The 144,179-nt window shown below is 39.8% G+C and overlaps 1 protein-coding gene, 1 long non-coding RNA gene and 1 pseudogene across 3 annotated transcripts; 1 reads left to right on the top strand and 2 right to left on the bottom strand.

Annotated features, from left to right (window-relative positions):
- Positions 1-6,248: 6,248 nt before the first annotated feature.
- On the bottom strand, positions 6,249-15,846 carry LOC101418160 (PWWP domain-containing protein 2A-like; annotated as a pseudogene).
- A 2,120-nt stretch (positions 15,847-17,966) lies between these two features.
- Positions 17,967-37,094, bottom strand: LOC131280427 (uncharacterized). Its single transcript, XR_009188014.2, has 3 exons — positions 36,966-37,094; positions 20,336-20,425; positions 17,967-18,929 (listed from the first exon to the last, which is right to left on the bottom strand). It is a non-coding gene; the product is annotated as an uncharacterized lncRNA (long non-coding RNA).
- Positions 37,095-37,127: 33 nt separating this feature from the next.
- On the top strand, positions 37,128-113,569 carry RPF2 (ribosome production factor 2 homolog). Of its 2 annotated transcripts, none has more exons than XM_004461213.3 (10): positions 37,128-37,225; positions 39,748-39,880; positions 46,357-46,394; positions 59,775-59,814; positions 64,943-65,024; positions 65,655-65,731; positions 69,760-69,859; positions 84,442-84,544; positions 106,127-106,271; positions 107,119-113,569. In XM_004461213.3, the coding sequence occupies exons 1-10, from the start codon at positions 37,203-37,205 to the stop codon at positions 107,296-107,298; spliced, it is 921 nt and encodes a 306-aa protein (XP_004461270.1). In that variant the 5' UTR covers positions 37,128-37,202; the 3' UTR covers positions 107,299-113,569. The 2 variants fall into 2 exon arrangements, with proteins under 2 accessions (XP_004461270.1, XP_004461271.1); XM_004461214.4 differs by lacking the exon at positions 37,128-37,225 and adding an exon at positions 37,370-37,508.
- Positions 113,570-144,179: the final 30,610 nt, after the last annotated feature.

Raw genomic sequence — 144,179 nt, forward strand, 5'->3', positions numbered from 1 at the left:
ATTTGAACCTTGGATCTCCCATGTGGTAAGCAGACGCCCTATCTGTTAGGCCAAATCCGTTTCCCCATTACCACATATTTACATTTGACCTTATTAAACATTCTACATACACCCAGTATTATCTTCCCCTTATCATCCCACATGCCATCTCTCACCAACCAACACTTCATAGTCCAACTCCCTAAGTCTTCTCATTGTATTTAGCTCATATCAGTGAGACCATACAATATTTGTCCTTTGTGTCTGGTTTTTCACTCAGCATAATATTCTCAAGGTTCTTCCATGTTGTCATGTGCTTCCCCAATTGATTTCTTCTTACAGCTGAATAATATTACATTGTATGAATATACCACATTTTGTTTACCCATTCTTCAGTTGAGAAACACTTAGGTTGTTTCCATCTTTTAGCAATTGTGAATAATGCCACTATGAATGTTGGTGGGAAAATGTCTGTTCACATCCTTGCTTTCAGTTCTATTAAATATATTACTAGTAACAGGATTCCCCCATCCTATTGTAGTTCTATATTTAGTTTCCTGAGGAAGTGCCAAATCATCTTCCACAGAGTCTGTATCATTTTATGCTCCCATCATCAATGAAGGAGTGTTCCTATTTCTCTCCAGCACTGTAGTTTTCTTTTTAATAATGACCATTCTGTATGGTGTGAAATGATATCTCATTGTAGTTTTGATCTGCATTTTCCTAATAGCTAGTGATGTTGAACATCTTTTCGTGTGTCTTTTGGCCATTTGAATATCCACTTTGGAAAAACGTCTATTCAGTTCTTTTGACCATTTTAAAATTTGGTTGCTTATCATTTTGTTGTTGTGTGATCTCTTTAAATAGCATAGAGATGAGTTTCTTATCAGGTAGAGGGTTTCTGAAGGTTTTTTTCCCATTGAATTGGCTGTCTTTTCACCTTAACAAAATCATTTGAAATACAAGTGTTTAATTTTGAGGCAGTCCCGTTTATCTATTTCTTCTTTTGTTCCTTGTGCTTTGGGTGTAAGCTCCAAGAAACCATCACCAGTCACAAGATCTTTTTTTTTTTTTAAGGATCTATTTATTTCTACCTCCCCGCATTGTTTGCACTATCTGCTCTGTCTGTTCATTGTGTACTCATCTTCTTTTTTTAGGAGGCACCAGTAACCAAACCTGGGATCTCCCATTTTGGAGGGAGGCACCCATTTGCTTTAGCCACATCCACTCCCTGCTTATTGTGTCTCTCATTGTGTTTCCTTGTTGTTACTCTTTATTGTGCCAACTCATTGCATCATCTTGTCACGTCAGCTCACTGTGTCAGCTCTCTGTATTGCTCATTTTCTTTAGGAAGCACTGGATCCAAACCCAGGACCTCCCATGTGTTAGGCAGGCACCCAACTGCTTGAGCCACATCTGCTTCCCAACCACAAGATCTTGAAGCTGTTTCCCTACATTTTCTTCTAGGAGTTTTATGGTTCCAGTTTTTATATTTAGGTCCTTGACCCATTTTTTTTTTTTTTTTTTACTGGTGGCAAATAAATATATTTTAATATGTTCTAACAAGCAAATACATATTCAAGATAAAATACAGCCCTGCTTTATTAAGGACAGAGAAGATCCACATTTTTTTTTTGCAGGGTTAGGATAGTGGGGCACTGTGCTACCATTTCAGTAGGATGTTAGATAGTCTATTCTGTTTTTGCTGGCACCCTGCAAGGAACACTCACCTCAGTATATGTGACTATTGCTGTTTCATAGGAGAACAATTTCAAAATACCTTTGCTCATAACTGAACTGATTAACAAAAACCTTGAGGAAAATGCAAAATTTAAGTATGAAAAATAATTCATTTCTGCCATCATTCCATGCCTTTTAACTTGTCCAACTTGTCTGATAAGAATTTCACATTCAAAAGAAGTTACTGTCAGTGCTTGTTCATACATAACATTCAAGTGGGGTCTTATATGTGTATTTCACACTTTTCTCAATTTATGCATGAAATGCATAAATTGGTGTTAAGATAGCACAATTTGCAAGAGCTCCTTTATAGATTGTTCATTGTCACTACTGCCCTTAACATTAACTTCTTAGTGCAGCTTTAAAAATTTGAGTCTCCAATTTCATTTAGTCCTGATGCTCTTGTGTTCTCTGTGCCACAGTGGTAGAGGTCCATGAAACCAGCACCTACTAATGGCTTTGTGCTGCCCATTTCACTGTTACTTCAGTGCTCCCAATCTGAATCCACAGTGCTGTCAAGATACTGTAAAGGAGTAGCAGGACTCATCACTTACTGATGTAACAGCTGCCATCTGTTCAGACCTGCTGAACCTGCAGCAAGACTGGGGCTTAGGTACCATCCTGCCACTCCACATTTTCTCAAGTCCTGTGTTTGGAGAAAAGTGATTTTCTTCATTCCTGTACCTTTGTTTTTTTTTGTTTTAAGATTTATTTATTTATTTCTCTCCCCTTCCCCCCCACCCCCCACCCCAGTTATCTGTTCTCTGTATCTATTTGCTGCATCTTCTTTGTCCGCTTCTGTTGTTGTCAGCAGCATGGCAATCTGTGTTTCTTTTTGTTGCATCATCTTGTTGTGTCAGTTTTCCGTGTGTGCGGCACCATTCCTGGGCAGGTGTCAGCTCTCCATGTGTGTGGCACCATTCCTGGGCAGGCTGCACTTTTTTTTTTTTTTTAATTTTATTTATTCATTTTTAAAAAAATATTACATTCAAAAAATATGAGGTCCCCATTCACCCCCACTGCCCCCACCCCACCACTCTCCCCACAGTAACACTCTCCCCCATCATCATGACACATCCATTGCATCTGGTGAGTACATCTCTGGGCATCACTGCACCCCATGGCCTGTGGTCCACACCATAGCCCACACTCTCCCATGTTCCATGCAGTGGACCATGGGAGGACATATAATGTCCGGCCAGGCTGTACTTTCTTTCGCGCTGGGCGGCTCTCCTTATGGGGTGCACTCCTTGCGCATGGGGCTTCCCTACGCGGGCGACACCCCCGCATGGCAGGGTACTCCTTGCGTGCGTCAGCACTGTGCATGGGCCAGCTCCACACGGGTCAAGGAGGCCCGGGGTTTGAACCACAGACCTCCCATGTGGTAGACAGATGCCCTAACCACTGGGCCAAGTCTGCCGCCCTTTTGGGGTTTTAAATGAACTGGGTGGAAGGCAAATTTAGCTGGGATTCTGATTTTGACATGTGAAATAGATTATTTTTAAGCAGTTTTTTTAAACATCACTTTTATTATTACAAATTAATAAAACATACAATTCACCCCAAGTGTATATGTTGTGCATTCATCATTTCAATCATAATTAGAGCATTTTCATTATTTCAATAATAATAAACAAATGAACAAAATTTATCACGTCTCAATCTAATTTCATCTTTATAAATTGATTCATATTTACATTTTATATAAAGGCAATCATACAACATATACTACTTTGTGTCTGATTTCTTTCACTTAGCATGTTTTTTGTCTGATATTAACATCTCTAAGTATTAGCATACATTTTTTCAATTTCAAAGAAAAATGGTCTTATTTAGGCACTATTATGCATATTCATATTTCACATGAGGTTTTTCCAAGCTATACAGTCCCATGTTACACTTTTTAGCTTTCCTTTTAGTAAGATACATGACCTTTGATGTTCTGTTTAAACCAGTCACACCTATATAATAGTCCTGCTAGTTCACCTTTTCTATTCATTTCCAAAGATTAACACATCCTTCTCACCAATTGTGCACAAGTTAATCCTCAGCTTTCCATTGTCTAACCACATTCTATTTTCTGGTGACCTATATTCAAGTTATTAACTCCATGAGATTATACAATATATTTAGTTCTTAATAGCGCAATCATACCATATTTGTCCTTTTGTGTATGGCTTGCATCACTCAATGTAATGTGTTCCAGGTTCATCCATGCCATCATATGCTTTACAACGTCATTTCTTCTTATAGCTTATAATATTCCACTGTGTATATATACCACAGTTTGTTTATCCATTCATTGGTTGATGGATACCTGAGTTGTTTATTCATTCCTCAGTTGATGGTGACCTGGATTGTTTCCATTTTTTGGCAATTATGAGTAATGCCACTATGAATGTTGGTGTGCAGATGTCTGTTTGTGTCGCTAATCTCAGTTCTTCTGGGTATGTACCCAGAAGTGATGTTGCAGGGTCATGTGGCAAATCTATATTCAACTTCTTTAGGAACTGCCCACCAGTCCTCTACAGTGGCTGTACCATTCTACATTACCAACAACAGTGAATAAGTGTTCCTATCTTTCCACATCCTCTCCAACACTTATAGTTTTTTTTGTCTAACAGAACTGGCCATTCTAATAGGTCTGAAATGATATCTCATTGTAGCTTTACATTTGCATTTCCCTAATTACTAGTGATGAACATTTTTTCAGTGTGTTTTTTGCCTTTTATATTTCATCTTTGGAAAAATGTTGATTCAAGTCTTTTGCCCATTTTTTAATTGGGTCATGAGTTGTAGCATCTCTTTATATATCATGGATATTAAACTCTTATCAGATATGTGATTTCTAAATATTTTCTCTCATTGAGTCAGATGCCTTTTCACCCTTTGACAAAGTCCTTTGAAGTGCAAAAGTGTTTAATTTTGAGAAGGCCCACTTTATCTATTTTTCCTTTTGTTGCTTGTGCTTTGGGTATAAGGTCCAAGAAACTACCACTACCACAGCCAGATATTGAACCTGGGACCTTGTATTGGGGAAGCCAGTGCTCAACTACTGAGTCACATCAGCTCCCTTGAGCTGGTTTTTTCATTTGTTTTGTTTGTTTTTAGGAGATACCAGGAACCAAACCCAGGACCTCCCATGTGGGAAACAGGCACTCAATCATTTAACACACACCTACCCCCAACTACCAGAAGATCTTGAAGATATATCCCTACATTTTGTTCTAGGAATTTATGGTCCTGGCTTTTATATTTAGGTCTTTGATCCATTTTGAGTTGACTCTTGTATAGGGAGTGAGATACGGGTTTGGTTATAGATATCCAATGTCATTCATTCCAATGAGCTCTGTTACTTTTCTGTTCAGGTTTTAAAATTCTTCTTTGTGCTTGTTCAGTGTCTTTTTGATGACCTTTATCTCTTTAGTCATATGCCTTTCAATTCATTAACTTGATTTTGGAAATGTGTATGAATCTTGTTGATTAGTTGTCTCAAATCCTGTGTCTCTTCTGGGGCTTTGATATGTTCATTTGGGCCATTTCTTCCATTCTCTTAGTATGACTTGTAATTTTTTGCTGATCTCTAGGTATCTGATTATGATGGTGAGTTTACTAAGATGCACAATTAATCTCTTTCATAGGGATTTAGTGGCAGGAGAATGTGTGATACTACTGCTGTACTTTGATTCTTGGTTCAATCTGTTCTGGGTCTTTAGGATTATCCCTGTTAGTTGCTCAAATCTTGGTCATGGATGCAGTAATGGGTTGTTGACCAGCTTGCAAAGGCCTTGAGGAGGACGTCTTTAAAGGCCAGAAAAAGCCTCTCTTACTTACAAGTTCTTTGCTTGTACTTCTTCTGTCGGCCAGCAGATAGTGCTCTTTGACAGGCATCTCATTTCAAAGCCTGGTTTGAATGTGTTTGCTGCAACACACGACTAGATCAACCTGATAGAGGATCCTGCCTGGAGCCTAAGAGCCTCATAATTCAATTCTTTCTCAGAGGTTGTTTTCCAACCTTGGTGGGCAGCCCCTTTTTTTCCCTGGTAGGAAATAATTCCATTCCTATTTGTGTCTTCAACAACCAATCTTGGACAATGTGTTTGAGCGAGTGTGTTTGAGAGGGCTGGATCTCATTAGTCCTGGCCAGGTACCAAGGCAAACAATGGCCCTGCCCTTCCCGGACTGGAAGGGCCTATGGAACACAGCAGACCAAATCTGTGGGTGAAAAAATGAGTCAGTCTTAGGCTGTGAACTGATCATTCCCTTTTCCTGGGGAGTGATCCCTGCAGGGCCCCTTTGTCTGTAGCAGGCAGCCCTGAGGACTGAGAAATTGTCTATAGGGCACCAGGAATTCCAGCTGCAGCTTTAACTCACAGTTATTGCTGTTGAGATTCTTTTCCTTTGCCTCTCTCTCTTCTGGGCTGTGCCCATCCTTCCCCTGGTATTCTAAACTCCACAATATTTTTTTCTAGGTCATTTATGCTGTCCTCTAGAAACTTTTCTGGGAGAGGAGAGAGTACTGTGTCTTTCTAGTCCACCATTTTCCCAGAAGTCCTAAATAGATTTTTGTGAGCTAGACTGGCAAAATGGGCTTTTGAATGTGCATTTTTGGAAGTAGAGGTCTCATTTTGCTTCTTTTGTACCTTTTCTTTGGCAATTTTCAGTATTTTCTGAGTGTTTGCGTGATCCATGTTCTTACTCTGAAGCACTTTTTAAAATTTTATTTAACAGAACTTTTGATGTATTTGCTTGAGCAGAAACTTTTAACTGCTTTGCCTCTGCTCTAAGCAATATTTGAAAGCTTAACCACAGAAATTCTTTTCTGGCTTTCATTTTGTTTTTTCCCATCCACCTTATGGTCAGTTTTAAAATTTTTTGTTCACAATAATTACATTTTCATTTGTTTGTTTATCTTCATATTTAGAAGAATCATTTGCACTATTACCTTTTCTAATTTTCTTTTTTTTTTCTGATCCCACCACTTGTATTTATTATTCTACAGCTGTTCCTAGCCAGTGGAATAAGGGAAGAAAAATAAAGTGAATAAAGATCATAAACAAAAAATTAAAACTCTCCATTTACAGCTATTATTTATTTAAAACCTATTGAAATATATCACTCACACACAAACAACAAATGTATAATAGTTGTGAAACTACAAAACAAACATACACAACATCAAACAAACATATATAACATCTCACCCTACCACCAACAACCCACATCATTCCCAACCCCTCCCCCAGCTAACAATTAAAGAGCATTGTCAGGGAAGCGGACTTGGCCCAATGGATAGGGTGTCCACCTACCACATGGGAGGTCCACGGTTCAAACCCCAGGTCTCCTTGACCCGTGTGGAGCTGGCCCATGTGCAGTGCTGATGCGTGCAAGGAGTGCCCTGCCACACAGGGGTGTCCCCCATGTAGGGAAGCCCCATGCACAAGGAGTGCGCCCCGTAAGGAGAGCCACCCAGCACGAAAGAAAGTGCAGCCTGCCCAAGAATGGTACTGCATACACGGAGAGCTGACACAAGATGACGCAACAAAAAGAAACACAGATTCCTGGTGCCACTGATAAGGAGAGAAGCAGTCACAGAAGAACACACAGTGAATGGACACAGAAAGCAGACAACTTGGGGGGGGGGAGTGAGAGAAAAAAATAAATCTTTAAAAATAATAATAAAGCATTGTCAAAATACCACCACCAAAGTAATTTTCCCCCAACCAATCCGACCATTACTATCCTTATCTCATTTATATATGAACATATACAAACAATCAAGTACACAGCAAACATGCATAACATCATACAGGGGTCCCACACATCAACCCTCCACCAACACCCCGCACTATCCCGAGATGCTTGTTACAAACTATGAAGGAACACTGTCAAAATCTTACTACTAATCATAGTTCTTATCTTACATTTGGTATGTTTTTCCTCCAACTCACCCTATTATTTTTTTAAATATATATTTTTTATGACAGAAGTTGTAAACCTATGCAACAATCATGCACATGTGCAGAATTCCCAAACAACACCCCTCCATCAACACACCACAATGTGGTGTGTCATTTGCTACAGAAAATATCATCTGATTATTGCCATGTCCATAGTGTACTTTTGGCTCACACTGTCCATACTGCCTCAGTATCAACACAGTACATCTTTTGCATAGATGCAAGAATATTATATTACTACTATCCACAGTCCATAGGTCACTCCAGGTGTATTTTTCCCATGCCTCTCCACATTCCCAACACTCTGCAGTAGTGATAAACATTTGTTCTAGCTATCAAAGGACACTCTTGCATCTGTATCATCAACCACAATTCTTACCCACCTCTTGGTTTACTGTGCTATCCAGTTCCTAGATTATTCTCAAGCATTCTGTCAATTAACATTTACATAATTAGACTACCATTTTCAGTCACATCCCCATTTATAAACTAGCTGTTACTCAATGTGTTACCATCCACTCTATACATTTCCATGATTTTACAGTAAAGCTAATTAAAACTTCTATATACATTAAACATCAGTAGTCCATTCAGTCCTTCTCTTATCTCCTTTAAGAATCCACCACCTACCACCAGGTCTTGAAAATATTTTTCAATAATTTATTCTAGAAGTTTTATGGTTCTTGCTTTTATTTTTAGTTTTTTTATCCATTTTGAGTTAGTTTTTGGATAAGCTGTGAGATAGGGGTCCTCCTTCCTTCTCTTAGCTATGGATGTCCAATTCTTTAAGCACCATTTGTTGAATGGATTGTTCTGCCAGAGCTGTGTGAGTTTGACAGGCTAGTCAAAAATCACTTGACCATACCTGCAAGGGTCTGTTCTGAACCATAAATTTGGTTCCATTGGTCTATTGTGTCTGTTTTTAGGCCAGTACCATGTTGTTTTTACCACTATAGGTAGGTATTATGATTTAAAGTCTGGAGATGAGGGTTCACTTTTCCTTTTTATGTTTCTGCCTATTCAGGACTCCTTACCCTTCCAAATAAATTTAATCGTGTTTTCAATTTTTTCCTTAATACTGGTTGAATTTTTATCAGGATTGCATTAAATCTGTTTATCAATTTGAGTAGAATTGACATCTTAATGATACTTAGTCTTCCAATCCATGAGCATGGACTGTTCTTCCAGTTATTTAGGGCTTTTTTGATTTGTTTAACATTGAGTTGTAGTTTTCTGAATACAGGTGCTTTACATCATTGGTTAAGTTTATTCCTATTTGAGTTTTATCTGCCATATTTTATTTTCACCACTCTTTTGACACTTTTAGTTACTTTTATTGATATAATCTTCACTTCTAGACTCTCTTCCAGGCCCCTCTCTCCTGTCTTTTCTTTTCAGGCTCTAGCACACCCTTTAGTATTTCCTGAAAATCTGGTCTCTTGCTTAGAAATTCTCTCAGTTTCTGTTTATCTGTGAATATTCTAATTTCACCCTCATTTTTGAAAGACAATCTTGCCGGATATAAGATTCTTGGCTGGAAGTTTTTCTCTTGTAGTATCTTAAATATATCAGACCACTGTCTTCTTGCCTCCATGGTTTCTGGTGAGAAATCAGCTCTTAATCTTATTTGATATCCCTTATATGTTATGCATTGCTATTCTCTTGCTGTTCTCAGAATTCTGTCTCTGGCCTTTGACATTCTGATGAGTATGCGTCTTGGAGTTGGTCTATTTGGTTTTTTCAGATGGGAGTACCTTGTGCTTCTTGGACAGGGATATCTATGTCCTTGAATAGGGTTGGGAAATTTTCTACCATTATTTCTTTAAATATTCCTTCTGCCCCTTTTCCCTTTTCTTCTCCTTCTGGGACACCCATGACACGTATGTTTGCAAGCCTTTTGCTGTCATTTAGTTCCCTGAGATCTTGTTCAATTTTTTCCATTCTTCATCTCTTCTTTTGTATGTTCACTTTCAGAGGCCATTTCTTCAAGCTTACCAATCCTTTCTTCGGCCTCCTCAAATCTGCTATTATATGATTCCAATGTTTTAAAATTTTCATTGATTGCACCTTTCATTTCCATTCTATTTTTCTATGTATACTTTCAAATTCTTCTTTGTGTCCATCCAATGTCTTCTTAATATCCTTAATCTCTTTAGCCATGTCGTTGAATTTATTTATTTTTAATATTAACAATTTTTAAAAAAAATTTCTCTCCCTTCCCCACCCGATGGTTGTCTGTTCTCTGTGTCTATTTTGCTGCGTCTTCTTTGTCCACTTCTGTTGTTGTCAGCCGCATGGGAATCTGTGCTTCTTTTTGTTGCGTCATCTTGTTGTGTCAGCTCTCCGTGTGTGCAGCACCATTCCTGGGCAGGCTGAAATTTCTTTCGCACTGGCCGGCTCTCCTTACCGGGTGCACTCCTTGTGCGTGGGGCTCCCCTACGTGGGGGACACTCCTGCATGGCATGGCACTCCTTGCGCGCATCAGCACGGTGCATGGGCCAGCTCCACATGGGTCAAGGAGGCCTGGGGTTTGAACCACGGACCTCCCATGTGGTAGACGGATGCCCTAACCACTGGGCCAAGTCTGCCGCCTCATTGAATTTATTAAGGAGATTTGTTTGAATATCAATAATTAGTTGTCTCAACTCCTTTATGTCATCTGGAGGCTTGTTCCTTTAACTGGGCCATAGCTTCCTGTTTCTTGATGTGGATTGTAATTTTTGGTTGGTGTCTTTGCATCTGGATTCCTAGAGTATTTTTTCTGGGTGCAGTTTTTCTCTCTAGTTTAGGGCTTCCTATCATTTCTCCCTTGCTGGTTATGCAGTATAAGCCAAGCATGTAGTTGGTGCTGTAAGCTGTGGAGGCTCAACCTGCCCTCATTGCACCAGGGACCAATGAAACTTCTTCCAACTTTCTCCCTTGCCAGGAGTAGGGATAGAGTCCCAGCTGTGTGGAATAATCTGCATGCAGGCTTAGACTGTAGTTGCCCAGAGTCTGATAGGACTTCACATCCCTTTCTCCCCTACCTGGGGCAGGGATAGAGCTCCAGGTGTGGGCAGCAATCTATGCAGTGCAGGTCTTAAGATGATCGCAGTTGCCCTGGTACACTTCTGATTTTCAGTCTATGCTGAAGTTCCTTGCAGTTATTTGTATAGGCTGGTGCAGGGCTCCTCAGCCTCCTTCCTGCCAGAGGTGGGCTGCAGGCTGATCTGCGTGAAAGAAACTGTCAGCCTGACTTTCCCTCAGGCTAGGGGCAGAGTCAGAATGGTGGCTACTGGCCTCTTTCTGACTTCGGCTGTTTCTCACCCCAGCTGTTCCCAGGGTTATCTCTTAGCCTCTCAAGTCTCCCAATCAGTAGCTGAAATCAGCAGCCAACCATCCCCTCCTCCCGTTTCTGGGAAATGGAGCTTCCAATTCCCGTCACAGAGCAGCTCCTGGGGTGGCTTGTGCCACCAGAGTAGGATAATCACTGGCCTCCATGGCTTGGCCAGTAATTTCCCAGAGAGGCTGGCGCAGGTCCCCGCAGCTTCCTCCCTGCTGGAGGTGGCGCTGGGGCCTAGGCTAGACCTGCAAGATGATCTGGATGGGAAGAAGCCGGTCCCCACCAGCACTGGGATTTTCAGTCTGCCCTGCTTCCTCTCGTGCCAGGCTCCCAGCCTCTTTCTGACCTGGACAGGCTCAAACCGGAGCTGTTCTCAGGATCATACTGTATCCCACTGAATTTCCTCATCATAGCTGAAGTTGGTGCCCAACCGTCTCTTCCTCCCCCATTTTGGGGAAGTGGAGCTTTCAATTCCAGCCGCAGAAGAGCTCCCAAGGTGGCTTGTGCCTCCAGTGGAGGATGGGCACCGGCCTCCGTAGCGTGGCGCCTCTTCTTATGAGTCTCCTCTGCAGATGGGCAGCCTCCTCCTTCCACTCCCCCAAGGATGTTGCAGAATCCTCTTCTGGCGTCCTGGAGCCCCCAAACAGGTGCTTCAGCTAGCTCCAGAGAGCTCTGGGTATTTGCTAACTGCCCTGTAGCAGGAGGTGGCTCTAGGAGCTCCTTATTCCACTGCCATCTTGCTGGTTTCCTCCTAATTTTCTTTCTTTCAACAACAATGCTGTTTTTACATTTATCACATAGGACTTGTCTGGGTTGTAGTTAATAGCATTCACCATAGAAGTGGATTTTTTCCCTGTGTATTTTTCATGTGGGTTGCTTAATTTTCCGAGGTGGTGGCTGAGGTATTGATTGGTTATATGTGTGCCTGTTAAACAAAGGGTGCTCCTTCAAGAAGAGATGCTGTGGTTTGCCTAAGAAAGAAATCTTCTTGAAGAAAATAAGGCTCACCTGATTGTGGAGAAGAAAAGAATTTATTCTCAATCTTGGAAGAAGGGGCCCACAACCAGAAAACATGGCTGGCACCCTGAACAAAGAAAAATGACACAATTTATACCCCTAAGTCTAGCACGCAAGCCCTTCCTCTGTTTCTCCATAGATTGGATACTTTAGAGGTTACAGCCTACTGGAGAAGTCTAACTTTCCCACACAAGTTTCCCAGTTTTTTATTAACCGCTTCCCCCATCACATTCCAACCTTTTTAGCTTTTACCTGCTCCTTTTGCCAAATAAATTATGGAATTTAGTGCTGAATTGGTATTGCCTTAGCTCTGTCTTGTGCATCCTTTTTACTGGCTATAGGACTGGCTTAAGCTGGTTTCCTTTGTTCTTGCTTAACCTGGGAGTGGGAGACTGAGACAGTAGGTTTCCAGGTTACATTAATTAATATATTTTACATTAATTATGTGAAAACTACTCTAACCTCCATTTCTTACATTTGGAAGTCCACAAGCTTTCAGATAGGCTCAGCTTGGGAGGTGATACAGGGAAAGGGTCATCAGGAACAGCATCATTCACTTCACGTTTCCCTTCCTGGAATAAAACTTTGGAGTTGCATGGCTCTAGGTTTATTTTTATATTCCCTTTTGGGTAATACTGTCACAGAGATCACATGAGGCCCAAATCTTTTTGCACTTTCCTTTTGCAGACCTGAAATCCAGATTTTCAAATCTCTTGGCCTTCTCTTCCCATTTGATTAAACAGCATACACACTACTGAATGTCTCTCACTTTTAAATACATTAGTAGTATGCACATTATTATTATGTTGCTTCTAACTATGTAAACAAAGTGCAAAAGTCCTAATACAAAATTCATTTTTAAAAAAACAAGAAAACTTTGAACTCAATGTACAGGGCAAACGTAAAGTATCCCAACTTTTCACCCAAAACATAGTATTTCCATATTAAATGTTTGTTTTTTTTTCCCCAAATGGGACAAATAGATTCTTGTGTCTTCACAGAAAGTCAGGAGTTAAAAAATAAAACATACTAATAAACCATTTCCCAGCAGGTGAGATACCATCAGAGTATGTGCTGTTGTAGGAAACAGAATGGAGAGGGATGAATGGGTGTCTCTGCACTTTTTATCTCCCTATGGGTGACCTGGCATCAGGTTGTGGAAGGCATCAGGAGGTGTGGGGTGATATTCCCCCAGCCCATCACCATCATGCACCTGCAGCTCCTCCCCACCATGCCACAACTGCACCTGCAGGTGCCTCTCTCCAGGTCTTGCACACTGGCCCCACTTGGAAATTGGGCCATGAGCCCCCTTGATTCACTTTGAATTTTTGTATAAGGGTACTCTTTCTTTTAGATATGTATATCCAGTTTTCCAAGCATGATTTGTTGAATAGGCTGTTTTGACCCAGCTGAGGGGGTTGGACATCCTTGTCAAAAATCACTTGACCATAGATATGAGGGTCTATATCTGAACTCTCAATTCGATTCCATTGGTCAAGCTATCTTTATGCCAGTACCATGCTGTTTGTTGTTGTTGTTTAACCACTGTATAGATAATATGCTTTAAATAGTCTGGAAGTGAGAGTCCTCCAACTTTGTTGCTCTTTTTGAAGATATTTTTGGTTATTTGGGGACCCTTACTCTATCAGATAAATTTGATAATTGGCTTTTCCAAATTCTACAAAGAAGAATATTGGAATTCTCACCAGGGTTGCATTAAAATCTGTAGATCAGTTTGGGAAGAAATAGCATCTTAATGATATTTGATCTTCCAACCTATGAACACAGTATATCCTTCCATTTGTTTAGATCATCTTTGGTTTCTTTTAGCAAAATTTTAAAGTTTTCTAAATACAGTTCCCTTATGTCCTTGTTTAAATTCATTCCTAAATATTTTATTCTTTTAGTTGCTATCATAAATGGAATTTTTTTCTGACTTCCTCCTCAAATTGTCATTCAGTAGTATATAGAAACACTATTGATTTTTGTGTATTAATTTTGAATCCTGCTACTTGGACGAGACTGTCTAGGGTCTAAGAGTTTTGTTGTGGATTTTTCAGGATTTTCTAAGTACAGGATCGTATCATCAGCAAATAGCAAAAATTTTACTTCTTCCTTTCCTCTTAGGATGCCTTTTATTTCTTTTTCTTGCCTAATTGCTCGTTAGAACTTCTAGCCCCATATTAAATAACTCTGGAGAGAGAGGTCATCCTTGTCTTGTTCTCAATCCCAGTAGGAATGCTTTCAGTCTTTCCATTGATTACAATGTTAGCTGTGGGTTTTCCATATATGCTTTTTATCGTATTGAGAAAGTTTCCTTCTATTCCTATCTTTTGATGTATTTTTGTCAAGAAAGGATACAGTATTTTGTCAAATGCTTTTTCTGCATCTATTGAAATGAGCATATGATTTTTCTTCTTCAATTTATTAATGTGGTGTATTACTCTCATTGATTTTCTTGTGTTGAACCACACTGGTATAAAGCTAACTTGACCACGGTGTTTAATTTTTTTAAAAAGATTTTTATTTTATTTACTTATCTCTCCCCAACCCCTTGTTTGCACTTGCTGTGTCTGTTCATCTTCCTTGTTTCTTTAGGAGGCACTGGGAACCAAACCCAGAACCTCTGATATGGGAGGAAGACACCTAATTACTTAAGCCACCTCCATTCCCTGCTTTGCTGTGTCTCTCATTGGGTTTTTCTTGTGCTTCATCCTGTCATCTTGTTGCATCAGTTTGCCATGCCTGCCTATCTCGCCATCTTGCTGTCTTGCTTGTCCTCTTTAGGAGGCACTGGGAACCTCTGCTCCTTGCTTTGTTGTGTCTCTCATTATGTTTTTCTTGTCTCCTGTTGCATCAGCTTGCTGTGCCTACTCATTATGCCAGCTTGCTGTCTTCTTTAGGAGGCAACCAGGGACCTCCCATGTGGTAGGTGGGAGCACAATTGCTTAAGCCACATCTGCTTTCCAATGGGTAATTTTTTTATGTGTTTTTAACATATCAAAATAATTGATTCATATTAAAAAGCACACAATCCATCCAAAGAGTACAGTCAGCAGTATTTTGTATAATACATATTTGTGCATTCATCACTTCAATCATTATTAAAACATTTTCACTACTAACATAATAAATTTTTTAAAAACCCACAAAAATTAATCACCTCTCAATCTTTCTATGCTTCCCCTGTCATACATAGCTGCTATTTCTGGCTATTCATGCACATTTATTTATTTAAAAGCAGTTTTATTGAGATATATTCAGATACTATACAATCTATCCAAAGTGTACAATCAATAGCTTTTCTGTTTTTGAAGCACTGAGGGCCAGGGATTGAACCTGGATCTTGAGTGTGGAAAGGCAGTGCTCAACCACTGTGCCACACTGGCTTCACAGAGTTGTTTTTTTGTTGTTGTTGTTTTATTAGTTTTTTTCAGGAGGCACTGGGAACTGAATCTAGGCCTTCCCATGGGGGGGAGGGAAGTGGTCAACTGCTTGAGTCACATCTGCTCCCCATCAGTGGCCTTTAGTATAATTACAATGTTGTGCATTTGTCACCACAAAAATTTTTAGAACAATTTCATTACCCAAAAATGAAAAATTCCACACCCCTTAGTAGTGACCTCTCAATCCCTCTATCCTTCCCCAGCCCTACATAACCACTAAATTATTTACATTTTATATAAAGGGAATTATACAATATGTAGTACTGTTTTTTATTTCTCACTTACCATGTTTTTCTTTTGTCTGATATTAACACCTTGTAATATTAACATACATTTGTTCAGTTTCAAAGAAAAATGGTATTGTATATGCACTATTACCCATATTCATACTTCACAAGGTTTACTATGCTACACTCCCATGCTACACTTATTTTTATTTTTTATTCTCCCATCCCCTGAGATGGCTCCCTCATCTGTCTGTTCACTATCCCTGCTCATTATGTCAGCTCATTGCATCTTCTCATCTTCTTTATGAGGCACTAGACACTGAACCCAGGACCTCCATTGTGGAAGGTGGGTGCCCAATCATTTGAGCCACACCTGCTCCCTGCTCATTGTGTCTGCTAATGTGTCAGCTCTTTCTGTCTGCTTGTCTTCTTTAGGAGGCACCAGGGACTGAATGCGGGACCTCCCATATGGGAGGCAGGCACCCAACTGCTTGAATCACATCTGCTTGAATCACATCACTGTGCTACATTTTTCAGCTTTTCTTTTAGTAATATACAAGACCTGTGACTTGCTTTCAACCACTGTCATACTCATATAATAGCACTACTAGTTACAAACATGTGCTTTCACTTTTTCTACTGATTTCCAAAGATTAACACAAATCCTTTTTACCAACTCTGCACAAGTTAGCCCTCAGCTTTCCATTCTCTAACCTCATTCTATCTGATGTGTTTTTTGTATTCAGTTAGCATGAATTTTGTTGAGGATTTTTTATCTATATTCATTAAAGTCTATTATTTTCTTTTTTTGTAACATCTTTATTTAGCTTTGGTATTAGGGTGATGTTAGCTTCATAAAATGAATTTGGTAGTGTTCCTTCCTGTTTAATTGTTTGGAAGAGTTTGAGTAAGACTGGTAATAGATCTTCTTTAAATGATTGGTAGAATTCACCCATGAAGCCATCAGGTCTTGGGCTTTTCATTTTGGGGAATTTTTATTTGTGACTGTTTCAGTTTCAAAGAGATTATTAGTTTGTTGAGGTCTTCTACTTCTTCTAGGGTCACTGTGGTTTGTTCCATGTGTTTCCAGAAATTTGTTCATTTAATCAACATTGTCTACTTGTTGGCATACAGTTCTTCATAGTATTCATTTATGATTTCTTTTTAAGATTTATTTTATTTTTCTCCCCCCTGCCCCCCCCGCCAGTTGTCTGTTCTCTGTGTCCATTTGCTGTGTGTTCTTCCGTGTCCACTTGTATTCTTGTCAGCAGCACCAGGAATGTGTGTCTTTTTGTTGCGTCATCTTGCTGCATGTGTGTGGCGCTCTTCCTGGGCAGGCTGCACTTTTTTCGTGTGGGGCAGCTCTCCTTATGGGGTGCACTCCTTGCGCATGGGGCTCCCCTACACGGGGGACACCCCTGCGTGGCACGGCACTCCTTGCGCACATCAGCACTGCATGTGGGCTAGCTCACCACATGGGTCGGGATGCCCTGGGTTTGAACCCTGGACCTATGTGGTAGGTGGACACTCTTATCAGTTGAGCCAAATCTGCTTTCCTGATTTATTTCTGCTAGGTCTATGGTAATTTCACCCTTCTCATTTCTGATTTTATTTATTTGCATCTTATCTTTCTCTTTTTTTGTTAATCTAAGAGTTTATTGATTTTATCTTCTTGAAGAACCAACACTTGGTTCTGCTGATTTTCTCTATCATTTTTTTATTCTCCATTTATTTCTTTTCCCTTTTTCTTTTTCTTCTTACATTTCTCAATTAAATGCACTGGATAAATGAAAAAATTTTTTGAACATTCAATATGTTACATAATATGTTTGATTTATAGTAACACAATCATACAGTATTTGTCCTTTTGTGTCTGGCTTGCTTCACTCAACATAATGTCCTCCAGTTTTACCCGTGTTGTCATATGCTTTACAATTTTATTTCTTCCTACAGCTGCACAGTATTCCATCACATGAACACACTACAGTATATTTATCCATCATCAGCTGATGGAAACGTGGGTTGTTTCCAATTTTTGGCAATCATGAATAATGCCACTATGAACATTGGTGTGCAATGTCTATTCATGTCACTGCTCTCAGTTCTTCTGGTTATACACCCAGTAGTGGTATTGCAGGGTCATGTGGCAATCTACATTCAACTTCTTTAGGAACTGTCAAACAGTCCTCCACAGAAGCTGTACCATTCTGCATTCCCACCAACAGCGAATACGTGTTCCTATCTCTCCACATTCTCTCCAACATTTGTAGTCGTCTGTCTTTTTAATAGTGTGTTGCTGTCCTCTCTGAACGCTGCGGCCGGCGTGCGTGGGGAGGGGGCAACGGGGACGACCAACGAGGCTTAAGCCCGGATGAGTGACAAACAGAGCAAAGATTCACACACAGTGACCACTCTGGAGATGCAGGCTCATGGCGCAGGTCTGGTTTATTGAAAAAGTGCAGTGGTATATATGGGTGAGGGGAGGTTGGATGGTGTGTAAGAATTGGATTGGTTATGTTAATTTGATAAGGCTGACTGGCTCCAGAGGTCTTGTTACTGAGGACAGGGGCAGTTTAGGCGGGCTCAGTGGTTGTTTATTTGAGCACTTCAGCACCATCTTTGAGGAGTGGGTCTTTTGTCTCACCCACAATTCCCCCATTTTTGTTTTTTAAAAGGCATAAGGTAGCGGCATTGCAATTTGTGATTGGGTAGACGTCAGAGTGACTGTGCCTGTCTTAGGTTGTCACCATCTAAAGAGAATCTTAGGTTGATTTCTCCTGCAGGTGATCTTACCCGTCACTGACTACCAACCAAGCGCACTGATGTGACTATCAAGGGTGACCATGCTGGACTTAGGTTGTCACCATCTAAGGAGAACCTTACCCGTCATTGGCTAACGGACAAGTTAAATGGCCGTGCCTGTCTTAGGTTGCTTCTTCCCGCAGGTGATCAACCTGTTATGGACTGCTAGTCGTTGCATTAATGCTGCTCTCCAATCATGTTGATAGGCTCGCTATATATGCATTATATTGTCTTTGGTGAAGTTGTGGAGCACTTTTTACAGCTTGTTATAAAGGTTGGGAAGTACACAACTTGTGAGGGGAAAGGGGGAGCGGGTGTATGAAGGGAAAGAGTGCGGGGTAGAATGAATGCTGGTGGTGGAAGGGGACGCTCTTCACATAGTGGTCTCGCATTCAGGGTCTGCTTGTGGGAGTCGCTGGTAGGGAGCGAGCTGTAACTGAAAAAATGTTATTTTGGTGATGTTTTGCAGCTTTTTTGGGAGGAATTTAATGATAAAGGGCACTATAATGAGAAGAAACATGATTAGAATGAGGGGACTGAGTATGGGGGCAATCCATGCTATGAGAGGGGAGGAAACCCAGTCGAGGAAGGAATTTTGACTTCGTTGTCGTTTGATCAATTCATCGCATAGATTATTTATCAATATTTCTGTGATTCCAGATTTATTAACATAATAGCAGCACTCCTCTCGGAGGAAAAGACAGGTTTCTCCTTTTTTAGCTGTGAGTAAATCTAAAGCTCTTCGATTTTGTAGGGTAACTTGGGCGAGAGAGGTCAACTGGCGTTGCAAGGAATAGAGAGAATCTGTTGTGGTTTCTATTAACAATTGCAACTGAATCCCAAAGTTTTGGGAGGTGATAATGTTATGATCTAGGGCGCCTCCAGCAGTTGCAGTGGTGGCAACTGAGGCAGTGAGGCTTAATCCTACTAATATAGGGAGGAAGGCAGCTCTGTGACACAGATGGGGATAGTAAAAAAAAGGGGATAGTTTGCCTTCTCCATAGTATGTTAGTTGCGGGTAATGGCTACTAGGATGCAAGGCCCCACTTTTATAAAATAGAGCATTCTTGGTTATAGTTAATTTTCTAACCATAAACACATAAGGATCTTTTACACACGATTGAAAATGATGAATTTGATCTAAATGCAGATATTGATCATTCTTACTATTATTCCCAATCCATTTTATAGTAGGAGCTATTCCTAGAAAAACTTTCCATAGATTCTTCTGCTTGTGTATAGATGTAATATTACACCATGGAGAAGGGATCCATTTCTTTTTCTGTTTCCAAACACTATTATTTTTAGTAAAAATTTTTTGTTGTCCTTTACTATTTAGACCATGCCAAATAATTTGTCATTATATTTAATGGGACTCCCCATAGGGGCACTTTCCCACACTATTCCATAGGAATCACTAAAAACGACAGATCCTCTTCTTATATGGCACTCTTGCCATCCTTCTTTACCCCTACTGTCTTTTTGCGGACAATCATACGTAGGATTTTTGGTCATGATTAAATTGTAAGAGAGAAATAAAGTCACAATAAACTGAGTATTATTTTTGAAGATAATTATGGCCCGATTTTTAACATGCATACAGGAAGGATGTTTACCAATGCATAAGGGTCGATGATCAAATGGTAATGCAAGATTATAGATTCTTTGTCCTCCTTCATGGGGTTTAATTGGCAACTGATTATCAATTGGTCCAGGGAATATATGGGTCTTATTTAGATATATATGCAAGAATGGATCTTTTCAGGTTAACACTCTAAGTAATGGGGGGTTAGGTATATAGGCCCAAAAAGTGTAATTACTGGCAGCTTCCTCATTACTTACGATCACCATCATCAGAAGTTGCAGGAGATCCCATCTCTTCATTCTGAGGTTTAATCCTCTTCGCAGGTAACCAAATTTGTTCTCCATTTTCTGAAATGATAAGAGCATAGCCTTGCCCCCGTACTTTAATCCTGCCTTTTGTCCATTCATTGCTTAAAATATCTTCCCAGAATATTGGTTGATCTTCAATTCCTGTGTCACTGTAGATGTTGTGACATTTTCCAAAGTGATATTCCGCAGGTGTCAATGAATTATAAACATTAAGTAAATTTAAAGTAAATAAAGCTTTTGCCAATTGATCTTTTGGTGTTATAATACCATCATCTCCCCCTTTTTGTTTTAAAAGCATAGTTTTTAGGGTATGATGGCTGCGTTTAACTATGGCTTGATCTGTAGGATTATATGGAATATGAGTAACATGCTGCATAGCATACATAGAACAAAAAGAAGCAAAGGACTTACTGGTACAAGAAGGACCATTGTTAGTTTTAATTTTTGAGGGGCATCCCATTACAGCAAAAGCAGACTACAAATGGGAATGAACATGATGAAAACGTTCACTACTTTGTGCAGTAGCCCACAAAAAATGAGAGTAAGTATCAATGCAAACATGGACATATCGTAATTTACTAAATGATGGTATGTGAGTAACATCCATCTGCCACAGTTGATTAGGAGCCAGGCTTCTGGGATTAGTCCCAGCCTGAAAAGGCACTGTAGTTAAGGGTCTACAGGTGGGACAGGTGCGAATAATTTCTTAAGCTTGATGTTTTGTTAGTTGAGGAAATTTATGTCTAAGTCCCTTAGTATTAATATGAGTTAATGCATGATATTTATTGGAATTTTGCAAACATCCTACTAATAAATCAGCTCTTGCATTTTGGATAGCTAGAGGACCAGGAAGGGAAGAATGAGATCGGATATGAGTAATATATATGGGCTGACTTCTTTGCTGAATGAGGGCTTGAAGGTCAGCAAAAAGTTGAGACAATTCATCAGTAATAAAAATATGAGCTGTTTCAATATGGCTTACAGTTAAACAAACATATTCAGAGTCAGAGACAATATTCAAGGGCTTTTGAAACGTTTGTAAAACCTTAATGATGGCTGAAAGCTCTGTGCGTTGAGCAGACGAATAAGGAGTTTGCCAAACTTGTTCTTTTTGAGAAGTAACATATGCTGCTTTTTTATTACTATTACTATCAGTAAATACTGTACAAGATGGTTGGGCTATGCACATAGCCCTGAAAAGCACTGCAAAAGTTTATTGTTGGGTTTTTTACAGATAGAGGAATGCAGCTAGCTTGATTTGTCTAAGAAGACACTAAAGAAAGTCTTAGCAAGTTTTAAAACAAAGTGATAGCAATACAGTTAGACATTAACTTTTTGCAACAAACTAGCAGTGTTTGGGATTGCTGCATACTACAGTGTTGTTACTTTAATCTATGGTAAGAGGTTGTTTCTGTGACACATACTCTTTTATAATAATTAAAACCATAAATAATCACATTGTACTTCTCTTTAATATTATGTTGAAATATTGGTAATTTTATAGACTTTTAAGCATTTACAGAAACTTTTTACTCATACAACTTTAATTAACAGAGGGTTAAAGAAGAAGGAAAAAAAACCTGTTAATTTTATAACACTTTTAAACACCTTCTATTCGACTTATAACATATTAAATGAACTCAATTATTACTTTAATTTTTCTTTCAAGGTGAAAGAACAAATCTTTTATAATTAGTTTGGAATAAAAGGCTACTTTTCAGGATTTGATTTTGAGAAAGCAGTTTTGAACATTATGTTCCTTTAAAAGAGATAAAACTTTCCTTTTTTGGAACACCGAGGAAATGATGAGGTTAAAGCACAAGAAGCTATTTTGATGAAACAGACTTTTGTATACTGATTATTGAGGATAAAAACTTTTACCAAAACAGATTAATGATTTGAGAGGCTTTGAGAAAGAACAAAATTTTAACTTTGCATTAGTATACTACTTGATATTGAAACTTTTAAAACTTTATAGACAGACCCATCAAATCTTAATTTTAATCACAAAAATTCCTTTTCCATGAACCTTTTGCACTTTTAGTATTCACTCAGGTTTTGTTCCATATTTTACTCTTTCTTAATAACCAATCATTTTATCTTAGGACAAAATCATCTCCTATTTCTTTAATAATAAAAACACATTCCATATAGCCCACATACGAAGTTATCAGGCAAACTTCTTACAACATATAATACCATCAACACTAAACAAGCTTGTTAAAATAATAAACTTTTCTTCACTTTAAATACTTAGTAGCATGCAATATTAGAAACAGTCCCCTAGTTGGCAGGGGAGGCTGGCTGCTGACGAGTTTTCCTGTTATAAAATTACCTTTTCCTGTTATAAAATTATTATTATTATTATTAATTCAGGTTTGTTTAATAATGACCTTTTGGAATTAGCCACTAAAACACTTTAAACAATGCTTCATAAAACTCCTTATAATTATTTATAACCATATAGACTATAATTATATTAAGACAAATTTTACCTTCATAGAACACATTTCCTTACTTAAAGTTACCACAATACTTCCTATAACTTGTCACATGCATTTAAGTTCCAAGAGTTTATGAAAATTAGCCATCCTACTTTAGGACAAAACACATTTTTTAGAAAAAACTTATTAAATTTCAGTCAGCATTTCCACAAACTTTTAACCATCTTTAATATTCATTTAAGTTTTACATCCTTCATTTTATCCTGTGAAGAAAAATAAACTATTCATTTCAATCTAGGCAAGAACAACTTTTTATAAAAAGACTTATAGTAATTTTGTTAATCAAGACTTATAATTTTTATCATTGTAGAGATCTTATTAACATATAGACTTATCTATTAATATAAGTGCTTACTTAATTTTTGGCCATTTGAATAGAGCTCTTTTTAAAAATTTTTATTAATTTATATTACCATCCAGAGGTATCAAAATATACACTGACATTGAATGAACAGACACAAAACAATTACAACACATTAACAGAAACATACAGTTTACAATTAACTCATAATTCTTACTTTCTTGGTATAGCTGTTTTTAAGTTCTCCATTATATCACATCTTAGATTTTACTTTTTAAGAGTTCTTCTGGAATCCATGTTGCCTGTAACATGCAAGCTTGTGCTTGGAAACATTTTTATTAGTTTAGCTATGGTCAAACATTGTTCAAAGTATGGGGTGGGACAACTAGCCTGAACCCCTGGAAGGGTCCACTGTTCCTCACCTTTCAAAGTATCTGGGGGGATGGCTGTTATTCCGTTAGTAATGTTGCGGGTACCTACACGTTCGGCTTCATCATAATAGAGAGCTTTCCAGGTAATATAATCTCCGGGGGTTAAAATAGCACGGGCTAGGTTTTTCCAATTAGTAGTTGTATTATGTGCATGAGAAATGCTGTCTAATAACATCTGAGCATAGGGGCTATTAAGACTGTCTTCTTGAACGGCTTTAGGAAGGTGAGTAATGGTTTTATGATCCCAAGGAGCCCAAAAGGGAGGGGAACCGTCATTGTGGTAATTTACCCGAAAGAAGTGAGGAGGAGTAAATGGATGGTGGTTAGGGACAGTTGCAGTAATCGGAGCTGAAAGAGGAGGTGTAGAAGGCGTGGCAGTGAAAGAGTTAGGCTCCGGCAGTTTCAGAAGTGAACCGGGACTATGAGGGGGTGGAGTTTCCTGGTGCAGGGATATAAGGTCTTTGTTAGGCTCGGTAGGAGGGGGAGGCTCCTCAGTAGAGGACTGCTAGCTAGGGGAAGCAGTGTAAGCTGTAGAGGAGGGGGAGCTGGTTTCTGAAGTCAAATTGATTAGAGGAGGATACAGAGGATTATATTTGGGGGGAGGGGTGGTGAGGAGATGGTTTTGTACGCCCTAAGGTGGCAAGAGGGATATCAGGGCCAGTGTCTAGCGGGGAACCTGTAAGGCAGCCGTGAATAGCTAAAAGAGCGGGTATGAGACCAAAAGAGAAGGTTTTGCCTTCGTGGGCCTCAGCGGATCGGACTCGCCTGAGCAATTTAGCCCAAGTGGCAGGATCCCATATTGCAGTGGTGGAAAGCCATGGGTTAAACGGACAACTATGTCCCAGTACTGACTTAATTCTTTTTCAGTGATCTTAATGCGTCTGCTGGCTAAAAGGGCATGTAGGGCGCGGGCTTGGGGTGCCTTCTCCAATGAGGAAAGGTTTCCCACCTGGAGGGTCACTTACCAACTGCGGGAAGAGTTGATTTCGGACCTGCTGAAGTTTGGGCAGAGCCCCACGTTGGGCGCCACTTGTTGCTGTCCTCCCGGAATGCTGCAGCTGGCGTGTGTGGGGAGGGGGCAACAGGGACGACCGAGGAGGCTTAAGCCCGGATGAGTGATGAACAGAGCAAAGATTCACACACAGTGACCTCTGGAGACGCAGGCTCATGGCGCAGGTCTGTGGTTTATTGAAAAAGTGCAGTGGTATACATGGGTGAGTGAGGGGAGGCTGGATGGTGTGTAAGAACTGGATTGGTTATGTTAATTTGATAAGGCTGATTGGCTCCAGAGGTCTTGTTACTGAGGACAGGGGCAGTTTAGGCGGGCTCAGTGGTTGTTTATTTGAGCACTTTAGCACCATCTTTGAGGAGTGGGTCTTTTGTCTCACCCACAATAGTGGCCATTCTGATAGGTGTAAAATGATATCTTGTTGCAGTTTTGATTTGCATTTCCCTAATCATTGTTGATGTTGAGCATTTCTCAATGTGTTCTTTTGCCATTTGTATTTCTTCTTTGGACAAATGTCTATCCAGGTCCTTTGCCCATTTTTAAATTGGGTCATTTTTTAAAAATTTGAATTGTTTTTTGAATTGTAATATCTCTTCATATATATGGATATTACATCCTTCTCGGACATGTGATTTCCAAATATTTTCTCCCATTGAGTCAGCTGCCTTTTCACCCTTTTGACAGAGTCCTGTGAGGTACCAAAGTATTTAATTTTGAAGAGGTCCCATTTATCTGTTTCTCCTTTTGTTACACATGCTTTGGGTGTAAGGTCCAAAGAAACCATCACCTACCACAAGGTCTTTAAAGTGTTTCCCTACATTTTCTTCTACTGCTTTCATGGTGCTGGCTTTTATATTTAGGTCTTTGATCCATTTTGCATTAATTCTTGTATAGGGAATGAGATGGGGCCCTCTTTCATTCTTTTGGTTAGAAATATCCAGTTGTCCCAGCACCATTTGTTGAAGAGACTATTCTGTCCCATTAACATGAACTTGGTAGGTTTGTCAAAAACCAGTTGACTTAATTCTGGATTCTCAATTCTACTCAACTGATTGATGTGTCTATCTTTATGCCAGTACAATGCTGTTTGACCACTGTAGTTTTGTAATATGTTTCAAGGTCAGATAGTGAAATTCCTCCCATGTTGCACTTCTTTTTCAGAATGTTTTTGGCTATTCAGGTGTACTTTCCCTCCCAAATGCATTTGGTAATTTGCCCTCTTACTATAGTTTTCCAAGAGCTTGACGCCCATAATGGTTTTTGTCATGACTTGCCTTGACTCTCCCCTGCATCTCTCTTTTTTGCTCTGTCATCATCTTGCTGTGTCACTCCCCACATGGGCCTGGCACACCTTTACCAGGAGACCCTGGGGATCTCCCATATGGTAGACATAAGCCCAATTGCTTGAGTCACATCCACCTCCCCATTTATGCCTTTTATCGTCTTGAAGAATTTTCTTCTTTTCCTATCTTTTGCAGTGTTTTTATTAAAAAAGAAAAAGGAGCTGGATTTTATCAAATGCCTTTTCAAACGAATTTGTGAGTCAAAAGCTGAGTCAGCTTTAGGCTGTGTCCCTCTCATTCCCCTTTTCCAGGTAGGTGTGTCCTCAGCAATCAGTCTTGACTAGAAGAGAGCGAGATTGCGAGCATCAGATTTTTCCAGTCCTGTGCCAGCTCCTGGGGCAAACCACAGTGTGGTCCCACACAGCCCTTCCAGACCAAATTTGTGGGTCAGAAGCTGCGTCAGCCTTAGGCTGTGTCCCTCTCTCTCACCTTTCCTGGGGTGGTAGATTCCTGGAGCCCCCTTTGTCTGTAGCCACAGGCCCACAGGCCTGAGAATTCTAAAGTGTCTTTGTTGTGGGGGTATGTATTAGTCAGCCAAAGGGGTGCTGATGCAAAATACCAGAAATTCGTTGGGGGTTTTTTTTGTTTTTGTTTTTTGCTGTTGTTTTTAGATTTTTAATTTTTTAAAATTATTTCTCTCCCCTTCCTCCCTTCCTTGCCCCTCCCCTCCCCCAGCTGTCTGCTGTGTCCATTCGTTGTGTGTTCTGTGTCCGCTTGTATTCTTGTCAGTGGCACTGGGAAGCTGTGTCTCGTTTTGTTGTGTCATCTCTGTGTGTGCGGCACCATTCCTGAGCAGGCTGCACTTTTTTCACGTGGGTGGCTCTCCTTAGGGCGTGCACTCCTCGCGCATGAGGCTCCCCTATATGGGGGACACCCCTGCATGGCACGGCACTCCTTGCATGCATCAGCACTGCACGTGGGCCAGCTCACCACACAGGTCAGGAGGCCGTGGATTTGAACTTTGGACCGCCCATGTGGTAGGCGGACACCCTAGCCATTGGGCCAAATCGGCTTCCCCGGTTGGTTTTTATAAAGGGTATTTATTTGGGGTAGGAGCTTACAGATACCAGGCCATAAAGCACAAGTTACTTGCCTCACCAAAGCCCATTTTCACGCAGTGGAGCAAGATGGCTGCCAACGTCTGCAAGGGTTCAGGCTTCCTGGGTTCCTCTGGGCGCAGCTCCTTTGTTTTCTCCACAAGGTCAGCTGTAGACTATGAGGCTCTCTAGGATTTGCCTCTTTTCACAAGGTCAGCTGTAGACTATCAGGCAAATGGCTCTGTCTCTCTCCCTGGGGCTCCAGCTTCACCATCAAACTCCCACATCAAAACTCCAACATTAAAAGCCCTCATCTCTGTCCTTTGCTATGCCTTGTATCTGTTAGGCATAATGGTGTGGCCCAATCAAAGTCCTAATCATAACTTAACCATGCCCAGGTACAGACCAGATTACAAACATAATCCAATATCTATTTTTGAACTCATAACCATATCAAACTGCTACAGGGCGGGTGTTGATAGCATCAGCTGCTCATTTCAACTCATAGTTCTGTCTTCGTGATTCCCTCCTTTGTTCCTCTTTTTCCTAGGTGGTGTCCAGCCTTGCCTGGTGTCCTAAACCTTAAAAGGTCTTTTTCCAGGATATTTCAGCCTGACCTCTAGCTATTTTTTCTGGAGAAGAGAATCCTATGTCTTTCTGGTCTGCCAGCTTCCTCTAAATCTCTATTTCATTTATTTCTCCTCTAATCTGTATTTATTTTCTTCTTGCTTTGGGAATGGTTTACTGTTTTCTAGTTCCTCCAGGTGTGCTGTTAGGTCTCTGATTTTAGCTCTTTCTCCTTTTTAAATATAAGCTCTGAGGGCCATAAATTTTCCTCTCAGCACTTCCTTTGCTGTGTCCCCTAAGTTTTGATATGTTCTTATTTTCAATTGTCTTGCAGTATTTACTGATTTCTTTTGCAATTTCTTCTTTGGCCCACTGATTATTTAAGATTGTATTATTTAATCTCCATATATATATGCATTTTCCCCTTTTCCATACTTTTTTTTTTAAGATTTATTTTTTATTTATTTCTCTCCCCTTCCCCCCAACCCCCCTGTTGTCTGCGCTCTGTGTCCGTTTGCTGCGTGTTCTTCTTTGTCCGCTTCTGTTGTTGTCAGTGGCACGGGAATCTGTGTTTCTTTTTGTTGCGCCATCTTGCTGCGTCAGCTCTCCATGTGTGCGGCACCATTCCTGGGCAGGCTGAAATTTCTTTCACACTGGGCGGCTCTCCTTACGGGGTGTACTCCTTGCGCATGGGGCTCCCCTACACGGGGACACCCCTGTGTGGCATGGCACTCCTTGCACACATCAGCACTGCATGTGGGCCAGCTGCACACGGGTCAAGGAGGCCCGGGGTTTGAACCGCTGACCTCCCATGTGGTAGACGGACGCCCTATCCACTGGGCCAAGTCCGCTTCTTCCATACTTTTTTGATTTCCAACTTTATTCCATTATGATCAGAGAAAGTGTTTTTGCGTAATTTCAATGTTTCTTAAATTTACTGACATCTGACATGTTTCAGCATATGTTTTATCCTGGAGAAAGATCCATGAGCACTTGAGAAGAATATATATCCTGATGTTTTGGACACTAATGCTCTATAAATGCTATTAGGTCTAGCTCATTTATGATATTATTCAACCTCTCAGTTTCCCTATTTATATTCTGTCCAGATGTTCTATCTGATGCTGAAAGTGGGGTGTTGAAATCTTCATTATTGCAGAGACATCTATTTCTCCCTTCAGTTTTTTTTTTTTAAAGATTTATTTATTCCCTCTGCCTCATTGTTTGCACTGCTGTCTGCTCTCTGTGTCTGCTTGTCTTTTTTGTAAGAGGCACCAGGAACCAAACCCGAGACCTCCCATGTGGGAGGGAGGCTCCCACTGGCTTGAGCCACCTCTGCTCCCCATCTGTTGTGTCTTTCATTGTGTTACCTTGTGGTGTCTCTTCATTGAGTCACCTTGTTGCATCATCTTGTTGTGTCAGCTCACCACACCAGCTTGTGTCACTGTCTTGCTTGTCTTCTTTAGGAGGCACCAGGAACCAAACCCAGGACCCCCTTTGTGGTGGGCAAGTGCCCAACTGCTTGAGCCACATCTGCTTCCCTCCCTTCAGTTTTGCCACTGTGTCTTACGTATTTTGGGGTACCTATGTTAGGTGCATAGATATTTATTATTGTTATTTTTTGTTGTTGAATTGTCCCTATTAATATATAATAACCTTCTTCATCATCTCTTAAAACAGTTTTGCATTTAAAATCATTTTATCCTATATTAGTATCACTACACCTGCTCTTTTTTGATTGCTACTAGCATGGACTATCTTTTTCAACCATTCACTTTCAGCCTGATTTTGTCCTTGAGTCTAAGGTGAGTCTCTTGTAGACAACAAATAGATGGCTGATGTTTTTTATCCCTTCTATCCGTCTATGTCTTTTAATTGGGGAGTTCAATCCATTAATGTTCAGTGTTACTACTATGAAAGCATTACTTAATTCATTTTATCCCTTGGCTTTCAATAATTGATAGAACTAGGCAGAAGATAAACACGGAAATAGAAGACTTATAAAAACTGTAAACCAATTAGACCTAGCAGATTCTACAGAACACTCTATCCATCAACAGCAGAATATACATTCTTATTAAGGACACATGTAATATGCTGCTAACCTAACCTTAGGTTAGGCCACAAAATAAGTCTCAATACATTTTAAAAGGTTGAAATCATATAAAGTATGTTCTTGACCAAAATGAAATCAAAGTAGAAATCAATAAGGGATTGAAATCAAATTTAAAAATATGCAGAAATTAAACAACACAACTCCTAAATAATCAAAAGTTTACAGAAGAAATCACAAGGGAAAGTAGAAAATCCTTTGAGATGAATGAAAACAAAAACCCAATATATTAAAACCTATGGGATACAGCTAAAATGGTGCTCAGAGGGAAATTTATACCTATAAATACTTAAATTTAAAAAGAAAATATCAAATTAATAACCTAAAGTTTCACCTTAATACACTGGAGGAATAAGATCAAACTAAACCTAAGGAAAGCAGAAGGAAATAAACAATAATTTGTCTAAATGATTAAATGGAAATTAATAGAAAATTCCAGTTAACTCATGTATTAGTTTCTTGGACTGCCATAACAATTACCATAAACTTGGTGTCTCTTTTTTTTCAAGGAGGTACTGGGGATTGAGCTTGGGACCAACCACTGAGCTACACCCGCTTCCCAAACTTGTCTCAAAACAACAAAAACTTATTCTTTCACCATTATGGAGGCCAGAAATCTGAACTAAAGGTGTCATAAGGGAGGCAGTCTGTCTGGAGTCCCTAGGGGATAGTCCATTCCTTGACTCTTCTAGTTTCTGCTGTCAGCAATCCTTGACTTGCGGCTTTGTGGCTGTATCACGCCAGTCCTTGCCTTTGTGGTCACATCATTTCTTCCTCTATGTATCTGTGTCCTCTCTTCTTCTGCATCTTATAAGGACACTTGTCATTGGATTTGGGGCCCACCCAGGAAATCTAGGATGATTTCATCTTTTTTCCCCCTTCCTTTCTCCTGCTGTTTTGCTATCTGTGTCCATTTTCTGTGTGATCTTCTGTGTCTGTTTCTTTTTGTCTTCTCTTCTTGTTTTCTCCTCTAAGTTTCTTCACCAGGATTCAATCCTGGGGACCTCTGATGTGGGAGAGGGGTTACCCATCGCCTGTGCCACCTCAGTTCCTGGTTTCTACTGCATCTCACCTTGACTCTCCCCTGCGTCTCACTTTTTTGTTGCATCATCATCTTGCTGTGTTGCTGAGTGGGCATGGCTTAACCACGAAGCCCTGGGGATCAAACTCAGGCCCTCCCATATGGTAGATGGAAGCCCAATCACTTGAGCCACATCCACTTCTCTGATTTAATCTTAAAATCCTTAATTTAATTAAATCTGCAAAGACACTTTTTCCAAATCCAGCATTCACAGATTCCAGAGATTTTGACGTGAACATACCTTTATAAGAGCCACTACAATCCACTACAGAATTTCCTCTGACCTCTAAAAGTCATGCCTATTATACACTCAGAATATATTCACCCCATTCCAATATCCCCAAAAGACTCCATCCATTACAGCATCAACTCTAAGTCAAACAGCCGATCTAAATATCTTCAGCTCAAGAGTCCCTAAATTCATAATCTAAGTCATCTAAATCAAGTATAGGTATATAATTTTCTCTCCATGTGTGGACATGTGAAATTAGAAAAAAATGTTATCTGCTCCCAAGATACAATGGTGGGACATGCATCAGAGAACAGTCACAGACAATCTAAGCTGAAAAGGTAGAAAATGGAAGGAATGAAAGGGTCAGAGATCCCAAGCAAGTCTGAAACACAGCAAAGCAAACTGAATTAGCTTTCAAGGTCTAAAAATAATCCTCTATGGTTCAATGCTCTTCCCTCTAGGCCTGCATCTCCATTCTCTGGGCCTGTCTCTGCTCCCCAATCTCTGTGAGACTCAACTTTTTCCTCTGTGTGTCTATGTCTTCTCCTCTTCTGTCTCCTCTAAGGACATTTGTCATTAGATTTAAGGCCCACCTAGGTAATCCAGAATGACCTCATCACAAGATACTTAACTAATTACATCTGCAGAAACTCTTGTTCCAAATAAGGTAATGTTCATAGGTTCTAAGCATTTGGATGTGAACATATCTCTTTTTTTTTGGAGGGGGGAGGGCACCATCAACCCACTACAACTTACAAATAAAGAGATTAAATTTTGTAAAAAAATCTCACATATAAAATACCAGGGTCACATAGTTGCACTGAAAAATCTGCCAAATGTTTAAAGAATTAATGGCAGTCCTTTACAAACTCTTAAAAAAAGCAGAGGAAGGAACACTCTCCAATTCATTCTTTTTTCTTTTAAAGATTTATTTTACTTACTTATTTCTTCCCACCCCTTTGTTATTTGCATTTGCTATGTGTTGTGTCTTTGGGAGGCACCAGGAACTGAACCCAGGACTTCAGTGTGGGAGGGAGGCTCCTAATTGTGTGAGCCACCTCTCTTCCCTGCTTTCTTGGGTCTCTCATTATGATTTCTCTTCTTGTGTTTCTTGTTGCAGTATCTTGTTGTGTCAGCTTGCCACACCTGCCCCTCACACCAGCTGACTGTCTTCTTTAGGAGGCACTGGGAACCAAACCATGGTCGCCGGGAGCCTACCATGGTCAGATGCCTGAGCCACATCCACTTTCCCCAATTTATTTATTTTTTTTAAGATTTATTTTTTATTTATTTCTCTCCCCTTCCTCCATCTCATTGTCTGCTCTCTGTGTCCGTTCACTATGTTTTCTGTGTCCGCTTGCATTCTTGTCAGCAGCACTGGGAATCCGTGTCTCTTTTTGTTGCATCGTCTTGCTGTGCCAGCTCTCCATGTGTGCAGCACCACTCCTGGGTAGGCTGTGCTTTTTTTGTGCAGGGCAGCTCTCCATACAGGGCACACTCCTTGTGCGTGGGGCTCCCCTACGCAGGGGACACCCCTGTGTGGCATGGCACTCTTTGCACACATCAGCACCGCGCATGGGCCAGCTCACCACACAGGTCAGGAGGCTCTGGGTTTGAACCCTGAACCTCCCATGTGGTAGGTGGATGCTGTCTCAGTTGAGCCAGATCCACTTGCCCCCAGTTCAATTTTGATGGCAAAGCCAGACAAAGATTTCACAAGAATATAAAACTATGGACCAATTTCACTTATGAATATAGATGCAAAAATTCACAGGAAAATACCAGCAAACTGGAAACAGAAACATCCAAAAAGGATTATATATCATGATGAAGGAGGACTGATCCCAGGAATGGTAGGTTGGTTAACCATATGAAAATCAATCAGTGTAAAATTATGTAAAATACGTATTAATATAATAAAGGACAAAAACTACACAACCATCTAAATAGATGAAGAAAACTATTTGACAAAATTCAATAACCCATTCATAATAAAAATATTCAATAAACTAGGTATAAAAGAGATATTCTTCAACCTGATAAAGGGCACAATGAAAATCCCACAACTAACATCACACTTAGTGGTGAAAGACTGAAAGCTTTCTATTTAAGATCAGGAGCAAAACAAGGAGGCTGCTCTAATTTATTTCTATTTTAATATTGTTTTCAAGGTTCTAGCTAAGGCAGTTAGGCAAGGGAGGAAAAAAAAGGAATACAAATTGGAAAGAAAATGAATAAAACTATCTCTATTTGTAGAGGTCATGGTCTTGTATACAGAAAATCCTAAGGAATACAGACATACACAATACCATAAAAGCTACAAAATAAGTTCAACAAGGTTGCAAGATACAAAATCAATATACAAATATTGTATTTCTATATAGGAGCAATGAGGAAATTGAAAATGAAATTAAGAAAACAATTACGTTTACAATAGCACCAAAAAGAATAAAATACTTGGAAATAAATTTCACAAAAGAGTGCAAGATTTGTGCAGTGATGCTACAAAACATCACTGAAAGAAATTAAAAATCTAAATAAATGGAAAGACATCCTATGTTCATACTGAAAGACTTAACTATTAAGATAGCACTACTACCCAAAGCAATCTACAGATTAGATCCCTGTCAAAATCCCTGCTGCCTTTGTTATAGATTAAGATGTTCATCCCAAAATTCATATGGAAACTCAAAAGACCCAGAATAGCCAAAACAATTTTGAAAAATAAGAATGAAGTTGGAGGAATCATACCTTTTCATTTAAAAACTTACTACAAAGCTACAATAATCAAGATAGTGTGGTACTGGAATAAGGACAGACATATTGATCAATGGAATAGAAACAAGAGTCCAAAAATAAACATTCATGTTTATGGTCAGTTGATACTTGACAAGGGTGCCAAGACAAATCAATGAGGGAAAGAATAGTCTTTTCAACAAATGGCTGAGGGAAGGCCCAACAGTGCAGCCGTCCAAGCCATGAGACTTGCGCTACAAGACAAGGGACTATGAGTAAACTCTAGCCCCCACATGCCCTTGAGTAAACTCAGGGATGGTCTTCAAAGCACTGAGTCATGGGGTGAGGACAGTGCGCATGCACCGTGCCACCATTTCATCTCCTTCCGCCATTTTGTCTAGTAAATCTATAGTTACCATCAATAGACATATTGCTGTCCCAACCAATCAGATAATGTTTCCACGTTCACCCTATATAACTCTCGTTCACTACCCTTTCCCCAGACTTGCTCGCAGATCACGCATAAGCCCGCGCGCCCTGGCTCCCCCGCTTCTGCCAATAAAGGTATCTACTTCTCCTGGCCAGTGGCTTGCATGAGTTTGTAGCGCGGTCCCCCTTCGCTGACTAGCAGCCCCAGCCAGCAGTCCTCGGTGCACGGCTGGTGAGGTGTGGCGACAGCCGGTGGCTAGCGAAGGTGGTGCGAGGAAGGCTTCCAGCAGCCACCACGGCGGCAGTGGCGGAGAAAGTGAAACCAACATCCGTGCCCGTGGTGCAACTCCCCGCTGACAAATGGCCTTAGGGTAACTAGATAGCCTCATGCAAAAGAATGAAATCAAAATGTATACGACCTAAATAAGTGCTAAAACTTAAAAACTCTTAGAAGAAAATATAAGCATTAAACATTATAACCTTGGTGTCTTAGATATGCCACCACAAGCACAAGCAATAAAAGAAACAATGGGTAAAGTGGACTTTATCAAAATTGAAAACTTTTGCACTTCAAAGTATATTATCAAGAAAATGAAGGGACGTGGACATGGCTCAACTGATAGAGTGTCCACCTACCATATGGAGGTTCCAGGGTTCAATACCCAGGGCCTCCTGATCCGTGAGCTGGTTCATGCACAGTGCTGTTGTGTGCAAGGAATGCCACGCTATGCAGGGGTGCCCCCGCATAGGGGAGCCCCACACGCAAGGAGGGCACCCCGCAAGGAGAGCCGCCCCGCGTGAAAAGTGCAGCCCACCCAGGAGTAGCACCACACACGCGGAGAGCTGACACAGCATGATGATGCAACAAAAAGACGCGGTGTCCCAGTGCCGCCTGACAATGCAAGCGGATGCAAAACACAGAGCGAATGGACACAGAGAGCAGACAAGGGGGGGGGGGGGCGGGGGAAGGGGAGAGAAATAAACAAACCTTTAAAAATAAAAAGAAAATGAAAAGACAACACTTAAAGTGAGAAAATATTTGCAAAGAATATATGACATAAGGGACTTATATCTAGAATATATAAAGAACTATAACAATAAAAGACAACCAAATTTTAAGAAATGTGAAGGATTTGAATAGACATCTCTCCAAAGGAGCTACAGTTCTCCCAACACACAAAAAGACTGCTCAACATTATTCACTATCAGGGAAATGTAAATAAAAACCATGAGATACCATTTCATATCCACTAGGATGGCTATAATAAAAAGATGGATAATAAAAAGTGTTGGTAAGGATGTGGAGAAATTGGAACCTGTGACAGACTGAACAGTAGCTTCCTCAAAAGTGTCTATGTCCTAATCCTCAGAATCTGTGAATGTTACCCTGTAAGGCCAAAGAGATTTTGTATATGTGATTAAATTAAGAATCATGCAATGGGAAGATTATCCTGGGTTATTGAGCTGGGCCCAGTATTATTACAAGGATCATTTTAAGAGACTCAGGAGTGTCAGAGTTAGAAAAAAGAGAAAAAAATGTGAATATGAAAGCAGAAACTTGTGTAATGTACTTTATGATGGAGAAAGAGGCCATGAGCCAAGGAATGCAAGCAGCCTTTCAAAGACTGCAAAGCAAGGAAAGAGATTTTTCCCTGGAGCTTCAGGAGAAATTCAGTCCTACTGACATGTTAATTTTAGGTACATAAGAATAATTACAGAGGGGGATGGTAGGAGGGGGAACCTCTTATGTTTTTTAACGTAACGTTTTGTGTGATCTATTTATCTTAAAAAATACAATAAAAATAATAAAGAAGAATAATTACAGAATTTTGACCTCCAGAACTGAAAGAGTATATATGTATATGTATATATATATATATATATTTCAAGTTTGTGGTAATTTTTTACATCAGCATTGGGAAAGTAAGAACAAACTCTCATATTACTGGTGGAAATATAAAATGGTACAGTCACTTGAAAACTGTTAGCAGTTCCTCAAAATGTTAAACATAGAATTACCATGTGACCCAGCAATTCTTCTGGAGAACTGAAAACATATTTCCACACAAAAGCTTGTACACAAATGTTCAAAGCAGCACTATTAATAATAAACAAAAGTGGAAACACCCCAAATGTCCATCACCTGATGACTAAATAAAATGTGGAACAACCATAGAATGGAATATTATTCAGCCCTAAAAAAAAATGAAAGCCTGAACATGCTACGATATGCATGAACCTTGAAAATAATTATGCTGAGATAAAGCAAACTCAGGTGGTCGCATATTTTATGAATTTATTTATATTAGAATAGGCAAATCCCTAGAAACTGAAAGATCTGTGGTTGCCATAGGTTGGCACATGAGGGCAAATGGGGAGTGACTGCTACTGGTACCCAATTCTTTTGGAGGTGATGAAAATGTTCTGGAATTACATAGTGGGGAAGGTTGCACACCTCAGTAATGTACTAAAAACCACTGAATTGTATATTTTAAGAGTGCATTTTATGGTATGTGAATTATATCCCATTAAAAATTTGGGGAAAAAATCGCCACCAGAGTATTATTTTCTGATCACTTTCATGTTCCAGTCATTGCGGCAGTCACACATTGCCCTCCCTCATCTCTTAATAAAAGGTGTTGATTTCACATTACTAAGTATTTTTAGTTACTACCTACTGTGTTACCTTGCATTAGCACCCTAGGGGATTCCGTAAATATAACACCTGACCTCTGAATACCTGACACCGGGTAGACACGCAGCAAGAGGCAGATGATTCTTAATAATATTTCTCACCTGGAATTTCCGCGAAAGAGGCAAATCAAGAACTAACTTTTATAGTTCTTGTAACTACGGCAACCAAACAACAAAGGACTCAACCAAAATGGCTGCCTACGCATCTAGGAGCCCGCTGCTCGGCGGATTAAGGAAGCGGGGACACGCGCAGCTTCCGGTTCCGCCCGTTCCCAGGGTAGGCGTATCTCGCGTACCGGCGTCGTGCACGTGTGTCGCCGGGCTCGGGTTGGGGTAGCGATGGACGCTTTGGATCGAGTAATGTAAGTTTGCTGGATTCCCATCCCGGGAACTCTGGGGAGAGCGACTTTTGTGACGGGAAGGAGTGATATTACCTTTGCCCCGTTCCTGTACTTCCTCATGCTCTTTGCCATTCGGGCCCGGGTTGGGGCCCAATGATGCACTAGACTCGGTCTCCGCTTGTGCCGGCGACTGGGGAACAGCATGTAAGCGACTAGTGGGAGCTGCGGGACGGAGGAGGGACAGAAACTTTGCTCGCTTTCATCCCAACAAAAAATGTCTGGCTTCCGAAGAAGTGTGAAGAAGGTAGCCTCGGAATCTGGTATTTCTGGGTTACGTTCCGGGCGAGTTCAGTCAACGTATTGTGACTTTGGGATATTTAATCTTCCCGAATATAGGTTTCCTCTGTAAACTGTCGGATCATAACAGTCCTACTTCTCTGAGTTATACTTGAGATGTCTGTTTTAGACTCGTTCAAAAATTATTTATTGTGCTCCTAAACATTCCTGCTGTTATTTGGTATGGTTTTCTTCCTGCCATTTATCTGGGCTAACATATATGAAAACGACAATTTCCCCTTTTAGTTTACTAATTCAAAGGTTTAGTTATTAATTCAGAGATTTTTCTATTCCTGTAGGTGTAGGGACTAAAAGATGAGTAAGACCAGTTTACAGTCAGATTGGAGAATATACAGTTAAAACTTGTAAAGTGCTGTTTGCTAAAGAGAAGTAACAAATTCATGGTCTATAGCATATAGCACTTTTGTTGCCATATAGACACACTAGGTATTTCTTGATTTAGTGTTAATATTGTATAGCTATCAACCAGTAAATGAGAAGAAACTTTTTATTTGTTTGACATTTTATCTGGGGGAATTTTTTAAAAACAAATCAGTTTTATTGATATATATTAAGAAAGCATAAATTCACCCAAAGTGTACAGTCAGTCTAACTTGGTATAACCACATAGTTGTGCATCCATCATTTCAGTCATTATTAAAGCATTTTCATTATTTCAATAATACTAATAAAAGACAAACAAAATTCTTCACCTCCCAGTCTCTCTTTGCTTCCCCTGCTATATATACTTGCTATTTCTGCCTATTCTTGCACATTTAAAAAAAATATTTTAAGCAGTTTTATTGAGATATATTTACATACCATATGCTCTAGCCAAAGTACAGTGGCTTTTAGTATAATCAGTGTTTTGCTTTAATCACCACAAAATAGTTTTGAACAATTTCATTACTCCTAAAAGAAAACCTGCACACCCGTTAGCAGTCACCTCTCAATTCCTTGGGGAAAACTTTTAAAATCTGTCTGGGAAACTAAAGTGTGTGTGTTCTATTTTTCTTTTCCTTCCTGAAATGTCCCTAGGACTGGAAGGAGGGTTGTATTTAATTAAGACAGGGGTTCTTAACAAGGATCCGTGACTTTGAATTGAAATACATAAGAACATTCTTATGGGGACATGTTGGTGCTGGTGTGATGTATTTATTAAATAATACACAGTATAGTGTGGTCTTAGTAAGGGTCCATGGTTTTCACCTGACTGTCGGGTCTGTGGAACAAAAAAGGTTAAGAACCCCTGATTTAAGAGAAGAAATTCTTTCAGTGGATGCTGAAAATTGTTGGAAAAATAAGATGCTTGCTGTAGAGGAAGCAAAGGTGACAGCCTTTTTCCTGAACAGAAATGTATAAAAATGAGTTCCTCCTGCTGTCACATCTTAAAATGAGAGTAATGGACTTGTTTCCCTATCGTAGTTGACAAGGTGATTGATCTAGATGTGTTTTCAAATCTGGAATTTTTAAGATTGGCCGACTTATTAGCTGTGTGACCTTGGACAACTTACCTCTCTGTCCTCAGTTGCCTCATCTATAAAATGAGATGATAATAGTCCCTATCTCATAGGATTGCAGTGAGAATTAAGCCTTAATATAGTGACTATTAAAGTGTCAGTCATCATTCTTCCCCTTCTGTGGCAATAATGTTCGACGTTCTCTGCTGTAATGATGGATTGAGACAGTATATACTTCTTGGCGGAATTTGTGATCTTGAACTTGGGAGAAAGAAGCAGTCCTTCCTTTTGTGTTTTAATTCATAGGCTATTTTTAGTAACTGCTCAGAGGTTTATCAGCAGTTTTATGTTTAATTCTTTGGACAAGTACAGTTTAACTGCTTTAAGATGGAAGAAAAAATTGTGGAGTAAAATAGTTCAACAGTAGTTATTTGAATTCTTTATTTTTTTTAGTTTAAAAAAAGGTTTAGATAAAAGGAGTAATAAGAGAACTCTGGGAAATTTCAAATGAAAGCTTTCCTTTTTTATCCAAAATTAATAAAATTAACATTTAACAGTAATAACTGAAAATCTTTTACTAATATCTCACTAAAAATTGAGATTTTTTTTTTAATGTTGGAATCTTAACTGATAAATATGTTAATATAATGTCTCATTTTGTTTTTAGTAATCTACATATCAGTCAAGTCATAGTTTTGAAATAAAAAGATGTTTTAAGCTGTTTTGAATTGTGATTTTTCTGAACAGAAAGCCCAAAACAAAAAGGGCCAAGAGATTTCTTGAGAAGAGAGAACCAAAACTCAGTGAAAATATTAAAAATGCCATGCTGATTAAAGGTGGAAATGCAAATGCAACAGTGACACAAGTACTTAGAGATGTGGTACGTATATATGTTTATTTTTTAATTGGTATTGAAATCATTTTAGGAAATTTCAGCATACTAGCTTAAGCTGCTGGAGAAATACATATATAGGTTTACCTGGTCTTAAGAACTATAAGCCTTAGAGAAAAGCTAAAGTTAGTAGTTATTTGCTTTGCCAGAGCACTGACTATTGGTTTTCCTTGAAACTAATTATTTTAGTAAATTTTAACTAGTTTGAATTACTAGAATTTGATGTGCTCACACTTTAGGAACATAATTTGTAAGCAAAATATTACTGTGTATTTATTCATTCAGCAACACCAGTTATTGTGCTAGGTGCTGGGGATTAACAGATAAGACACATTCCCTCCCGTCAGTGAGCTTAGTGTGGGAGACAGAGAAGTATAAAACTTTAATTCACTGGAATTAAGTGCTGTGTTGGAGGCATGCAAGTAGTAGGATGGAAGGCAGTTAAAATCACATTGGAGTGTCAGGGTAGGTTTCCCAGAGATGACACTTAGGTTTCATTTTGAAGAACTTGGAGCAAGGAGGGAGAGGGAAGATGAAGGCTTCCAAGGCTAAGGAAAAAAAGGCTTGTGCAAAAGGGAGTGTAAAGGAGCATGATGCACTTGGGGAACTGCTGATAATTGGGGATGACTGAAGGAAGTGCACTCAGTAATGCAAGAAGTGGCAGGGATCAGATTGTAACATGGAGTTTGAACTTTATTGTTAAAGCTCTGTGGAACCATTAAAAGATTTTAAGTGAAAGAGATGATCATTCCTTTTAATTGGCTGGATTGGAGAGGGGTGAGACCCAGTGTAGGAAACTAATTAGGCTATTGCTGCCATTCAGATGAAAAATATCTAGAGTCCAGTGGTGGCAGTAAGAATGAAAGATGAAGAAGAAGAGATGTTGAGTGCTGTGACCCACACAGCTGAACAGGTTCCTGAGGAGGGAGGGGTGCGAGGCTGAAGAAATGAAAGGCACAAAATAGCGGAGGCCAGGTGGACTGTGAAGAGCTTGCAGCTACCTCAGGTGCCTAGCTCGATCACGCACTTTATTATATATCATAAGTGGAAACAGCATATTCAGTGGTTCTCACAGGAAGTTGCATTTCTAGATCACTACAAATATAAAAAGTTACTCTTTTATTCATTAGCCCTCTGATAACACAGTTTCCTTAGAATTCTTACCCATGCTCAGCATATTTTGTTCAGCAAATAACCTTACCCAGAGAGCACTTCCTTCTTTATCTACATTCTTCCTGTGAACCTTGGAGCCTGCTTTGCAGGCTTCCGGGGACCCTGCTTTGCAGGGCTCCCCACAGTTGAGGATAGAAGAATTTGGGCATGAGTGAGAAGTAAGACTTTCTAGATTTCTGGCTTGAGTGCCTCATGGTAATAATGCCAATTAGAGAATATAGCAGGTAGACCAGGTTTGGAGGGAAAGGTGAATATGTTCAATTTAGGACATACGGGTAAGAAAAATAAAAACTGTAAAACCGTGATTTTCCTACCTCTAAAGCCTTTTATCTAGCCCATTGTCTGGCACATTGTAGGTGCTCAGTGAATGTGTAATCAATGAATAAGAGAAATAGTTTGTATAGATATGTAGTAAGTTGACTATTTAGGTCTTGAGCACAGCATGTAATTTTTAAAAATTATTATAAATTTTATTTTTAGAGAAATTTTAGATCAGAGAAAAGTTACATAAAAAATATAGGTGATTCCCATATTACCCCACCCACCTGCGTACATATTTTCCCCTATTATTCACATCTTATATTAGTGGGGTACGTTTGTTACAATTGATATACCAAATTGAAGCTTTGCTACTAATCACGGTCTGTAGTTACGGTTTACATTTTGTGCTATATAGTTTTATAGGCTTTTACAAACATATAATGTCATGTACCCACCATTGCATTATCATACAGAACAATTCCAATGCCCTACAAATGCCCTATGTTCTACCTATTTATGCCTTTCCTTCTTCCTTTCTGAACTGCTGGTAACCACTGTCTTTTTTTCTAACCACTGTCTTTATATCAATGTTAGAAGTTCTTCTGTTACTACATGATAATACCGCAGTAGCAAATCTACATTGGTCCATGGTTATTCCTGCCCCCTTATGTTTGTTCATTACTCAGTCTTCAGGAATTTGGAATAATGCCTCTCCACTTCATTTTGAGAGGGGCTTAGATATTATGGGGTAGATGGAAGGAAGGAACTGTTTTACTTACAGTTTTAAATTCTCCCTGTTTTGGGGGCTGTGGCTTGTCCATCATCATCATTTTTTTAGTTGTTCTGGCAACTACCTGGAGAGCAGGTTTTGGCCACAACTCTGCTGGGATTCAGGGTTCAACCAGTATATGAACAGTCCAAAGATAAAAGACTCTGAGACATGTATTTAACAGGTATAGTCAGCACATTGATTTTTTTCCCTTATTTCTTTACTTATTTTTATTAGAGAAGTTGTGAGCTTACATAACAATCATTCATAATGTGCAGAATTCCCATATATCACCCCTCCATCAACACCTTTCATTGTTGTAGAACGTTTGTTACAGATTAATAAGCACGTAGATTTTTTTTTGTGTTAAATCAATTAAACTTTATTAAACTCCCTATAGTTTATAAAGTATGATAATCAGTTCAGGTATTTGAATGCCTAAAGTAAGCTTATATTTTTTTTTTTCCCACACTTTTTTGATATGTTTGTCCAATGTCATGGTGTTGACAGATTATAGCCCCTGTCTTTCCAGGAGCCATGAACTTCATTGATGAAGTAAAACACACTCAGACACACTAAACAACAATTTATAACGCTACTTAATTGTTGTCATAGTGAGGGCAAGATTAGAAGTTTAAGGAGGGAGAGATCAGTGTGGATGGATTTTGTGGATGGAGAGGCTTCCTGAAGAAATTGAGACTCATATTTGTTCATTAAGTGGAGGTCTAGGCTAGGAGAAGAACATTCCAGGCTGGAGGTCATTGAGTGGCACAAGATTCTGAGACAAAATTGAATGCGGGATCATTAGGTAAGTAGGCTGGTTCTTACCGAACCTTGAAGAGCTTGGTGAAAAGTCTGTGCTTAATGTTACAGAGAGTGGAATATAGGCAGTCCCAGATTAAAGCTCTGGTTTAGAAAAATCAATTTAGAGATAGGATTCAGAACATTTTCCAAGAAGGGGAGATTAATAACTTTGTTTGTGTTTGTTTTTTTTTTAAAGATTTATTTATTTATTTAATTCCCCCCCCCCCCCCCCGCCCCGGTTTGTCTGTTCTCTGTGTCCATTTGCTAGTGTCTTGTTTCTTTGTCTGCTTCTATTGTTGTCAGCGGCACGGGAAGTGTGGGCGGCGCCATTCCTGGGCAGGTTGCACTTTCTTTCGTGCTGGGCGGCTCTCCTTATGGGCACACTCCTTGCGCATGGGGCTCCCCTACACGGGGGACACCCCTGCGTGGCAGGCCACTCCTTGCGCGCATCAGCACTGCGCATGGGCCAGCTGCACACGGGTCAAGGAGGCCCGGGGTTTGAACCGCGGACCTCCCATGTGGTAGACGGACGCCCTAACCACTGGGCCAACTCTGTTTCCCGAGATTAATAACTTTGTTATGATATAAGGTCAAGACAGTTTGGGCTGATAGCACTAAAAATAGAAAAGAATGATTGTCTTTAAGAAGGATGTAAGGATTTGAAAGTGAGTTAATACAGCAATAAGTGAAAGAAGCTAGAACCCCCCAAAAAAGTAAATAAAGAGGAACTTTTTAAAAAATATGAAATGGTAGAATATGCAAACTAATCTGGTGACAGGAATCAGAATAGTGGTTACTTGGGGTGGGAACAGTATTGACTGGGGAAGTGGTGTGAGGGAGCTTTCTGGGTGATGGCAGTATTCTGTCTTGAGAGTGGTTTGGGTAACTCAAGTGAATGCATTTATCAGAGCTGACTAAATTGTACACTTCAGATCTAAAAGCATTTCACTGTATCTAAATCTCTTAATTTTCAGAAAGTGAGTTTACTAAATTTTTTTTTTTTTGTTTACTCCACATTTATTCCTTTTTATTTTGAAGATTTAGGTATTTATCTTCCCTCCCCACCCCCCGCCCCAGTTGTCTGTTCTCTGTGTCTATTTGCTGTGTGTTCTTTTTTTTTTTTTTTTATATTGACTTTGTAATAATATTACATTAAAAATATATATGTGAGATCCCATTCAACCCCACCCCCCCAACCCCCTCTCCCCCCCAACAACACTCGTTCCCATCATCGTGACACATCCATTGGATTTGGTAAGTACATCTTTGGGCACCTCTGCACCTCATGGTCAATGGTCCACATCATGGCCCATACTCTCCTCCATTCCATCCAGTGGGCCCTGTGAGGATTTACAATGTCCGGTGATTACCTCTGAGGCGCCATCCAGGGCAGCTCCATGTCCCAAATACGCCTCCACCTCTCATCTCTTCCTGCCTTTCCCCATACCCTTTGTCCATTATGTCCACTTTTCCCAATCCAATGCCACCTCTTCTATGTGGACATTGGATTGGTTGTGTCCATTGCACCTCTATGTCAAGAGGAGGCTCAGATTCCACATGGATGCTGGATGCAATCCGCCCATTGTCAGTTGTAATCACTCTAGGCTCCATGGTGTGGTTAAATTTTTAAAATCTAGTTATTGTATCTTTGATTTTTCCCTTTCTCCACATCTAAAATACCAGCCAGCAAAATCTATTGACTAAATGTATAGTATCTGGTCATTACCCACTAGGTTTTGCTCTAGTTGATCTTTTTAAAGTCCATCTCAGTTCATATTACTCCCCTGCTCAGAACCCTGTAGAGGCTTTCCATTTCACTCAGTATAAAGTCCAAACTCCTTTTCAAGGCTTTCGCAACCCTCCATGATTTAGCCTCTCCTATCTGACCTCATCTTGTCCCATTCTGCCTTGCACACTGCTGAGGCCACATCATCTGCCTCCCCTCCTTCCAGTTTCAAGGCCTTTGAACTTTATTTTTCCTTGTCTTGAAATGTTTGTTCTTCATTTCAAAGTTCTGTTCAAATATTACCTCAGAGACCTTGCCTGTTTACTGTATATAAAATAGACATAGGGAAGTAGATGTAGCTCCACAGATTGGGCTTCCGCCTACCATATGGGAGAACCCAGATTTAATCCCGGGGGCCTTCTGGTTAAAAAAAAAAAAAACCGTGCCTGCACGGTGAGCCGAGTGCCCGCATGGCAAGTCAATGCCCACACGTGAGAGTAACGAAGCAAGATGATGATGCAACAAAAGAAAGAGGAAGGGGAGAATCAAGGTGAGGCAACAGAAACCAGGAACTGAGGTGGGCTAAGTGACAGGGAACTCTCTCCACATCAGAGGTCACCAGGATTGAATCCTGGTGAATCCTCAAAGAGAAAAATGAGAAGACAAAAAGAGAAATAGACATAGAAGATCACACATCTAATGGACACAGTCAGCAAAAAACAGCAGGGCAAGGGGGAGGGATGGGGAAAAAATTAACATAGTGTTTGCCTCATTTCCATCTCTAGTAGGCAGGTGCCAGTAACATTAGTCACTTGGGAAATATGAATTAATTTAAATAATGAGCAAACATAGAAAAAAAAGCAGAAATACCAACTAGGAAAGGACTAGAGTCTAGACCAACTCTTATAAGGGAAAATAACCCTGAATGTTTAAGTATACTTTAAGAATAGCACAGAACCAGAGATTATTATAATAGCATTTATAACAATGACCACGAGGCAGGGAAACAGTCAAGAATCACCAAAAGTTTTAGTACTTTAGTACTTAAAAGGAGAGCTGTTACTGGTGAATTTTACTTGTTCACCAGCTGACAGTTGACCAATGATCATTTCACAATTTAAAAAAATTTTTTCCCTCATCTACCCCTTTCTTTAGTGCAAGGCAGTGCCTTAGATCTTTAATTAGTCCCTAGGGTAGAGCAGTTCTGGCCAGATGGGTAATAAGTGCTTTTTAGTGGCTGGGTGGAAAAAAAGTAGGAGGAAAAAAATGAAAAGAAGGTTGAATAAAAGGAACTTTTTAAAGGACTGTGTTTAAACTCTGACTAATATTCTCATCATCTTCATAGTGACTGTTTCTCAGGTATATAATCTCCAGACAAGATTATTTTAATTCCATCAGCCTTTCCTGATAGATTTTATTTTTTGCTGTTTTCTTCTCTTTTCCTGGCTCTCAAATTTTGCCTTGAGAGACTGGAATTGATAGAGTTCAAAGAAATGAAAAGAATCATTTAAGTCTGATAGATTGTTGAAAGCCATAGAAACCTTTAGTTAGGAAAGTGTGGTCTAAGTTAGAATATTAAGCTTACTTTGTAAGTGATTTGGTAAAAATGGTAAGTGATCACAAGGCAGCCAAAGAGAGGACATCACAAGATCCAGGGACCATGGTAATCTTGTATAATGACTGCTATAACATTGAGTATTTGTTTTGAAAACTGTAAATTATGTTTTACAGTATGCTCTGAAGAAACCATATGGAGTTCTGTATAAAAGGTAGGTCATGATTTCTTTTACTGTATTTTAAGTTGTTTTGTTTCATTATAAAATTAACAACCACTTTATGAAGTATTTGGAAGAAATTTTTTTTTAAAACCCTGTAGTTCTTTATATACAGCTATTAGCATGTGATTTATTTCTTTTCAGTCTTTTTTCATATATATTTATTGTTCTTATATCATTGTAATCATAACATGTAGACAGTTTTTAAAAAACTTTTTATTTCAAAATAATTATGGACTTACAGAAAAGTTGCAAAAATAGTAGAGTTCCCATATGCCCATCACCCAGTTTCCTGTAATGATACATCTTGCATTAAGCATAGTACAGTAGTCAAAACTAAGAAATTAACATTGGTACAATGCTATTAAATAAATAGGCTTTATTAGAGTTACCCCAGTTTTTGCACTAACATCCTTTTCCTGTTCCAGCATTCAGTCTAGGATCGTGTATTGCATTTAGTTGTCATGTTTCCTTAGTCCCCTCTGCTTTGTCACTGTTCCTCATTCTTTCCTTGTCTTTGATAACCTTGACACTTCTAAAGAGTGCTTGCCAATTTGAGTTTGTCCTAATTTTTTCATGTCGATTGAATTACTGAAGTAAGTTGTCCTTCTTAGTACCAGTGTTTACATGATGTCAATATGTTTTATCGCTGGTGGTGTTTACCTTCGTTAAAGTGGAGTCTGCTGAGTTTCTCCAGTATAAAATTATTATTGTTCCCTTTTTTTTTTTCTTTTTAGTTAGGCCAGTAATTTTTTAAGGGAGGAAGGGAAGAGAAATGGGAGAAAATAACAGATTATGAGTCCCAGGTAGGGAGGAAGGGGCTGAAAAGAGATAAAGAGGGCCGATTTATGGCCTTCAATTCCCCTTACAGATTACAAATGCCCAGGTTTTACTTACATGTTGTTCCAAGCAGGAGAGAAGAAGGCAAGACCAGGAGCAGTGGAGAAAGTTAAGAAGAGTGGTGTATTTTTGCCTTTTTAACTAAATGTCTTGGAGGAGATAGTTTGAGGCTATGCAAATACCCTCTTTCTCCTCAAACTTTGGCTCTCATTTTCGAATCCACCAGTGGATCTTGTCTACAGCAGTGTTCCCGTGGTATTCTAATGGTGACTTTTCTATTTCGCTCATTCCTTCTCTATTTATTAATTAGAATTCTGTAGGAAAAATCTGCCCCTACTCCCCATTTGTTTAATTCCTTTTATCAGTATGGACTCATAGACATTGATTGTATTCTTCTGGTTATAAGCCAGTGCTATCATTATTTAGTTTTGTTGCTCAAATTGCTCTACCTTTGGCCATTGGGAACTCTTTCAAGTTGGTTTCTGTGCTCTTTCAACATGCCGCCTGTTTTTGAATGCTTTCTTATTTCTAGCACCACAAGATGTTCCAGGCTTATCTTGTATTTAATATTGCCCCAGTCCTGAAATGAACCACTTCGTCATGGAGCCCTGAATCCTTATTTTTGATAATGGTTTTTACAAACCAAGATTTGGGCACTAGTTGTGCTTATTGCTACTGGAGTAGGCCCTCTCTATAAACAGTTTGGAAATATATGTATCTGTACTAACCCATGCATATGCACACATCTATATTTCTGTATCTGTATATATATATTTAAAACCCTCAGTTCATGCTCATAACTTCAATAGAAAACGAGTTCATACTCATACTTCTCATTTCACTCTAATACCACAGGCTTCATTACAGCTTTCTTCCTTTCCTTCTTCGTAATTTCTGACAGTGAGAACTTGGCTCTCATCTGCATTATATTTGTTTTTGTTTTTTTTTTTAAAATTTTATTTATTTATTTCTCTCCCCTTCCCCCCCACCCCGGTTGTCTGTTCTCTGTGTCTATTTGCTGCGTCTTCTTTGTCCACTTCTGTTGTTGTCAGCGGCACGGAAATCTGTGTTTCTTTTTGTTTCATCTTGCTGCATCAGCTCTCCCTGTGTGTGGTGCCATTCCTGGGCAGGCTGCATGTTCTTTTGCCCTGGGCGGCTCTCCTTATGGGGCGCACTCCTTGTGCGTGGGGCTCTCCTACGTGGGGGACACCCCTGTGTGGCAGGGCACTCCTTGTGTGCATCAGAACTGCACATGGGCCAGCTCCACATGGGTCAAGGAGGCCCGGGGTTTGAACCGCGGACCTCCCATGTGGTAGATGGACGCCCTGACCACTGGGCTAAGTCCGCCGCCTGCATTATATTTGTTTGTGTGTATAATTCTAGTACACACAGTTTCAAAATTTCTAACTAAGGGTGCAAATTTACTAACATATACAGTTCTGTCTTTAGCCTTCTAGGATCTAGTCAAAATACTGTTTTCCAAAGTAACTTAGGTTAGTTTTTCCTTCACTCCCCTTCAGTGTGGTTATATTATTCATTTATACTACAGTGAGGGTCATTTGTTACAGTTTGCATTCCTTTCCGGGTTCCCCACATGTTATTTAATTTATATATGTAAAATTTACTTTGTGGTATATAATTTTAATGGTTTTGGAAACTGCATGGAGTCGTGTTTTGTCTTAATACAGAAAAGTCCTTTACTCTAAAGCTTCCCTCATATTGCTCCTTTTTTTTTTTATTTTAAAGAAGTTTTAGATGACAGAAAAGTTCTACTGACCCCCATCTCCTCACATTTTTCCCTATTAATAACATCTTCTATTAGTGTGCTACATTTATTACAATTGATGAACAAATATTGAAACATTGCTGCTAACCATGGTCTGTATTTTCCATTATGGTTTGCACTTGGCACTGTATAATTTTGTAGGTTTTGACAAAAGGTATAATCTGTATCTGTCATTGTTGTGTTGCACCTTTTAGTAAACTACTCTTCCCATTCCTTACCACTGGCAAACAATGATTTTCTTCCCATCTCTAGAGTGTTTTCTTTTCCAGAATTTCTAATAGATGGAGTCATATAACATGCAGCCTCTGTGGTGATACTAAAATTTACCTAGCTATTCCTTAAGTTTTTGAAAAAAATTTTCACAGTTTTTTTTTGTTCTTATAAATAATGTTGCAGTGGCTATTTTCCCACAAGTGAATTATCCTCTTGAATTCTTTTCTATATGAGATTCCTAAAAGTGGGATTACTGAGTACAACATTGTGCCCCTTATGTGTATTAATAAGATTGCTTTCTGGGGTGTCCCCCGCGTGGGGGAGCCCCACGCGCAAGGAGTGCGCCCGTGAGGAGAGCCGCCCAGCGTGAAAGGAGAGAGCAGCCTGCCCAGGAATGGCGCTGCCCACACTTCCCGTGCCGCTGATGACAACAGAAGCGGACAAAGAAACAAGACGCAGCAAATAGACACCAAGAACAGACAACCAGGGGAGGGGGGGGGAATTAAATAAATAAATAAATCTTTAAAAAAAAAAAGATTGCTTTCTGAAAAGATTATCCTTTTGGTAGAGTATAATAACAAGTTTCAGGGAAATGGACTTGGCCCAGTGGTTAGGGCGTCCGTCTACCACATGGGAGATCTGCAGTTCAAACCCCAGGCCTCGTTGACCCATGTGGAGCTGGCCCATGTGCAGTGCTGATGCGCGCAAGGAGTGCCCTGCCAACAGGGGTGTCCCCCGCGTAGGGGAGCCCCACGTGCAAGGAGTGTGCCCCATAAGGAGAGCCGCCCAGCGGGAAAGAAAGTGCAGGCTGCCCAGGAATGGCGCAGCCCACACTTCCCGTGCCACTGACGACAACAGAAGCGGACAAAGAAACAAGACGCAGCAAATAGACACAGAGAACAGACAACCGGGGAAGGGGGGAGGAATTAAAAATAAATAAATAAATCTTTAAAAAAATAAAAAATAAATAAAATAAAATAACAAGTTTCTGTGTATATAGCTATTTTGGATTTTTTTTTTTTTTATGAAGTGGAAACAAAGATATTTTGTTTAACTTTTCCATGTTTCTACTAGGTTATAGTTCCTCATTTATGAATTGCCATTAATCATAATTGCTGCAATAATTTTTTTGGTTTGCTTGCTTTGTACACTTTTTAAAAAGACTGTTTTTTCCTTATTATAAAAGAAACACATACGTATTTTAGATAATTTGTATAATGCTTAGAAGAGCAAATATTCATAGGTAAGTATTATGTGTGTATGTATATATATATTTTAAACAAATCAATTTGGTTGATACATATTAATAAAGCATACAATTCATTCATAGTATACCAAAGTATTTGGTATAGTCACATCATTGTGCATTCATCACTTCAGTCATTATCAGAGCATTTTCATTATTTTAATGACAACAATAATAGAAAACAAACAAGCAAATTCTTCACCTCTCAATCTCTCTGTTTCCTCTGCTATTAATAGCTGTCATTTCTGGTTATTCTCTCACAATTATTAATTTATTAAGCAGTTTTATTGAGATATATTCACATACCATACGATCTCTCGAAACTGTATAACCAATGGCTTTTAGCATAATCACAGTGTGCATTCATCATTCCAAAAAATTTTAGAATTATTTCATTACTCCAAAAAGAAAAACTCCACAACCCTTAGAATGTCTTCAATAGCCCTACATAACCACTAATCAAAGTTCATTTCTATAAATTGATTTTATATAAATGGATTCATACAATATGTTACACAATATATTTAGTTCAGAGTAACACAGTCACACAGTGTTTGTTCTTTTGTGTCTGTTGTCTGACAGTTTGTTCATTTATTGGTTGATGGAAACCTGGTTTTTTTCTAACTTTTGGAAGTTGTGAATAACGTTGCTGTGAACATCGGTGTGCAGATGTCTATTCCTGTCATTGCTCTCAGTTCTTCTGTGATTTTGTGATATTGCAATAGTGATATTGCAGGGTTACGTGCCAATCTATATTCAACTTATTTAGGAATTCCCAGGTAGTCCTCCACAGTGGCTGTACTATTCTGTATTCCCACCAACAGTAAATAAGTGTTCCTGTCTCTCCACATCCTCTCCAGCATTTGTAGTTCCCTGTCTTTTTAAAATGGCCATTCTGATAGGTGTGAAATGGTATCTCATTCTGGTTTTGATTTGCAATTCCCTAATCATTAGTGATGTTGAGCATTTTTTTTCATGTGTTTTTACCATTTGCATTTCTTCTTTGGAAAAGTGCCTAGTTTTAATTGGGTTGTTTGTCTTTTTATTGTTTAATTGTAACATCTCTATGTATCATGGATATTAAATCCTTCTTGGACATATGGATCCAAATATTTTCTCCCATTGAGTAGGTTGCATTTTTACCCTTTGACAAAGTCCTGTGAGGTACAAAAGTATTTAATTTTGAGGAGATCCCATTTATTTTTTCTTTTGTTGTGTGTGGTTTGGGTATAAGATCCAAGAAACCACCACCTACCACAAGGTCTTTAAGATGTTTCCCTATATTTTCTTCCAGAAGTTTTTTGGTCCTGGATTTTATATTTAGGTCTTTGATCCATTTTGAGCTGTTTCTTGTATAGGGAGTGAAATATGGGTCCTCTTTCATTCTTTTGGTTATAGGTATCCAGTTGTCCCAGCACCATTTGTTGAAGAGACTGTTTTGTCCCGTTAACATAGAATTGTTAGGTTTGTCAAAAACCAATTGGCCATAGAGGTGAGGGTTTATTTCTGCATTTTCAGTTACCTTCCACTGATCGATGTGTCTGCCTTCATGCCAGTACCATGCTGTTTTGACTACTGTAGTTTTGTAATATGTATCAAGGTCAGGCAGTGAAAATCCTCCCATGTCGATTCTCTCTCTTTTTTTTTAAAGATTTATTTTTATTTATTTCTCTCCCCTTCCCCCCGTCCCAGTTTTCTGTTCTGTGTCCATTCGCTGTGTGTTCTTCTGTGTTCACTTCTATTCTTGTCAGCAGCACCGAGAATCTGTGTCTTTTTTTGTTGCGTCATCTTGCTGCATCAGCTCTTTGTGTGTGTGGCACCACTCCTGGGCAGGCTGAACTTTCTTTCACTTTGGACGGCCCTCTTTACAGGGCTTACTCCTTGCGCGCGCAGCTCCCCTATGCAGGGGACACTCCTGCGTGGCAGGGTACTCCTTGCATGCATTAGCACTGCGTGTGAGCCACCTGCACACAGGTCAAGGAGGACCTCCCATGTGGTAGGCGGACGCTCTATCTGTTGAGCCAAGTCTACTTCCCTCAATTCTCTTTTTTTTAGGGCTTTTTTTTGTTAATGCTTTTGGCTAATCGGGTGTACTTTCCCTTCCAAATGAATTTAGGAATTGCCTTTTCTGATTCTGTAAAGTAGGCTGTTAGAATTTTTATTGGTTTTCCATTGAATCTATAAATCAACGTGGGTAGGATTGATATCTTCATAATATTTAGTCTTCCAATCTGTGAACACAGAATGTATTTTCTTTTGTTTGAGTCTTCATTGATTTCTTTTAGCATTGTTTTGTAATTTTCTGCCTATAGGTCCTGTACTTTGGTTTAATTAATTCTTAGGTATTTAAGTCTTTTTTGCTATTGAAAATGGAATTTTCCCCTTGATTCCCACCTAAGAATACTCAGTACTAGTGTACAAAAACATTACTGATTTTTGCGTGTTGATCTTTTATCCTGCCACTTTGCTGAACTCATTTATTACCTCGAGTAGCTTTGTTGTGGATACTTCAGAATTATCTAAAAACAGGATCATATCATCTGTAAACAATGAGTGTTTTATTTCCTCTTTTCCTATTAGGATACCTGTAACTTTTTTTCTTGTCAAATTGCCCTATCTAGAACTTTTAGTACAATATTGAATAATAGTGGTGACGGTGGGCATCCTTGTCTTGTTCCCCATGTTAGAGGAAAGCCTTCAACCTTTCCCTATCGATTTGGATGTTGGCTGTGGGTTTTTCATATATGCCATTTATTATATTGAGGAATTTTCCTTCTATTCCTATCTTTTGAAATGCTTTTATCAAAAGAGGATGCTGAATTTTATTGAATTCTTTTCTGGTTCAATTGAGATGATCAAGTGTTTTTTTTTTTCCTTCAGTTCATTAATGTGGTGTTTTACATTGATTGATTTTCTTATGCTGAACCAGCCTTGCATACCAGGAATAAATCCCACTTTGCTGTGATTCAATTTGTAGACATTTTGTTGAGAATTTTTGTATCTGTGTTTATTAGAGAGATTAGTCTGTTATTTTCTTATATTATCTTTATCTGGATTTGGTATTAAGGTGATGTTGGCTTCATAAAATGTGTTGGATAATTTTCCCTACATCAATTTTTTGGAAGAGTTTAAACAGCATTGGTGTTAATTCATTCTGAAATGCTTGGTCTAATACACCTGTGAAGCCATCTGGTCCAGTACTTTTTTTGTTGGGAGATTTTTGATGATGGATTGGTTTGTTAAGTTCTTGTATTTCTTGTAGTGTCATGTAGGTTGTTTGTGCATTTATTTCTATCCCCTTCTCCCCCTCCCCCCGTTGTCTGCTCTACGTGTCCATTTGCTGTGTGTTCTTCTGTGTCTGCTTGCATTCTTGTCAGGAATCTGTCTCTTTTTGTTTTTTTTTTTAAAGATTTATTTATTTACTTAATTCCCCCTCTTCCCCGGTTGTCTGTTCTCTGTGTCTATTCGCTGCGTCTTGTTTCTTTGTCCGCTTCTGTTGTCGTCAGCAGCACGGGAAGTGTGGGCGGCGCCATTCCTGGGCAGGCTACATTTTCTTTTGCGCTGGGCCGCTCTCCTTACGGGGCGCATTCCTTGTGCGTGGGGCTCCCCTACGCGGGGGACACCCCTGCGTGGCAGGGCACTCCTTGCGCGCATCAGCGCTGCGCATGGGCCAGCTCCACACGGGTCAGGGAGGCCCGGGGTTTGAACCGCGGACCTCCCATGTGGTAGACGGACGCCCTAACCACTGGGCCAAGTCCCCGCAGACCTCCCATGTGGTAGACGGACGCCCTAACCACTGGGCCAAGTCCGTTTCCCTCTTTTTGTTTCATCATCTTGCTGTGTCAGCTCTCTGTGTGCGGCACCACTCCTGGGCGGGCTATGCTTTTTTTGCGCGGGGTGGCTCTCCTTGTGGGACGCACTCCTTGCGCTCAGTGCACTCCTTGCGCGTGGGGCTAGCCTATGCAGGGGACACCCCTGTGTGGCATGGCACTCCTTGGGCGTGGCAGCACTGCATGTGGGCCAGCTCACCACATGGGTCAGAAGGCCCTGGGTACCAAACCCTGGACCTCCTATATGGTAGTTGGATGCTCTATCAGTTGAGCCACATCCACTTCCCATCTTCTAATCTTTTTTATTGCTGTGGGATCAGTAATTACTTCCCCCATTGCATTTCTGATTGTATTTATTTGCATCTTCTCTCTTTTTTCTTTGTTAGCCTGGCAATGGGTTTGTAAATTTTATTGATCTTCTCAAAGAACCAGCCCTTAATTTTGTTGATTTTCTCTATTGCTCTTTGGTTCACAATTTCATTTATTTCTGCCCTAATCTTTATTATTTCTTTCCTTCTGCTTGTTTATGCTATTTGTTTGTTGTTCTTTTTCTAGTTTCACCAGGTGTAAAGTTAGGTCTTCGATTTTAACTCTTTCTTCTTTTTTAATATAGGCATTTAGGGCTATAAATTTCCCTCTCAAAACTGCCTTTGCTGTATCCCATAAGTTTTGAACAGTGGTATTCTCTTTTTCAATGTCTCAATATATTTACTGATTTCACTTGCAATTTCTTCTTTGACCCACTGATTATTTAGGAGTGTGTGGTTCAGCTTCCATGCGTTTGTGAATTTACCTTTTTCCTCTCTATTATTGAATTCCAATTTCATTCCATTATGATTTGAGAAGATACTTTGTATAATTTCATTGTTTTTATATTTATTGAGAGCTACATTGTGCCCTAACATATGGTCTATCCTGGAGAAGGATCCATGGGCACTTGAGAAGAATGTATAACCCACTGAGTGCATGCATCATTCTGTAAAAGTCTGTTAGGTCTAACTTGTGTGTCACATTGTTCAAGTTCTCTATTTCCTTGTTGGTCTTCTGTCTGGTTGTTCTATCTAATGATGTGAGTGGGGTGTTAAAGTCTCCAGCGATTAATATAGAGATGTGTATTTCTCCTTTCAGTTTTGCCAGAGTTTGTCTCATATTTTGGGGCAACCTGGTTAGGTGCATAGATATTTATGACTATTATATCTTCCTAGTGGATTGTCCTTTTTATTAATATATAATGGCCCTCTGTATCTCTTATTTAATGTCTGTTTTGTCCAATATTAGTATATCTACCCCTGTGCCTTTTTGGTTACTATTTGTGTGAAGCATTCTTTTCCAGCCTTTCACTTTCTTCCACCTTCTATCCCTGGGTCTAGTATGAGTTTCTTGTAGCCAGTATATGGATGGTTCATGTTTTTATTATCCATTCTGTCAGCCTGTATCTTTTGATTGGAGCGTTTAATCCATTCACATTCAATGATATTACTGTAAATGCATTATATACTTCCACCATTTTATTCTTTGGTTTTCATATATCTTACCATATTTTTGTTTCTGTACTCTTTTGGTTATCTTTTCTACTATTCTTTACTCTCTTCCAAGCCTCTCTCCTTTTCCTTTCAGGCTCTCAGGCTTCCTTTAATATTTCCTGCAAAGGTGAATCCTTTTTTACAAAGTCTTTTAGTTTCTGTTTGTGAATATTTTATTATTATCTTCATATTTGAAGGACATTTTTGCTGGATAAGAATTCTTGACTGGCAGTTTTTCTCTTTCAGTATCCTCTTATTTTATCATATCATATCTTCTTGCCTCCATGGTTTCTGAAGAGAAATCTGCTGTGTTACCTGACTTCTCTTGTATGTGATGGTTTGCTTCTCCCTTGCTGCTCTGAGAATTTTCTCTTTATCTTTGGCGTTTGACATTCGGAAGAGTATGTTTCTTGGAGTAGGTCTATTTGGCTTTATTCTGATTGGGGTACAGTTAGCTTCTTGGACATGTAAATTCGTTTCTTATGTGAGAGTTGGGAAATTTTCAGCTATTATTTCCTCAAGTATTCTTTTTGCTCCCTTTGTCTTCTACTTCTGTAATTCCCATAGCACATATGTTGTTGTGTTTCATGTTGTCATTCTACTCTTGGAGCCCCTGCTCATTTTTTTCCTTTCTTTTTTCTCTGTTCTTTTCTGTCTTCATTTTCAGCTGTCTTCAGTATCACTTATTCTTTTCTTCTATCATTTTGAGTCTGTTGTTGTATGCCTCTGATGTTTTTTTTTTAAAGATTTATTTTTATTTATTTCTCTCCCCTTCCCCACACTCCCCCCCGCCCCAGTTGTCTTCTCTGTGTCCTTTCGCTGTGTGTTCTTCTGTGTCTGATTATATTCTTGTCACCAGCATTGGGAATCTGTGTCTCTTTTTGTTGCGTCATCTTGCTGTGTCAGCTCTCCATGTGTGCAGTGCCACTCCTGGGCAGGCTGTACTTTTTTCACGTGGGGTGGCTCTCCTTGTGGGGCACACTCCTTTTGCATGGGGCTCCCCTACACGGGGGGCACTCCTGCATCAGCACTCCTTGCACATGGCAGCACTGTACATGGGCCAGTTCACCACACTGGTCAGAATGCCCTGGGTACCAAACCCTGGACCTCCTGTATGGTAGGTGGATGTCCTATCAGTTGAGCCACATTTGCTTCTCCTCTGATGTGTTTTTGATCTCCTGTCGTGTGAATTTCTTTCCCTTGAACTCTGTTACTCTTCTATTCAGGATTTCAAATTATTCTTTGTGCTCACTCAGTGTCCTTTTTTATTTTAAAGATTTATTTTATTTATTTATCCCTCCCCACTCCTTTGTGGGTGCTTTCTGCTCTGTGTGCCAGTTTGCTGTGTGCTCTCTGTGTCTGCTCGTCTTCTCTTTAGGAGGCACCGGGAACTGAACCTGGGACCTCCCATTGGGAAGAGAGACACTAATCACTGGAGCCACCTCAGCTCCCTGGATGTTGTGTCCCTTTTGTTGCATTCTCTTGTTGTGTAAGCTCTCTGTTCCAGCTTACCTCCAGGAGGCACCAGGAACCGAACCAAGGATCTCCCGGAAGCCCAATTGCTTGAGCCACATCTGCTTCCTGCCCAGTCTTCTTTTCTCTTTCTAATTTTTAATCTGGGTGCATCGAATTTTTGGTGTGTTGCTTTGCCGCACAGGTCTGGGATGCCTTTTTTCTTTTTTTACCAGGAGGTCCCAGGGATCAAACACAGGACCACCATATGGTAAATGGGAACTCAATTTCTTGAGCCACAGCCACTTCCCTCAGTGTCTACTTGATGTCATTCATCTCTTTAGCCAAGTTGTCTTTCAAATTTGTGTATTTCATTAATTAGTTCTCACTGATCTTGTGTCTCTTCTAGGGCTTTGATACAGTCATTTTCTTGGGCCATTTCTTCCATTTTCTTAGTATGGCTCATAACTTTTGCTGATATCTAGCCTTCTGAGTAGGATCATTGTTTACCTAGATGTTCAATTTCTTTCTCTTTTGTATGGATTTCATATGGAAGCTATGTCTTACTACTGCTCTTTGAATCTTGGTTTGACCTGGGTCATTAGAATTGTCCCTATTAGTTGTTCAAAATTGGGCTCTGGACCCAGTAATGGGTTGCAGACCTACTTCCCAGGGCCTTGCAGAGGGAGGCTATAAAGGCTGGAAAAAGCCTCTTTATTTTTAATTTTCTGACGTGCACTTCCTTGGTCTGCCAGCAGATGGTGCTCTTTGGCAGCCCTCTGCCTGGTCATAGTGTGTTTGCTGCTGCACAGACTGGATCTATGTGACAGTTTCCTGCCTGGAGGCGTAAGAGCCTGGTGATTCAAACTTTCTCAGAGATAGTTCTCCAGCCTTCTCTTGTAGCCCTCTCCCTTCTCTGAGGTAGGAAATAATTCCATTCCCCTCTGAGTCCACATTAATCAGTCCTGGTTAATAGAGGAGATTGGCAGGTTTGGGTCTCTTTAGTCCTTTCCTGGCTCCCAAGGCAAACAATGGGCTCAGCCCCACCTGGCCCTGAGGGGCTCCTGGGACACAGCATACTGAACTTGTGGGTCAGAAGCTGAATCAGCCTTAGGCTGTGTCCCTGTCTCTCCCCTTTCCTCTGGAGATGAGTCCTCAACAGTCAGTTCTGGCTAGAAAAGAGGGAGTTGGAGAGGGTTGTACCTCTCTAGTCTGGGTGGTGTGCTGTCTCCCAGGGCAAACAATGGTGTGGTCCCACCTGGCCTGGAAGGACCGGGTGGGACACAGCCGACCAAATTTGTGGGTCAGAAGCTGAGTCAGCCTTAGTCTGGGTCCCTCTGTCTCCCCTTTCCTGGGGCAGGGGATCTCTGGAAGCCTTTCTCTATAGCTCACTCAGAGACCTGAGAATTCTAAAGTGTCTTTAGGGAGAGAGGGCAGTAGCAACCCCTTATTTCAACTCAGTTTTGCCATTGTGATTCCCCACCTTTTCCCTCTCTCTTCTGGATGGTGTCCCACCTCGGCCTGATGCCCTTGCTGCTAGCACTGTCTGCTCTTTGTGTCCATTCGCTGCGTGGTCTGTGTCTGTTTGACTTCTCATCTTCTCTTTAGGAGGAACCAGGAACCGATCCTGGGACCTTCAACATGGGAGAGAGGCACGCAGTAGCTTGAGCCACCTTAGCTCCTGGTTTGTTGTATCTCTCATTGTCTTTCCTCTGTGTCTCTTTTTTATTGTGTTATCTTGTTGCGTCAGCTCTCTGTGTGGGCAGCCCTCCACATGGGCCAGCTCGCCATGTGGGCCACCTTGCCTTCAACAGGAGGCCCCAGGAACTGAACCTGGAACCTCCCATATGGTAGTCGGGAGCCCATTCATTTGAGCCACATCTGCTTCCCCCTCATTACTCTTATAATGTAATCCTTATCCTTTAACTTGGCCAAGTTAAGTGGGCTGTGTCTGCACTTTTTACATCATTTCCTACCATTATTCCCTTTGCTCATGAGGCTCAAGTGACCCTTGCCTTCTTTCTGTTTGTGTTAGTGTAGACTAAGTTTGTTTCCATATCTGAATCTTTGCTAATTCTTTGTCCTCTTCCTAGAATATATTTAACCTCAAAATTTTTCTGTGTTAACTCGTTATTGCTCAGGTCTCAGCTCAGTCATTTTACACTCTCACACTAACAATATCCTATTTATTTTTGTCACAACAGATAATCCTTTTTAAAATCATTTCTTTCCCACTAGAATGTTAGCTCCATGAGAGCAAGGATCTTGTTTACAAGGCCACTGAAGTAGTCCTAGCTCCTCTAATTGTGTCTGTTATGTAATAAGCAGTAAATAAATATTTGAATGTATGAAATTTCTGCCATCTTTGTTTTTTTAATCATCTGAATATGAAACTACCTTTTAATTAAGTGCATATATTAATGTATTAATTGTCAACCATATTTAACCATCAAGATTATTTGAAATTATTTTTTATATTTTTAGGAAAAATATTACAAGACCATTTGAGGATCAGACATCACTGGTTAGTACAAGAATCTTTCTGATTAAAAGTGCATATAAGTGATTATTCAGATTAATTCATGTGGTATTCCCTAAATTTGCGATTTTTTCCATGAGAAATCATCCTATGTGATATTTTTATGTAAAATGGAGGGCAAATGAGAACTTCTATGTTTTCAAAAATATGATATAGATCTTATATTTCACTGTGGCTTAATAGGTACATTATTACTGCTTGCAAATATATTGATAGACTTCTTAAAATAGAAGTACATTTTAAGTTCTTAAGTAATGAATTGCCAGAGAGAAGCTTGTTATAGATGTAGTTTTACAACATAAGTTTGATTTTTTAAAACATTTGAGGGAAGCGGATTTGGCCCAATGGATAGGGCATCTGCCTACCACATGGGAGGTCCAAGGTTCAAACCCAGGACCTCCTGATCTATGTGATGAGCTGGCCCACATGCAGTGCTGATGCGTGCAAGGAGTGCCATGCCCTTGTAGGGGAGCCTCACGCGCAAGGAGTGCACCTCATAAGGAGAGCCACCCAGTGTGAAAAAAGTGCAGCCTGCCCAGGAATGGCACTGCACACACACAGAGCTGACGTGGCAAGATGACGCAACAAAAGGAGACACAGATTCTGGGTGCCACTGACAAGAATACAAGCAGACACAGAAGAACATAGAGCGAATGGACACAGAGAGCAGACAGCCTGGGGGGGGGGGGTGGGCAGGGCGGGGAAGGGGAGGGAAATAAAAAATAATAATAATAAATCTTTTAAAAAAATAAAATAAAAATTTGACTTTTCTTTCTTAGATATTTTTAGACAAAGGAACACTACCTGAATTATTGCTAACAATAATTGTCAGTTCTACTAGAGTTAATCAGATTCCTCTGAGTTTCCTAGGAACCAAAACTAAATGAAAACAGCTAGTAAATGAAATCAGAAGATACAAGGTAGTGTAAAGTAAATAGTGAATGAGGAATGGACATTAGGTGGACTTTGGGTATGTCATGATTTTGATTTCTTTATTAAAAAAGTCTTGGGAAGCGGACTTGGCCCACTGGATAGGGCATCTGCCTACCACATGGGAGGTCCACAGTTCAAACCCCGGGCCTCCTTGACCTATGTGGAGCTGGCCCATGCACAGTGCTGATGCACGCAAGGCGTCCCGTGCCACGCAGGGGTGTCCCCCGCATAGGGGAGCCCCACACGCAAGGAGTGTGCCCAGTAGAGAGAGCCGTCCAGCGCAGAAGAAAGTGCAGCCTGCCCAGGAATGGCACCGCACACATGGAGAACTGACACAGTAAGATGATACAACAAAAAAGAACACACAAGTGAATGGACACAGAGAGCAGACAATGGGGGGGGGGTTGGGGAGGGGAGAGAAATAAATATAAAAGAAATCTTTTTTTAAAAAAGTTTTGAAGGAATAAGTAGTTTAGAATAATTATTGTCAATTTATTTATTTATATTTAGGAGGTCCTGGGGATTGAACCCATTTGAGCACATGGGAAGCAAGTGCTCAAACACTGAGCTACGTCTGCTTTCCAATGAGAGTTGGTTTTTTCATTTGTTTGTTTTTAGGCAGTACTGGGGATCAAACCTGGGACCTTATATGTGGGAAGCAGGCGCTCAACCACTTGAGTTTAAACCATTTGGTTTAAACCATTTCCCAGTTTGAAATATCTATCTATTTATTTTAAAGATTTATTTCTCCCCCACCCCTTCATCCCCCTGGTTGTCTGTTCTCTATGTCTATTCACTGTGTGTTCTTCTGTGTCTGCTAGTATTCTCATTAGGCGGCTCTGGGAACTGATCCTGGGACCTTCCAGAGTGGTAGAGATTATTCTCTTGTACCACTTCAGCTCCCTGTTCTGCTACATCTTATTGTCTGTCCTCTCTGTCTCTTGTTGCATCATCTTGCTGTGCCAGCTCTCCGCGTCAGTCAGTACACCTGCACGGGGCAGCATTCCTGCATGGGGCGGCACTCCTGCGTGGGGTGGCACTCCCATGTGGGCTGGCACTCTGTGTGGGCCAGCTCACAAGGGGGCCCTGGGCATCAAACCCTGGACCTCCTATATAGTAAACAGGAGCCGAACTGCTTTAGCCCCATCCGTTTCCTTACAATATTTAAATGAACATATTTGGATAAGAATGTGATTGTGTTCTCTTGTTAAGAACATCATTGCCTGTTTCTATTTTTTTATTGAATTTAAAAATTCAATTAAACTTCTGAAATCAAACATCTTACCCTAATGTGGCAACCAACTGCAATGAAAATTATATATTAAGAAAAATACTGGCAAATTAAATTTTTTTAAAATATAAAATTACTTTCATTTCAGTCTCATATTTTTCACAGTCATTTGTTGAAGGCATCATGAACATAAAAATAGTGGGTTCATCCAGAATTATGTCTTTCTCTTTCTCATACACCACTTAATAATCTAAGGTTGGTTTTGTTTTATGGCACTATGATAGATTTAGTTGAGTGACCACTCTGTAGCAGTGTTGTGTTATAAAATCTGCAGAACTTGTACTTTTCCAATCCATTGGTAATTTGACAGTTTTTGAAATTGTGATTTCTCCTCTATTTGCTCTCCCACATCCAAATACAGTAGATATTTCATTGGGTATAATAGCTTTCAGAGCACCAGAGCTCAAAAGGGCTGTGGAAACAGTTGTCATGTTGGAAACCTGGTTGATTTCCTCCTCCTGATCCTCCCTTATTACTAATTTTTTCACCATAATCTTGGAAACATACTTTTGTGCTCTACAACAGGGGTTGGCAATATATAGCCTGCAGGTTAATTCCTTGTTTATGTGAGGCCTGTGAACTGAGAGTGTTTTTATATATTTTTTTTTAATTTTTAAAGGGTTGTTTTAAAAAAAGCATATAAAAAGCCTAACATATTTGCTGTCTAGCCCTTTACAGAAAACTTGACTACTCCTGCTCTAGAATTCTAACAAATAAAAATCAGACTTTATGGAGAAGAAGGATAAGATGAGTAATAAGAATGTGTGAAGGGTATTTTATGGAACGCTTTGGGGTTAGGGGTGTTAATCATAACACAAGAAGGTAAAAAATAAATACCACATTTGAGGAAAGTACTTCCTCTGATGTGGACATTTAAAAACCATTTTGAACCCTTACTTTGTGCCAGACACTACAAGGTTCCTTCACATATGACATCTGTTGTGGCTCCTTGCAGGTGTGTCCCTGATTTTCAAATGATAAAACTGATTTTCAGAAAGGTTAATTTGACCAGATCTCATAGTAAATGGCAGTCAGAATTCTTGGACTTTTTGACTTTCTGTCCTCCACCCTGGAGTGGAATGGGCAGGTAGGTGGTAGTTTGCTCTATTTGCTTCCACTGGAATGAATGATAACCAAATGAGGTACCTAAACCGCAGAGTCTTGTGAACAGTGATTTAAAGTTGAAGATTATGACTGTTTGATCTGTTCTTTGATTTTTTGTCATTTAACTGAGGAGGCTTTTCCAATAGATTTTTGGTCTAGCATACTTGAATCTAATTTTTATGCTGAATTTTTTTTTAAGCTTTATTTTTTTAAATTTATTTCTCTCCCTTCCCCCCCAATTATTTTCCATTCTCTGTGTGTTCCTCTGTGACCGCTTCTTTCCTCATCAGCAGCACTGGGAATCTGTGTTTCTTTGTTGCATCATCTTGTGTCAGCTCTCTGTGTGTGCAGTGTCGTTCTTGGGCAGGCTGCACTTTGTTTCACACTGGACAGCTCTCCTTACGGGGCGCACTCCTTGCGCATGGGGCTCCCCTATGCGGGGGACACCCCTGCTTGGCAGGGCACTCCTTGTGTACATCAGCACTGCTCATGGGCCACCTCCACATGGGTCAAGGAGGCCCAGGGTTTGAACCACAGACCTCCCATGTGGTAGGCGGATGCCCCATCCATTGGACCAAGTCCACTTCCCCTATGCTGAATCTTAATAAACTGAATCAGGGTGTGATGGATGTAGAGTAATGGTCATCAGTGTAAAGTAAGCTGTCTAGAGTTATAAATCTGTATTTCTCCTCCTCTGAAATCTGTAGTCAGTATTTCTGAGAGCCAAATGGAGACAGTATCTTTTAGGGATAGGACCGTCAGAGATCTGCATTAAATCCCTGCTGGGGTCAGAACATGGAACTGGTCACATCTGGGGTAGCATGAAGAGTCTAGAGCAAGATTCCCGCATGGATGAAGTTTGTAATTATAAGTAGTAATGTGCATTGTAAATTCTTGAATCTAACTGTGAACTTCAAAACACCATATTGATAATAGATAGGTGCCCTTATATATTCATGGGTATTTTAAATATGTGCTAAGATGTACTGTGGTTTTTGTTGTTTTTTTTTAAGATTGATTTATTTATTTTTCTCCCCTTCTCCTGGTTGTCTGTTCTCTGTGTCTATTTGCTGCGTCGTCTTCTTTGTCCGCTTCTGTTGTTGTCAGCGGCATGGCAACCTGTGTTTCTTTTTGTTGCATCATCTTGTTGCATCAGCTCTCCGTGTGGGCGGCGTCATTCTTAGGCAGGCTGCACTTTCTTTGCGCTGGGCAGCTCTCCTTCTAGGGCACACTCATTGTGTGTGGGGCTCCCCTACGCGGGGGACACCCCTGCGTGGCACGGCACTCCTTATGCGCATCAGCATTGCGTGTGGGCCAGCTCCACACGGGTCAAGGAGGCCCGGGGTTTGAACCGCGGACCTCCCATATGGTAGACAGACGCCCTGACCACTGGGCCAAGTCCGCTTCCCTGTACTATTGCTAATAGCAGTAATTCCTGTGAGTAAAGGGATTTTTTTATTAGCAAATCACTGCATGTGCTATTCTGAAATAACTGCATAACTCAAAATAAATAAGCATATTTTATTTATTCACCTAAGACTTTTTGTGTATTTTTAATTTTGAACTTAGACCTTTTCCTTAAGTACCCTGAATCAGAAAATTTGAAACAAAAAGCTAGAAATAAAGTACTTTTCCTCCATATATTCCTGCTAATTCATTAAGTCTTCATCAACTCCCACTGGGATGAGCGAATGCTATTTCTTTTCCTTTTTAAGAGGTTTTAGTTCATAGGTAATATTCTTAAAGTTGATGCATTGACTGAATGGGATTTCTTTGGTTTTATAGGAATTCTTTTCAAAGAAGTCAGATTGTTCTCTATTCATGTTTGGCTCCCATAATAAGAAGCGGCCACATAATCTAGTACTAGGTAAGTACCATTTACTTTTAAATGTTTTTACTAATTATAAAGCTGGTTCTGTGACTCATTTACTGATTGTGTTGAAGATTAGAACCAACCAGTGTACTCTACTTTTTCTTGGTGACATTGACTAAAATTTTTCATAGCTTCCAGTCGTTGGTGAAGAATGGGGCATAGAAATATTATCCTACCTCAAGTTATAGGATATTTTTCTAACATTAAATTTCTGTGTAAATCCTACATTAGTATTAGAGGTGGAAAAAACAAAGTATATCTATCCACATAAATTAATCCTTCCCTAACAAATATCAGTTGAATCAATATATTTGAAAAAGAACCCTGGTCTGGAGTATCAAGACTTGGTCTTTATGCTCAATGGCTTTGGCAAGTCCTTTATCCTTTATGGACCTTCATTTCCTCGTATGAAATAAAGGAGTTGGACGGAAAGGATTCCAAGATCCTAGGAATCTATAATAGATAGAGATGAAACTTTTATAGAGAGGGAGCACATTTGGGGATATAAGGAGAAAGAAAAAAGGCAGATAACAGGAATCATTGGCCATTTTGGACCTGCAGATAAGTGGGTACATATAAGGCTGTTTAGGAGAAGTAGTTTTTAAAAAATGTTTTTCCTTTTAGGTCGTATGTATGACTACCATGTGCTGGACATGATTGAATTAGGTATCGAGAAATTCGTTTCTCTGAAAGATATTAAGGTAAGATACCATAAAAAAGGTATTTTATACATGTTGTTCTTGGGTAGTAATGACATTTTGTGGTGAAGAGTACTGATAGGGTTTTGTAGATTAAATAAGAGAGAACTTTGTGGGGTTTTTTTGCACTTGACTCAGGATTTCACCAGCCCAGGGCTCTTGGTCCCCGCCCCCCCCCCCTTTTTTTTTTTTCCAGTACTTTTTGTTCTGGTATGTTCTGAGATAAAAACACAATTTGATTTTACCTTACTACACAAATGTGGCTCTTCTGGAAGTTAGACTTCAGACTGGGGTTACTAACTCTTAATAGTCTTAGCCCACCATTTAAATGCTAAATTCCTCCCTCTTGATTGCCACATCATTTATTTTATAGAACCTCAGGAACATCAGTAGAATTTAAAAGGTGATCCCTGTTCCAAACTCAGGAAGTTACAGCTGATTATATAGTATTTTGACTGCTAATCACTGAATCCTAGCTCAGTTCAGCGTTGGGGGCTTGGATTTTTCCTGTCTCCTTTGCTTGAATAGGATTATGAAATAGAAAGTAGGAAATAGTCTCAAGCAAAAAAAACTTGTTAATTCAGTTTTTGGGTCCAAATTGGGTTCTTCCTTTCTCAGAACTCTGTTTCAGGTTTCTTTTATTCCATCAAATAAATTACTTCACTTAGACCTCATGGCTACTGTGTAAAAGACAGAAATTATTTTCCTTGTTTTATAGATTTGGAAAGTGAGGTGCAGCAGGATAACATTGGTGACCTATATATAGGACTCAAGGACTATGAGAGAAAGGGGATTGAATTTTGTAATAGAAAGTTATGTAACTGTTCTCAATTTATTGCCTTGTGGTGTAGTTGAAAGAACTGTAGCAGATACATAATCAGTTCTTTTTCCATTTTCTCCCAAAAGAGAGGATACACTGCCTAGGTGTGATAGAATTCCTAAACTAAATCCATATCCATATCCTTGTCCTGTGGGCTTGGAAAAGGCTCTAACTAGATCCCCACTTGGTCCACCATCCCTTGGGTGGTTAAACCCGAGATTGGGTTTAATGGCAGAACGCTTGGATTTCAAGCCTGACTTGGCCATTTAGGTGACATTTGAGATTTCACAAATCAGTTTCTTCCCTGACCCTCAATTGTAATTAAAATAGGTGTAACAATAGCAAATGAGATAATATATGTGAAAATGCTCTTCAATGAAAATAATATATTGGAAGATGTGTTATAAACGGTGATGCTTGGTAACAGTGGAAGCCATCATATTATTACATTTTCTCTTTGGTGCTGTGTACGACTCCCTGGAGATGGGCAGCATGTCCCCATTTCCCTTTACCACTCTGCCAGCTTGGTCACCAGCTTAGTTGTATCCATCCTGCCCCCCCTGCCCCTTTCCATTTCATTCCAAGGCAAAGAAGTATTTCAGTCACTGTAGCTTCTAAACCAGGCCACAAAACCAATACTGGTAGTCAGGTCTGACTCTTAACAAGAAGCGTTTAAATTGAATACTAAATTTTCACTTGTGGAGTGTCTATATAACTGTAAAACTCACTAGTTGATTGATGAGAATATGCTTACATCGGCAGTTCCTACATATGCTCAGACCATTAGGCAGTTCCTCATTTTTTAGGCCATTATTTGGTTACAAACTTTTGTTTTAAATTTATTTTGTAGTTGCATATTTTCTTACATTTTCCCTTTGTATTTATTTCCTCTCATTCTTACTACTTTACCACCTCTGCATTTTTTTTTTTTACGATTTATTTGTTTATTTCTCTCCCCTCCACCCCCACCCCAGTTGTCTGTTCTCTGTATCTATTTGCTGCATCTTCTTTGTCCGCTTCTGTTGTTGTCAGCGGCACGGGAATCTGTGTTTCTTTTTTTGTTGCGTCATCTTGTGTCAGCTCTCCGTGTGTGCGGCGCCATTCCTGGGCAGGTTGCACTTTCTTTCGCGCTGGGCAGCTCTCCTTACGGGTCGCACTCCTTGCGCGTGGGGCTCTCCTACGTGGCAGGGCACTCCTTGCGCGCATCAGCACTGTGCATGGGCCAGCTGCACACGGGTCAAGGAGGCTCAGGGTTTGAACCGCAGACCTCCCATGTGGTAGATGGACGCCCTAACCACTGGGCCAAGTCCGCCACCACCTCTGCATTTTTAAGACCTCTTCACTAGGTATTTCAAGTTCTAGGAGCTTTTTTCAAAGATGGACAAAACTTTTGTAGGGTTGATTATTCTGCATGAAATATGTCTTAATGAACAAAATGATTAAATTTTAAGACAAGTTGATCTTTCTTTCAGATAAAGGAAAATACAGTGCAACTTTTCAAGTAAAGCTCATCTGTTGTAGTCTTTTCCAGTTCAGATTTTCAAACTTGCTGTAATTAGTATTTTTTTTAATGGAATAGAGTAGGAAATATCAGTTCTCTGTTAAGTATTGTTTCATATAACTTTTGTTAATTTTGTCCTTACGATGTATACACTGAATTATGATTTAAAACGTATTTCCTATTATGCATTGTAGTCAGGATGGTTTGAAACACCGAGTTGTAGCTCCTGCTGCCTGATTGTCTTATCTACTTTACATTTAAATAGCCCATCACTCTAGGTAGCAGCAAGAGGTTTGGGTAGGCACAGATATAGCATGGAAGAGTTGGTAGGGCTGGTAGGTCCATCCATTCAGGCCCTCAATCAGCAGATTGTAAGCCTAGTTCCTACGTATAGACAGTTAAGGTTCAGGTATTGAAATAGAGAACACCAACAAGAGTGATTGTGCTGAGCCAGGAAGCAACAGGTGACATATGGTCCTAGGGCACAGGAGTTGGGTTTTTTTGCTTTGTTTTGTTTTTGGTCCTGTTTCTTGTTTTCTTTTTTGGATTTGGGTAATCCCTGATTGATAACCAGAGCAGAGTACTAGGATCAATGCAATATTCAGACCAACAGCCATTCATCTTCCATACATTAATCTTCAGTTAAGTAAGTTTTTTCTATTTGATTTTTTTCTTCTTCTTTCATTTGATGGCTTCTAAATCCTCTTATTAAGCACATACTTCTTGGTATAGAAAATCCAGAACATGGGCGGCGGACTTGGCCCAGTGGTTAGGGCGTCCATCTACCACATGGGAGGTCCACAGTTCAAACCCCGGGCCTCCTTGGCCCTTGTGGAGCTGGCCCATGCGCAGTGCTGATGCGGGCAAGGAATGCCGTGCCACGCAGGGGTGTCCCCCGCCTAGGGGAGCCCCACACGCAAGGAGTGCACCCCGTAAAGAGAGCCGCCCAGTGCGAAAGAAAGTGCAGCCTGCCCAGGAATGGCCCCGCACACATGGAGAGCTGACACAACAAGATGATGATGCAACAAAAAGAAACACAGATTCCCGTGCCACTGATGACAACAGAAGCGGACAAAGAAGACACAGCAAATAGACATAGAGAACAGACAACCCGGGTGGGGGGGCAGGGGAGAGAAAATACATAAATTAAAAAAAAAAAAAGGAAATCCAGAACAGGACTTTTTATAGTAAGTACTTCAATCCTATTGAGTGAGAATTAGCCCATACTTTATATAGCTTATATTGCTTCCCATGTGAATGTCTGGCTGATAATTTAGTATAACCTTTATTTATTACTTTTTGTGTATACAGTGGGAAGGCACAATGGTATAAATAATTCAAAGATATTAAAATTTATTTTGACTTTGGGATGCTGGCTATTAGGTTTCTTTCTCTTTTGTTTGTTGAAGTAAGTATAGTGTATTACTTTATTTTTTGCATAGACTAATGTTAAAAACCAGCTTACATTCCTTGTCGATTGACTTAATTTAGCATTGTGTGGTGGGGAAAGAAGAATTATTTTTAGTATTAAGATCTGGAAGCTTAAAAATCTCAACTGTTTTTAAAAATCAATATTCACAGACATAATTTTAGAACAGTTAAAATCTAAATTACTGTTTGTAAGTATTGGCTGCTTTAAAATCAATATATAAACAGTTTAGAATTTATAAAGTATACAGGATTTCCTTTTTTTTTTTTTCCATTTTATAGAACAGTAAATGTCCTGAGGGAACAAAACCTATGTTAATATTTGCTGGTGATGATTTTGATGTGACTGAAGACTATAGGAGACTAAAAAATCTTCTTATTGGTAAGTATTTTAATACTTATTCTCTGCAGGGTAGTCAGGTAAGCAATTAAGGCTGTCATTGGTGGCACTTTGCTACTTCTCCCTAGATGTATACCTTTATTCTCCTTTCTCCTTTGCATCTCTTTTCTTTTTTCCTTTTCAATATTTTCCTTTTTCCCCACCAGCAGCGAAACAATACTTAACTATACTGGGTGGAGTTAAAGGGATTGCTGTATTTTATAGATAATTATTATTTGTTGATGCTATAGTAATTTAGGTATCAACCTATTATACTTTATAAAACCTTATTACACTTTATAAAATACATCCATCCCTGATGATTATTAGCATCATTAAATTAAATTAAGAAAATTATAAAATTAAATTTTCAAGATTGTTACACATTACCACCCTTGAACTCAGAAACCTCTCTTAGTCTAATATAAAGGCCTTTCACAATATAACCCTAGTATACTTTTCCTTCTTGATTTGCCCCAATTTATTTCCTCCCTTTTCCATGAAAAAAATTAGTGGTTGACTGAAAATATATTATGTATATTTCTATTGTCTTTTCTGGTCTCATTTCTATTTATCCAGTTTCTACCATTCAAGTTTTAGATCAAGTTTCTTTTCCAGTAAACCCTCAGCGACCTTCCCATTTCTTTCTGTTTCATCTTCATTGTAAGTGCCAGGGTACTTGATACGTATTGCCCTATTCTCTCCACAGCCTTTTTAAGGTTATTTCATAGATAACTTATACTTTGAACTGTATTTGTTCCTAATGATTATTGCATTCTTTCCTATGTATTCACAAAACAGCTTCTTAAAATCCAATGTAGAGTTATTTCCTTTGTCTGGGGTTGATTTTTAACTTACCAGTCATTAATCTACCTTTTCTCCCATTTGTGAAGAGGTGGCATTATCATTTGCAATGATATTTCAAAGGTTACTAATGCTTAGTATTCTGTGATCACATTTGTTAGCTCTTTTATAACTTTGGAAGGTAATTTTAATTTGTCCAAAAGATTTTAACTTCTTTTTTTAATTTAAGAAAAACAAGCTTCTTATTGAATCTTTTGCTTCTTTTTCCTCTTTCCTGCTCAGATAGCTCCTTGACAGAGGTGGTGGGTACCAAAGGGTTTGAGGGGTTCAGCTTTTCATTCACAGCACTCTGTAAGCAGCAGGCCTTGATGTTCCCTTTTTATATCCTTTCTGACAGCCATGGCCCTCCTGATTCTCAGCAGCATTTTCTCAACTTTAGGCAGTTTCTTCTGTTTTGAGGTTTTCTTGAACTATTCTTACAAGCTTATGCTATCCTTTTTTTTTTTCCTAATATATTTTTATTACAGAAGTTGTGAATTTACAAAACAATCATGCATGTGTGGAATTCCCATACAATATCCCTTCACCAACACACCTCACTGTTGTAGAACATTTGTTACAGGTTATAAGATAATGTCATCAGATTATTAGTTGCACCATAGTTTTTGTTGCCCTTCTTTTGATTTTTATTTACTTTGCCCTAGATCATCTTTTTTTAAAAATTGTGCTATCTTGACCATTTTAAGTGTATAATTCAGAGGCACTAATTATTTTTATAATGCTGTAATAACCATCACCATATTCCATTATGAAAACTTTCATCACCCAAGGCAGAAACTCTTTACCCATTAAGCGATAACTGTCCAGCCCCTATGAATTTGCTTTTCTAGATATTTCATATATAAGTAGAGTCAAAAAATATTTTCCTTTTGGGTCTGGCTTCACTTAGCATAATGGTTTCAAGGTTCTTCCATGTTTTAGCATGTATCAGATCTCATTCTGTTTTTTGGCTCAATAGTATTCCACATGTATATATCACATTTCATTTATCCATTCATCTGTTGACAGACACTTGGGTTGCTTCCACCTTTTGGCTATTATGAGTAATGGTATTATGACCATTGATGTACAGGTATCTCCTTGAGTCCCTGCTTTCAGTCCCTGCTTTCAGTTCTTTTGAACATATACCTAAGAGAGGAATTGCCAGGTCATATAATAATTCTTTGTTTAACTTTTTAAGGAACTGCCAGATGTTTCCACAGTGGCTATATACATTTTACATTCCCACTAACAATGCATGAGTTCCAATATCTCCATATCCTCGCCAACATTTGTTTTTCTGTTTTCTTTTTCTTTCTTTCTTTTTTTTTTTATGATAGCCATCCTAGTGGTTCTAGTTGTGAAGTGGTATCTCATTATATATGTTTTTTATGGTTTTTGTTTTTAAGAGAAGTTGTAGGTTTACATAAAAATCATGCGAAAATGCAGAGTTCCCACACCTTTCCCCATCATTAACACGTTGCATTAGTGTGGTACCTTTGTTACAATTGATGAAAGATTATTATAATTATGCTATTAACTATGGTATAGTTTACATTAGAGTTCACTGTGCTGTACAGTCCTATATTTTGTTTTGTTTTTAATTTTTATTCTGGTAAAATCTATAAAACCTGAAATTTTCCCTTTTAACTACATTCAAATAAATAATTCACTGCTGTTAAATTACATTCACAATGCTGTGCTACCATCATATCATCCATTACTGAAACATAACCATCACCCCAAACAGAAATTGTGTCCCAAAATGCATTGACTACTCATTCCCTACCTCCACCCTAGCCCTTGGTAACCTGTATTCTAGTTTCTGACTCTCTGAATTTGCTTATTCTAATTATTTCCTATCAGTGAGATCACACAATATTTGTCCTTTGTATCTGGCTTATTTCACTCAACATGTTGTCTTCATTCATGTCGCATGTATCAGAACTTCATTCCTTTTTATGGCTGAATAATTTTCTATTTTATGTATATACTACGTTTTGTTTATCCATTCTTCTGTTGATGGACACTTGGGTTGCTTCCATCTTTTTGCAATTGTGAATAATGCCACTTTGAATATCAGTGTACAAGTATCTGTTCTAGTCCCTGTTTTCAATTATTTTGGGTAACCTAGACGTGGGATTATAGGGCTGTATGGTAATTCTATATTTAACTTTCTGAGGAACTCCCAAACTGTTTTATGCAGTGGATGTACCATTTTACATTCCCACTAACAATGAGTAAGTGTTCTTATTTCTCCATGTACTCTCCAATACTTGTTATTGTCCTTTTTTTTTAACAAATTATTCTTATTGATACATATTAATACATCCAAAGTATACAATCAGTGGTATTTGGTATAATCATGTAGTTGTGCATTCATCAGTTCAATCATTATTAGAGCATTTTCATCATTTCAATAATAATAATAATAAACAAAAACCAGACAAACAAAATTCTTTACCTCTCAATCTCTCTATGAATGAGTGTTCCTATTTCTCCAGCACTTGTTATTTTCCATTTTTTTAATAGTGACCATTCTAGTGGGTATGAATTGGTATCTCATTGTAATTTTTATTTGCATTCCGTAGTGCCTAATGATGTTGAGAATCTTTTCATGAGCTTATTGTTCATTTGTGTATTTCCTTTTGGGAAACGTGTTTTCAAGTCCTTGCCCCCGCCCCCTTTTTTTTTAAATTGGACTATTTATCTTTTTTTGTTGAAGAATAGGAATTTTAAAATTCTGTATATTAAACCCTTATTGGATATGTGATTTCATAATATTTTTTCCTATTCTATAGGCTTTTTCATTTTCTTGATGATGTCCTCTGATACGTAAAAGTTGCCTTAGATCACTTTTGAAAAGTTGGTGGGGTATAAATTATAAATAAATTAACTTATATAAATGCTCTTTATAAGTATGAGCCCATCAGATACATTGCTTTCATTTTTCCTTATTGGAATTATTTATGATTTTATTGTCAGGATTACAATTTTCAGAACTTTAAATTTCTCCTAAAAATGGCTACTTAAAAAAAACAACTGAGTACCACTATTATTGTTCTAATCTTTACATTTACAGATGGGAAAGCTGAGGTGCAGAGAGGTTAAATGAATGCTAGTAAGTGAGCCAAAATTGAAACCCAAAGACTCCAAAGCCTGAGATTTTGCCTCTATTGTCCGTATTTCCTCTGGTGAACATATTCTTTTGCAGAGTTTTTTTGTCCATAGGTTCTTAACTATATATTTCATCAACTAAAAAAAAAATGTGTACCTGAAAGAGCATTTCCTTCTTTCAGTATTACAGCACAAGATACACACTACACTTTCAGCCAAGATTTCTATTACTTATTCTTCATTGGCCAAGATTTCCTTTCTTTTTTCCTGGTCCTTTCATATAATTATTGTCAGTGAGGTACGTATTTATAACCTGTTATAACAGAGAAGGCTTTTGTTTGCTTTTGTTTAATGATGGTTTTTATAAAAAATGTTATCTTACTGTCTTGTGCTTCCACCAGATGGCAGGAATGACCACATAATGGAACGATGAGGGCAAGGGTGTGAAACCAAAAAGGAATCTGGAGGTAGAAGAGGAATGGAATCAGATTGTAGGGCACCAAGGGAAGTTGTTTCCAATATAAGTATAAAGTAGTAGAACTACAGACTCATAATGGTTTCTGTTGTGTGTTTAAGTAAGATAGAGTAGATCATTAGGGAAGAGACATTTATCAAGCGTTTTCTTCCTTCTACTAATAGGAAGTTCCTCTTTTTTGTTATTGGCCAGAAAGATAAATCGACTTCCTTAAGTTCAGTGTTTTCATACAAGATACCTACTTAATTTTGAATTTTTCTTCTTTTTGCTTTCTTTAATATTTATATACATTTCTGGTTAATCTTACTGTGTTCTGCATTTCTTTATAGAAAATGAGCAAATAATAATTTTTAGAGCCGTCCATCCTATTTTTTTTTTTTTTTTCACTTTACCAATTATTCTTTTATTTTGCATTGCACGCTTTAATGTCTTTCAGGAAAAAAAGTTTCAGAACTCCTTGAAGTCCAGTTAGTTACATGTCTTCTGATTCTTTTCAATGTAGAGACCTAAACTGTTACGTAAATATGATTAGTAAATAGAATTTCTAGTTAATGTTTTTGAGTTTCACTTAAACATTAAAAATATTTTTTAAATTTTTCTTCACTTAAACATTTTGCATACAATTTAACATACATTATCAGTATTTAATATAATAGTCTATAGAGCAAGAACAATACACCAAAACTTATTACTTTTCCATTTCCAAATTAATGGGCTTTTTTTTTTTTATGAATGGAATTGCTAGAAATGACTTCCTTCATATGACTCTTCTCTGGGTATTGAGATGATAGTAAATCAAGCAATAAGTTTCTACTCTTATTAATTACCTAATTGGGTTACTTTATCTTCATTGCCTTTTTTCTATGTCTGTCTTTTTTTTTTAAATCTTTCTCATTTCCTAATTCTTATTCTACTTGAAAAAATATTATTTATATAATGTAGTAATGAAACCTTTATACCTTGCAAAATTAATATTTTTCCTATTTCATGGATGAAGAAATATTGAGACTGGTTATCTTACTTGTCTTGGGTGAAGAGTTAATAAAATGGCAGAATTAGTATCTAGTGCTCTTTCTCTGACTCTAAGCCCCTTGATCTTTCCATGGATCGTTCTAGGAAGGAAGATAGTAATCTGATATACACCCCATGTACTAATATAACTACAGATGCTTATATTAGTAACTTCCTATAATTCTAGGGGGAAAAGTAGCTTCTCCTTATATTATCCATTTTTTTCTCTAGGTGAACGTACATGAAATGTATTCATTAAACTTTGAGAATTTAGTCACTCTAAAATGGATTATAAGGCCTGAATTAGGCAGAACAATTGAGTCCAGTTGACTTGATAATGCCAGGAAGCCCCAGTGTTAAATCTATATCCATATAAATTAGATCCATAATTGTGCGTTCTATAACATTGTGATTCCTTAAATAAGAATTTCTTAAAACCTGATCTCTGTGGACTCCAAGATCTCTGCATGGGTTACAAGGAGGTCTATAAACTCCTGAAATTGGAAACAAAATGTTTACGTATTTGCATTTTACTGTTGAGAAGGGTCCTTAGGCTCATTAGATTCTTGTGTGTTCTCTCATGCCAAAAAGTTTAAGAACTGGTAACTGCGGTTTTTTTTTTGTTTTTTTTTTTTTAAGGGGAAGGATCAAGTAAGGATTCATGTCTTTAGGGAAGAGCTAAGAGGACTGTATTTGGGTTCAAATGGATTTGGAATTTTCCTTCTTAGGGGTTTAAAAAATATTTATGTTCTTAAAAATATTCTCACGCAGGATCCCAAATCTCAAGATTTACCTGGAATCTGTAGGGTTGGGCCAGAAAATTGTATCACTGAACACAAGGCTATACTTGTGTTCATTTCAGCCATTAGGTAGGTAGGAACTCTGGTTTGTGTGCTCAGTAAAATTATTGATGACGCCTCAAAATCTTGATGCTGTCAGAGCCAGGGATCAAAGCCATGGGGTGAGTAGTACTGGTAAACCTTGGGGTTTTACTGACTCCAATATACCCCTTAAGTACACATTTCTGTATTTCCCAGAACATCATATTGGTTTCTTGGCCTTGTGACAGGAAAGCGAGCCACCTAAAAGGTATGCTCACTAGTCATTATATTGTTGTCTTTGGTGTTACCTGAGACTGAGATACCCGTCAACACCCTGGTCACTCTCATGGGCCCTTGTCCACTATATTTACTGACCGACAAAACCACACTAAATTTTATCTTTGAATTGATCCCTTAAAAAAATGTCTGAACTGGGGCTTTCCTTTCCTGATACAATTTATATCTACCTCTTCTACCCACTTTTTTCCATTTAACCTGGTTTTTACCCTTTCCCTGTCCTCATAAGATCTTTTTTTACCTAGGCCATCATTCCTGACCATTTTAAAGTTAGCCTTTTTGTCAGTGTTTTGAGCTTAAATACATTTTAATCCATTACCCCATTGTTTCAGATGCATCTTGTACTTTCTTTGTCCAGCCCTAGAATCAACTATTTCTCTAAGAAGCCCTGGTGTTTTTTTGTTTGTTAACTTGCATTTTTAGATACATAGAATCATACAATATGTACTCTTTTTGGCCCTTTCACTCGTGTTTCATGTGTCAGTAGTTCATTCCTTTTTATTGCTGAGCTGTATTCTATTGTATAGATAATCTACAGTTTATTTGTTGATGAACACTTAGGTTGATTACAGTTTTTGGCTATCACCAATAAAGCTGCTGTTTACATTTATAAACACTAGTCTTTATGGACACATGTTTTCATTTATTTGGGTAAATATGTAAGAGTGGTACGTTTGGTCATTTGAATAGTGTATAACATTTTAAGAACTGCCACACTTTTTTTTTTTTTTAAAGATTTATCTATTTCTCTCCCCTTCCCCCCCCCACCCCAGTTATCTGTTCTCCATGTCTGTTTTCCTGTGTCTTCTTTGTCTGCTTCTGTTGTTGTCAGAGGCACAGGAATCTGTGTTTCTTTTTGTTGCTTCATATCGTTATGTAAGCTCTCCGTGTGTGTGGCGCCATTCCTGGGCAGGCTTCACTTTCTTTCGCGCTGGGCGGCTCTCCTTACGGGGCACACTTCTTGTGCGTGGGGCTTCCCTATGCGGGGGACACCCCTGCGTGGCACGGCACTCCCTGCGCGCATCAGCACTGCGCATGGGCCAGCTCCACACGGGTCAAGGAGGCCCGGGGTTTGAACCGCAGACCTCCCATGTGGTAGACGGACGCCCTAACCACTGGGCCAAGTCCGCTGCCCATACTTTTTTAAAGTGGCTATACCATCACCACCAGCAGTGTGTAGGAGTTCATTATTTCACATCCTTGTCAATACTTGGTATGCCATTCTTTTTAATTTTAGCAATTCTAATGGGTGTGTAGTGATATCATTGTAGTTTTAATTTGCATTTTCTGGTGCCTGAGAATGAATATCTTTTCATGTGCTTATTGACCATTCATATGTCTTTAAAGTGTATTCCACTCTTTGTTTTTTTAATTGGGTTGTTTGTCTTATTAAATAATAAGTGATGTGTGTGTGTGTATACTTATCAAGTCTTTTGTCTGAAATGTATTCTGTGAATATTTTCTCCCCATCTGTTTTACCTTTTTTGATTTAACAGTGTTTTACAACAAAAGTTTTTACTTTTTATGATGTAGATTTATCCAGTTTTTCTCTTTAACAGTATGTGTTTGTTATATTTTTTTCTGAGAAAACTTTGCTTATCCAAAGGTGCAAAGATATTTCTCTTACATTTTCTTTAATAGTTTTAGTTTTTATGATCCAGTTAGAGTTAATTTTTGAATATGCTGTTCACTTTTTCATATCCATATCCATATGGATATCTAATTTTTCCGACACTATTTGTTAGAAAGACTTTTCTTTCCTCATTGAATTAGTGTAGCACCTTTGTGGAAAATCAGTTAGCTATGTATATATGGATCTGTATTCAGTTCCATTTCTCTGCATGTCTCTTTTCACTAATAGCAAACTGTCTTGATTATTGTCAACTTTATAGTAAGTCTTGAAATCAAGTGGGATAAATTCTCCAACTTTGTTCTTTTAAAAAAATTTTTTCTAGGTCTTTTGCATTCCATATCCATTTTAGAATTTGCTTGTCAATTTCCACCAAAAATCCTACAGGGGAGACTCTTCATTTGTATTGTGTTTAATCTATAGATCAATTAAGAATTACCTTCTTAATATATTGAGTCTTCTAATCCATGAACATAGTGAATTTCTCCATTTATTCAGGTCTTTTAAAATTCCTCTCATCCATGTTCTGTAATTTCAGTGTAAAAGTCTGTTTTAGTCAGCTAAAGGGATGCTGATGCAAAATACCATAAGCCTGTTGGCTTTTATAAAGGGTATTTATTTGGGGTAGGAGCTTACAGATACCAGGCCATAATGCATAGGTTACTTCTCCTCACTCACCAAAGTATTTCCACGTGTTGGAGCAAGATGGCTGCTTATGTCTGCCAGAGTTCAGGCTTCCTGGTTTCCTCTCTTCCCAGGGCTTTCTTCTGTCCGGTCTCAGAGTTCCTCTCTTCCTAGGGCTTGCTTCTCTTTCCTGTGTGTGCTTACTTACCGGGGTCCAGCTTAAGGCTTCAGCATCAAACTCCAGCATTAAAATCCTAACATTAAAAACCCTCCATGGGGGCAGCAGATTTGGGTCAACGGATGGAGCCTCTGCCTACCACATGGGAGGTTCAGGGTTCAAATCCAGGGCCTCCTGACCTATGTGATGAGCTGGTCCATGCACAGTGCTGATGTGCACAAGGAGTGCCCCCTGTGTAGGGGAGCCCCACACGCAAGGAGTGCGCCCCTTAAGGAGAACCACCCAGCGTGAAAAAAGTGCAGCCTGCCCAGGAGTGGCTCCGTACACATGAAGAGCTGACACACAAGATGACACAACAAAAGGAGATGCAGATTCCCCATGCCGCTGACAAGAATACAAGTGGACACAGAAGAACACACAGCGAATGGACACAGGGAACCAGAGAACAGATAACTGGGTGGGGAGAAGGGAGAAATAAAATAAAAAATATATATATCTTTAAAAAAAACCAAAAACGCCATGGAAAGCAGACATGACTCAACTGATAGAGCGTTCATCTACCATATGGAGGGTTCAGGGTTTGATCCCCAGGACCTCCTGACCTGTGTGGTAAGCTGGCCCATGCACAGTGGTGCCACACACAAGGAGTGCTATGTCATGCAGAGGCGCCCCCGCATAGGGGTGCCCCACGTGAAAAAAGCACAGCCCACTCAGGAGTGGTGCAGCACACACACAGAGCTGACACAAGATGACACAACAAGAAAGAGACAAAGTTTCCCAGTGCTGCCCAATAATGTAAGCAGACGCAGAAGAACACATAGCAAAAGGACACAGAGCAGACAATGGGCGGGAAGGGGGGAGAAATAAATAAATCTTTTACAAAAAACAAAAAAACCCTTTAACTCTCCTTTGCCATGCCTTTTATCTGTGAGTCTCTACTCACCAAGGGGTGGGGGCTCAACACCCTACTGACGTGGCCCAATCAAAGCCCTGATCATAATTTAATCACGCCCAAGTACAGGCCAGTTTACAAACATAATCCATTATCTTTGGAATTAATAACTATTTCAAACTACGACAAAGTCTTAGACATCTTTTGTTAGACTTATTCCTAGGTATTTTATGGTTTTTTTTTTTTGATGCTGTTGTAAATGGAATTTGAGGGGGAGGCATTAATTTTTTAAATTTAATTTAGATTTATACTTATGTAAAATAATTTCCTTCCAAAGTCAAAGCTACAAAATAAATTATTTGTCCCTGTGCCTTTCTTATTTCATAGATAACCTTTAATCTTTAATAGACATTGTTTTGGTGTATTTGTTTATTGGTTAGCATGTATATATATATAGTTGATATTTGTCCTTTTTTTTTAATAGATAAGGTACCAGGGATTCCACTCAGGACCTTGTACATGGGAAGTAGGTGCTCAGCCACTGAGCTACATCTGCTTCCCTTGTTTGTTTTTTAAAGCGGCACCAGGAACCGAACCTGGGACCTCCCTTGTGGAAAACAGGAGCTCAAGTGCTTGAGCCACATCCGCTCCCCTTCCCTTCTTAAATGGTAGTCTACTATACATACTTTGTTCCATCTTTTTTCACTTAAAGAAACTATGTCCTTTAGATCATACCATTGTAATATAGAGAGATAATTTCCATTCCTTTTTACAGCTGTAAATACTTATTATGTGAATGTTTATAATTTAATCAACCAGTCCTTAGTAATTGACATTTAGATTGTTTCCAGTGTTTTCCTACAACCTGAATAGCCCTTTACATATACCTTTTTTTTGCCAGCCTTTCTTTACAAAGCCCACCTTCTTCACTATTCTAACCGTTGTGTAATGACTTTCCAGCTGGACATGTTTGTAGAACTCCAGATCTAACCTTCCAGGTACTTGATATTTTTACTTGAATGCTCCTTTGTGTCTCAGTAAAAAAAGCATGGCTAAAATTGAACTTAAAATTTTTCTTCACTTTTCCCAGCCAGGCTCTTATCCCATTCTTCCTTATTTCTGTAGGTAGTGCTCACTCACTCTCAAGACACCAGAATCATATTTTATTCTTGTCTAAACCTAAATTCCAGCTGTTCTTATTTTTTTTAATGCTTTTTAATTTGATCATTTCAGTTCTGTTGCTTCCACGTTACCCTGGTTTGGCCACATTCTCTCCAGTCTGACCAGCTATTATGCTTTCCTAATTTGGCTCCCAGTTTCTCTTGCACCCCATATTATTTCTTATACATAGGTTAACACACAAAATCCTTTGTTGTTCTCTGGTGTCCATCAGTAAAGCCCAAATTCCTCATTTAACTCCAGCCTGCTTTTTCAGTCTGTCATACTTATGTACCTTATTTCTACATCAAATAAAACCATTTACTGTTATTGAATGTACTCTAAAATTTGTTTTCTTGTGTTTATATATCTTTGCTTTTGCCTAGAATGTTTGCTTTCCATTTCTTTCAAATCGTACATACATAGTGCAAAAGCCATTCCCATGAAGTCTTCCCCGTCTAGAAATGAGTTCTCTGTCCTCAGAACTTCGAGGGCACTTTGTTTCTGCTGCTTTGTTTTTAATGTGCTACCCTCAGTATTCATTTCTTTCTAGAATGGGGGGCTGTTGGTTAAGAGAGGGATTATGTGCCATTTACCTTTCTATCACCCATTACATGGTGCTTTGTGTATAAAAGGTGCTCCAGTACGCATCTGTTAAATGAACAAGTTCTTGGCAGCTATATCCATATGTAAGCAATCCTTTGTTCTTTTCTGTTCTCAGAAGATATCTGCTATTAGACATATTTGCTTTGGGATTGCTAAGTACTGTCATTTATGCCAGTTAAGTCAGGTAACCCACCCCCAACCCTTTTCACTGAATTCGTTTATTTTATCTCGGCGCTTTGTGAACTTTAGTGAAATTTCAATTTAGGGTTTGTATTAATCTCCCAAAGCGGTGACGATACAAAGTACCAGAAACCTGTTAGCTTTTTATAATGGGGATTTATTTGGGGGAAAAGCTTACAGTTCCAAAACCATGAAAATTCTAACTCAAGGCACCATAAAAGGTGCTTTCTCACCAAAGTCAGCTGCTACGTGTTGAAGCAAGGTGGTGGGCATCTCTGCCTGGTCTTTCCAGTTTCAGCTGTAAGCTATCAGATAAATGACTCATCTCTCCCGGGGGCCTCAGCTCTTTGAGCCTTTTTTCTGTCATATGGCAGGATGAAAAATAAGAGCTCTCTCTTCCTGTGTTTCTGTCCACATGAGTCTATTTATATCAGACCCAGCAAGGGAGTGGGGACTCAACCTACGTCAGTCTCATCTTACTGACGTCAGTTACATTTTACTGACTAGTGGAATCAAAACCCTGAAATGATCTTATCAAGTAATCTAATCAAAGCCCCTTGGGGCTGAATTTAATGCAATCAAAGGGTATTATACCCAGAGGAATAGATTAGTTTACAAACATAGTCCTTCTCTTTTGGGGATTCATAAAATCTTAAACTGCTACAGGAGTTAAGGTAAAATATTGGCATAATACAGGAGTTCTTAACCAGAGGTTAATGGAACCCCAAGGGATCCATGGAAAGATTTCAGGGGGTCTGTGAGCTTGAACTGAGAATTCAAAAAAAACATGATTCTTGTGGGGACATGTTGCTGCAGGTATATTTGTTAAATAATAGACAGTATAGTGTGGAGTTAGTAAGGGGTCCCTGGTTTTCACTTGACTGGCAAAGGGGTTTGTGGAACAAAAAAAGGTTAAGAACCCCTGGCATAATAGGATTATGATTTAGTACTATTGATATAGACTGAAAGTTCTTTTATAGTCTTAGAAAATTTGACCTGATATAGAACACTTTTCCATATGCATATTTTGTTCTTAAAAATTCATTTCTTCATTTAATTCTTAAAAGCCTAGGGAAAAAAGCACATATGCCTAGAAAGTTTTGCATTTTTTAACGTGGCTGTTAAAGGTAAGACAGGTTTGGACAAAATCAAGGAAAAGCTCTTCATTGATTATGATTCTTAGATCACAGTACCTTGAAAAAGTACAAACTTGTTTTATAAAAATGTCCCTGAGAGTTTTTTGTTTGGGGGCATAGGGAAAGGTGATATATACAGGTGCACGCACACTTGTGTCTGCTTTTTACATATTAGTGCTGTGATTTTCTTTAGTTAACCGTGAGAAAGGAAAAGCATACTATGAAAGATCTCGCTATATATTTACACACACAGATAGAGATAGTTCCCATCTTATGGGCTAATAATGGACAATGGGAAGGAATATCCTGGGTGGTTACAGATTGGGACTTGAATGGGATTTCCCGTTTACCATATCTATTGCGTTGGGACAGCTTTTCCTAAGTACTTTAAATTGGATATACTTTATTAGTAGTAGTATTTTGTTTTGATTTTAACTTACTTTGTATTTTTGTGTTTTGTTCAGTTATTATTGAATACAACTTATTTTTTCTTAGCTAAATGTTATTGTATTTCCTTTTAGCCTCCTTGGAGTTCCGTTTTCTCAGCTATAAAAGGAGGGGATCAAACTCTTTTTTTTTTTAAGATTTATTTATTTATTTATCCACCCCACCCCACCCCCATTGTCTCCTCTGTACACTCTTCTGTGTCTGCTTGTCTTCTCATTATGCGGCTCTGGGATCTAATCCTGGGACCTTCCGGAATGGGAGAGAGGTGATCATTCTCTTATGCCACCTCAGCTCCCTGGTCTGCTGCGTCTCTTATTTTCTCTCCTCTGTGTCTCTTTTTGTTGTGTCGTCTTGCTGTTCCAGCTCTCATGTGGGCCAGCAGTCCTGCATGGGGCAGCACTCATGTGCAGGTCAGCTAACTGCGCGGGCCAGCTTGCCTTCACCAGGATGCCCCGGGTATTGAGCCCTGGACCTCCTATACAGTAGACAGGAACTCAGTTGCTTGAGCCACATCCGCTTAGCAGGGGATCAAACATTTGAATGCTGTTTTCTGAACTTCTTTCATTCGTGTTTCACCTTGATGACTTTAGCTAAGTTCATGTAGTGTCCATACTGCTGTTTATGGGAGATTTTTTTTCAAATTGATTCCTCTTTTTAAAAGGAAACTTGATGTCACTACTGTAAATGGAAAACAGTGTATGATAAAATAAATATAGTAAATTGTGTTTGTCCATATATCATTTAAAATCACCTCACCTACCATCAGTGGTGTGATTACTACACTGTGAGAAAATACCCTACTCATTGATCTCAAAGGTTCTTTTCTGGCTTTAACAATTCCTAAAGTTTATTATTCTTTGCTCACGTAATTGAGATGTCTTGTTAGAATTCTGTTGATTGCTGGCTACTTTGGTTATTAGCTTTATTTTAATAGTCAATGTTTGGAGAGCCATTTTTATATAAATTTTCTATTTTAACCTCTTATATATTAAAATTTCATGCCTTGATTTATATTTTAATAAAAAGTTTAATACACATGCTCCTATGCTAAGCATTTGGCTTAAAGGAAGAAGAATTTTGAAACTAAGACTGCTGCTCTTTGTGAATGAATTTTTAAAGTGTATTGGTTTATTTTGTTTTGTTTTTTAACAAGTTAATATGTTCTCTTAGATTTCTTCAGAGGTCCCGCAGTATCAAACATCCGCCTTGCTGGTTTAGAGTATGTTCTGCACTTCACTGCACTGAATGGGAAAGTATACTTTCGAAGCTATAAGTAAGTGCTTCTCTTAGACTGTTTTGGTTAAACTTCAGGGTTAGCATTTTTATGGGCCTTTTTTATAGAGATCAAACTTAGAATTAATGTTAGATCAAAAGTTTGTTTGGAGAGTTTGCAGAATAGTGGTGGCAACAAATCCATGCTGCTGTTCCCCTGCTACCTTCTGCTTCTGAAACCCTGCTCTTCCAGGGCCCCAGAGCATCTAATGCTGCACTCTCTCTGAGCCTAGAATGCTCATTCAGTCCTGACTCTCCCTTGTTTGGTGTAGCATTTCCTTATTTTTCCTTATCTGGATTTAAGAGTACTAAAAGCTGTCTTGGATCAGCCAAAACAGATTTCAAAACCATGGTCTGAAAAATGGAGTCTGAAAGGAATAAGGATTCAGTGACTAGACTCATTTTACCCTCTATCTCCTACCTGAGCTATGATATAAATTCTAATAAGAGATTTTTTTTTTTTTTTAATTAAAAGCTTAATGACATGCTACAGTTGTGCCTTTTGAAATGTGACTCTTTTTTAAGTAGTGTTGGCTGGGCCAAACTTTCCTCGAGAATATGTTGACTCTTACAAACTGCCTTTCTTCATTCAATGAATTCAGACATGGAAACACATTTTGAGCTGTTGTGGGACAGTGCAGCCTGTGAGCTGACAGTTTGTTGTATATACAGTAATAGTGCTTGGTGTGCAGCCATTTATGGACTTCAGCATTTCATACGTTTCTTAATTCTGTCTTTTTTTTTCTTCCCAATGAAATACATGATTGATCAGCTAATGTCCAGTGAGCATACAATTGAAACTAAATATTCACCTCTTTTGTGAATTAATGATTTCCATCCTTTTCTCTCTTATATTGAGTCAGAGGTATTTACCTTTCTTTTCACATCAGTACCACCATTTCTGTTTTTCTATTTTCTTCTCATTAAAAATAATAAAAAGGATGCAGTAAAGTATCCAACTGAAGGCAAGATGTAATTAGGGATTTTATAATTATTTTAGCTAGTTGACTTTGAGATCCCTTTAAATCTGTTACTGGCATTTTCATACTAGGTTTTGGTGCTTCCAAAAACATACTATAAAGTAGGTGACTCTTCTTTAGAGGACAGGAAATAAAGGATGAAAAGTAACTACCGTTAACATAAAACAATTCTTTTTGAATACTTATATTAAATATAGAAACCCTGAGTATACAAAGGAGCTAAAAATATAAAGAGAAAAAAAATCTTTGAGAATGAGAAATGAATAATAAGAATAGTCTAAAATTCTTTCATGGTGAACAATTTCAAAGAAAGTACTCCCTTAATGAGAACTTATATTTAGTGAGAAGAAATGCATTTGTAAAGAACAAATCAAAGAATCAGACTTCAGAACAAGGATGAATCAGTGGTATGATTATATACATTGACCTTATTCCCTTGCTCTAAGAATGTGATTGCTGGAACCACCCTTAGGTTAGCATGGCATTTCTTATAATGAAAAAATTTTTTTCAGTTTTAAAAATCAAACACACTAGGGTAAAAATTTATATAGGTGTTCCATATGTGCCTTATAATGCCTGTTAACCTATTGATTTATGATTGAGAGTGGGAAAAAAGTCCATGTGAACCTCTTAGCATTAGCCACACTCACAGAGAAAGGAAAGAAGATGTCCAGGATATGAGCATCACCTCTGAGCCTAGTGACCTACCTCTGGGTCAGGCTCAGCCATGTGGCATGGGTGCGTCACTTCTCAGCACCTCCATTTCTTCTACAGAGTGTACCAATTCCATGTAGGTAATCTTTTCCTCTGGGATCTGAGAGTCAATCAGTTTTGTTGTTATCTACACAGTTAAATTGAAATGAACTACAGTATGTGAAGTGCAGTATGCCCAAGTCTGTGGGCAGTCACCTGAAGTTTTTTAGGGGCAGGTCACATCAGCACCTTCAGCCTGGCACATACCTAAGTTCCAACTCCCAAATGGAAATAAGGTGTTCAGCATACTGTTTGTGCAAATAGTTTAGGCACACTGCATCAGACTTATCAGTCAGGGGACCAAACCTTCTGAAATCCAAGTTCCCAGACTCCAACAAAGGGCCAACCTTGTTAAGTAGGTTTTTCTGAGGGTAAGCAGTCAAACCTGATGTGTCAACTCGTTTCTTCATAGGCATGTAATGAATATATAAGGATGTGATTTGTATGACAATAATAGCAGTAAGTAGGGAGTAGGCAGTGGAGCTATGCAGGAGCAAAAGTTTTATGTATTATTGAAATTAGTGGATATTAAACCAAACTAGATTGTTGTAAATTAAGATATTAATTTTAATCCCCAGGGCAATCACTAAGAAAATAACTAAAAAATATAGTCAAAGAAATGACGAGGAAATTAACATGATACACTAGAATTTATCTATTTAACATAAAATAAGGGGAAAATGGAGGAACAGAGGAAAGAAGATATAAAACAGAAAACAAATAGCAAAATAGCAGATAAAAATCCTATATTATTAGTAGTTACATTAAATGTTAATCGATAAAGCATTCCAATCAAAAAGCAGAGATGGACAGAATTTTTTTTTTAAAGATTCAGAGGTAGGAGCAGATGTGGCTTGAGTGGTTGAGGGCCTGCTTCCCATATGGCAGGTCCCAGCTTCGGGCCCCCATGCCTCCTAAAAGAAAAAACACAGCATGCAAAGAAACAAAAAAACCAACTGGGGAACTGATGTGGCTCAGTGGTTGAACACCAGCTTCCCACATATGCAGTCCCAGGTTCAGTCCCCAGCCCCCTTACCTCAAAAGAAAAAAAAAATTCAGCTCAGTAGCTGAATGTCTGCTTCCCATGTGTAAGGTCCCAGGTTCAATCCCTACTACTACCAAAAAGAAAAAAAGAAAAAACAAAAAAAAAAGGTTCAATTGTATGCTGTCTAGAAGAGACATGCTTTAGATTTAAAGACACAAATAGGTCAAAAGTAAAAGAATGGAAAAAGATATACCGTGCAAGTAGTAACCAAGAGAGAGCTGGGGTGATTATACTAATATTAGACAAAATAGGCTTTAACACAAAAATTGTTACTAGAGACAAAGAAGAACATTTTCTAATGAGCAAAGGATCAGTCCATCAGGAAAATGTAAAAACCCCAAGCATAAATAGACCTAATAACAGAGCCCCAAATAGATAAAGCAAAACTGAACTTAGAGAGAAGTAGACAATTTAGCAGTAATAATTGGAGATTTAAACACCCCACTTATAAAAAATAATAATAATTCAGAAAAACAAAATAACAGAAAAAGTCAGCTCTACAAGTTATGGAAGCATTACTATTAAAAAGTTCTGTCCAGGTACTTTTATCTCATCTAATTCCAACTAATAACTCTCGCTAGTGTTCAGAAAGATACACAGATGAATACAGATTAATCAAATTATATAGTCAAGGTCTCATTATTAATGAAAAAAGTGAAGAGAAAAAAATGCATACTCATAATCATATTTCACAAAACCAAACCCTATGAAAAAAAAAAACAAAAACCAAACCCTATGTTCTTTTTTTTGACCTTTAGCATTAATATAGTATCGACTTTGCTTTTGCTACAACAACATTAGTGTTGTTAGCTATAGTGTATAAATTACATTAGTTACATTTTTCCAAAGTATCACCATATTCTTAACACTTTACAGTAGAATATACTGTACAGTCCTCATCTGCTGCCATAATCATTGTTACATATTCCTTATATTATCCTCCAGCTGTCCTCCAGGTAACATTTATCTCCCGAGACTACTCGTTTCAGCCAGTCACACATAAATCACCAGTGCTTGTTACATTCATGATGTGTTACCATCAAGTCCAACCATTACCACATATTTACATTTGACCTTATTAAACATTCTACGTACATCCAGCATTGTCTCCCCCTTATTATCCCACATTCCGTCTCCTCCAAGCAAAACTTCATAGTCCAACTTCCTAAGTCTACTCATTGTATTTAGCTCATATCAGTGAGACTATACAATATTTATCCTTTCGTTTCTGACTTATCTCACTCAGTATAATATTCTCAAGATTCCTCCATGTTGTCATGTACTTCCCCAGTTGATTTCTTCTTATAGCTGAATAATATTCCATTGTATGACTATACCACATCTTGTCTGTCCATTTTTTACCAATTTGTGAATAATGCTGCTGTCAACATCGATGTGCAAATATCTGTTCACATCCTTGCTTTCACTTCCTCTTAGTGTAATCTTGGTAAAGGGATAATCTTGGTAACGGGATTGCCGGATCATAGGGCAATTCTATATTTAGTTTCCTGAGGAACTGCCCAAGCTTCTTCTTCAGAGGCTGCACCATTTTACACTTCCACCAGCAGTGAAGGAATGTTCCTATTTCTCTACAACCTCCCTAGCACTTGTTGTTTTCGGTTCTTTTAATATTGGCCATTATGTATGGTGAGATGATATCTCATTGTAGTTTTTTTTTTTTAAAGGTTTATTTTATTTATTTCTCTCCCCTTCCCCCCCACCCCAGTTGTCTTTTCTCTGTCTATTTGCTGCGTATTCTTCTTTGTCCGCTTCTGTTGTCAGCAGCACAGGAATCTGTGTATCTTTTTGTTGCGTCAGCTTGTTGTGTCAGCTTTCAGTGTGTGTGGTGCCATTCCTGGGCAGGCTGCACTTTCTTTCGTGTTGGGCGGCTCTCCTTACTGGACGCTCTCCTTGCGCATGGGTCTCCCCTACATGGGGGACAGCCCTGTGTGGCACAGCACTCCTTGCGCGCATCAGCACTGTACGTGGGCCAGCTCCACATGGGTCAAGGAGGCCCGGGGTTTGAACCGTGGACCTCCCCTGTGGTAGGCGGATGCCCTAACCACTGGGCCAAGTCCGCTTCCCTCATTGTAGTTTTGATCTACATTTCCCTAATAGCTAGTGATGCTCAACATCTTTCATGTGTCTTTTGGCCATTTGTATTTCCGCTTCAGAAAAATGTCTGTTCATTTCTTTTGCCCATTTTAAATTGGGTTGCTTGTCATTTTGTCATTAAGTTGTATGATATCTTTATTTATAACATGGAGATCAATACCTTATGTGGTTTCTGGAGATTTTTTCCCCCATTGGGTTGGCTGTCTTTCCACCTTCTTAACAAGAAGCTCTATTTTTTCTTTTGTTTCTTATGCTTTTGATGTAAAGTTTAAGAAACCACCATCTACCCCAACATCTTTTTTCTTTTTTTAAAGATTTATTTTTTATTTCTCGCCCCTTCCCCCCGCCCCCAGTTGTCTGCTCTCTGTGTCCATTCGCTGTGTGATCTTTTGTGACTGCTTCTATACTTATCAGCGGCACCGGGAATCTGTGTTTCTTTTTGTTGCTTCGTCTTATTGTGTCAACTCTCCGTGTGTGCGGCGCCATTCTTGAGCAGGCTGCACTTTCTTTTGCGCTGGGCGACTCTCCTTAAGGGGCGACTCCTTGTGTGTGGGGCTCCCTTACACAGGGGACACCCCTACGTGGCTCGGCACTCCTTGCGCTCATCAGCACTGCACATGGCCAGCTCCACACAGGTCAAGGAGGCCCAGGGTTTGAACTGCCGCCCTCCCATGTGGTAGGCCCTATCCACTGGGCCAAGTCCGCTTCCCCTACCACAACATCTTCAAGATGTTTCCATGTATTTTCTTCCAGAAGTTTTATGGTTCTAGTTTTTATATTTAGGTCCTTGATTCGTCTTGAATTAATTGTTTTTATAAGGTATGAGATAAGGGTTCTCTTTATTTTAGATGTGGCTGTCCAGTTTTCCAAGCACCATTTGTTGAATAGGTTGTTCTGACTCAGCTGAGTGGGTTTGACAACCTTGTCAAAAATCACTTGACTGTTAAGGTGAGGGTCTATTTCTGAACTCTTGATTCAATTCCATTGGTCAATCTGTCTGACTTTATGCCAGAACCATGCTGTGTTCACCACTATAGCTCAATAATATGCTTTAAAGTCTGGAAATGAGAGTTTTCCAACTTCCTTTTTTAAGGTACTTTCGGCTATTTGTGGAGCCTTACCCTTCCAGATAAATTTGATAATTGGCTTTTCTAATTGTACAAAGAAGAATATTCAAGTTTTTTCAGGATTGTGTTACATCTGTAGATTAGTTTGGATAGAACTGATACCTTAATGATATTTAGTCTTCCAGCCCATGGACATGGAATATCCTTCCAGTTATTTAGGTAAGCTTTGGTTTCTTTTAGTAGTGTAAAGTTTTTTGAATACAGGTCCCTTATGTCCTTGATTAAGTTTATTCCTAAACACTTGATCCTTTTAGTCACAATTGTAAATGAAATTTTTCCTCAGATTGCTCATTGATAGTGCATAGAAATGCTACTGATTTTTGTGTATTAATCTTGTCTGATGCCACGGCTTTGCTGAAATTGCTTGTAAGCTCTAAAAGTTTTGTAGTGGATTTTTCAGGATTTTCTAAGTATGTGAACATATCATAAAGAAAATCAACAGAACTAAAAGAGCAACAAAATCGATAAACTTTTAGCTAGATTAAAAAAGAAAGAGAGAAGATGCAAATAAATGAAATCAGAAATGAGAAGGGAGGCATTACCACTGACCCAGTAGAAAAAATATATCATAGGAGGATACTATGAACACACATAGTGTATGCCAACAAACTAGACTACATGGATGAAATGTACAAATTTCTGGAAACACATGAACAAACCACACAGACCCTAGAAGAATTAAAAGTCCTCAACAAACCAATCACAAGCAAAGAAACAGTTATCAAAAACCTTCTCAAAGTGAAAAGTGCAGGACCAGATGGATTCACAGGTGAATTCTTCTGATCATTTAAAGAAGATCTAATACCAGTCTTATGCAAACTCTTCCAAAAAACTGAACAGGAAGGAAGACTACCAAACTCATTCCATGAAGCTAACATCACCCTAATACCAAAGCCAAATAAAGATATTATGAAAAAAGCTTATTAGATAGTTTTGAGCTTCTCGAATAATAGAAACCCTAAAAATGAAAGTATATTAATATAACTTTGACCTGAACTGTTGAGGGAAGAAATTGTAGTGTTACTGACCTATTACTGCACATTCTATAATAATTCCTCACATATGAGTTACTATTTGTATTCCTTGGAAAATTTTATTCACTATGGTCAGAGCCATTACTATAAAACTAAAAATCTTAAGTAAATGTCACATTATGTCTTTGTTGTGTCATTGGTTAGGTTTTGCAGGGGAAAATATGCAATAACAGGAAGTGATCAATGTACCTTAAAAAGAAAATTGTTCTTTTTAACGATGTTCCAGGCAGGGAATTTAATGAAATGCCAATAGATGGGAATGGGAGGGAGAAAAGCAGGAAATTAGTTTGAACAAGAGTTGTAATACTAAGCATTTCAGGAATTACGCAAATACTATTAAGAATATATGGAGAAATTAGCTTCTTAGTGTATTGCCACCTAAACCCATCTGAGAGGGAAGACGTCCCACATCTTGTACCATACAATCTTGCAGATTCATCATCTGATTTAGAGCTTAGAAGGGGGAAAAAACCACCTTGAGATAAGGATCTGAGCTGGATATGAGACATATAGAAAGGTTTCTATTTAGAAAAAATTAACAGCGTGTATGATGGAATAAGGGTGGAATAAATGACAAGACACAGTGGTGCCTCTGCTGGTCTCTGCCTTCTCCTCCAGGCTCACCTTCTCCCCGAGCCCAGCTGTGGGGGATCAGGCACATAGCAGTGTCCACTCATCTCACTCCTCTCCTCCAGGCCTCATTGTTTTGCTTTTTGCTCTCTGTGAGCCTTCTCTCTCAGCCTGTCGGGGGCCTCTTTCCATGCATCTGTTCTCTGCTGATGGCAGCCTCTGGCCTCCAGGACCTATCTCTGTATTGGCAGCTTTTTCTGTGTGTGTGACGTTTTAGTCCTCTGTTTAAAAAGGACTCCAGTAAGAGGATTAAGACCTACCCTAGATGGAGTGGGCATCACCATCCCAGGATCCTCTGGATTGGGGAATGAACTATGGACTAAAGTAGACTTCTGGTGTTCTACTATAGACTTATTGTGATTCTGCCAATGGAGGAAATCATATAATTGATGTGGCGGCAGTAGCCACTGGAGGTTCTGAGGGCAGGAAAGGGGAAAAACAGGAATAATTCGGGAGCATTTTTGGGACTTGGGAATTGTCCTGAATGACATTGCAACAGCAGATACATGCCATTATAAATCTTGTCATAACCTACAGAATTGTGTGGGAGAGAGTGTAAACTACAATGTAATCTTTAATCCAAGCTTAGTGGCAATGCTCCAAAATGTGTTCATCAATCACAATGAAAGTACCACACTAATGAAGGATATCATTAATGTGGGAAAATGTGGGTGGTGTGGGGAGTTATGGGAATCCCCTATATTTTTTATGTGACATTTGTGTAATCTAAGTAGTTTTAAATTTAAAAATACATATTTAAAAAAAGGAGTCCCACCCAGGGTCCCCCAGTCTAATGGCCCTTAAATGAATCTTGTCAAAAGGTCCCATCTACGCTGGGTTTCCAGCACAGGAATGGGTTTGCTTTAAGAACCAGTGCCCACAAAAAGACTCAAACCATAGATTTTTGGACTCAGGTCCAAAAAATCTATTTATAAATTCTTTATTTCCATAGAGAAAATTATTGAATTAAAATTAATCAGTGAACAGCTTTAAAAAGTTCATTCCTTCTGAGAGAGTAAGTGGGTTAGATTATTTTTAAAGGATTAACAATTTATCATTAGAGAAAAGCAAACCCATTGGCATTGAGAATGATATATTAACTCTACAGAAGTAATCTCAGCATATTTCAGATATTGAACTCAGAACCCTTTGACCTATATTTACTGTTTGAAGTTGTGAGAAACCAACAAGAAGAAAGAGACTAGTTATTTTCTTGTAGGGAGCAAATGAGAGATTTATCATATGATTAAATATTGATAGGTCATTGTTAATGTATTTTCTCTTAAGTAACTTTAAAACTAAGAAATTATAATATCAATTTTTTAGATTTTATTTTTATTGATTGATTGATTGATTTTTAATTTCTCCTCCCCCCCAGTTGTCTGCTCTCTGTGTCCATTTGATGTGTGTTCTTCTGTGACCACTTCTATCCTTATCAGCGGCACCAGGAATCTTTGTCTCTTTTTGTTGCATCATCTTGTTGTGTGAGCGGCACCATTCTTGGGCAGGCTGCACTTTCTTTTGCACTGGGCAGATCTCCTTACAGGGTGCGCTCCTTGCACGTGGGGCTCCCCTACGCGGGGGGGCACCCCTGTGTGGCACAGCACTCCTTGCGCACATCAGCACTGCACATGGACCAGCTCCATACAGGTCAAGGAGGCCCGGGGTTTGAACCACGGACCTCCCATGTGGTAGGCGGACGCCCTATCCGTTGGGCCAAGTCCGCTTCCCTAGATTTTAAATGCCACTATTAAAAGAGTTTAATAAAGGGAATGGAAGGTAGGCCTATCACCAGTAACTATATGCACAGAAATGAAAACTGGAGAAAGTTTTCTGTTTCTATCAATTTGATCTGCTGGTGAACATATTAAGTAAAATGATTAAGAGAAAATAACCTACACATACAGTATAGCACTATAACTCAATTCTTGATGACCATGTTAGCTTATCATTACAAATATCAGTGTCTGGAGGTAATTATAAATGTAGATTCAAGTGCAGAAGTACATGTGAGAAGACAGAATCAAATGATCATTATTCCCATGTGGATCTTTGAATTAGTTTTTTTTTTTTTTAAGATTTATTTATTTATCTCCCCCCCACCCCCACCCCAGTTGTCTGTTCTCTGTGTCTATTTTCCTGTGTCTTCTTTGTCTGCTTCTGTTGTTGTCAGCGGCACAGGAATCTGTGTTTCTTTTTGTTGCATCATCTTGTGTCAGCTCTCCGTGTGTGCGGCACCATTCCTGGGCAGGCTGCACTTTCTTTGGCACTGGGCAGCTCTCCTTACAGGGTGCACTCCTTGCACGTGGGGCTCCCCTACGCGGGGGACACCCCTACGTGGCACGGCACTCCTTGCACGCATCAGCACTGTGCATGGGCCAGCTCCACACGGGTCAAGGAGGCCCGGGGTTTGAACTGTGGACCTCCCATGTGGTAGACGGACACCCTAACCACTGGGCCAAGTGTGCCGCCTGAATTAGTTTTTAAGAAAGATGCCCTGATATAAGCCAACTTTAGCTTCTAAAAATACTTTCCCCCACCGTGGGCTAAGACAACGGACATTTTCCCAGGTCTCTTCTGAAACCACTGTGAAGAAAAGTCTAAGGGCTCAAATTTAGGTTGTCCTTTCCCTGTGCTTGCCCCTTCAAGTCCCTTCCTAAAATTTTATCTGTTAATGTTAGAGATTTAGTTTCCTGGGCTGCACAAACAAATACCATGAAATGGGACTGGTTAAACAATAGAAATTTATTTGCTCACAATTTATAGACTAAAAGAAAGTCCAAATCAAGGTATCATCAAGGCAGTGCTTTCTTCCTGAAGGCTGGCATTCTGGGGCTGGCTGCCAGCAATCCTTGGCTCCTCTGCCTCATGGCAAGGCACATGGCAGTGTCTCCTAGTCTCTCCCTTACCTTCTGGGTTCCACTGATGTTCAGCATCTTGTTTCCTTTGACTTTCTGTCTGAATTTCACTTTACTTACAAAGGACTCAAGTAGTAGGATTAAGACCCATCCTGATTGGGGTGGGCCATACCTTGACTGAAGTAACCTCATCAAAAAAGTTGGGCTCACACCCACAGAATGGATTAGGTTTAAGAAAATGTTTTCCTGGGGTACATATAGCTTCAGATCACTAACCTTAGTCTGTAGCTTTTTTGTTGATGCTCTTCAGCACTTTTGCTCTTTACACATCCTGGGTTGGGTGTTTTGGTCTTGTTGAATTGGGTATAAATTACTCTCTGTTAGAGCACATTTATTATTATGACTCCTGCAACGAGTAAATATACTTCCAGCAGGTGGACTACATTGGTTACCCATCTGTATGTCACGTCTTTAGGACCCAAAGGATGGAAATGGGGTTTTTTTCCTTTAATGATTTTTTATTAGAGAAGTTGTAAGTTTACAGAAAAATTATGCAGAAAAACTCCACAGTTCCCATATACCCAGCTCCATTATTAACATTTTTCATTAGTGCGGTACCATTGTTACAATTGACGAGACAGTATTATTATATTTATACTATTAACTGCTGTCCATAGTTTATTTTAGGGTTCAATATTTCTGTGTTGTACAGTCCTTTTAGTTGTTTTTGTTTTTAATTTTTTATTCTAGTAACCATACATACAACCTAAAATTTCCCCTATGAACCACATTCAGATATATAATTGTGGTGCGAATTATACTCTCAATATTGTGCTCCCATAACCACCATCTGCCACCAAAACTTTTCCGTCACCCCAAACAGAAATTCTGGACCAATTAAGCATTAACTCCCTATTCCTGACCTCTACCATGGCCCTTGGCAACCTGTATTCTAGTTCCTGACTCTATATGAATTTGCTTATTTTAATTATTTCATATCAGTGAGTTTGTATATTTTCTTTTAAAAAGTATCTATTCATGTCTTTTGTCGATTTTTCAATTGGGCTATTTGTCTTTTCTCTCTCTCTCTCTTTCTCCTTCCCCCCTCTTCCATTGTCTGCTCTCTCTGTCCATTCGCTGTGTGTTCTTCTGTGTCCGCTTGCATTCTTGCATCCTTGTCACCGGGAATCTGTGTCTCTTTTTTGTTGTGTCATCTTGCTGCGTCAGCTCTCTGGGTGTGCAGTGCCACTCCTGGGCAGGCTGCGCTTTTCTCGTGCAGGGTGGTTCTCCTTGCGGGGCCCACTTCTTGCACGTGGAGCTCCCCTACACGGGGACACCCCTGTGTGGCACAGCACTCCTTGCACACATCAGCACTGCACGTGGGCCAGCTCACCACACAGATCAGGAGGCCCTGGGTTTGAACCCTGAACACCTCATATGATAGATGGGTGCTCTGTCAGTTGCCAAATCCACTTCCCAGGCTGTTTGTCTTTTTGTTGTTGAGTTGTAGGAATTCTGTATCAATTCTGTATATTAAACCCTTATCAAATATGTAGTTTCTAAATATCTTCTCTCATTCTGTAGGTTGTCTTTTTATTTGCATGATGAAGTTTTTTGATGCACAGGTGTTTTATTCTGATGAGGTCCCATTTATCTATTTTTTTGTTATTGTTCATGCTTTTGGTGTAAAGTTATTGCCAGTCACTAGATCCTGAAACTCTTTCTCTATGTTTTCTTCTAGGAGTTTTATAATTCTGGTTCTTGTATTTGCATATTTGATCTATTTTAGGTTAATTTTTGTATATATGTGAGATAGGGGTCACCCTTCATTGATTTGCACATGGATATCCAGTTTTCCCAGGACCATTTAAGAGACTATTCTTTCCCCATTGAGTGGACTCGGCACACTTGTCAAAAATTGGGTTAAACAGCAGAGACGCCTCCAACCTTTCATAACCCTCTCAGACCTAAGACTCCTCCTGAGCTCCATCATAGGCCATCCAGGTGGGGCTGACTTCTAAGGTCTCCTGGGCACAGGCCCCCTGTATACCCTTATAGTGTGACCTCTGACCCCTAGTATGATCTTGGGCCTAGGCTGGGACTAGTGTGGGTTCATGGGGCAGCCATGGAGCTAGGTAGCTGCTTTGAGACCTACAAGGACTTCAAGGAGTGCTTCAGTGCCTACAAAAGAGAACAGGTGCTCCTTCATTCTCAGAGACTGCATCTCTGTCCAGTTCCACAACCTCAACCATGGCACTTCCATCCATGGTGACATCCTTCCAGTAGGAAGAGAACATGAGAGGCAGACATGTGCCCAGCATACTTACTCCTGCAGTACGAGAAACTAGATAGATCATATTTCATTGAACTGAACACCAAGCCTACACATGTTGACTCCAAAACTTTTGGTACTAGAGGAGACACTCCTGGCAAGACACAGAAAACGTGCCTGCAGAAACCCCAGCCTGGGCAGCCCACAATCAAGGAAAAACTTAGACACACCCAAGACCCCAGTTGAACCATTGTTTTACCTAGATAAGGTCCAGGTGCGCTCAGAGCCCAAGCAGGAGGACATTACACCTTCTGACATGGCCAAGATAGCAAAAGTGATGAAAAACTTTTTCAAGGTAGATTAAGGTTCAGTGGGCTCCTTAATTTGGGCAATAGTAAAGACCTGAACTGACTCAGCTTCCAGAGCAGCAAGATGAGTGACCTTTTCATCTGCTTCCCAGAGAATCTCCTTCTCCACCAAGTAGAGAATGCCCAAGGCCATATCCTCTGGTTCTGCTGTGAACTGCTGTGGTAGATGCATGTCAGGAAGGGCCTGCATGCGTGTAACATCTGCATGGACAGCTTGGACATCATCACCAGCAAAGTGTCAAGCCTCTTTTAGGAACAGCAGTCCCTGCTGGACTGCATCCTCAGCTCTTTGGATTACATAGACTTTTTTAATATCAAAGGCTTGAAGAACTTGCCCACAGCTCCTTCCATGTTAAAGCGGACCTGGCCAGGAAGCAACATGCTGCTGAGGCCCAAGAAGTCTTTGGAATCTGTGAAAGGAGCCTCACCAAGCCTTCCTGGCTCCCTGTGTGAGTCAGACTCACAGCAGTAGATAACAGCCCTCCTGAAATGAAGGGCTTCCTCCTGCTGGAGCCATGATTCATCCTTGAAGCACTTGAGCTGGTGTACTGGACCACAGATCTTCTTGAAAGTCTGAGAGCTCAAAATGGGCAGGTCATGCTGGGGGTCAACTTTTTACCAATGTCTTCCTAGGTCGTGGTGGGAAGATTGTCACCGTAGAAAGGAGAGGAATTCTATGTATGGCAATCCTTTTCTGCCCCTCTCTGCCCTACCTTTGGCATTCTTCTGGAACCTTATTCATTGTTCAAGGCCAAAGCTATTTCCATGCTTAAAGGTCATCCCTCTTCCTCCCCCTGCCACTGAGATTAGATCCTGTTCACTTTACAGAGGTGAACCCCTACCTGGGGAAGGTGAGACAAAATGGGTCTGGCAAAAGGGCCTGTTTTCATGGGCCAGCTCCACACGGGTCAAGGAGGCCCGGGGTTTGAACCGCGGACCTCCCATGTGGTAGACAGATGCCCTAACCACTGGGCCAAGTCTGCCACCTCCTGTCTATTATTGATTTCCAGTTTCATGTCATCATGATCTGAGAAGGTGCTTTTTATAATTTCAGTCTTTTTTTATATTTATTGAGAGCTCATTGTCCCCTAACATGTGGTCTATTCTGGAGAAAGATCCATGGGCACTTGAGAAGAATGTATAACCTACTGAGTTTGGATGCAGTGTTCTTTATATGTCTGTTAGGTCTAACTCATTTTTCATATTGTTCAACTTCTCTGTTTCCTTGTTGATCTTCTGTCTAGTTGTTCTATCTAATGATGTTAGTGGGGTATTGATGTTTCCAGCAATTTTTGTATAAATGTCTGTTTCTTCCTACAGTTTTCCCAGAGTTTGTCTCATGTGTTTTGGGCACCCTGGTTAGGTACATAGATATTTATGACTGTTATGTCTTCCTGGAGGATGTCCCTTTTTAAAAATATATATAATGACCTTCTGATCTCTCATGCAATAACTTTTTTGCATTTAAAGTCTGTTTTTTCTTATATTGGTATACCTATCACTGCTCTTTTTTGGTTACAATTTGTATGGAGTATCTGTTCTAACCTTAAACTTTCAACTGGTGTGTACCCTTGGGTCTGTGGTAAGTCTCCTGTGAGCACCATATGGATGGCTCATGTTGTTATCCATTCCTTTCATCCTTTATCTTTTGATTGGGAGTTTAATCCATTCACATTCAATGATATTATTGCAAATGCATTATTTACTTCCACCATTTTTTTCTTTGATTTTCATATGTCATATCATATTTTCATCTTTCTTTTTACTCTTTTGGTTATCCTTTCTGCCATTCTTTCAGGCTCTAAGGCTTCCTTTAATATTTCCTGCAAAGGTGGATTCTTTTTTACAAACTCTTACTTTTTGTTTGTTTGTGAATATTTTATACTAACCTTCATATTTGAAGGATAATTTTGCTGGATAAAGAATTCTTGGCTGGTAGTTTTTCTCTTTCAATATCCAAATTGTATCATACCACTGTCTTCTCACCTCCATGGTTTCTGACAAGAAATCTGCGCTGTCTTTCTTGGTATCCCTCGTATGTGATGGTTTGCTTCTTACTTGCTGTCTCAGAATTTCCTGTTTATCATTGACATTTGACATTCTGAGTAGTGTGTGTCTTGGAGAAGTTGTATTCAGATTTTTTCTCATTGGGTTATTGTGCACTTCTTGGACATATAAATTAATTTCTTATGTGAGAGAGTTGGGAAATTTTCAGCTATTATTTCCTCAAATGTTCTTTCTGCCCCTTCTCCCTTCTCTTCTCCTTTTGGAACTCCCAGGACAGATATGTTGTTGTGTTTCATGTAATTCAACTCTCTGAGCCCCTGCTCAATTTTTTCTATTCTTTTCTCTCTTCAATTTCAGTTCTGTTTTCAGTATCACTTACTCTTTCTTTTATCATTTCAAGTCTGCTGATTTATGCCTCTGATGTGTTTTTTATATCACCTAGTGTTTCTTTCATTCCCGTGAACTCTGTTACTTTTCTCTTCAGGATTTCGGATTCTTCTTTGTGCTTGCTCAATGTCTTCTTGATGTTGTTTATCTCTTTATCAATATTGTCTTTCAACTCATTAATTTGATTTTTGAAATTTGTGTGCATCTCCTTAGTTCTCTAAAACCTTCTATCTTTTCTTGGGCTTTGATGTATTCCCTTCTTAGGCCATGTCTTACATTTTCTTAGTATGGCTTGTAATTTTTTACTGATGTCTAGGCATCTGCGTAGGGTGGTAGTTTACTCAGATGATGAATTTGTTTCTCTTGCAGATTTAGCAGCAGGAGGCTGTGTGTTAATTTTCTCATGTGCACTTTCCTGGTCTGCCAGCAGATGGCTCTCTTGTGGCAGTGCTCTCAGCTCAATTTCTAGTCAGTATGTGTTTTACTGCAACACAGTCTGGATCATTGTGATAGAGGTTCCTGGCCTGGAACTAAGAGCCTTGTAATTAAAACTTTCTCAGAGATAGTTTTCCCGTTTTCTCTGGCAGCCTCCTCCCTTTTCCAGGGTAGGAAGTAAGTCCACTTCCCTCTGAGTCCTCAACAATCAGTCCTGGTTAGTAGAAAAGGAGATTGGGAGTGTTGGATCTCTTTAGTCCCTTGCAGGCCCCCAAGGCAAACAGTGGCACAGCTCTCCCCAGCCTGGAAGGGTTTGTGAGATATCGCAGACTAAATTTGTGTGTCAGAAGCTGAGTCAACCTTTGGTTGTGTCCTTATCTCTCTTTTCCTGGGAGGGAGTGCATCATCAACAATCAGTCTCAGATAGAAGCGAGGGAGATTGAGAGGTTGAATCTCTCCAGTCCCATGCCAGCTCCCAGGGCAAATAACAGCACAGTCTCACCTAGCCTGGAAGGGCAGGTGGGACACAGCAGACCAAATTTGTGGATTAGAAGCTGAGTCAGGCTCAGGCTGTGTCCCTTGCTCTCTTTATTTACCAAGGTGGTGGATCTCTGAAATCCCCTTGGTCTGTAGTCAGCTTGGAGACCTGAGAATTCTAAAATGTCTTTAGTGTGGGGAAGGGTGCCAGTATTAGCAGCCACTGGTTTCAGCTCACAGTTTTGCTGTCACACTTCCCTTCCCTTGTCCCTTTCATTTGGACAGTGTCCAACTTTGCCTGGTGTCCTAAACCCTAGACTTTTTCTAGACATTTCAGCCTGTCCTCTAGCTCTTTTTCTGAAGAAGAGAGTCCCATGTCTTTCTAGTCCATCATCTTCCCAGAAGTCTGTAGTTGTTTTTAAATTGGCAAGTGTGAGTTCTTCAACTTTGTTCTTTTCTAAGGTGTTTTTGGCTCTTTGGGACCCCTTTCCCTTCCATATAAATTTGATAATTGGCCTTTCCTTTTCTGAAAAGAAAGCTGTTAGAATTTTTATGGCAATTTGTTGAATCTGTACATTGCTTTGTGTAGAATTTGCATTTTGACAGTATTAAATCTTCAGTTCATAAAGCATGGAATATCCTTCCATGTATTTGGGTCTTTCATTTCTTTTAGTAAGGTCTTACAGGTTTTCATGTGTAAGTCCTTTACATCCTTGGTTCAAATATTCCTAATAGTTGTTTCTTTTATTTGATATTGTAAGCGTAATTTTTTTCTTAATTTCCTATTTAGATTGGTCATTTCTGATGTATAGAATCACTATTGGATTTTGCTTGTCATACTCATACCCCATCGCTTTGCTCAATCCGTTTATTAGCTCTGGTGGTTTTGTTTTAGATTTTTGGGGACTTTCTATATGTAGGATCATGTCATCTGCAAATAGTGAATGTTTTGCTTACTCCATTCCAATTTGGATGCCTTTTATTTCTTTCTCTTGCCTAATTGCTCTGGCTTGAACTTCCAGTACAATGTTGAATAATGGTGGTGACAGTGGGCATTCTTGTCTTTTTCCTTATCTTAGAGGGAAAGCTTGCAGTCTTTCGTCAATGCATATGATGTTAGCTGTGGGTTTTATATGCCCTTTACCTGTATGCCTCAGGCTATATGCCATCAGTTGAGGTGGTCATATGTGCTATTCTTTAATTATTTTAATGTGGTTTATTACATTAATTGACTTTTCTTTGTTGAACCATGCTTATATGCCTTTGGTAATTCCACTTGATCAAAATGTATAATTCTTTAAATATACTCTAGATTTGATTTTCTAGTATTTTTGAGAAATTTTACATCTGCATTCATAAGGGACATTGGTCTGTAATTTTCTTTTCTTATGGTTTATAGATTTGGTTTTTTTCCAAAGATTTCTTATGGTTTATAGATTTGGTTTTTAGTATTAGGTGATGTTGGCCTTAGAGAACCCTGAGTTAGGGAGTTTCCCTCTTTAATTTTTTAGAAGACTTTGAGCGGAATTGGTATTAAATCTTTATGGAATGTTTGGTAATGTTCATCAATGAAGCCATCTGGTCCTGGGATTTTCTTTGTTGAGGGGTTTTTGGTTACTGATTCATTCTCTTTACATGTTGTTTGGTCTGTTGAGGTCTTCTGTTTCTTCTTGAGTCAACGTAGATAATAGCATTTCTGTTTCTAGAAATTCCATTTCATGTAAGTCTTCTAATTTGTTGTCATACATTCATAGTATCCTTTTATAATCCTTTTTATTTTGGGGGACTTGGATATGCATCTTCATTTCCATTGCTAAATTTGGGGAGTTTTTTTTACTGTTATTTCTTTGAATATTCCTTCTGCCCCTATCTTTCTTCTTTTGGGGCTCTCATATTGAGTATATTGGAATGCTTGATGGTGTCCCATAAGTCTCTTAGGCTGTTTTTGCCTTTTAAATTTTTTTCTTTTCGCTCCTCAGCCTGTCCTTTCAAATGGCTTGTCTTCGAGTTTATTAGTGAATTTTTCCTGTCAGCTCCAGTCTGCTTTTGAAACACTCTAGAGAATTTTTCATTTCAGTTATTGTGGTCTTCCACTCCAGCATTTGTGGAGTTCCATTTTAAAATTTCTGTCTCTTTATTGAGATTTTCACATTGTTCATTAATAGCTTTTCTCATATCCTTTAGTTCTTTCTTTGTAGTTTCTTTTATCTCCTTGAGTATGTTGAGGTTCTTTTTTCTTTTTTGTTTTTAAGTCTTTGTTCTGTAAGTCCACAGTTTGGTCTTCTTTACTGATGTGTTCTGGATTCTTCGCCTGTTCCTTTTGATTCTTAGTCTTGTAATCATTTGTTATACAGTGTCCATTTGAATAATTTTTAAAGTGTTACCTGTGGATTTAGTCCCTTATTTGTCTGTTCCTTGAGTTTATACACAGATCGTGCGATGATAGGGATTTCCTTGAGTGCCAGAGCTCACAAAACAAGCAAAAATCACCTTTCACAGTCTTTGCTTTGTGTTGTCCAGTGCTCTCCTTCAGAGATCATCAGCCTTCCTACAAGAAAGATCAGCCTGAGATGAATGCAGAGTGCAGTGTCCTCCTTGTTTTTAAAAGCCTCTGTCTTTTCCTGGGCTTGGGCTTGTGCTTGCTAGTGGCCATAGGAATTGCCCTGTTTCGAGGAATTCTAATCCCCTTTCTATTCCTTATGAAACAGATTTTCTCACCTTCTTTGATACTTTTTTGTTTGACTTTTAAAGCAGCAGGTAAGCCTTTGCCCCAGGCTGCTGTGACTTCTTTTTTATACTGCTTTAGCTGTCCTGAGCTGCTTTTGATGGGGAGGGGGACAAATTCTAGTAGTTTTCTAGGTCAGTCTTTCAGGGTGTTCTCCTGATTGGTTGGTACTGACATACATGCTCCCCACTATGCCCATAGGGTTTTCTCTGCTTCCACTGGAACAAGACCAGGAGCCGCAGTTGAAGCACTTGCTGGCTCCATACCTTACTGGGGAGGGAGTGGCGGCAGGACCAGCAAGGGTGCCAGGAGCTTCCCCTATAGTTTTTAAAACTGTGTTTTCTTAATTCAGCACTTGCCCAGTTACTGCACCCCTTTAACTATATTTCATAGTTTGAGCAAGGGTACCATGTTGAAGACTCCTCTGCCTCTTGTCCCTGAGGGGGATTGGTACAGTGGCCTCCCTCAGTGCCACCCTCAGTGATTTGAAATAGCTGGTCCAAGAGCAGTGAGCAGCAATCAGACCACACTCACCCAAAGTTTGGAGGGCTAGGTCTTTAAATATCACAGCCTGGCATCAGCAGGCCGCAATAGGAGTAGGGGCTGCAGACCCTACTGCTAAACCTGTCAGGGTTGGGAGATGAGGGATGGTAGATGCTGCACAGAAGGTGGAATTCACCAGTACTTCCTGCAGTTTACCAGCCTTTTCTTCCAGTTCTTCTCAGTGTTCCACTAGATTCCCGAGTTTCAAATTAGTTGATTCAGAAAGTTCTGGCCAGTTTAATCATTGTTTTGGTGAAGGGGCTAATTTCTGGAACTTTCTACTCCACCATCTTCCCACAAACCTTTTTGCTAATGGTTTTTTGTTGGTTGTTGGTTTTTTTTTGTAACAGGCTTTTGCACACTCACTCTGCTCTCTGTTGTTTGTTGCTCTCTCCAGTATTCCTTACTGTGTTCCTCTTCTCTTCTCCTGTCACCTATTGCTTGTCCCACACTCCAGCTTTTATGTGTAAAGGTCAGTCTTTTGTAAACATTGCTATTCAGTTAACCCTTTTTTCCATGTAAAAGCCTGGCTTTTGTAACAAGTATAAACTTCAGGTCTCTCAGCTCTTCTTGTATTACTTACAGAAAGAATATGCCCTCTCCTCTACTCCCAAGATGTTTCCAGATACAGAGCTCTTTAGACTTAGGGTATCCAGAAAGTTGTGATTTTGTTATAGTAAAATTTTTAAATTCATTCCAATCTACAGAAATAAGCAAATACCTATGCTATGGTGAAAAGTTTATCCTGAATGGGTTGATTTACCACCTACATTCTTAGAAAGAGGAAAAGAAATTGTTATTCATGTAAATATATTGTTTTGAAGACCCAATTCAGATTATTTTTATACCCATGTGAATCTGATGCGGGCTATGGGTGGGAGGCTCTTTGTCTCTTCGAGATAACCTTAACCTAAGCTGTGTGGCCTGACTTGTGGGTGTGGAACTGTAAGAGGCTGCAGTTCTGCTCTTGGTGACCATGGCAACGACTCCGCTCCCAGGAGGCCATTTAGCAATGCAAACTCTATATACATACCAGTCAGTCCAGGGAAACTCTGATGGTGGTGATGCCGAAACTTAAGGGAACTTGGACTTGGCCTCAAATGGGAAATATAATATAGCCTGTGCATAAATTCAAAATCATCTAATTCTGTATCCAAGTGTGCCTAGTCTTTAGAAATCCAGTTAAGTTTTAATGGGTTTTAATGTTCAGAAAGGATGTAAGACTGAATGTGTATTCAAGGTTGCATCCAGACAGAATGTGGGCAAGATGCTAATTCAAGCTCACCCGAGGTGTGGGCGATATGTTAATTCAAAACCTACCTGGTACTCAGGCAAAGACTTAATTAACAAAGAAAGTAGTTTTCTTTGATAAAAGCACCATTTGACTCCCCACCCTGTGTAAAAGGAACTTGAAAATCTTGTTCCGGGCTTGGGTTTGAAACAGAAAGCTCCCAAGTCAGGCCTGCCTGCTGTCAGTAAACCATTTTTCCTTCTCAAAATCATTCCTGAGTCCTGGCCTTTCAATATGCAAATAATTGAACAACAAATCCATAAGTAAGATGAAGTCAAATCAGAGGTTTCCAGTTCTTTTCTGAGAAGAATTTTCTGTCTCACTTTCTGTTTTTCAACAATATTGTGTAGTAATTTTGTTTCTTATTTTTAAAAATAAGTGAACCAAAGATACACTTAGCCTAATTGTATAAAGTATAGAGAAGTTTCGCCTTTCTAAAAGGTTTAAGACATTTTATGTAACTTTCTCAAACTAAAAATAATTTGGGGAGACTTACAAAAGCCTAAGCAACATTTCTTTTTTCCAATTTCATGAAGGTTGCTGTTGAAGAAATCTGGTTGCAGAACACCTCGAATTGAATTGGAAGAGATGGGCCCCTCATTGGATCTGGTTTTGAGGAGGACCCACCTGGCATCAGATGACCTTTATAAGTTATCAATGAAAATGCCCAAAGCTCTCAAGGTATGTGATTTACAGCTTTGCATCATATTATTTGTATATTCCATTTTTTTTCCAAAAGGATTTGCAGCATGTTACATTAAAGGACATACAGAATGGGGTCAATAAAATAGATAAAACTAGACTTGCAGAGCGAAGGAAAGCAAGAAGGAACAAATGAGTTAACCTTTAGAAAGGATAACGGGGTTGGGAGAAACCAAGCATCAAATTTGTCTGAGATCAAACTTCTGGTAGCCAAGATAAATAGTTTTCAGCACAAAAGAGTAAACACAAAATAATCTTCACCTTTTCCTATTCAAAATTTTAAAAACAGTAATGAGACTCATTTTAGGCATCACAAAGACTGAGGATTTAGAGCACCAAGTGTATATAAACCATACTTGCATGAAATATATTTTGGCTTTTGCATGTTTTCTTAAAAAACAAGTCAAAATGTCATTTTTGAAATGCCAAGAGAGATTAAAATGATAATCTGATTTCCTTAAGCTATATACCGGAAATTCTCTCAATGGGTGGCAGTAGTTAGTGTAGTCCATAGCCTTATCTCTCAAAGTGTGATCTGACAAAACCTAGGAATTGTTAGAAATGCAGAATTCAGGCTCCACTTGCTGAATTAGAAACTGTATTTTTATAAGATCTCCAAATAATGTGTATGCATGTGTAAGTTTGAGAAGAAAGGTCTGTATGGGCTCTAGGCTCTATAGCATTGCAAGAGTGCTCACTAATAGAAACTGTTAGTAAAATAGTTCTTATAGAGTAGATTTTTACCAGTTCATCACAGTAGAGACTGTTAAGTATGTGTGTGTATATATATATATGTTATTGTGTATGTGTATGTTCTCGTTCATAGCCAAAGAAGAAGAAAAATATCTCTCAGGACACTTTTGGTACAACTTACGGAAGGATTCATATGCAGAAGCAAGACCTAAGCAAACTACAAACCAGGAAAATGAAGGGGTTGAAAAAGCGACCTGCAGAAAGAAGAACAGTAGATCAGGAGAATAAATCAAAGAAAATTAAAACAATTTGATGGAACTTAACCAAAAATACAGTTGTATTGTATTGTTTATTTAAGAGAACTACTAAGCATCAGTTAGTTTTAGTAACCATCAACCAGAATTTAACAAGACCTTATTGTACATTTTAATAACATGACAATTCATCTAAACTATATATTATTATGAATAGTAGTTAATGTACTATTATTAAGTTTAAAGTAAGCCTCCTTCTTGAGCCATTACACCGTCATGTGCCATTTTCCCTCTATGATATATGATTTCCCCCCACCACAGTTCTCCTGTCTTCAGTGAGTGAGTGGGGAGGGATCTCCACAACAACCATTGGTATTTTTAGAGAATTTCTGAGTTAAGCATTAGCTAAAGGGAGAAAACCATGGAAAGTAGAAACCTGGCCCCAAAGAGCTATCTACTCACTCAGTAGCTACCTGAAATGGTAACCCCATTTCCCAACATATGCCCACAACCTAGTTTTAATATTTTGTTTTACTAATGTTTTGCCTGAAATCCTACCAGTCAGTTGAGGTTTTGAGCTTTGTCTCTTAAAAAGGATTTCTGGAAGGGATGTCCACTATCTGATCATTGACCCCATTGCCTTACTAGTGTTATTTTAAAAGATTTTTCTAAGTGGAACCCTGTCTCCTCACCTCCCTTTCTGAGGGAAAGGAAGTTTTTATAGGGATAGAAGTGAGAAAGGAGAGAAAATAGGTGGGTTTAAAGCACAGGGCACTTTAGGGTAGTTAAAGGTTACGTAAAGGCCCTGGGTGTCCACACACAGAATAAGAATAAGCCAGACCAAACTGCTTGTTTACACGTTTTCTTGAAGACTGGCCATGTGCCTAGGAAATGGAAATAAGCTTTCTACTTCCTCCTAGCGTATACTTGTTCCCCCAGAATGGAGAATTTAGGTTCTTTGATTATGAGTCCCTGCCAAAGAAGCTCCTTTATACAAGCAAGCCAATTAGGCTGTTAAAGCTCAAAAATGCATGAACCATAATTTATTATATGAAGCAGAACTTGTATTTTCAATTTCATATGAAGGAGCTCCTCCCTGCCTGTGTGTGTGCCTCTGTGTATGCGAGTTTGTTCAGCTACAGGTCAACAGCAAAAGCTAGAGTCTCAGTTTTATCTTTTGAATTCTTTCTTTTCATGAACCCATTCCTTAACCTCCCTTCTCCCTCTCACTTTCCAGATTGCTGCTGCCTTTCTCTCCCCATAAACATGAGGGAGTTGGTATCATTGATTTATACTCATTGCTTGATTTTACAGTTAACCAAAGACACTACCTTCACCTGAAGTAGGCATTTGCATTTTAATATGGGGGATAATGTTCTAAATAGCAGACAGGGCTAAAAGGACTCCTTTCCTTCCATCTGCAATATGGACAATACCTGGGGAGAAAGGGAGCCATTAAAGGGCCATTAGAATGGATGCCAGTGGAGATTGTGAATCAGGAGGCAAAGCAACTTACAGGACCTGCTGCTCCTTGACTCCTCTTCCTCAGTAAACCTATCCCAGCATTTAACTTCTGTGTGGTAACTTCAACCAGCTTTAACCTAAAGACCATGTTTTATGCATAGTGGAACATCATCTTCAAAGTGTTTTTGTTTGTTTTAGCAACCCTCTGTTTTCGAGATTTGGTAATGCATCTCTCTGCTTCCTGTGTCATTTTTATCTTTAATAGAGTGTCTAGTGAAGCTTTGGAATGCATCCTCTTCATTATGTCGTATTACTGAAATTTATCAAAAGACTGCTGGAAAGTTTTTATTATAGTTATTGCACCAGATGGAACTCTTATCAACATTTAAAATGCCACTGGTTTTGTGGAAAATCCATTCTAATTTCCCATCCTTGAACTCTAGAACACAATGCATGTAAACTGGTATCAATATGTATTCATTTCAATACAGATGGTAAATTATCTAAAGTTTTACTTTAGATTTTGGTAGATTAGGGAATCAGGTACATTTTCTTTATACCAAACTCATGTTTTTTTGTGTTTTTTTGTTTTTAAATACTAAAACCAAGCTATATTGAGCTTTCCTCTGTCTCAATTGTTATTTATAATTTAAGCTGATATTTGTTTCCTTGGTATTGAGCATAATCCACAATACAGTTATTACCTAATTCAGGAAAGGAAAAAAATAACTTCCCAAAGTCAGTTCTCAGTTATTGATTAGCTGTTTCTGATCTCTCCATCCTTCCTTTCATTTTTTTAGCTGTGTCAGCGCTCCCACCATTGAGAAGGTGGGGCCAGGAAAGGATTCAAAGTCACTTTACAATGAGAGAATTAAAATTAGATAAACAAGGGAAGGTTTATTCCATGATGTGACACAGTCCAAAATTATAGGATCTTAATTATGTCCTTAGTGTACTTTTAATAGCTCATAGATATGGTCAGAAGATCCCATAACAGCATTAAAGCAAATAGAATATTCCACATCCATTAAAATAAACTGAAGATGAATTTGGATTACTGACTTGAGGTTTATGCTAGCTATGAGAAGAAAGTCAACTTGCTTTTAAATGTTGATTTTCTGTCATACCAACAACTTGAGTTCCAGTTTAATAACAGCAAGGATATCATTGTGTACTTCCTTTACCATCCAGAGTGTGCCTGTTAGGCCACATTAGAAATTTTAACTGATCCTTGGTTGATTTGGAACCAACTGCACTCTTTCCATTTCAAAACCCTTTGGGATAATTTTTAAAACGGCATGAATGCAAGGTAGGCCTTTCTTTTCAGGTAACCAGCATCCATTTTAAATCTGTTTTTGTTCTTGTTCTGCTTCTTCCTTTAAATAACACACACACAAAATTCCCATACACACACCCTGGGCATTAGAAACTAGGTTCCTAACCCAGGGAGCAAGGTCTGGCATGGCAGAGCAGGGCTGAGTCCTGTGTGGAAGAAGTCAGGAAAGGGTGGGGGGTGGGGTTGCACTTAGTTAAAATTAAGCCCTGTGCTTGACGTACTTTGTAAGACTGAGACTGATTCCTTAAGCTCACTTAAGCCCAGTGGTAGATGTTGGCTCTGTGAGCATGCCTTCCCCACCCAACTGAACCCCAGTGCTGCAGACACACCAGCTGTGGACGTCATAATTAAGTAGGGGAAGGACCTACAGCCAGAGTCAGGGTCAAGCTAAAGCTGAGACTTGTGTTCAGGTAACTCCCTCTGTCTCTCAAACAGTGCAGGTGAGCTCAGAAAGAGGTTCTGGAGGGCGAAATACAACCTGTTGAACTGCTACATTTGAAATGAACTTTGGAGACACACATTCAACAACTTGAGTGAGCAGTTTTATTTCCTCAGTCCCTTAGCTGGTTCCCACACAGTCACTTCCTTGACAAAGCAAATGGCAAAGTGACCCTGCTCAGCGCACACCACTTTAGATTTCACAGAACCTGCAACAGTGCCTCTGGCTCAGCCTTTCAGAGGCAGCTCTGGTGTTTATGGAATTGGGGAAAGATCATGAGAATTTGTTGCTGTCCCTAACAGGCCTCATTTCCATCCATTTGGCTTGTCACTTAAAGCTTGTCTGTGCCACAAATGTCTGGGGTTTACTCCCAAAGCCTTCCTCCAGGAAGACCCCAAGTTTGAAAAATCAGTTAACAAGTAAAGCTCACACAGTGCTACTGTAACTCCTCAAAAGCCAAATTCTGGCTTTGGAATCGCAATAGGTATCAGGGACTGTGTGGGTGGGAGAGACAGCGGGCAGTACAGTGCTGGGAGAAGAAACTGTACGCCCTTTCCTGATGCTTTCTGAGGGCTCAGCTGAGATTTAAAAGGACCCAAATTAAAGACGGTACAAAGCCATGGGTGAGATGTATGGAAGACACCTCAGTCATCGAATGATTTGAAGCCTCTTGTCCCAGACAAGCATAATCATTTGTTAATCTTCAAGGAGTTGTGGGGAAGTCAAGAACTGGAAACAGGCAGATATCTTTTAGATTTGACCCTGGAAAGAATCATTCACGTAGTTCGTGAGCACATAGAGGAAGTGATTGCTGGGAGCCAGCAGAGGTTCACTGGGAGATAAGAGAGTCAGTGGATCCCATTTCCTCTCTTTACCTGGCTGGTAGATAAGGGAATAAGTCACTCCACATTTATCAAGCATTGTTCTTAGTACAGTGCCTAAACATAATGTAACCATCACTCAGATCAAGCAAGAGAATACTGCCAAGACTCCCAGGAGCCTCTTTGTATCCTCTTCAGTCATAGCCCCTCCTCAAGAGTTAACCACTGGGTGCCATAGTCTTTAAAATCAGTTATGAGTGTTTTCCTGTCATTTTTTGAAAACACCATTTTTGATGACTACATAATTATTTTTTTGGATGTGTCTATTTAGTCATTCTTTTGGGGGTTGTATTAGTCAGCTAAAGGGTGCTGATGCAAAAAAGCAGAAATCTGTTGGCTTTTATAGGGTATTTATTTGGGGTAGAATCTCAGTTACCAGGACATAAAGTGTAAATGACTTCCCTCACCAAAGTCTCTTGCCACATGTGGGAGCAAGATGGCTGCTGATGTCTGCAAGGGTTCAGCCTCCCTCTTCCTCTGAAAGCTCTGTGGTCCCAGCTTCTTCCAATATCAGCTATAGACTGGGACAAGTCTTGTTCTGGGGCTCGTTTCTCTCCAGGCTCAGCTGCTCAGGGCTCTGCAGCTGCAAACTATCAGGCGAACTGCTCGTCTCTCTTCCCGGGACTTCCACGTGTCTAATAAGACCTTCTCTCTTTCCTCACCACCAAGCTCCTCTGTGTGCTTACTACCTGGGCTCTGGGATCAAAAATACAAACTCTTTTCTCTGTAAGTCCCTGCCATTAAGGGGGCGGGGATGCAGTGTCCTACTGAAATGGCCCAATCAAAGACTTAATCATCATTTAATCAAGTAAAAGTGGAACCTCTGAAGCTAATTAATCCAATATGCCCGGAGGCACTGACCAGTTTACAAACATAATCCAATATCTATTTTTGGAATTCATAAACAGTATCAAACTGCTACAGGGGTTAAATGTTATTCCCATTGTTATAAATAATGTGGCACAGAAATATTTGTAGGGAACATTTTCACATGATATTTGATATCATTTGATATTTAAAATACGCCGTGAAATAAGTAGTGCCGGTGGTATAATTTCCTGTTGAGTATATTCAGTTTATTCATAAAATTGTACAAGCATCACCACTATCTAATTTCAAAACATTTTTCATCACCTTGAAAAGAAACCCCGTATCCACTAGAGCCCTAAGGAACCACTAATCTACAAATATGAATTTGCCTATTCTGAACATTTCATATTAAGTGGAACCACAATATATGGTTCTTTATGATTGGGTTCTTTCAGTTAGCAAAATGTTTCTAAGGTTCATTCATGTGAAACATATATCAGTACTTTATTTCTTTTTGTTGCCAAATATTCCATTGTGTGGATATAACACATTTTATTTCTCCATTTATCAGTGCATGGACATTTAGGTTGTTTACACTTTTGGCTACTATGAGTAAAAATCATACTCAAGTTTTTGTATGGACATTTTTATTTCTCTTGAGCATATACATAGGAGTAGAGTTGATGGACAATATGGTAATTTGAGAGGCCGCCAGAGTGTTTTCCAAAGTGGCTGCACCATTTTACACTCCTGCCAGTAATGTAGGAGAGTTCCAATTTATCCACATCCTTTCCAACACTTGTTATTGTCCCCTCTTTTTTTTCTTTCTATGTTATAGCTGTCCTAGAGGGTGTGAGGCGGCATCTCATAGTGGTTTATATTTGATTTTGTTTTTTGTTATATTCTGTGATACTAATTCTTATTGTGATAACATAGACACAACATAGTATTTCCCATTTTAACCTCTTTAAACTATACAGTTCAGTGGTGTTAATTTATTCACAATGTTGTGCTAACATCACCACCATCCATTACCAAAAGTAGCTGTGGTTTGATTTGCATTTCCCTAATGACTCATGATGTTGAGCACCTTTTTGTATGCATATAGGTCATTTATATATTTTTGGAAAAATGTCTATTCACATGCATTGCCCATTTTTAATTGAGTTATTGACTTTTTTATTATTGAATTGTAATAGTTTCTTATATATTCTAGATACCAAGTCCTTATAAAATGTACAATTTGCCAGATTTCTCTTGCATTTTGTGGGTAGTCTTTTCATTTTCTTAATGGCATCCTTTTTTTAATTTAAAAATTAATTTTTAATATAGATATTACAAATTATTCAGTTAACACAAGATAATAACTACAATTACAATAAATTCGCTTTAGTCAGCAATTACAGTCCCCCTTATTTTTGTTCATTCTGAATCTTGAGGGACTTGGAATGATGTCCACTTTGACTGCTTCAGGCTGAGAAGAGACGTAGATATTACGGGTCAGAGTAATGGCATTGTTTTGCTTGCAGTTAAAGGTACTCCTTGCTTTTGGGATGGGGCTGGTCCATCATCATTTTGTTAGTTGTTGTATTAGTCAGCCAAAGGGGTGCTAATGCAAAATACCAGAAATTGGTTTTTATAAAGGGTATTTATTTGGGGTAGGAGCTTACAGATACCAGGCCATAAAGCATAATTTACTTCCCTCACCAAAGTCTATTTTCACGTGTTGGACCAAGATGGCTGCCAACATCTGCGAGGGTTCAGGTTTCCTGGGTTTCTCCCTTCCAGGGTCTTGCTTCTTTCTGGGTTCAGGGTTCCTCTCTTCCTGGGGCTTCAGCTCAAGGCTTCAGCATCAAACTCCAATGTCAAAACTCCGACATCAAAAACCGCTAACTCTAGGAAGCAGATTTGGCTCAACATATAGAGTGTCCACCTACCACATGAAAGGTCCAGGGTTCAAACTCAGGGTCTCCTAACCATGTAGTGAACTGGCCCACGTGCAGAGATGATGTGCACAAGGAGTGCTGTGCCACATGGGGGTATCCCCCATGTAGGAGAACCCCACGCACAAGGAGTATGCCCCATAAGGAGAGCTGCCCTGTGTGAAGAAAGCTCAGCCTGCCCAGGTGTGGCGCCACACACATGGAGAACTGATGCAGCAAGATGATGCAACAAAAAGTGACACAGATTCCTGGTGCCACTGACAAGAATCCAAGAGGACACAGAAGAACACACAGCAAATGAACACAGAGAACAGACAATGGGTGGGGGGAGAGAAATTTTAAAAAAAAAAACAGAACAAAACAAAACAATCCACTAACTCTGTCCTTTGCCATGCCTTTTATCTGTGAGTTCCCACCTGCCAAAGGGTGGGACTCACCCTACTGGCACAAGAGGTTTACTTGACTAAGTAATCAAGTAAACCTCTGAATCCAATATAATTTAATATGCCCAAGGAAAATAATCAGTTTACAAACAATCCAATATTTCTTTTTGGAATTCATCTATAATATCAAACTGCTACAATCGTCCAAGGCAGGCCTGAAGAACTGGAGAGTGGGAGTTGGCCGCATATCTGCTGGGCTTCAAGGCTCAACTGGAATAGGAACAATCCAAAGGCTTTACATCTCAGAAATAAACTTAGCAAGTAACTTGAAAATTATAGATTCAAATAAAAGAAGAACCATGATGAGGAGGGTTATAAATGAATATAACTGTTGTATTGGGGAAATAGCTTTTCATATATTCCCAGATAGAGCCTGACATGTGATTCATTGATTTCATGTAGCTGTGTGGCTTGTCCATGGTGTCCATATGTCACTAAGGCCCTCAGATTCTTTTTTTTTTTTTTAAAGATTTATTTATTTATTTAATTCCTTCTCCCCCCCCCCCCCCGTTTGTCTGTTCTTGGTGTCTGTTTGCTGCGTCTTGTTTCTTTGTCCGCCTCTGTTGTCGTCAGCCGCTCGGGGAAGTGTGGGCGGCGCCATTCCTGGGCAGGCTGCTCTTTCTTTTCGCGCTGGGCGGCTCTCCTCACGGGCGCACTCCTTGCGCGTGGGGCTCCCCCACGCGGGGGACACCCTTGCGTGGCAAGGCACTCCTTGCGCGCATCAGCACTGCGCATGGCCAGCTCCACACGGGTCAAGGAGGCCCGGGGTTTGAACCGCCGACCTCCCATATGGTAGACGGACGCCCTAACCACTGGGCCAAAGTCCGTTTCCCCTCAGATTCATTTTTGTCTGAGACTTTGTTTACTGTGGAAGTTTGTGAAGTCTGGCTGAGACCTGCATAAGCCTAACTTCTGGAATGACCTCCCAGCTCACTATGAAATCTCTTAGCCATAAAAGCTCTATTTTATTTGATACTTCTCCCTTTTGATCAAGGCCTTTCTCCAAATGCATCACTGATTTTTGCTTGGTAATAATCCCTCAGCACCAGAGAGGCTCGTCCCTGGAAGTCATGGCCCATGTGGGGGTGATGGTGTCCTTTGAAGTACAAAGTTTTAAATTTTGATAAAGTCTAATTTATCTACTTTTTCTTTTGTTGCTTGTGCCTTTCATATCATATCTAAGAAGCCATTGCCTAACCCAAGGCCATGAGTACCTATGCCTTCAAGCAATTTTATAATTTTAATTTTTATATTTAGGTCTTTGATCCATTTTGCTCTTTATGAGATTTGGGACGTTCCCTTCTGTTTAAGTTTCCCAGCTGCTAAAAGAAATACCATACAATGGGTTCGCTTAAACAAGAATGTATTAGCTCACAGTTTTACAGCTAGGAAAGTCCAAAATTGAGGCATCAGCAAGTCCCCAAAGACTGTGTCATTCTGGGGCTGGCTTCTGGTGATCCCTGGTCCTTGGTTTTTCTGTTACATGGCAATGTACAAGGCGATGTCTTTTTCTTTCTTCTCCAGGTTCCATTGACTTCTGATTTCTTGCTCTTCCTGTGGCTTCCCTTTACATGCTCAATTTTCTTTTCTTATAAGGACTTCAGCTTTTTCAGTTTGGACACACCTTAACTAACATTTGAAGGTCCTACTTATAAGTGGGTCCACACCCATACGACCAGGGGTTGGAACTAAACATACCTTTTGTGGGAGTCATGATTTAATCCCCAATACCTTGTTTTCCTAGGTTTTTTTAGTGTTTTTGTCATGAAGAGATGTCAAATGGTTTTTCTGTACCTATTGAGATGATAGTGTGGTTTTTGACCTTTGTTCTATTGACATGGTATATTGCATTAATTGATTCTTAGATATTAAGCCAATCTTGCATTTCTGGAATAAATCTCACTTGGTCATGGCATATCATCATTGTTACATATTGTTGGCTTCAATTTGCTTGTATTTTGCTGAGGATTTTTTTATCTATATTAATAAGTGATGTTGGTTTATTGTTTTCTTGTGATGTCTTTGGATTTAGTATCAAGATAATAATGACCTCTTAGAATGAGTTAGGATGTGTTCCCCCTCTTCTATTTCTTGAATAATTTGTGAAGAATTGGTATTATTTATTTTTTTAAGTGTCTGGTAGAATTCTTCTGTGAAGTGATTTGGTCCTGGGCTTTTCTTTATAGGATGATTATTTTTTTTTCTGTTTTTTTTTTTTCTTCTTTTTTTGAGTTACCAGGGGCTGGGAATTGAATCCAGGACCTGACATATAGGAAGCCAGCCCTCAACCATCTGTTTCCCTGAGCTGGCATTCTCGTTTGTTTTATTTGTCTTTTGTTTTTTCAGGAGGCACAGGGAATCCAACCCTGGGACCTCCTATTTGGGAGGCAAGCACCAACTTCTTGAGCCACATCTGCTCCTGTAGGAAGATTCTTAATTATTAATTTAGTTCTCTTTATTTCTTTTTTTTTTTTGTCTTCATTAATTTTTTTAATGTTATATTAAAAAAAATGAGGTCCCCATATACCCCCATCCCCTTATTCCATTAATTTCTGATCTAAACTTTATTATTTTCTTCTTTCTGTTTAGGTTTAGATTGATTTTCTTTTTCAATGTCCTAAGCTGGAAGATTAGGTTGTAGATTTGATATTTTTTTTGTTTTTCTTAAGATTTATTTTTTATTTATTTCTTCCCCCCCCCCCCCCCCCCAGTTGTCTGCTGTCTGTGTCCATTTGCTGTGTGTTCTTCTCTGACCACTTCTATCCTTATCAGCAGCACCGGGAATCTGTGTTTCTTTTTGTTGCATCATCTTGTTATGTAAGCTCTCTGTGTGTGCGGCGCCATTCTTGGGCAGGCTGCACTTTCTTTCACACTGGGCAGCTCTCCTTATGGGGCGCACTCCTTGCACATGGGGCTCCCCTACGCGGAAGTGCCTACATGGCACGGCACTCCTTGCGTGCATCAGCACTGCACATGGGCCAGCTCCACATGAGTCAAGGAGGCCTGGGGTTTGAACCGCAGACCTTCCATGTGATAGGTGGATGCCCTACCCACTGGGCCAAGTCCGCTTCCCTGATTTGGTATTTGATCCCTTTCTTCTCCTTCTCCTTCTCCTCCTCCTTCTTCTCCTCTGTCTTCTCCTTCTTCTTCTCTTCCTTCTCTTCCTCTTCCTCCTCACTTCCTCTTCCTTCTCCTTTTCCTTCTTCTTATTCTCCCCCTCTCCCTCCTCCCCCTCATCCCCTCTCCCTCTCCTACCCCATTTCTCCCTCCTGCCCCTTCCCCTTCTTCTTCCAGGTATTGAAGAGCTAGGACATGAGCTAGGATGCTCAACCACTGAGCTACATTCACTTCCCTCTTCTTTTTTAATGTAGACATTTACAAATATAAATTTCCCTCTGCATTGCTTTAGCTGCATTCCATAAGTTTGGTATGTTGTGTTTTCGTTATCATTCATCTCAATTTTTCCTTGTGATTTGTTATTTGACCCTTTGGTTTGTTGTTTCTTTTTTAAGATTTATTTTATTTTATTTATTTCTTCCCAACCCCTTGTTGTCTTTCACTTGCTGTGTCTGTTCTTGTCTTCCTTCTTTCTTTAGGAGATACTAGGAGCTGAACCTGAGCCTCTGATGTGGGAGGGAGGTGCCCAATCCCTTGACCCACCTTTGTTCCCTGCTTTGTTGTGTCTCTCATCATATTTTTCCTCCCACATCTCATGTTGTGTCTTCTTGTTGTATCAGCTTGCCATGCCTTCCATTGCATCAGCTCACTGTCTTCTTTAGGAGGCACCAGGAACCTCTGCTCCCTGCTTTGTTGTGTCTCTCATTATATTTTCCCTTCTTGTGTTTCTTGTGTCAGCTTGCTCTCTTCTTTAGGAGGCACCAGCGTCCGAACCAGCAACCTCCCATGTGGTAGGCAGGAGCCCAGTTGCCTGAGCCACATCCACTTCCCCCTTTGGTTATTTACTAGCTTGTTTAATTTCCACATATTTGTTAATTTCCAATTTTTTTCTATAACTTTGTAATTTTACTTCACCTTGATTAGAAAATAAACTTTGTTTAACTTCAGTCCTTTTAAATTTGTTAAGTCCTGTTTGATGGCCTAACAATGTTCCATATGTGTATTATGCTGTTGTTGAGTGAAGTGCTCTATGGATGTCTGGTAAGTCATATAATATAATGTGTTGTTAAAGTCTTCTATTTCCTTGTTTATCTTCTGTCTAGTTGTTCTATGTATTATCGAAAGCAGGGTTTGAAGTCTAACTATTACTATTTATTTATTTATTTATTTATTTCTCTCCCCTTTCCCCTCCCCTGTTGTCTGCTCTCTGTGTCCATTTGCTGTGTGTTCGTCTGTGTCCGCTAACATTCTTGTCAGTGGCACCAGGAATCTGTGTCTCTTTTTTCTTGCATCATCTTGCTGTGTAAGCTCTCCATGTGTGTGGTGCCACTCCTGGGCAGGCTGTGCTTTTCTCGCACAGGGTGGCTCTCCTTGCAGGTTGCACTTCTTGTGTGTGGGGCTCCCATACATGGAGGACACCCGTGCGGCACGGCACTCCCTGCGCACATCAGCACTGCGCTTGGGCCAGCTCACCACATGGGTCAGGAGGCACTGGGTTTGAACCCTGGACCTCCTATATGGTAGGCGGATGCTCTATCAGTTGAGCCAAATCCGCTTCCCTAGCTATTACTGTGAGTCGTCTATTTCTCCCTTCAATTCTATCAGTTTTGCTTCATATATTTTGTAGCTCTGTTGTTAGGTGCACATATGTTTGTAATTTTTGTGTCTTCCTCATTAATTGATCCTTTTTATCATTCATTACAACATGTCTTTCCTTAGTATAATTTTCTGTTTTAAAATCTATTTTGTTTGATATTACTATACCTACTTCAGCTTTCTATGGTTGCCGTTTGCATGATATATATTTTCCATGCTTTTATTTTCAACCAGTGTATGTATTTGAATCAACATGTGCCTCTTTTGGACAGAATATACTTAGATCATTTTTAAAAATCCATTCTGACAATGTTTTGTGTTTTGGATTATTTGGATTATTTAATCCACTCACATTTGATGTTATTACTGATATAGTTGAATTTTTGTCTGCTGTTTTACTTTTTGTTTTCTGTATGTCCAAGTCCATTTTGTTCCTCAATTCTTCCTTAGTGCTTTGTTTTCATTAAGTAAATATTTTCTAATATAACATTTTAATTCTTCTAATGATTTTTTTCACTATATTTTTGAATCACATGCTTAGCAGTTGCTCTAGGCCTTATACATCTTAACTTGGAATCTATTTCAGGTTTATACTAAGTGAATTTCAGTGATATATACAAATGTTACTCCTATATAGCTCTATTCCTCCTCCCTTTTTTTTTAAAGATTTATTTTTTTATTTCTCTTCCCTCCCCCCCACCAGTTGTCTGCTCTCTGTGTCCATTTGCTGTGTGTTCTTCTGTGTCTGCTTGTATTCTTGTCAGTGGCACCAGGAATCTGTGTCTTTTTTTGTTGCATCATCTTGCTATGTCAGCTCTCCATGTATGCGGCACCACTCCTGGGCAGGCTGCACTTTTTTCACTCTGGGTGGCTCTCCCTATGGGCACACTCCTTGCACATGGAGCTCCCCTACGTGGGGGACACCCCTGTGTGGCACGGCACTCTTTACGCGTATTAGCACTGCACGTGGGTCAGCTCACCACACAGGTCAGGAGGTCCCGGGTTTGAACCCTGGACCTCCCATGTGGTAGGCGGATGCTCTAACAGTTGAGCCAAATCTGCTTCCCATTCCTCCTCCCTTTTTGTGCTCTTATTGTAATAAATATTACATCTATATATTCTACAATTGAACAAAAGTTTTTATAATTTTATGTCTATTAAATTTAGAGACTGAGGAAAGAAAAGAGAGCAAGTATACATTTATGGAGTTTGCTACATTAGCATTTCTAGTACTTTTCATTTGTTTCTGTTGATTCAAGTTACCATCTGGTGCATATCCTTACTCCAAAAACTCTGCTCCCACTCACTTCTTGTACTATAATTGACTCATATATTACATTTCTATGTGATATAGGCTCAACAATACAAATATATATATATATATAATTTTATATAATTGGTTTATTTATTAGTTAAGAGTAGAAAGTGGAAGAAATACACATTTATACTATCTTTTATAATTACATAATTATCTTTCCTACTGTTCTTTATTTTCTCATGTGGACTTGAATTTCTATCTGAATTTACTTTGTTTTGTCCAGAGGAATTTTCTTTAATATTTCTTGTAAAATGTCTTCTAGCAATGAATTCTCTTAGTTTCTGTTTGTCTGAGAATGTTATTTCACCTTCATTTTTAAAAGATAGTTTTTCTGGGTATGAGATTCTTTTTTATTTTGATTTTTTTTTGTTTTGTTTTATTTTTATTTATTTCCCCCCACCCTCATTGTTTGCACTCACTGTCCTACGGGATCATAGCCCCTTCTCAATTAAAGGTGGAGTGGACATGACCATCCCAGAATCCTCAGGATTGAGGAATGAACTATGGACTAAAGTAGACTTACTGGTATTCTACTATAGACTTATTGTGATTCTAGCAATGGAAGAAATTATATCATTGATGTGGAGGCAGTGGCCACTGGAGGTTCTGAGGACAGAGAGGGAAAGCAGGTTGTAATATGAGGGCATTTTCAGGTTTTGAGAAATGTCCTGAATGACATTGCAATGACAGATGCAGGCCATTATACATCTTGCCGTAATTTACAGAATTGGGTGGGAGAGAGTGTAAACTACAATGTAGACTTTAATGCAGGCTTAGTGGCAACACTCCAAAATGTGTTAGTCAATTGAAATGAAGGATGTTGTTAATGCAGGAAAATGTGGGAGGTGTGGGGTGTGGGGCATATGGGAATCCCGTATATTTTTTATGTGTCATTTGTGTAATCTAAGTATCTTGAAAAAAATTTAAAAATAAAATCAATTGTAAAAAAAAAAAAACCTTTATTTTTATTTACGTATTCCCTCCCAATCTCATTGATTGTACTCACCATCTGCTCTTTGTGTGCTCATCTTCTTTTTTGGAAGCTTTGGGAACCAAACCCAGGACCTCCATGTGGGAGGGAGGTGACCAATGACTTGACCCAGTTCCACTCCCTGGATATGAGATTCCTGGTTGACATCCTTTTTTTTTTTTTTTTTAGCATTTTGAATATGTCATCCCACTATCTTCTGGCCTCTTTTGTTTCTTTTTAAGATTTAAAAAATTTATTTCTCCCCCTTTCGTCCATTGTCTGCTCTCTGTGTCCATTTGCTCTGTGTTCTTCTGCATCTGCTTGTATTCTCATTAGGCAGCTCTGGGAACCGATCCTGGGACCTTCTGGAGTGGGAGAGAGATGATGATTCTCTTATGCCACCTCAGCTCTCTGATCTGCCACATCTCTTTTTATTTTTTTATTTTTTTAAAGATTTATTTATTTATTTATTTCCCTCCCCTTCCCCCTGCCCGCCCCCATTGTCTGTTTACTGTGTATATTTGGTGTGTCTTCATTGTCCACTTCTGTTGTTGTCAGCGGCACAGGAATCTGTGTTTCTTTTTGTTGCATCATCATGTTGTGTCAGCTCTCCGTGTGTGAGGCACCATTCCTGGCCAGGCTGCACCTTCTCTCGCGCTGGGCAGCTCTTCTTATGGGGCACGCTCCTTGCACGTGGGGCTCCTCTACGCGGGGGACAACCCTGTGTGGCTCGGCACTCCCTGCACGCATCAGCACTGCGCATGGGCCAGCTGCACATGGGTCAAGGAGGCCCAGGGTTTGAACCGCGAACCTCTCATGTAGTAGACAGATGCCCTAACCACTGGGCCAAGTCTGCTTCCCCACATCTCTTATTATCTGTCCTCTGTGTCTCTTTTTGTTGCATCATCTCGCTGCACCAGCTCTCCGCATGGGCCAGCAATCCTGCATGGGGCAGCACTCCATGTGGGCCAGCTTGTCTTCACCAGGAGGCCCTGGGTATCAAACCCTGTACCTCCTATATGGTAGACAGGAACCCAGTTGCTTGAGCCACATCCACTTCCCTTTTGTTTCTGATAAGAAGGCAGTTGTTGAACACCACTTCTGGGAAGATGGCAGAGTAGAAAGACATGGGACTTTCTTCTCCTCCAGAAAGATAGCTAGAGGACAGGCTAAAACATCCTGGAAAAAGATCTTCTAGGGTTTAGGACACCAAGCGAAGGCTGGACACTGCCCAGAGGAGTGAGGGACAAAGGAGGAGAATCATCATGACAGAACTGTGAGTTGAAACCAGCGGCTGCTGCTGCAGCTGGCATCCTTGCCCACACTAAAGGCATTTTAGAATCCTTGGGCCTCTGGGCCTGCAGCTACAGACAAAGGACTCCAGGGATCCACTACCCCAGGAAATGGGAGACAGAGGGACACAGCCTAAGGCTGACTCAGCTTCTGACCCACAACTGGTCTTCTGTGTCCTACCAGCCATTCCAAGCTGTGTGGGACCACAGCATGTTTTGCCCTGGCAGCCAGCACAGGACTGGAGAAATCTCATCCTCCCAATCTCCCTCTCTCCTAGCCTGGACTGATTGTTGAGGATTCATCTACCCAGGAAAGGGGAGAGAGAGAGGAACACAGCATAAGGTTTGCTGTGTCCCAGGAGCCCTTCCAGTCCAGATGGGCTGTGCCATTGTTTGCCTTGGGAGCCAGCAAGGGGATAAAGAGATACAACCTTCCCTATCTCCTTCTATACTAATGCTGACTGATAGTTGAGGACTTGGAGGGGAATGGAGATGTTTCCTACCTGGAAAAGTGGACGGGGCTGACAGAGATGGCTGGAGATCTCTGAGAAAGTTTGAATTGCAAGGCTCTTGGTCTCCAGGCAGGACACTCTATCACACTGATCCTGTCTGTGTTGCAACAAATACACTCTGACCAGGAATTGAAAGGAGAGCTGCAAAAGAGGTCATCTCTTGGCAGACCATGGAAGTGCACACGAGAAAATTAAGAATAAGTAAGAGACATTTTTTGGCCTCTATAGCCTCCCTCCCAGAGGCCTAGAAAACAGGTCTACAACCAATTATGGGGTCCAGAGCCAAACTTTGAGCAACTAGCAAGGACAATCCTAACAATCCAGGTCAAGCCACGAATCAAAGAGCAATGGTAACACATAGCCTCCTGCCACTAAAACCCCACAAAATAGAAAGAAATTGAGCATCTGAGTAAAGTACATCCTAATCAGACACCTAGACATCAGCAAAAAACAAGCCTTCTAAGAAAATAGAAGACATGTCCAAGAAAAGGAATGTATCAAAGCCCCAGAGGAGACTCAGGATTTAAGAGAACTAATCACAGAGGCATGCACAAATTTCCAAAATCAAATTAATGAGTTGAAAGACAATATGGCTAAAGAAATAAATGGCATCAAGAACACAAGGAGTGAGTGCAAAGAAGAATTTGAAATATTGAACAGAAAAATAACAGAGTTCATGGGAATGAAAGACACACTGAGTGAGATTAAAAACACATTAGAGGGGAAAATGGATTTGGCTCACCTGTAGAGCATCCGCCTACCACATGGGAGGTCCAAGGTTCAAACCAGGGCCTATGGCCCATGTGGTGAGCTGGCCCACGTGCAGTGCTGATGCAGGCATGGAGTGCCGTGCTGTGCCATGCAGGGGTGTCCCTGTGCAGGGGAGCCCCACACGCAATGAGTGCGCCCCGTAAGGAGAGCCACCCACGTGAAAAAAGTGCAACCTGCCCAGGAGTGGTGCCGCACACATGGAGAGCTGACGCAGCAAGATGATGCAGCAGAAAAGAGATTCCCGGTGCTGCTGACAAGAATGCAAGCAGATACAGAAGAACACACAGCGAATGGACACAGAAAGCAGACAATTGGGGTGGTGAGGAAGGGGAGAGAAAAAAAAGATGTAAGGTGCCCAATTCCTTATATCTTAAAAAAGGGGGGGGGCTTTTAAAAAAAAAACAAACAAAAAAACACATTAGAGGGGAGTGGACATGGCTCAACTGATAGAGCAGCCATCTACCATGTGGAGGGTCTGGGGTTCGATCCCCAGGGCGTCCTGACCCATGTGGTAAGCTGGGCCACATGCAGGACTGCTGCACGCAAGGAGTGCCATGCCATTTAGGGGTGTACCCCACAAGGAGAGCCACCGCACATGAAAAAAGTGCAGCCTACCCAGGAGTGGCACCACACACACAGAGAGCTGACACAGCAAGATGATGCAACAAAAAAGAGACGCAGTTTCCCAGTGCTGCTGGATAATGCAAGTGGACGCAGAAGAGCACAGAGTGAATGGACATAGACAGCAGACAATGAGGGGGAAGGGGAGAGAAATAAATAAAATAAATCTTTAAAAAAAACACATTAGAGGCATATAACAGCAGACTTGAAATGATAGAAGAAAGAACAAGCAATACTTAAGACAGAACAGCTGGAATTGAAGAGACAAAAGTACAGAGAGAAAAGAATGGAAAAAATTGAGCGGGTGCTCAGTGAGTTGTATGACAATATGAAATGCAATAACATATGTGTCATGGAAGTTCCAGAAAGAGGTGAGAAGGGAAAAGAGGTAGAAAGAGTATCTGAGGAAATAATGCTGAAAATTACCCAACTTTCATGAAAGAAATGAACTTATATGTCCAAGAAGCACACTGTACCCCAATCAAAATAAATCTGAATAGGCCTACTCCCAAACTATATTACTTAAAATGTCAAACGTCAAAGATAAAGAGAAAATTCTCAGAGCAGCAAGGGTGGAGCAAACCATCACATACAAGGGATGCCCAGTAAGACATAATGTGGATTTCTCTTCAGAAACCATCGAGATGAGAAGACAGTGGTATGATACAATTAGGATACTGAAAGAGAAAAACTGACAGCTAATAAATAATTCTTTATCCAGCAAAATTGTCCTTCAGATTTGAAGGTGAATATAAAATATTCACAAACAAACAGAAACTAAGAGAGTTTGCAGGGAAGCAGATGTGGCTCAAGTAATGGGAGGACCTCCATCTACCATATGGGAGGACCCAGGTTTGATCCCTGGGGCCTCTTAGTAAAAAAAGAAGAGAAAGTGTGTCTGTGTGGCAAGCCAGTGCCCATGTGGCAAGCTGAGTGCCCATGCGGTGAGCCGAGTGCCTGCATGGCAAGCTGAGTGCCCACATGGGTGCTTATGTGGTGAGCCAAGTGCCCATGCAAATGCCCACACAGCTAGGTGAGTGCCTGCATGGTAAGCCAAGGGCCCGCACAAGTGCCCCTGTGGTGAACGAGTGCCTGCTCAGCGAGCCAGTGCCCACGGGGTGAGCCGTTGTCCATGCAAGTAAGTCACAGAGCAAGATGATAATGCAACAAGAGAGAGGCGAAGGGGAGAGTCAAATTGAAGCGCAGCAGAGACCAAGAAATGAGGTGGCACAATTGACAGGGATCCTCTCTGCACATCAGAGGTCCCCAAGATCGAATCCCAGTGAATCCTAGAAGAGAAAGATGAGAAGAAAAGACAAAAAGAGAAATAGATACAGAAGATTGCACAGCAAATGGACACAGACAGCAAAAAGCAGGGCACGGAAGGAGGAGGGGAAGGAAGAAAAAAAGAGTTTGCAAAAAAGAATCCACCTCTGTAGGAAATATTAAAGGAAGCCTAAGAACCTGAAAAAAAAAAAAAAAGGCAGGAGAGAGAGGCCTGGAAGAGAGTATAGAGAAAGAATTGAGAAAGGATAACCCTAAAAGTAAAAAGACAGACAAAAGTATGATACAATGTAAGAAAACCAAAGATAAAGTGGTGGAAGTAAAGAGTGCATTGAGGGAAGCAGATGTGGCTCAACTGATAGATCATCCACCTACCACATAGGAGGTCCAGGATTCAAACCCAGGGCCTCCTGGCCCATGTGGTGAACTGGCCCATGCACAGTGCTGATGTGCACAAGGAGTACCGTGCCACGCAGGGGTGACCCCGCATAGGGGAACCCCACGTGCAAGGAGTGTCCCCCTCAAGGAGACCTGCCCCGCGCGTAAAAAGCTCAGCCTGCCCAGGAGTGGCGCATGCAGCAAGATGATGCAGCAAAATGATGTAACAAAAAGAGACATAGATTCCCAGTGCTGCTGACAAGAATGCAAGTAGACACAGAAGAACACACATAGCAAATGGACATAGAGAGCAGACAACGGTTGGGGGGAAGGGGGAAGAGAAGAGAAATAAATTTTAAAAATTAAAATAAATTAAAAAATCCAATCTGCCCAGTATGCTTAAAAAAAAAAAAAAAAAAAAAGAATGCATTGAATGTGAGTGGATTAAACTCCCCAATCAAAAGATACTGGCTGACAGAATGGATTAAAAAAACTTGAGCCATCCATATGCTGCTTAAAAGAAACTCACCTCGGACCCGGGGATAAAAACTGGCTGAAAGTGAAAGATTGGAAAAATATACTCCATGCAAAAAGTAACCAAAAAAGAGCAGGGGTAGCTATACTAATATCAGACAAAACAGACTTTAAATGCAAAAAAAGTTATGAGAGATACAGAAGGCCATTATATATTAATAAAAAGGACAATCCACTAGGAAGATATAAATATCAAATAATTATACACTTAACCAGGGTGCCCCAAAACACATGAGACAAAACATGGCAAAACTGAAGGGAGAAAGAGTCATCTCTACAATAATCATTGGAGACTTCAATACCCCACTAACATCATTAGATAGAACAACTAGACAAGATAACCAGGAAACAGAGTACTTGAACAATATGATAAACGAGTTAGACCTAACAGACATAACAGAACACTGCATCCAAACTCAGTGGGTTATACATTCTTCTCAAGGCCCCACTGATCTTTCTCCAGGACAGACCACATGTTAGGGCACAATTAAACTCTCAATAAATATAAAAAGACTGAAATTATATAAAGCACCTTCTCAAATTATAATTGAATGAAACTGGAAATCAATAATAGACAGGAAAAAAGTAAATTTGCCAGTGTGTGGAGACTGAACAACACACTCTTCAAAAATCAGTGGGTCAAAGAAGAAATTGCAAGAGAAATCAGTAACTATATTGAGACAAATGAAAATGAAAACACAATGTATCAAAACTTATGGGATACAGCACAGGCAGTCCTGAGATGGAAATTTATAGCCCTAAATGCCTATATTAAAAAAGAAGAAAGAGCTAAACTCAAAGATTTAACTGACCAACTAGAGAAACTAGAAATAGAACAGCGAACCAATCCCAGAGCAAGAGAAGGAAAGAAATAATAAAAATTAGGACAGAAATAAATGAAATTGAGAATAAAAGAACAATAGAGAAAATCAACAAAAACAAAGGCTGGTTCTTTGAGATAAATAAAATTGAAAAACCCCTAGCTAGACTTACAAAGAAAAAAAGAAAGAAGATGCAAATAAATACAACCAGAAATGAAAGGGGAGAAATTACAATTGACCCTACAGAAATAAAAAGGATCATAAGAGGATATTATGGGAAACTGTGTGCCAACAAACTAGACAACATAGATGAACTGAAAAAAAATTCCTAGAAATGCACAAACAACCTACACTGATGCTAAAAGAAATACAATAACTAAAAAACTAATCACACTTAAGAAGATTGAATCTGTCATCAAAAATCTTCCCAAAAAGAAAAGTCCAGGACCAGATGGCTTCACAGGTGAAATCTACCAAGCATTTGGAAAGCATTAACACCAATCCTGTTTAAAATCTTCCAGGTGTGGATGTGGCTCAAGAGGTAGCGCTCCCTCCTCCCTAATGGGAGGTCACAGGTTCAGTTTCTGCTGCCTCATGAAAAAACAAAAACGAACAAACAGAAAAGGACCCAGGGAAACTGATTTGGCTCAGTGGTTGAGCCCTGGGTTCTCACACACAAGGTCCCAAGATCAATTTCCAGCCCGGTACCTCAAAAAAAAAAGTTAAATTCTTCGAAAAAACTGAAAAGGAGGGAAAATTACCCAACACACTTAATGAAGCCAACATTACCCTAATATTAAAGCCAGGTAAGGATAATACAAGAAAAGAAAATTATAGACCAATCTCTAATGAACATAGATGCAAAAATTTTCAACAAAATACTTGCAAATTGAATCCAACAGCATAACAAACAACTTACACATCACAACCAAGTGAGATTTATTCCTGGTATGCAAGGCTGGTTCAACAAAATAAATCAACATAATATACCACATTAACAAACTGAAGGAATAAAACCACATGATCATCTCAATCGATGCAGAAAAGGCCTTTGACAAAATCCAGCATCTGTTTTTGAGAAAAAACACTTCAAAAGATAGGAAAAGAAGAAAAATTCCTCAATATGATAAAAGGCATGTAGAAAAACCGACAGCCAACATTGTACTCAATGTGGAAAGGTTGAAAGCTTTCCCTCTAAGATCCAGAACAAGACAAGGATGCCCACTATCACCATTGTTATTCAATTCTGTACTAGAAGTTCTAGCTAGGGCAATTAGACAAGAAAAAAAAAATCCAAATAGGAAAAGGAGAATAAAACTCTCATTGTTTGTGTATGATGTGATCCTGTATTTAGAAAATCCTGAAATATCCACGACAAATTTACTTGAGCTGAAAAATGAGTTCAGCAATGGGGCAGGCCAAAAGATCAACACTCAAAAATCAGTAATGTTTTTGTACACTAGTACTGAACAATCTTAGGAGGAAATCAGGGGAAAAAACTCCATTTTCAATAGCAACAAAAAGACTCAAATACCTAGGGGTCATTTTAACCAAAGAAGTACAGGACCTATATGCAGAAATCTACAAAACATTGCTAAAAGAAATTTTAAAAAGACCTAAACAAATTAAAAAACATTCTGTTTTCATGGATTGGAAGAATAAATATCATGAAGATGTCAAAATCTTACCCAAACTGATTTATAGATTCAATGCAATACCAATCAAAATTCCAACAGCGTACCAAGCAAATTCATTTGGAAGGGAAAGTGCACCCAAATAGCCAAAAGTCTTCTAAAAAAGAGGAGCAATGTGGAGGAATTTCACAGTCTGACCTTGAAACATATTAGAAAGCTACCATGGTCAAAACATCATGGTACCGGCATAAAGATAGACACATCAATGAGTGGAATAGAATTGAGAGTCCAGAAATAAACCCTCACCTATATGGTCACTGCTTTTTGACAAACTTACTGAGTTCATGTTAATGGGACAAAAGAGTCTCTTCAACAAATGGTGGTGAGACAACTAGGTTATCTATAACCAAAAGAATGAAAAAGGACCCCTATCTCATTCCCTATCTAAGAACCAACTCAAAATGGATCAAAGACCTAAATATAAAGGCCAGGACCATAAACTGCTAGAAGAAAATATAGGGAAACCTTGTAGTATTGTGGTGGTTTCTTGGACATTAGACCTAAAGCACGTACAACAACAACAACAACAAAAATAGATAAATGGCACCTCCTCAAAATTAAACACTTTTGCACCTCACAAGATTTTGTCAACAGGGTGAGAAGTTTCCAACTCAATGGGAGAAAATATTTGGAAATCACATGTCCCATAAGGATTTAATATCCAGGATATATAAAAGTTTAGCAAATTAAGCTTCGGCATAAGGGGGGAAATGATGTGGGCTATGGGTGGGAGGCTCTTTGTCTCTTCCAAGATAACCTTATCCTAAGCTGTCTGTCCTGACTTGTGGGTGTGGGATGGTGAGAGGCTGCAGCCCTGCCCTTGGTAACCATGGCAACGACTCCAGTCCCAGGAAACAGTTTATCAATACAAACTCTATAAACTTTAAATATTCAGGAAAATGCAAACCAAATGTGCTAAAAGCTTATCCAGAATGTATGAAGTCCATGCTAAAAGCTTACCTAGGATGTGGAACATATATGTTAATTCAAGCCTATTGAGTACTGAAACAAAAGGACCATTTGGCCTTTCTCTATATATAAAAGGAACTCAAAAATCTTGTTCAGGGCTCGGGTTTGAAACAGAAAGCTCCTGAGTCCGGCCGGTTTTTTCCTTCTCAAAATAAAAAAAAAATCCAGGATATATAAAGAGATGTTACTCTCAACAATAAAAAGGCAAATGACCCAATTAAAAAATGGGCAAAAGACTTGAAGAGACATTTGTCCAAAGAAGAAATACAGATGGAAAAAAAAAAAAAAAAACCACGAAAAAATGCTCAACATCACTAATGATTAGGGAAATGCAAATCTCAAACTACAATAAGATATCATTTCACACCTAGTAGAATGGCCACTATTAGAGACAGGAAACTGCAAGTGTTGGAGAGGATGTGGAGAGATAGAAACATTTATTCACTGTTGGTGGGAATGGAGGATGACACAGCCACTGTGGAGGACTGTTTGTCAGTTCCTAAAGAAGTTGAATATAGACTTGCCACGTGATCTTGCAATACCACTACTGGGTAAATACCCTGAAGAACTAGAGCTGTGACATGAACAGACATCTACACACTGATGTTCATAGTGGTATTATTCACGATTGTCAAAAGTTTTAAACAACCCAGGTGTCCATCAACGGATGAATGGATAAACAAACTGTGACATATTCACACAATGGAATATTATGCAGCTGTAAAAAGACATGAAGCTGTGAAGCACATGACAACATGGGTGAACCTGGAGGACATTAGGTTGAGCGAAGCAAGCCAGACAAAAAGGGACAAATACTGTATGATTGTGTTACTATGAACCAAATATATTGTGTAACAGATTGTATGATTAAAAAAAAAAATTGTAAGTATCCAGTACATTTAATTAAGAAATGTATATGTTTTTATTCAATTGTGTTTTCTTTTTCTTTTTTAATTGTTTATATTTTTAGTTACTAAATGTGCAAAATACAAAAAAAAAAAAAAGGCGGCAGCTGTTAATCTTATTGGGCTTCCCTTATTCATGATGCGTTTTTCTCTCGCCACTTTCAAGATTTTCTCTTTGTCTTTATCTCTCAAAATTTTTTTCAGCATAGTTGGGAAGATTTCAGCCATTATTTCTTTGAATTTTTTTTCTCCTTTCTCTTTCTTCTCTCTTTCTGTAGGCCATTTCCCTTATGTTGGTGCACTAAAATTGTCCCTCATTTCTCTGAGGCTGTTTATTTATTTATTTTTATTCTATTTCTTCTCTTCTCTATGAATTCCTAATAGCTATCAGTATTTCTTCAATTTGATGATTCTCTCTTCTGCCATTTCAAATTTACTGTTGAGCCCCTCTAATAAATGTTTCATTTGATCATTATAATTTTTAATTCCAGAATTTCAATTTGTTTCTTTTCTGTAATTTCTGTCTAATGATATTCTTATATGATGAGACATTGTCTTTACGCCTTCTTTAACTTCTTTAAGCACAGATTGTTTTAAGTCTCTCAATGTATTCATAATGACTACCTGGAAATCTTTGTGAAATCTGACGTCTAGTCCCTCTCAGGGGCAATTTCTGTTGCTTGCTTTTTCCGGGGCATGGGTCACACTTTCCTGATTCTTTGCATGGCTCATATTCTGTTGAAAATTGGAAATTTTAGGTTATATGTTGTAGCAACTCTGGCTACTGATTCCCCTTCCTCTCTTCAGGGATAGTTTGTTTTTGTCAGCTTGCTTGCTTTTGTAGTCTCTCCCCCTCTGTGAAGCCTTAGCTACTGCTCTTCTTAAGGGACAGCCTTGCAGTGCGCACACTCGCCCTGGGAAGATCGTGGTTTGGGCTCTTTGTCTCTTTCCCTGATCTCTCTGTTAAACTGTCTGCCTCATTTGGTACTATACTCAGCCCACTAATTAGCTGCTAATTCATCCATTATTTTTGACAATGCTCCGGGGCACAAATTGGTCAGCAGTCTTGACACAATTAATTTTGGGAAGGAGTAATTTTTGAGGCCAGTTTATGAGGTGTGCTCTAACCTCAGAAGGTCTCCTTAGCCATCTCCCTGGTTCTCTCTGGTAGACTGGCTGGTCTGTGTCTGGTGTACGTTTTCGTTCCTAATTAAGAAGAGCTATTGTTTTTGAGAGCACCTTTACACTGGAACTTTCCCAGACTCTATTTCAAATAAACTTCACTTCCTGTGGGGAGAGATTTGGGGCTCTCTTTTTTTACGGACTCCTCTCTCACTGGGCGATGTCTCTGAGACACAAGTCTGGCTGCCGGGTGGATGATGGTCTCTGGTCTCTTCGGCTTTCCTCTCCCAGTAAGAAACCTCTTGCCACAAGTGAGTTGGGGCAAGATCAGCAGAGGGCCCAGTATTCTTGGCCTGCTACCTTGGGGCAGGCCCTCGGTCTTAAGGGTGAGAGCTGGATGGAGGAAGGGGCCCTGGCCTCTTGGCCACACTCTCAGGAATTTATCGTCTTTAACTCAACTTGGATGGAAAATGCTGGTGGTTTGCAATAACCCTTGAGATACAATAACCTTTGATTGGGAGTTAAGGAGAGAGCGAGCCTCTTCTTGGCCACATCCATCCAGATTGAACTTCTATCCAGCTGAGCTGTGGGGAAGGAAGCAGGTTGTGCTGCTCTTACCACGGTTTAGTAGATTTTCTCGAATATTTTTCTTTTACTGCATGCTCTCGTAACAACTCCAAAAATTAAAATGGCTGTGTGTGGGTTTATTTTTGTTCGTGTGTGTATGTTGTTGTTGTTTTAATAGGTATCATCACCAGTGTTTTTGTTTTTCTGGGGAGTGGGTTTTTGTTTTGGTTTTTTTAATTTTTTGAAGTGTGGGTTTGAGGAACTTCTCATGTTACCTGTCCTGAAGTCAGAACCGGTTTGTTTTTATTTTATAGATAGTATGAATCACATAATGTGAATTCCTCTTGGCATTGGATGCTAGAAAGCTCAGACCAAGTGTGTGCTTCCCCCAACAAGGACAGGCAGTGAGGGTTCACATACGTTTGTGCTGGTTCCTAAGCTGCCTCTGGCTTCTTATTTACCCTCCATACTTTCTCCTTGCTTGCTTATTTTAATTTCATTTAATCCTCTTTTATTATAACCTCTTGGAAGCCAACCTAAATCCCTGTTTGAACACAGTGGGATGAAAATAAATGAATAAATATATGCAGAGACTCGTGTGTGACTTGATGTCATTGAAAAGGCTTCCTTGTCCATGAAAATTTCTCTAAGTCTTGTCATTCTTCTTAGATTCACTTTTAAAAAAAAATTTCTCTCCCCTCCCCCGCCCATTTGTCTGCTCTCTGTGTCCATTCGCTGTGTGTTCTTCTGTGACTGCTTCTATCCTTATCAGCAGCACCGGGAATCTGTGTTTCTTTTTGTTGCATCATCTTGTTGTGTCAGCTCTCCGTGTGGGCGGTGCCATTCTTGGGCAGGCTGCACTTTCTTTTGCGCTGGGCGGCTCTCCTTACGCGGCACACTCCTTGCGTGTGGAGCTGCCCTATGCGGGGGCACCTCTGCTTGGCATGGCACTCCTTGTGCACATCAGCACTGAGCATGGGCCAGCTCCACAAGGGTCAAGGAGGCCCGGGGTTTGAACTGTAGACCTTCCATGTGGTAGACAGATGCCCTAACCACTGGGCCAAGTCCACTTCCCCTTAGACTCAATTTTAAAAAGATCAAGTAGGGAGCTGATGTAGCTCAAATGGTTGAGCACCTGCTTCCCGTATACGCAGTCCTGGGTTTGATCTCTGGTACCTCCCAAAAACAAACAAAACATTTAAAATAAATAAATAAATAAATGTACAGAGTTTACAAATGCGAATGATACTGAAAAACTACAGTTCTTCAAAACCCCTTTCCTCTTCTGACCCCACTCCCCAGAAATAACCACTGTCAACTCCCTTAACAGTTTCTTCTGATATGTAGCTCCATGTTTCCAAATAACATAGTTTTACATCTATATCTTGCTTTATGAATTTCAGTCCTTATAGGCTGACTTTCTATTATGATATATGAGAATTTAGCTAGCACTCCAGCCCCCACTTCCCCCTCCCTCAATTTTTCCAGTAGAGTTAAAATCATGGTGTTAGCTAAATTAGTTGTAGTGATTGCTTCTATCATGACCAGGTAAAACGTATCCTCTGTTGAGATTAGTAGTGTGCATTTCCTTACTTGTAAAACTTTTCACCTTTTTCTGAGGGGATAATTGCGCCTATCTCTGTCACTTTCACTAATTCTTGCAAATTCTTCCACCAGGATTGTGAAGCCCTTCAGTACTATTTTCCACATGGTCAAATACATCAGTAAATTGGTTTCCCTTCCCCTGGGACCAGGACCATCCATTCTTTTTCAGTTCTCTGGGTTGGCTGCTCTCTACATTTTCTACATGGTGCTTACCTGTTCTTTCCTTCTCTCTTCGGTTGTGTCCTGACTTTTTCCTGGCTCGCTTTTTCTTGGTTCTTTCCCTTGTCTTGGTGGAACACATCTTGTAGCTTCCAGAGACAGTAGGCATGGGAGCCAATTTATATCTGAAAATAACTTTATTCTATCATTACATTTGAATGATAGTTTGAGTATCGAATTCAAAGTTTAAAATATTCGTCCCTCAGAATTTTGAATATATTGCTCACTATCTTGTAGATTTTAGTATTGCTATGAAGAAATTTAATGCCCTTCTTATTCCAAATGCCTTGGGACATGTTTTTTCTCTGAGAGATTTTAACATCTTTTATCCCCAGTGTTATGAAATTTCATGATTATGTGTCTCAGTGTGGATTTTTTCTTTCTCATTGTGCTGGGCACTTAATGGCCCTTTCAATGTGGAAACTCACGTTTTTTCAGTCTAGAAAATTTCATCATGTCATTTAGTTTATAATATTGTCCCTTTTTTGCCTCCATACTTTTTTTTTTGTAAAGATTTATTTATTTTTTTATTTCTCTCCCCTTCCCCACCCCTGCCCCAGTTGTCTGTTCTCTGTGTCCATTCGCAGTGTGTTCTTCTGTATCTGCTTTTATTCTTGTCAGCGGCACCGGGAATCTGTGTCTGTTTTTGTTGCATCAGCTCTCCATGTGTGTGGCGCCACTCCGTGGGACTCCCCTATGCAGGGGACACCCCTGAGTGGCAGGGCACTCCTTGCACGCCTCGGCACTGAGCATGGGCCAGCTCCGCACGGGTCAAGGAGGCCCGGGGTTTGAACTGTGGGCCTCCCATGTGGTAGGCAGATGCTCTATCCATTGGGCCAAGTCCACGTCCCCTTCCATACTCTTTTTTAGAACTATTGTTGCAATGTTAGAACTCCTGAGTTGGTCACCTAAGTTTTTTACATTTTCTCTCCTATTGTCTACTTTTTTGCCTTTTATTCTACTTCCAAAAGAGATTATCTCAACATCATTTTCATCATTTTTGTGAAAATTTTTATTCTAATTATGTTATTTTTAATTTTCAAGAATTCTTTCTTCTCCTTTAAAAAAATAGAATTCATTTGTATTTTATGAATACACTATTTCTTCTCTCACACTTGACTGAAGTTTTCTTCTACTCCATGCATGGTCCTTATTTCTTCAAAATTCCTTTTTTGTTTGTTTGTTTTGGTCATTGCCTTTCATGTTAAGTATTTTTCTCAAATGACTGGCGATCCTTGATTATGTGTTCATATGGGAATGAAGGCACTAAAAAGTCTACTATAAAAATATTGTGACTAGTAATGGAAGAAATTGTAGCATTGATATGGAGAAAGTGGCCATGGTAGTTGCTGAGGGTGGGAAAAGGGAAGAAGAGATGTGATGTGGGGAATTTTTCAGGACTTGGAGTTGTCCTAAATGATATTGCAGGGACAGATGCTGGACGTTATATATCCTGCCATAACCCACTGAATGTACTGGGGGAGAGTGCAAACTACAATGTAAACTATTATCCATGTGGAACAGCAGTGCTCCAAAATGTATTCACCAAATGCAATGAATGTGCCACAATGATGAAAGAGGTTGTTGATGTGGAAGGAGTGGGGTGGGGTGTGTGTGGGGTATATGGGAACCTCTTATATTTTTTAATGTAACATTTTGTGTGATCTATGTATCTTAAAAAAAATACAAAAAAAAATGGTGGGGGTAGGGGGTGGGGTATATGGGAACCTCTTATGTTTTTTAATGTAACGTTTTGTGTGATCTATTAACTTTTTTAACAAGATAATTAAAAAATTAAATGAACTTTTTTTAAAAAGTGGATTGCTAGCTCTATATGCATGGAAGGAGCTTTTCAGCTGGTGATTTCACTGCATGGTAATTGGAAGAAGACCCAGTTGTTTTGTTGCCTGTATCTGTAGGTTTTCCTCTGAGTCCATTCAGTTTCAGAGACCAATCTTCCAATATGGTGGAGATATGAGTAGGGGTTTGTTCCAGTTACTAATGATGCATAATTTATTTCCCAAAAATTTCATGACTTAAAACGGAACATTTATTTTCTAGTTTGTGCAGGACTTGGCGACTCTGCTCCATTCACTGTCAGCTGGGGTGGCTGGAAGGCTGGAGATTAGAGTCATCTGAAGATTTCCTCAGACACAAGCGATCCTTGGAAAGTCAAACAGTTGGAGGCAGGAATAGCTGGGGCTCCTTGTGCACCTCTCTCTCTTTCCATGTGGCCTCTCCGTGTGGTCTCTCCAATATGGTGGCTCCACAATAGTTGTACTTATGTATTAGCTCAGGGCTGTCAACGCACATGTCCCAGAACGGAAAGAGGCAGAGAGAAGCTGTACTGCCTTTTATGACCTAGCCTCAGAACTTAAATAGCTCCACTCCACCTTAGTCTATGGGTCAAAACAGTTTAAAGGAAGGGAATATTAAAAAGAAGCTAGGGAAACGGACTTTGGCCCAGCGGTTAGGGCGTCCGTCTACCATATGGGAGGTCCGCGGTTCAAACCCCGGGCCTCCTTGACCCGTGTGGAGCTGGCCATGCGCAGTGCTGATGCGCGCAAGGAGTGCCGTGCCACGCAGGGTGTCCCCCGCGTGGGGGAGCCCCACGCGCAAGGAGTGCGCCCGTGAGGAGAGCCGCCCAGCGTGAAAAGAAAGTGCAGCCTGCCCAGGAATGGCGCCGCCCACACTTCCTGTGCCGCTGACGACAACAGAAGCGGACAAAGAAACAAAAGCAGACAAAGAAACAAGACGCAACAAATAGACACCAAGAACAGACAACCAGGGGAGGGGGGGGAATTAAATAAATAAATAAATCTTTAAAAAAAAAAAAAAAAAAAGAAGCTCACCTCTTGATGGAAGAGTGTTAACATCACATTGGAAGAAGAGCCTATTTTGGAGCAGTCATCTTTGGAAACTACAATATGTCACAAGGGTTGAGGCGGGCAGAATGAGGTTAGATGGAGGTGAGGGATGGGTTTTACATAGGGCTGCCAGCATGCTGAGAGCCAAGTGGGTACTACTTGAGAGCTGAGAGCTCTGTGGTCTTGACACTCACCATGCACTTTCTCATAATCCCAATTTTAATTATGCCCCTTTCCCCATGCCTCCTCTTGTGTCAGGTGTTCCTGAGTTTGGAAATTCTCCAGATCAACCTCTCCACAGAAGAAACCACCTGAGGTAAGGGAGGTCATCCTCCTGGCAGTGTGGAATGAAGAGAGGCGGCCTGAGGGTCTCTGCTGCCTCTGTAGATTTTAGCCAGCCCTCCTGTTTTCAGCCTCTGCTGCCTCTGTAGATTTTAGCCAGCCCTCCTGTTTTCAGCCTCTGCTGCCTCTGTAGATTTTAGCCAGCCCTCCTGTTTTCAGCCTCTTTCTCCTCCTCGCCTTCTTCAGGACTTGGAGCTGCTGACACAGTCCTGGGCCTTTCCAGGACTGTGAAGCACAAAGTGCTTGCTTCCAAGTTGCCTTCTCCTCTAGAGGCATTTGGTATTCAGATACCTCAGCTCTGCTCGTTCTTCCATTTGCTTTCCGTTTTCTAAAACTGTTTTGACATTTCCTGTTTTCTATTGTCTTCTTTCTTATTTCCTTTGTCCTTTTGGCTATATACCCTTTTTCTTTACTCTCATTAGAGTGGGGATTGAGGAAAGAGCAGAGAAAAATACATGTAAAATGGAAGTACTTTGTAGAATCCGTTCACAAAGGAATGGTTCCCGTGAGCTAAAACACTGATGCCTCTGAGTGACCTTTCAAAAATGAAGTCCTCAGGAAAAGTAGAAATGTCATGGAAAATTGCCATCGGTGTTTGCCACATTAGTGTGAACTAAGTTTCTCGGATGCTTTTTTGTTAAAGCCCAATGTAGGGGTGAAAAGGAAAGGGTGCCTGGTAGAAACGGGAATTTTGAAGGGAGGAGAAAGGGAAGGATATAATTTCCATATTGGGAGCAGAGCAGGAGGATCAGGAACAGCAGACGGAGCCGTTTGACATTTGGGGACCTGCAGAAGAGCAGGGAGGGAAGAAGGCTTAAGAAGGAAGATAAGAAAACCAAAAAGGAAGAGGACCGTACTTCCAGTATCAGAATCCTTGCCACAATATTACTTCTTGAGCAACAGTAAATTAAGACATTTCCATTCCAGTGATTTACTTTCCTTCGGTATTTTATATCATGCCATTCCTATGTTGTCAGCTATTTACTACTATAATCGTGATGAACTTCCAGAATCTTTAAAACAAACAAATCTATGCCTTTAAAAGCCACTTTTACAAAGATAGAAAAATTGTAAAGTAAATATTTTCATTACAAACCGATTTATTAATATTACAAACAAAATTCAGCTTAAGGCACCTCAAAATATTTGGTGCCTTTAGGTTTTAGGTGATTCCATTTCCAAAAATATTGTTTGCATACAACCTTCCAAGAACACGTGGTCTGTTAAAATAAGGCACACCTAAGGTTGTAAAATGAGAAAAATGTGAAAGCTAATATTTGGATTTCTTGTACAGGCAAAGGTGCTCATCTAATTCTTGAGACCGTTAACCACCTCCGTTCATGTTTATTCATTTAGCAGAAACACGCAAACATAAGATGTGCTCTTCTTAAACACGTGTTGAGGGCCAGAAATCTTCGGGGCAGAAACCACAAATATCTTTTGCAATAGATTTTATTAATGAAACTCCAGTAACTCTTGTTATATCTTTATTTTTGACTAGTTGGTCTGCCTGCCTTTGCATAAATTAGGTGTCTTGAAATAATATTTCATTGTTCCATCAGTCTGGCAGGCATGGATTTTTCAGACCAGGAGACGTTTATGGCCAGCCAAGGCAAGGCAATCGCTGCTTCAATCTCAAGGTTTCACGTATAACACGGGGACTCTAACAGACTCTTTGTACTTCTGGCTCAATGTTAGAGACATGGAGCAGATTCCAATTTCCATTTGGAAGTTTTTGGTTGAACAGGGCAGCCTTTGTGATTCGTGATGGTTGGAATAATCTTCCCCTCTGCTAAACTTTTTAAAAATAGCTTAGTTTCTGTGGATTGCTTCCTCTTTTGTGGTTGGATTGTTACAAAGGGAACACATAAGGGTTTGAATGCATTTGGATGACTCGATTTAGTAAACTAGGTGGAGTCTGAAGCCCTTCAAAGAGGATCTGCAGTAGCCTACTGCGGGTGACTAAATTCTGACCACTTTTAAGTCGCACAATTTTTTCCAAACTCCTCCCCCACAAAACTGGTACTAGAATCACTAACAAGCAGACTCCTCAGACGATCATCTTAATTCCAGGCCAGTGAGAGCAAGGAAAGGAAGTAAGTGGCTTAAAGGAAGCAGGAGGGCAACGCCCCTGAGCCCCAGGACCAAGGATTACTATTCAAGTTGCGTTTGTGGGCAGGGATTGTATCCCACTGCTACCCACCCCTATGCAGAGAGGCCAGGCTCCTTCTTCCTCCTCTCATTGGACACACAGTTAAAAATAAAGTTTACCAACAGAAAATACCAAATAACAGATCCCATTCATTCTTTCAAAAATTATGTATTGAAGGCCTGAGTTGTGCTGGGTCAGAGGACACACTCTGAACAAGGTAGACATGTTCCTGTGGAGCTTATGGGCTTTTAATGGGACAAACAAAACCACAAGGACAAAGGTAAACAAATGCCATGAATGGATAAACAAAATGTGATAATGACATGCAATGGAATGCTATCCAGCCTTAAAAAGGAATGAAGTTCTGATACGTACCGCAACATGGGGAACCTGGAAGACATCATGTTGAGTGAAATCAGCGAGACACAAAAGGACAAATATTGTACCATCTCACTTAGATGAAATAATTAGAATAAGGAAATTCATAGAGACAGGAAGAAGACGACAGGGAGTCAGGGGCAGGGATGGGGTGGGGTTAATACTTAGTGGATACAGAAATTCTGTTTGGTGTGATGGAAAAGTTTTGGTAGTAAGTGGTGGCGATGGTGACACCACATTGTGGTTGTAATTAACACCACTGAATTGTGTAATTGAAAGTGGCTAATATGGGAAACGCTATGTCGCGCATGTTACCACAATAAAATTGAGGAAAAAAGACTAAACAATCAAAATCACTACAAATCATGATAAAGTTTATGAAAGAAACACAGCCTAGGATAGAGAATATGAGGGAACCACCTTCTTTCTATGGAGTGGTCAGGGAGGTACCTCTGAGGGGTGATATGAGAGCTGAGACTTGTGGGACAAGAAGGAGCCAGTCACTTAAGAAGCAGGGCGGGTAGAGTGGATGTGGCTCAGGCAGTTGGGTGCCTGCCTCCTGCATGGGAGATCCTGGGTTTGGTTCCTGGTGCCTCCTAAAGAAGACAAACAAACAGTGAGCAGACGAGTAAGACAATGAGCAAACAAGGAGCAGATAGTGAGCAAAAAACAAGCAGGGAACAGATGTGGCTCAAGCATTTGGGTGCCCACCTCTCACATGGGAGGTCCGGGGTTTGGTTTCCAGTGCTTCCTAAAGAAGGAAATGAATAAGCAACAAGCAAGCAGAGCAAATTTTGGCACCAGAGGAAGCCCTTGTTTAGTAGGGACACAGATCATGCCCCACTCCTTTAAGCAATTTTAAGATTTCAGAGTTGCCCTTAAGAGCAGTGGGGAACCATTGAAGGGTTTGAAGCAGGAGATATATTGGAGGGATGTGGCAGATGCTTCTAGATGTCAATTCTTTGCTAACAAAACCCTTAATTTTGGTTCAAGGTGTCAAGATATTCAGCCAAAATGCAAATTACCTGGCTTTCTTGGCAAGAGAGGTAGCCAAGTGACCAATGAGATAGAACTGGAACTACCTAGTGAACCTCAGTAGCCTCAGAGAAGGTTTTTCCTAGAAAAAGGTTTGTGTCTTTGTACTACACCCATTCTCCTTTTTTCCTGTATGGGAGAAGAACTTGAGGGCTGGAGGTTCAGTAGCCATCTTGCAACCATGAATCTGAAGGCCTCATTCCAAGGACGTAGAACAGGCAGATAGAAGGGAGTTGGTTTTCAGATGACACCCTTGAAAAGCTCGAGCAGCTCTAGTCTGCCCACCCCCAACTTTTTGTTACATAAGAAACATAAAAAGCACTGAAGTAGGGATTCCTGTTACAGCTGAACACTCTCCTGACTGATATAGAGGACTGGGGAGTAGAAGAGGGAATACCAATCTGGGATGTTTGTATTGGTTCAGAACAGATCATGGCTTCAAGTGGTGGCAGGGAACTTGGAGCAAAGTGGATGGATTGCAGATTTAAGATACATGGCCTGAGAAGCAGACTTGGCCCAGTGGTTAGGGCATCCGTCTACCACATGGGAGGTCCGCGGTTCAAACCCCGGGCCTCCTTGACCTGTGTGGCGCTGGTCCACGCGCAGTGCTGATGCGCGCAAGGAGTGCTGTGCCACGCAAGGGTGTCCCCGCATAGGGGAGCCCCACGCGCAAGGAGTGTGCCCCATAAGGAGAGCCGCCCAGCGCGAAAGCAAGTGCAGCCTGCCCAAGAATTACGCCGCACATATGGAGAGCTGACACAACAAGATGATGCAACAAAAAGAAACACAGATTCCCGTGCTGCTGACAACAACAGAAGCAGACAAAGAAGAACATTCAGCAAATAGACACAGAGAACAGAGAACAGACAACTGGGGGGGGGGGGGGGAAGGGAGAGAAAGTAAAAAAAAAAAAAAAGATACATGGCCTGAACAGTCACCACTTGGATCCCAAGAAAATCCCCTCACTTATCCAGGGCCGTTGAGCTCAGATTGCTTTATTAGGCCTTCTCTTAAAGTCATGCAACATGTGCAACCTCTATGGGTGTTTTTGGAGCACCTACTATGTTCTAGGTCTACTACTTTTGAGGAACATTTTCCCCTGGCTACTCAGATTTACCCTTTTCACTCCTTCCTGTGAAGTCAGTGGTTTTCAAGCTTTCTGACTATGATCCATAGTAAGAAATGCATTTCATAACATGAACTGGAACACAGTCAATCCGATATATAACTAAAAAAAAGTTTTCACAAAACAATATTCAAAATATGTATCACATGCTTTAATATTTTCCATTCTCTTCTACTCCATTTAAAAAAAGGTTCTGGTCATACCCACTATCCACTAAATTCATGATCTACTAATGAGTCAAGATCCCTAGTTTACAAACTATAGTTTTCTTTTGTCATTCATTCATCACCACTCGTGACAGCTCTTGCATTATTATTTGACTTTTCATGTAATGTCTTCTCACACCATCTGCTCCATGAACTCTTTACTCCTTTTTATTCATTGTATTCACCTTATCCCTAGCGTCTAGCATGGTGCCTGGTATATGGCAGATTGCATGCTCCTTGAGACCACAAGCCACACAGCCTGGGTCCCGTCAACACTGTAAACATGGGAAACCCATCCTTCCCATTTGCAGGGTGATGGGGAGAGGCAAATAGGAAAATCCCACTCGTGACAAACCCTTCAGGCTCTTCTTCACATTTCTGCCCAATACTGTGTCTCCTTTTTCAGGACCCTTCATATTGCTTAAATGTGATTAATGTTGGTTTTCTTTGATTAATGTTATGCTGTCAACCTTTAGGTGACTTTCTGAGTGTTCAAAGCATGATACCCTAAAATGCTAGCAGGATAGACTGAGGGCAGAAGACTGTGCCTCTAACTAGGAAATTTCAAGGAAACTTGAAGAAAAAACTCAGGGCAAGTAGATGGGAAGATGTTTGTGGGCAGGGGGCCTTTTTGACCCTTGCTGAACCATCTGCAGTGGCCCATTGGAGAGCCTGAATGGTGGAGGTGGGGTGAGGGTGGGGACCTGTGAGGGAGTGGGGTTGGGAAGGTTTCCTGGAGTGTGGACTTGCACAAGCCAGGGAATGTAAGACATAAAAAACAACCTTATTTCGGAAGCAAATATCACTCTTCCAGTGTCATTTTCTCTGGACGTATTAAAAGACATTCTGGAAAGCAGACTTGGCGTAATGGATGGGGCATCCGCCTACCACATGGGAGGTCTGTGGTTCAAACCCTGGGCCTCCTTGACCTGTGTGCAGCTGGCCCATGCGCAGTGCTGATGCACGCAAGGAGTGCCCTGCCACGCAGGGGTGTCCCCCGCGTAGGGAAGCCCCACACGCAAGAGGTGTGCCCCGTAAGGAGAGCCCCCCAGCGTGAAAGGAAGTGCAGCCTGCCCAGGAATGGCGCCGCACACATGGAGAGCTGACACAACAAGATGATGCAACAAAAAGAAACACAGATTCCTGGTTCTGCTGATAAGGATAGAAGCGGTCAGAGAAGAACACACAGCGAATGGACACAGAAAGCAGACAACTGGGGCGGA

The sequence above is a fragment of the Dasypus novemcinctus genome, chromosome 11 (genome assembly GCF_030445035.2).
Source record: "Dasypus novemcinctus isolate mDasNov1 chromosome 11, mDasNov1.1.hap2, whole genome shotgun sequence".
Taxonomy (NCBI): Eukaryota; Metazoa; Chordata; class Mammalia; order Cingulata; family Dasypodidae; genus Dasypus; species Dasypus novemcinctus.

What these genes read in the sequence shown, in the direction of transcription:
- RPF2 (XM_004461213.3), top strand. Translation starts at nt 37,203, where the DNA reads ATGGACGCTTTGGATCGAGTAAT. An exon ending in ACTAAAAAATCTTCTTATTG is followed by an intron (nt 69,860 to 84,441) that starts GTAAGTATTTTA and finishes ATGTTCTCTTAG; the next exon opens with ATTTCTTCAGAGGTCCCGCA. An exon ending in GTATACTTTCGAAGCTATAA is followed by an intron (nt 84,545 to 106,126) that starts GTAAGTGCTTCT and finishes AATTTCATGAAG; the next exon opens with GTTGCTGTTGAAGAAATCTG.